The sequence below is a fragment of the Vanellus vanellus genome (genome assembly GCF_965231255.1).
Source record: "Vanellus vanellus genome assembly, chromosome: 2".
Classification (NCBI taxonomy): Eukaryota; Metazoa; Chordata; class Aves; order Charadriiformes; family Charadriidae; genus Vanellus; species Vanellus vanellus.
Window position 1 is genome coordinate 52268492 of NC_138906.1, and position 144179 is coordinate 52412670.

General features: G+C 39.3%; 2 protein-coding genes across 2 annotated transcripts; one reads left to right on the forward strand and one right to left on the reverse strand.

Annotated features, from left to right (window-relative positions):
* The first annotated feature begins 35337 nt into the window (after positions 1–35337).
* On the forward strand, positions 35338–64916 carry EZH2 (enhancer of zeste 2 polycomb repressive complex 2 subunit). The gene is made up of 19 exons (XM_082479512.1): positions 35338–35457; positions 35980–36108; positions 39058–39174; positions 40565–40685; positions 42922–43065; positions 43630–43732; positions 44304–44467; positions 50876–50967; positions 51922–52162; positions 52582–52751; positions 53127–53221; positions 59251–59291; positions 60451–60576; positions 60953–61131; positions 61961–62056; positions 62644–62725; positions 63525–63605; positions 63723–63807; positions 64597–64916. Exons 1-19 carry the CDS (start codon positions 35341–35343, stop codon positions 64655–64657), a joined length of 2244 nt encoding a protein of 747 aa, XP_082335638.1. The 5' UTR covers positions 35338–35340; the 3' UTR covers positions 64658–64916.
* A 2392-nt stretch (positions 64917–67308) lies between these two features.
* CUL1 (cullin 1) lies at positions 67309–119561 on the reverse strand. Its single transcript, XM_082499577.1, has 22 exons — positions 119475–119561; positions 103958–104250; positions 92723–92897; positions 91373–91540; positions 90459–90509; positions 89342–89432; positions 88471–88634; positions 84734–84896; positions 81752–81882; positions 78667–78774; positions 78471–78577; positions 77416–77464; positions 76752–76883; positions 76094–76211; positions 75103–75179; positions 74223–74354; positions 72749–72841; positions 71415–71462; positions 71238–71320; positions 69630–69735; positions 68766–68879; positions 67309–67865 (listed from the first exon to the last, which is right to left on the reverse strand). Exons 2-22 carry the CDS (start codon positions 104095–104097, stop codon positions 67785–67787), a joined length of 2331 nt encoding a protein of 776 aa, XP_082355703.1. The 5' UTR covers positions 104098–104250; positions 119475–119561; the 3' UTR covers positions 67309–67784.
* Between the last annotated feature and the right edge of the window lie 24618 nt (positions 119562–144179).

Below are 144179 nucleotides of genomic sequence, written 5' to 3' on the forward strand. Positions count from 1 at the left end.
AGTCCATTAACAACCCTGTGCACAAAAGCATTCATGAGGTTTTGCTTTTGTGCAGGCATTGCTGTAAGGCTGAAGATCAAATATGAAATTAATCATCCAGATTTTGATTTAGTTTTTTTCTATTAGTCTAGTTTAAGAAACAGAGTGCAATCTGACAGCTGCATGCAGCGGATGCTCTTCAGCTAAGCTCCATGATACGTGGTAGACATCGAGCCACAGCCAGACTGTGACCTTTTGAAGATCTGCAAGAACTACATGCAGACAAGGATTTGCTTGCTGTATGGTGTAACTAACATGGCACATTGCCCTTTCTTATCTGAAAAGTTGATCCAGCTGTGGGCAAGGTTTCTCTCTTTGCATATTTGGCCACCCAAAACAAATATGACATGATTTAACTCCTACTTATCTTCTGATACTGTATTTCAATATTGCATTCACATCTTCCAATACAGAACGTACTTTGAAAATAATTTTAAAATTTCACAAATATGAGTATCAGTGACAACTTACTATGGTAAGTTTCCACTCTATTAATTGACATCCTGAGACACTAAAGCCTCCTTTCCTCTAGGCATCAAAAGCACTTTATAAACATTCATTAATCCTGTCCTCATTTTGAAAATGAGAAAATTAGGCACATGGAAGTGCAGTTGCCAAAAACCACAAAGCAAACCAATGGAAGAGTAAATCAGGACTGTTCCCTTATCCTGTACCTCACAACTTTAGTTCCCAGCAATTAATCCTAAACTAAGGAACAAGACTGAAATAACCCCCAAATAACTCCCCTTCCTTGAAACACAGTCTGTCTCATAGAAATGTTGTTTAGTCTTCTCTATTCAGTAGCACTGCTTGGAATTGGTGGTTGGAGACTCTCAATGTCTCAGAAGAACATCAGCCAATTTTCAGCTCTTGGTAAAATGTCTGCTAACAGTAGCCTTAGATAGGAACACGTGTGCGTTGATTTAAGACATGGCTTAGAAGATTTCTGCTCTTTAACAGTTTAAAACATCTACCAGTTTAAAATATAGACTGATAATTCAGAGTTTTCTATAAAACAATTTTGCTCTTTAAAACTTTTTCAATAATTTTTGCCTTTCATAGAATCATAGAATGGTTTAGGTTGGAAGGGAGCTTAAAGATCATCTAGTTCCAACCCCCCTGCTATAGGCAGGGACACCTCCCACTAGGCCAGGTTGCTCAAAGCCGCATCCAGCCTCGTCTTGAATGCTTCCAGGGATGGGGGATCCACAACTCCTCTGGGCAACCTGTTCCAGTGCCTCAACACCCTCATAGCGATATCCTGATATCTAATCTAAATCTGCTCTCTTCCAGTTTGAAGCCATTCCCCCTCGTCCTATCACTACATGCCCTTGTAAAAAGTCCCTCTCCAGTTTTCCTGTAGTCCCTTTTGAGATACTGGAAGGCTGCTATAAGGTCTCCCTGGAGCCTTCTCTTCTCCAACCCCAACTCTCTCAGCCTGTCTTTATAGGAGAGGTGCTCCAGCCCTCTCATCATCTTTGTGGCCCTCCTCTGGACCTGCTCTAACAGGTCCATGTCCTTCCTATGTTGAGGGCTCCAAAGCTAGATGCAATATTCCAGGTGGGGTCTCACAAGAGCAGTGTAGAGGGGCAGAATCACCTCCTTCAACCTGATGGCCATGCTTTTTTTGATGCAGCCCAGGATGCAGTTTGCCTTCTGGGCTGCAAGCACACACTGCTGGCTCATGTTGAGCTTCTCATCCACTGGCACCCCTAAGTCCTTCTCCTCAGCGCTGCTCTCAATCCATTCTCCACCCAGCCTCTATTTGTGCATGGGATTGCTCTGGCCCATGTGCAGGACCTTGCACTTGTCCTTGTTGAACTTCATGAGGTTTGCACAAGCCCACCTCTCAAGCCTGTCCAAGTCCCTCTGGATGGCATCCCTTCCCTCCAGCATGTCAACCACTCCACACAGCTTGGTGTCACCAGCAAACTTGTTGAGGGTGCACTCCATCCCAATCCACAAAGATGTCAAATAGTACCTGTCCCAGCACCGACCCCTGAGGAACACCACTTGTCACTGCTTGCCACTTGGACATGGAGGTGTTGACTGCAACTCTTTGAGTGTGACCATCCAGTCAGTTCCTTATCCACCGAGTGGTCCATTGGTCAAATCCATGTCTCTCCAGTTTGGAGACCAGGATGTTGTGTGGAACAGTGAGTGTCAAATGCTTTGCATAAGTCCAGGTAGATGACATCTGTTGCTCTCCCTTATCCACCAACGCTGTAACACTGTTGTAAAAGGCCACCAGATTTGTCAGGCATGATTTGCCCTTAGTGAAGCCATGTTGGCTGCCACCAACTACCTCCTTATTTTCTATGTGCCTTAGCAGAGTTTCCAGAAGGATCTGCTCCATGATCTTGCCAGGTACAGAGGTGAGAACTGACTGGCCTGCAGTTGCCCAGGTCTTCTTTTTACCCTTTTTAATAATGGAGGTTATGTTTCCCCTTTTCCAGTCAGTGGGAACTTCATTAGAGTGCCACGACTTCTCAAATATGATGAATGGTGGCCTGGCAACTTCATCTGCCAGTTCCCTCAGGACCCACAGATGAATCTCATCAGGTGCCATGGACTTGTGCACCTCCAGGTTCCTCAGATGGTCTTGAACCTGGTCTTCTCCTACACTGGGCTGTTCCTTGTTCTCCCAGTTGCCTTTGCCTTCTGCAACTTGGGCAGTGTGGTTAGAGCCCTTCACAAGGAAAACTGAGGCAAAAAAGTAATTCAGTATCTCAGCCTTCTATATGTCCTGGGTGACCAGGTCTCCCATTTCCTTCCAGAGTGGTTCCACATTTTCCCTAGTCTTTCTTTTCACACTGATATACCTATAAAAGGCCTTCTTGTTGCCCCTGACACCCCTGGCCAGATTTAGCTCTATCTGGGCTTTAGCTTCCCTATCCTGTTCCCTGGCTGCTTGGACAATTTCACTGTATACCTCCCAGGCTACCTGTCCTTGTTTCCACCCTTTTTCTATTTGAGATTGTCCAGGAGCTCCTGGACAGGCCTCCTGGAGTTTTTGCCTGACTTCCTCTTCACAGAATCACAGAATTATCAGAGTTGGAAGGGACCTCTAGAGATCATCTAGTCCAACTCTCCTGCTAAAGCAGGATTGCCTACAGCACATTACTCAGGACTGCATCCAGGCGGGTCTTGAAAATCTCCAGGGAAGGGGACTCCACAACCTCCCTGGGCAGCCTGTTCCAGTGCTCTGTCACCCTCACCGTAAAGAACTGTTTCCGTGTATTTGAACGGAACTTCCTGTGTTCTAACTTGTGCCCATTGCCCCTCTTCCTGTCACTTGGAACCAATGAAAAGAGCCTGGCTCCATCCTCCTTCAACCCACCCTTTAGATACTTGTATGCCTGCTCTTTGTTGTGATGCATTGCTCCTGAGTTTGGCAGAGCTGGTTCTTGAATATTAACCAGCTTTCCTGGGCCCCTCTTCCTTCCAGGGCTTTATCCCACTGTACTCCATCAAGCAGATTCCTGAAGAGGCTAAACTCTGCTCTCCTGAAGTCCAGGGTAGCAACCTTATTGTGCACCCTCCTCACCACCCTAAGGATCTCAAACTCCACCATTTAATGAACACTGCAGCCAAGGCTGCCCTTGAGCGTGACATTCCCCACCAGCCCCTCCTTGGTGAGAATAAGGTCCAGCTTGGCAATTCTCCTTTTTGGCTCCTCTATCACTTGGAGAAGGAAGTTACCATCGTGCATTCCAGGAACCTCCTGGATTGTTTATGCCCTGCTGTGTTGTCCTTCCAACAGATATCAGGGTGGTTGAAGTCCCCCAGGAGGACCAGGGCTTGTGAATGTCTACAGAGTGCCTCGTCTGCTTGGTCTTCCTGGTCAGGTGACCTGTAGCAGACCCCCACTGTAACATCACCTGTGCCTGCTCTCCCTTTAATCTTGACCCATAAGTTCTCAGTCAGCTCCTCATCCATCCTCAGGCAGAGCTCCATGCACTCCAGCTAGTCCTTGACATACAGGGCAACACCCCCTCCTCATCTCCCTGCCTGTCCTTCCTGAGGAGCCTGTATCCGTCCATTTCAACACTCCGAATCATAGTAGTCATCCCACCATGTCTCTGTGATGCTGATTAGATCACAGCCTTTCAGGTGTGTGCACGTCTCTAACTCCTCTTGTTTTTTCCCCATACTATGTGTGTTTGCATAGAGGCATCTGTGTCGTTTATCTCTGGGTTTGATCACTTTTCTCATGAGACCTGAATGGAATCCCGCCCTAGTTTTACCACTGCGTGGATAGCTAGGGCATACCTATGCGACTCCCATCAGAGCAGAAGTCACAAATTTTTACCTTAGGCATTGGACTTGCACTTACATCAGTGACTAATTTTGCTCATAAAGTCAGAGAGCTCTTTTGGCTAGGTAAACCCACAAAAATCCCCAAATTGTTACTCTCTTTAAAGATAATCACATAGTTTAAGGCATCCAAATCAAGATCAAATACACTTGGAAAGATGGCAGCATATGCATAACATCAGCATTTTGCTAAATCACAGTTTGTTTGCCAAATCATGTCCTTCTCTGGAGGACTGCCATCCCAAACCTGGAGGATGTAAAAAGCAAAGGACTCCTGCTTTTTAAAGAATGGCAAAATGTTATCAGAACACAAGATATATGAAAAAATACTGCCAGCTGCTCAATTTACTGAAACATTCTGAGAGAGTGCAGTGCAGATGAGAGGGCAGATTTTGGCTTAGAATCAGGAAATATCTTCTACTAAACAATCAGCCGACATGCAAGAAAAAGCCTGAAAAACTGTAGGATTAATTATGTAATATACATGTTTCCCATAACCTCAGTTTTCATATTCAGAATAATTTACAATAATTAAAAGACATCAATAATTTACAGTAATTAAAAGACATCAAGCTCAGGTCAAGACATCAGAGTTGTTGAAATGCTGGTACCTACTAGTGCTTGATATATTTTCTTCGACCTTTTCTACTACTGGAAGTTAAAAATTTTTATTATTTATTTATTTCAGGAAAAGGGCAGGGTAATGAAGGCCAGTGAGTCTTCAGAAAAAAAAAAATCCACAGGGAGGAAAAAACTAAGTTTTCCAAGATTCTAGATTATTTCTTTATATCCACACATCACACCTATGATTTGATTGGATTTTAGCAGCATAGCATTGACTCCTGTTCTCTTAATTCATGCAGCTATGAAATGAAATGTGACAACAGAACATGATTTATATATGACATAATAGAACAAGGTTTTATTCTGCTTCTGTTTGTGCTATTTGAAGGAATAAGCTTTTAGGGTGCCAAAACTATTGCTAGCCTTGTTAACTACTTTGGAAACAAAACAGTTGACATAAGGATAGCCAAATCTGCTCCTTTATGAAAGTGTAATAAGACAGAAAATCATTTCATTGTCAGATAATGCTTCAGTTTATATTACACAATTAGATTTGCAATAAACTAGAAACAGATTTGGTAATGTCACTTATAACACTAAACCTGGAAGAAGTACTAGTGTACCTTTCAGCTCCCTGACACCAATGGGCTGAAAGCCACCTGCCGTGGAACAGACGATTACCCAATCCAGTTACACGTATGCAACTGAAAACAGATTTCAGCACGTTATCATTCATATTTTTTAATTTTTCTCTGCACTACATAACAAGTTTAGCTCTAGTCTACATGTGTTAATATTCCAAACACTTGGTTCATTAGTCTAGTCGAACAACGGAAAGACCACACAAATGTATGGACTGTTCAGCAACCCTGACCCCGTGCATTCACACACATGTAATAGCCCTGCCATTCACTCATGCGTAGAAATGATCACAAAAGCAAACAATGCCATGCTCACTCACGCACTTAATTAGTTAGTCACTGTTTCACTCACTTGGTTGACTCAGTCCTTCATACTTACAGCCTTAGAATCTCATCTCACTTTCCCAGTGAGCAGTGCCAATTAAAATTCACTTAAGACTGACATAGATTGAGAAAATCAGAATTACACCCTCAGTCTGACAGATACCAAACTTCATGAAACAATCTCTCAGTGTGACTGGGAAGTATTTTAAGGTCTTAAGTAGAAATTTAGTGCTGCATGGGCCTTGCCTAGCCTTCTTTTTTTCTCCTTTTTTACCTCGCTTGCTTTGAAAGCAAAAGATGGGATTCTGCCCTTGGTATATTTATTTAAGTAAGCATTATTGAGAGCAAAATGTGGCATTTTGCACATAAATTATAGACAAGGTTTTAACACTTACGTAGTTGTCAGCAATCTATCCTTCATAAAGCATTTATCAGGATCAGTTTGCGCAGACACTCATTTATTTAAAAATTTCCTTGGCTAAAGTTCTGTTCCCTTAATTTCTCTTAATTGTGTGTTTCATACCCAGCATGAAGGCTTCAGAGAGGAAAGTGATATCTAACGTTTTTAAATTGTTAAACCAACGACCTTTTTTATTCTATGATACGAGTTTGACACAAATTCAAATTGGTAATTCTTTCCGTTACGTATCTGACCAGCATATTTGCTGACACCTAAAATGTAATGCTCTCTGCCCATCTCATGACCAAGTCCTGCATCACTGTGTGACCAACTTTAATGTAGAGGTCAGTCTGTATTTGTACATGCACATAAATCACTGCAATGGTGATCCTTTCTGTCATAAAGCACCAAAAACTCTTACCATCCTCTGATTTTAAAAATAGAACATTGCTTTCCTAGTAATAGCTTTCTCAGACTGACAGTAGAGTGATTACCATTTTGTGTTTTACCATTTTGATCTTCAGAGATATATATATGGTAAAGAACCACATATTTGGCAAAAGACTGCCCAATTACTAAAAATCCTTACAGCTAGAAAGTAAACTCATTGAGACAATGGCACAGCAATGAGTGGGTGTGCATAATTCTTTTTCGAAATTTGCACTTATTTGTGTATGTTTTCATCGAGGGCAAAGACTGGCAAAAAAAAATGAGGGGTGCTGGAAGGCTTTGCCTTCTGTTGGAAGGGACCAGCATCCCAAGTCACCACAGGCTCTTCACAAATATGCAAACAAGGAAGAGGAACCAGGCAGCAACTTGATATGGTCCTGGATTTGACAGAAGCTTTCTGCAATCCATGCCCAGGGGATGAAATTTGGAATAAACTATCATGTGAAAAGGCTCCTGAATCCTGAGAAATGCTAACACAGCCCTAAAGCATATTCAAATAGGATACATATTTTGTACCTTGTACAACTCCATAAACCTTTATGAAGAACATCTTATTTTTATGATTTTATTTTTTTATTAGATGGAGTTTATTTAGTGTGTGGATGAGTATAATTATCTTTTTACTTTCACTGTAAAGTCTTTATCATGCATCTCCTTAAACTGACTTTTTTGACAATATAATTTGCTAGTCCTGGCAAGATTTAATAGATTATCAAATTCACTTTCAAAGTGTAGGTATTCTCTGTCTTCTCCAGTAATGGCGAGAAGATTAGGATTTTTTTTCAGTTTAATCAAATTTATGTTGCTAAACAATATTTTCATTTTTACCTTTACAAATTTACTAACCTTGAGTATGTCAGATCATGTGTATATACACATAAATAATACGCATTATTAACTTTTTAAAAAGGTAAGTAGTGTCAGTGCAACTGCAAATATCTCCTACTATTTTAGATGTTAGGATTATGTAATTCTAGGAGAGGACAGGACTGCACCTTTACAAAGGAAGTGCTGAAAGTAGGCATACCGTAAATATCAAAGAGAGAATGAGGAGGATGAGGAGGAATGAGGAGGATGCTAAAAATGGAGGCCTATGCATGGCAAAGTCACACACAGATGGAAAGGTGGCTACATTTGGAGGTAATACTTCTGAGAGGTGAAATGATGAACAGAAGGAGATTTCACTTCTGCAAACAGTCTGATTATCACTACATGTATATTGTGCTTCGCTGTCTGAAGAAGTACCTACTGCAGCCAAACAAGAAGATTTGATTCTAGTCAGCGTACTGTGTCCATCTGCTGAGGTAATTTAGCCACTGCCACTGAAGAATTTTGACACCTCAGAAACAGAATATTCAAACAGAGCTCAGGCTTTTAATCTTGGATTTGGCCTGATGGGAGACCATCCATCAACACTCATTGAATGCCCACTTGAACCTTTAAATTTGCAGCTTTTTCTGTCTAGGGAAAATCCTCCCCTGTGAGTGGCACACCCAGCAGTATCATACAGCTACACTGCCAGATACACCTGCAAACAGGGACGGGGCTCTGGAACTTAAGTTCTCAAGATTTCATTGCTTTCATGGCGAGTTTGTTACATGAGATCATTTAGACCTATAAGTGGTTTGAATATAACAGTAAATGTAGGTTAGGTAAAGAATAAAAAGGAAAGGGAAAAACAACCAGACAAGGTTGGGAAAATATTTTTCTTACACAACTTGAGCTGCTTCTGTGACCACAAAATAAACAAAAGTAGATTCTTTAAAGTGAAACCATTACCTACGGATAGTTTCTAAGGTCAAATTGATTTCTAATTGAACCCAGGTAAAGTCATAATCCCTTTCACAAATTGAAATGGATGACCACATGCAATAAGCTTTATCTCTGCTTGTTAAAAAAAGTGAATAGAAAAACACTTACATTGCTACCGTTGTTGTCTAAAAACAACTGTTGTTTGGAGTTTTCCTTCCGGCAACACTTCTCCTTAGTCAAAAAGATACTGTCCTGTATTTCATAGAGTCATAGTTTAATTGTTTGTGTCACTCTCGCTTCTACCTTTATTTGTCCTGCATGCTCCTCCCTCCAAAAAATCTCCTTGAACTCCGTTTGATACAGCTGAGGTGGCCCAACATACTGAAATGGCTCATACTTAGTATAAAATATATTACATACCTTTATCATGATACATGAGGCAAACATTCAGTGAAAGGTCAGGTAGCTTTCTGTTACTTGGTGGGAGGGGAACTGTCAATGCTTTTGCAGAGCTAAGAACCAGCTGCATGTGTTACCATTCACAGCATCAGACGCAGACAGCCCCTAAATGGCACAGAAATCTGTACATTTTCCTGAAACAGCACTTCATGAAATCTTGGTCATGTTTAGCAACATACTTACTGCTATACCTGTTTTCATGCATGCGGTCTATGTAATTTTCATGCTGCTCTGTTATTAGTACTTTGAGATAATAACTACACTTGCCACTGTACACATGCTTTGTACCCTGACTGAAAAAAGCAGTTCTTTTGTGTTAACTTTTTAAAAACAATTAATGACCATCTTTTGTAACCAGCCATTTTGAGATCAACTATGTTTTTGAATGTTTTTTTCCATTGATATCTTAATTATTATCTTAATTATGACCTCCCAACCTTCTACTGGTTATGTGAGTTCCCAGGTACTGGGTTTTGGCACCAGTGCACCACGTCAAATGGCAACCGCATGTCTGGTCGCACCACAGGGAAGGCGTTTACAGCAGGAGTAACTTCTGCTAGCCGGGCTCCTTGGAGCACAGTGGTGCTTCTTTTGGAGGCATGCTTGCATGCTTCTGCTGCTGTTTCTTTCCAGCCCCCAGGCCCTACCCCATTGGCATGTGAGGTGCTGGACCAGCCAAGGCCACGGTGGTGCCCTGCAAAGGTTGGAGAAGAAGGGGAGGGCAGAGCAGGGGTCTCGAGGACAACAGGTGAGACCTGGCAGGTCTGAAAATCAACGTGGATATGTCAAAGGTCTTGCAGTGACTCGCCTCCTCGTAATGCAGCCTCCCGGCCACTGTGTCCAGAGTTATGTTAGCTGATTATCTGATGATTAAATGCAATTCTACAGAGAAGCATATAGCAAATGGAAAAAAAAAGAGGTCAGAAAGGTTTTGCAGAACAGGACATAAGGTTACATTTCTTTCAGGGGAATTGGCCTATAAGTACCATTAAGATATTAATGGAAAAAACATTTAAAAACACAGTCGATCTCAAAATGGCTGGTTACAAAACACGGTCATTAATTGTTTTTAAAAAGTTAACACAAAAGAACTGCTTTTTTTATAATAATGTAACAAGAGGCCAAGTCTTTAAAAAGGTTATGTGCTGACTTCTGTGTAATCATTACAATACATAACAGTTTAATCAGTTTAATGCTATTACAGATTTACTGTTTTAGGCTGTAAATACATTTCCACTTTTACACTCTGTAAAATTTTACCAAATTCACATGGACTAAACTGCAGAATTTAAGCCACACAACAAGCTATAGGGAAAAGTACAGATTAGCGTTAGTAACTGAATGAGTAGTGTATGGAAGTCACATCTGCCAAAATAGATATAGAATGCATTTTTTTAAAATAGTATATATTAAAAAGAAAGAAAGAAAGAAAGAAACAAAGACGGTACTTCTAAACAGCCTGCTGAATGAAATATCACCTGCAGTGCTACTGGCTTTACTTGTAGGGGTAGGTATAAGGAGGACAGGGTATGCATCCTCCTTCTCTCCCCGCTACCGAGCACCTGAGCTCAAAAGCAACCAGACTGAACCTTCCCAGGCTGTGTGACTAATACATGAAGTCCACCAGACCACACCACAGAGGAGACCCACCCAAAAGCTGCACACAGCTTTGTTACAGCGAGATTTTGAAGCACAAAGGAAAGCGACGCTGTGATCAGCAAGTCACAAGCTTATCTACAAGAATTACAGATGCAGCTACCGGCATGCCTGCTCAGGGCTGCTAATGGCGGGGGGCGGCCTAGCTGCGCTTCTCCTTAACGAAGCTGGGCAGACAAGGGAAAAACTGGCCAGCATTTGTGGTTATCTCAGCTTGGGCAGTTCCCTGACTGGCCTTGCTCGGTTCCCCCAAGCCACACGGAAGGAATACCATATGATTCTGACTGCAAGGAAATGCATTAGGATAATAACACATAAAGAATAATCTATGCTTTGGAAACACCACCTTATTTGAGATGTCAAAATCTTTAAAAGAAACCACTCAACTATTAATTTTGCTTTGTAGTGCTGTACCTCTTTTTTTCCTGTATTCAAATGCCACTTTTTTAAAGGGTGAAAAGAGGCGTGTAACTACACCCCAATGTAAGCAATCATAATTAGGAATATCCTGTGATGCTGTTAAACAATTATTTTTGTGTCTAACTGGTGTTAGTGATCTAGCACTGATGATCCTTATTCTATCATTTCAGTCAGACATACAATATGAACATACATGTTTCATTCACGTGTTAGGAACATGGAAAAAACGCTTCTACAATGCATTAACTAAAAAAAAAAAAAAAAAAAAAGGCAAAAGCTTTAAACAATTCTGGAAGGGTCCAAACCAAATCTGATACTTTTTTCCTGAGTCATTTTATTTTCATTGTCATGTAACACACAGATATTTCTTCAACGTCAGCTACTTTTCTCAAAAGCACTATTACATGCTGCCATCAGAATTCACTCCTTTCAGAATGACTCGCTCAAAATACCAGATTTCGTAGTTATTTCAAAAAATTTTGTGCTATTTTTGCCTAAAGATCTGGTCTCTGCATAAAGCAGATCTGTGTTCAAATAGGTGTTCTTTAATCACGAAAACACAGCAGAAACAAAACCATTTGGGCGGTTTACTCTGTGAAAACAGAAAGTCTGTACGGAGCTCGTTGCAACATTAAACAGCCGCGTGCAGAAAAAAACAGCTGCTAAAATTCTCCCGGTTGTTTGAGACAGCCTGAACGACTGATCAGAAAATCGGTGCCTAATGGAGTTCCTCGCTGAGGAGTTCATTGCTTTAAGAGCCTAGAACGGAGCCTTGGTGGAAAGGTTGTTTTGCTACAGTGCAAAGGAGAAAGAGCAGTTCCATTCAAAACGTGTTTAATTTTCTAGTAAGCATTAGTTTCAGGTATAACCAATGAATAATCTACTGTGCAAGACAGGAAAACAAAGCGATCTGTGCTGAGGTCTGGTTCACAGCGTAGGTTCTACAACGTAGATTTTTCCACCTTGTGGCTGATTGTGCCACTTATATTAAGTTACCCTACGCTTATTTAGCAATGATTATTTATACTTGCTGACTACAACCAGATCCCATGAAGTGCAACTCAAACAATCAAAATAAATTACAGATTCTAAGTTGTGAAGGGACTAGGTAGCCATTTTGGTAGTGGCAGCCATCTTGGGGCAGAATAGATTCAAATAGCTGAATTTCCAGAAACGACTAATATTTTGCAAATGTGATAATTTTAAGATAATCTTTCCAATTTTCAGCTACTCCATTAGAATTAGAGAAAGGGTATGGCAATCTACCCCACTATGACATGTAACCGTCAAAGGAAATAATTTCTGCTGCACATTTTTTTGCTCTTAACTCACAAAAACACAGAGATTTAAAAAGAAAAACAAGCTATCAGTAGACATCCCTTTTCAAGGCCATGAGCTAAATTGAGAACATACAGCGTAGGAATGCCCACTCTTAAGATCTTAAGCTACGAAGGTTGGAAATTTTAAGCACCTACACATAGAAAGACAGAGATACAAGCACACAGGCACATCACTTTTAAGTAGAAGAACGCGCCTCATTTGACATGTAAGCCAACTGCGTGATTTCGGACTGAGATTGCACTTGGGATTTATTCCCCCCCCCCCCCCGAGGCTTTTATCACTCAGGACCTCATTATGGTGGCTGCTGCTCGTTTTTGGAACTTCAAGCCTGAAGATGTACCAAGGCATTCACAAGGGAGAGGGGAAGGAAGGTTTACAGGATGATGGGAATAGACTGTGGAAGCGAGGGTGGCTCATGTTCTGGCGCATCTTAGAAGGGGCGCTCGATGCAGGATGCGCAGGAAAGGGATATGATCACAATGGAAAGACGAAATACTGCATGAGGAATCTTATCTACGTAATTTTATTTTTCACTGCTGAAGATGAAGAACGGCTGGAGTGACCGAAGAGCAAGATGAACGTGGACTTAAGGAGCATGAATCCTCAAGTTTTAAACACCACCTCGGCAACAAGATTGATGAGCATGTCTCACAGATTAGAGACAAGGGAGAATGATAGCAACCTTAGAAGCTGGAGACAGCACGTAACAAGCCACACGATCCAAGCCTGATGTGGAGTGGCCACCTCACCGCTGCTGCTGTGTGATTTATTACCGCTCCCACCACAGGGTAGGGCAGGGTTTTGACAGCGGAAAAACCGCTCTGGATGCGGAGTGGCGAGGCAGAAAAAGCCAAGCGGAACGGTACGATGCACGAAAAGAGGGTAGATGTCGGTAAAGTTTGGGTAAGCAAAGGTCAAGCGACACGACACAACACGAGGGTGCATCACTCTGCTCTGGAAAGTGACTCAGCCGGCCGACATCCGCCGGGCCGCGGGGGCTGGGGCTCCGGGGAGCAGCGAGGACGCCCGGCGGGGCTGGAGGCGGGGGGTTGGGGGTGGCTGTCGCAGGCCGCACTCCCCTCAGCCCAGAGCCGGCCGCGGCCCCCTCGGTGTGGCGCCGTGAGGCCCCGGCGGACGCCGAGGAGAGCGGAGGGCGCACCAGCGGGGAGGGCCGCCCTGCCCGCCGGGGAAGCAACAGGCGAGGAGCTGTGGCGGCCAAGGGAAGCGACTGCCCGGCGCCTGCCGCTCTCACCGGACTTTCCCTCCCTCCCTCCCGCCTGGCGAGCCCCGCGCCTCTCCTACAGGGCTGCCCACCCGCCCCTCCCGCGCGCGCAGCGCAGCGGCGGGACTGTTAAAACCGTTAACAGCTCCCACTTTCGAACTGATTCAAACTCGGCAGCGCCGAGCCGTGCCGCCCCGCCCCGCCCCGGGCTGCGCCGCGCCGCGCCGCGCTCCGTCCCGCTGCCCGCCAATCCTCTCGCCTCCCTCCTTTCTCCTCCCTCTCCCCCCCCCTCCACGCGAGGCGGCGGAGAGTTTCAAGCCTCCCCGGCTCGGCGCGCCCCGGCCCCGCTCTGGTGAGGGGGAAGGCGGCGGACTGGAGGCGCGGGGCCGGTGGCGGGGGGAGCGGGGAGGGGGGGCGGGAGGGGGAAGCGCGAACCCCCTGGTCCCCCCCGGCTTGCAGCGCGAGAACAAAGAGCTTCCCCAACCCTCCCTCCTCCTCTCCCCCCCCCCCCCCCCGCACGTGGGGAGCGAGCTCCCGCCTCTCGCCCCGCCCCTCCCCGCGCCTGATTGGCGCGGGGGGTCCTGTCCGCGACCATCCAATCGAGGCGGCGCTCGGCGCTCGCCAATGAGCGCGATGCCGATTGGGCCGCCGCGTTTGGCGCTCGGTCCGGGAGGGTGAATCCGGCAGCCGGAGGCTGAGGGGAGGGAGAGCGGGCGAGCGGCGCGGAGCTGGCGGCGGCGGCGGCGGCGGCGGCAACAGCAGCGGCGGCGGCGGGGCGGTAGCGGCGCCAGGCCGGGACGGGGGGGCGGGTGAGTGAGCGAGCGACACCTCGCGGGCTTGAGGCGCTGGCGCCGGGAGCGGCTATTTATAACCGGCGCTCTTTGTAATGGGGGGAGGGGAGGAGGGGAGGGGGCGGGAGGGGGACGACGGCGGCGGCTCCTGAGGAGCAGCCGCCCCCCGTCCGCTTCCCGCCGGCGCGGTGGGGGGGGGGGGCGGGCGAGCGGGGGGTGGGGGCCCACCCGGCGGCGGAGGGCGCGCCGGCGGCGAGACACGCGCTCCCGGCCGGTGACAGCTGGAGGGGAGAGACATGGAGTCTGAAGTGCCCTTTGTCTAAGTTGGCTCCGTCCAGCCCGGCCGGCGGTTCCCCCGTTCCGACCCCCCGCCCGGCGGAGCTCAGCCCCGAGCGGGGGGCGAGCTCCTCGTCCTCCCCGCCTTCAAGACTGGGGAGGGGGGCCGCGCTGTGCGGGGGAGAACGGGGGAGACCCGGCGGTTTCCCTTCCCCTCCTCCCCGTTCCTGCCGGCTGCATGCGGCGGCGGCTTCAGGCACAGTTTGATTGAAGGGTCAGAGGGGAGGTATGTGCGTGCCGAACGTACGTCGGCCAAGGTCTGGCAGCGCCCGGCGGAGAAACTCGTGTACCCCCGGTGTGGGAGAGGGGCAGAAAGCCCTCCCCCGCCGAGGCAGGCTCCCGGGAGGCTCGGACAGGTCGGCTGCGGGCTCGGGTGCTCTCAGCCTCCCGGAAGCTGGAGCTCGGCGGGGCGAGCCGGGCGGGGAGGCTGAGCGCACCCCCGGACCGCTCGCCCGCACCCCCAGTGCTCTGGAAACCCGTTCTGGTTTCGGGGCTCCCGCTCCTGGCCTTGGAGGGTTCCTGGTTCAGGGAGGGAGTTTAAGGGGGCGAGAGGGTAAATCAGACTGGCGGTGGCTCCGGCGAACTTCCTAATCGTTAAAGGCACCGCGCGGTCCTGATATTCCAGAGCGCCGCGAGAAAGTTCATAGGGAGCTGGAAATTCAGGGGTTTGGATCTAATGTGGCCAAGAACAGATAGACGGAGTGCTCTCCCTGAAACTAGGGTATCTGGGAAGGTGTGAAGGAGGGTACTGGGCAGAGCTGTCACTGAGCAACAAATGTACGATGTAAATGTACATGTAAAATGTACGGGTAAAGATGAAGAAATAGGTGTGTTGTGGCATCACGCGTCGGTATTTGACATTTACAGGTACTCGTGGTGATTCAGAAATTGTTATTAGCAGACAAAAGAAAAACAGTCTGTGTATAGATGCAGCAGGAATGGGATAATAAACTTGAATGTTACTCAAGATGCTTATTTCTAACTTACAAAGCACTATCCTTGTTTTATTGGAGTTAGAGAAAAGTTTTTTGTTTTTTTTTTAACTATGGAGCTGGAAGTTCGGTTTCTTGGTCTCTCTAATAAGAAGCATGTAACAGTTCAAACAAGGTTGTTTAATTGTTGCAGGATAGGTTTTTCTTTGTTTAAGTCTAGCAGCTGTAGTTTCGGCTATTGTGAGTTTGGTTCTTACTAATACAGATTTCAGTGAAGAGTTTTACCAGGATTTTTAGTGTAATCTTCACTTCTAAATTGGGATTTCCTCATAGATATGTTAATCTTTTTTTCAGAGGTTGGCACATTCAGGTTATTTATGTGATTTATAAAAATTAAAAGGTCATTCTTTGTTTGTCTCCAGTGTCTATATCAAATTTAGAGTCCAGGGAACGTTTATTTGTGGTAACAATAAAGCATCTTCAGAAGTGTGAGTATTACTTGTACATAACGTACTGCAATTACCCTCACTTTAGATTATTAAAATGTGAATATTTAAGATGTGTAGAGTCTTTCAGAAAGCATGCTGCCAGTATTTTAGGTGATGCAACTCAAAAGTTTTGTGCAACATGTCGAGTGTCTTTAACTTGAAGAGCTAGTGCTTTATCAAGTACTGGCTTTAAGATTGTTTGTTTTTTCCCCTCCTTCTACATGAGGAATGAAAGTAACAATTGGAGTTAAACAACCTGTGGAGAAATCCGTGACAGTAAAATGTTCCATTAGATGCTAACAGCTATTTTTTGTCTGGAACTTTGGAAGAATTCAAGATTCTAATTTAGAACAAAAATTTGGAACAATTTTTTTTTTTTTCAGAGTTTTTTTTTAATATGTAATTGCACCCTGAAAAGTGACAGACGCTGAAAGTCCGCATTGTCAGAAGGTCGTAAAATGCCTTTGCTCAGTTTAAAATGAGCTAAAGTGGTAGTGTATAAACTTAGGCCAGAGGCTTGAAATTCAAGCTCTTTTTTTTCCTTTCTGTATTTTTTTCCTGTCTTGCTAGAATTGCCAACAAGCTGAAATAGGGTGATTTCATTGACGATATGCCTTCAAGTGGATTTTTGTTTGTTCTGTAACATTGCAACATTCATAAGTGAAATGTAAATATATTCCTGCACTTATGCTTGCCTGCAAGAAACTTTGACTTAGCAAGAAGGGAATTTTTGTAGGGCGTTATTGAATGCACTAACTGTATTACATATAGAGAGGGTGCAAGCTAACTGCCACTTTCTGTAAAGTGGCTTATGTCAGAATAAGCTACATCTAGCATCTAGTGCACTTGAACAATGTTCCCAGAAAAGTTGGTGTATTCTAAAATTCCTCTTGAAATTGGTAAAAAAAATAAATCTGTTCCTCTCACCATTCACAAGAAGATTCAGCTTCTTTAGCTGTATATATTATTTGTACATTTTAATAAGTTCACAGCTATAATGTTAAAATTAAACAATTTTAGACGACAGTACTATATTCATGTGATCGAACAATAAGAGTTGTTTTTAAAAATGGCTGCAATACTGACAGAAGGCATATTTAATAAATGTTTGCTTTATGTTGTATTTGAGCAAAAATGCTGGGGGAAGCTTTAGTGTTGGCTGTAATCTGAAAGTTCTCTGATTCTACAGTTAGCATTTATAAATGCATCTTAGCTGACTTGAGGAGAAGTATCTGTGAAACTTGACGGGGAATAAAGTTTTCCTCAGCAGGGATGCTGAAAATAATTTTTATACATATAAAATCTATACATTTAGCATCTATGTATGTGATGTACAACAGTTCTAGAATGGCTAAATCAATCTTTAAATGGATGAGTTACTCTAGTACGGACATAGTTTAAGTGATAACTTCAGTTGAGCGGCTATGTCTGAGATGAAGAAAGGTGAGACATAGAAAAACCTCGTATAAAATGGGTGCAAAACAAGGAAACAGGTTTCACAGGGAAATGATAAAAACATGGGTTACAAATTAGCAGAGTGCTTTGGTTTGTTTTTTAGCTCTGAGTATATGCCCAAGAGTTTTGTTGAGCTAAAAATTAAAAGGAAAACTATGTACAGAATTATTAAATAAATATTCTGTCTGTTCTCACGTAGGTCAGTTAAAGACTTTGGGATGATGCTGTGTATGTCTATTTATGGATGAGGTGAAACTGAAGAGTGAAATTTGTTGGAGGAGGGAGTAGATTCTATTGAAAACAGTGAAGTTTTCAAAAGCACAGTGGTGACAATGCTGCTTTCTGTAACTGTTAATAGTAGGTAGTTTGATTGTTGCGGACTTTTTCTAGTTGTATGCCTGGATGTCCACTAAGATGTGTCAGACTGTGGACTTCAGGTCTAGATCCAAAGTGCAAATGAGAAAACAACCTCCAATGTTATAGTCAGAATATGTATCTGAATTAAAAAGATAAAGTAACACTAGTAAACTCGGGTAGAGTCAACTCTTAAGAAAAAGAGTGAAAAGTATAATTTGTATATAATATTGACAAATTATACTTCTTTTAAAAATAGAAAAAAAAAACAAAGGAATTCTTAAATATATAACTAATTATTTAACTACTGACTTATAAATTGGCTGTAATTTAAAAAAATATTGGGAGTGAAGAGGATGTCTGTTAATGTCCCTGCTGTGTGTAATCATTCCACATTCTGTGCAGAAAAAAATTTGAAGACACCCCCCACCCCACCCCACCCCCCCAGTTTAATGTGGGTCATGCCCTTGTTTTAGGAATCTTTTGGCTACCTGGCTGAAGTCTGCATATAGGTTTTTTTCAGTAATTGTGCCTCTGCTCAATTTGTGAAAAATACTGTTGTCTGGGAATGATTTATAATGCACACTATGCTTCCTTTCTAATAGTAAAACCAGTAGTACTTTTAAGGTGAGAGGACTATTTGGAAATCTAGATAGATGCTGTACATGTTCTGAATGCTGTGGATAAAAATAACAATGTAATTATGTGAATGTATCAGTGCAGTATTGTCACTTGCTTGAAAATGTGATGTAGCACTTCCAAAGCTTCTAATTTGGATATATATGATTTCATTAACAAATGAGGCAAAACTGATGCCTTACTGTGTGCAAATAAAGATTTCCTTGATACGCAGTTGCAGAACTTCAGAATTTGCTGTAAATTTTCTTTTTTTATATACATGCATATGGTGCCTGCTTAAATGATGTTGTATGTGTCATTATGCAAGCAAAGTAGTACAAATTCCAGTCTGCATCCTGGGCTTTCTAATATGTGAACTCAAAATAAATCTTTACAGGAGGGTATGATTTCTTTCCTCTTCTAAATTCTTTTTTAATCTAGAACTAGGCCTATTTCCCTTGTCAGTTTTTGTTGTATCTGGCTCCTTCCCGTTCTGCCTTTTATGTGATTGGTTCAGTTTTTCCTGCCATGCATTCTCTTTTTCACAGCCTGCATGTTTGGTTTAAATTCCAAAGCCATCAGATGTAATTTAAAGAAACAAAGTATTTGAAAGGGAGGAAACTCAAACCTTACGACTCATATATAATTTTTTTAAATTTTTTTTTTAATGCCAGCTGGTTTCCTTTCCATGTTTCTTAGCATGAGTGGATCTGGCAAGCTTCATATTTTTGGTGTGTAGTTTTCTGATTTCATTTTTTACGAGTAAGAAAAAAAATTCTAGAGATGAAATTCAGGTTGCAGCTTCTGTCTGAAATCTGGCAGATGTGTGTTACAGATGCTTCATTTACCTGCAAAACTATACCATGGCAAATGGATTAAAGTAATTAAGTTACTATTGTCTCTTTTTTAATGATACTATTTATAACCAGGGACAGCATAAAATCTGTCCTTAGTGATAACTTCTTCCAGCTATATGTCCACTAGTTTGTGCTATGTTCCTAGTATTTATTACTAACGTGCTTAGTGCAAAATTAGATCTACAGATTGACATATGTTGGTTTATTCTTAAAATAGTTTAACTGTTACTGGTGTTCAATCCATCATTGCTTTGAAACCAGAAGACATAATTGGTCCCAAAGCCTACTATTTGTAATTCTCTTCCACAGCCGAAGGGAACTGATTTTTTTTTTTTTTCACTGGAGACTGGTGGAGTATTTTGGGGGTTGGTGTTTGTTTGTTTGGGGTTTTTTGTTTGTTTGTTTTTGCTTCTTTTTTTTTTGTTTGTTTTGTTTTGAAGATAAACTGTTTCTCTTTTTTTTTTTCCATTAAATCAAGCTTCTGGAAAAGTAGTCTTTCTATTTTTTCCCTTTATAAGCAACATTTAATCTAATGTGCTAATGGATTAATCCCCATATACCTTATAGAACAGGGATGCCATACATTAGACCCAGTTATTTTGAGGACTTTAAAAGGAGAGTTGCTTTCATCATTTGAAGCTTGTTTTGGAATTTTTCAGACAGTTATCAAGTAACAGTTCAACTCCAAAATTTACCAGACTGTTCTACAATAAATTCTGCATACATGGAAGTGTATTGTCTTTCGAAGTTTAGACTACTTGCCTAACAGGGGAAGAAGTATGGAATAGCTATTGAACTGGTTAATTGTGTGGCAGGATTTTTCCTGTATGGAGTGTGGGTTACTTTTGTGTGTGCGGATTGAGCTGAAGAACCTGTGGCTATTTTAGAGTTTTTAGAATAAAAAAGGTGTGTCCATAAAACAAGTTCGGGTGGAATAGTCAGTGCACTTCAAATTCACACCCTGAATTATTTTGCCTGTGGAGACATGTCTTAAGTGTTCCCAGCAAGTGTTACTTTTTTTTTTTTTTTTTTTTTTGAGATTTATCCAGGATATCAAAAAGCTAAATTTTAAGAGATGAAGGTGTTAGGCAACAGAGGTTATTTGGAATGTGTGTGGGAGTCAGCTAACCCCTCTGGGCATCTGTGAATGAGCGTGGAGGGAGAAATTCAGAGGTACTCATTTGAACAACTCAAAGGTGAAGTTCAAGTTTTATGCATAAAACTTTATTTTCTCCTGACAAATAGCCGTGCTTGGTCTTACATAAGAAATGTGGTATGGTTTTAATGGTGGCTTGTAAAAAGTATGATTGAAATTGGGCTTGAAACTTTTTGTTACTATTCTGCAGTTTGGAGTTTTAAAAAGTTTTATTTTGTTTCGATCCAAAGAGTCTTACTCATGCATGCAAATATAGTTAAAAGTATTTATACATGCAGATATCCAAGTAAAAAGTAAATAGTTGCATTACCTGCTGCACAATGTTTTGCTGATGTTGCCCAACCTAAAATGAGATGTCAATTGATTTCAGTTACTGCCAGTTTTAGTGTCAGTTGATTTCAGTTACTGCCAGTTTTAGTGTCAGTTGATTTCAGTTACTGCCAGTTTTGGTTGGGTCTTTAATATAAAATACTTGGTTTTGATATCCCTGTTCTCTCTTTCCCCTTTCCCCCACCCAAGTGGATGAGTACGTGAACTTGTTTTTATTTCTAGAACAGTATTTTTCTAAAAGTATCAAATGTTGAAATGTTCTGAAAGCAAGCAATAATATAGGGATCTTAGAAAATTTTTCTTTGAAATGGTTACTGTTACTCCTTACATGATACTCACTAGTTATTTAATGTCTGGTTTTGTTTCTCTAAATCCTGAAGCTGTAGGGATGCAGAGAAAGAACTTAATTTTTGAAGGGAAGAATACCTTTGAAAGTTGCAGGCTTGCATATACAGGCTGATGGAACACTCTAGTAAGGATTTGTCTTTCTTTTTTAAGGGCTGCCTGAAAACAAATTACACTACTTTTTTGTTGTTGTTGTTCTACTCTTGTATTTATTTAAGGAAATTTATTGGAAATCTAATTACTTATATTGAAATTTTATTCTGTTGTTAACAGACATAACATTTTTATTTTTCTCTGATGAGGAGAATGAAACTCTGGGAAGCACCCATACCACGAGTAAATGTTTTTTTGCAAAGTTTTTAACATGCTGGCAGATAGGGTAAGGGGTGTTGAATACCTGGTAGTTGTTTTGCTTTGCTAGTTTTTTAACCCAGAACAATAAAAAATTCTAATGTAAAAACAGCAAGAAGATAAACTAAGATTCCTCATGTTTTTCCAGGAAGGAAAAGGGACTGAAGGAACATTTCCTTCTCTTTAATATCCAAGAGCTGCTTGACGCCTCATTCTTCCCTTTCTTTCCTTCTTGTCCTTGGTGAAGAGTTGGAGTTTCTAATATCTGCCTGGTCAGTTTATAATGGTGGTAGAAACTCCTGAAAAGACTATTTAAGCATCATAGTGTTAAACTATCTATGTGAATGAACTGTTAGAGGGGAAAGCAAGAAATAAAATAGCATGGGAGACAAATTAATTTTTTTTTCTTTTAAATCAGATGGGGAGGACGATTGAAGAAAATGTAAGTTCTGTGAGCCCTAGAGTTGACTTGTTTCCCTTCTGTCTTGTGTGTCAGTAACAGTAAATCAGAGCACTTCAATGTGAGGTGAGCATTTCAAATGATAAGTGGTATAAGTTGTAGTATGAATTGAGCACATCCAGACATTGATCTACAGGCTTAGTCATTTAGTACTGTCACAAGGATCTGAAGATGGAATGTCTAAAGCCATAGTTCATGGTATCTTTAAGGTGACGACAATGTGGCTGGATGCTCACTTTTCTTCAGTCAAAAGTAGCAAGATATTTTCAGGCAGAGGACCTCCTTTCTTCTGTTAGTGTCTGGCTGCAAAAATGCTCATGCTGCCAGGAGAGAGATGATAGCAAAGGTGCAGGGACAAGTGGCAGGTAAAAGTGCTTCTTTTTGTAGCAATGCCAGCATAAAGTAGGGATGACGCTCGAAAGTCAAAGCCCTCTGGTCCTCCATACAGTTTTTACCTGGTATGTTTGGGCAGTAATGAAAAACTGAAGAGATCCATTTAATTCTTAAAAACAGAATAGAAACAATAATTAATGAAGGAAGTAGATGTTGTGTTCAAGGCAAGCAAAAGTCAGGAGTTAAGTATGGGGAGGGAAAACGGTCTCGTACCAAATCTGGAAATTGGGCTGAAGGTTAGAATTCCTAATATCTAAGAGAGGAGCATTCCCTAGCAACATCTAGGGGTACAATGCAGGATTGTAGATGCTGTAAAGTAACAAGTAATTGGTTTTGTTTTTCATGACTTTCCTGATTTTTTTTTTTTTTAATTATTTTTTTTTTTTATAAAATGTTAGTTTACACTGCCACTTTTCATAATGCTGGACTTGCAGTTCTTCATGAATCTGTTGCAGAAATCATACATAACTTAGTGGTCTGTAAGCCATGTCACATTTCACTTATGTTTGCCATTTGCGTCAGAAGTTACTGTAGAGGATATATGCAGAAGGATGCATCAGCCTTGTTATCATAGGAAAGCTGAAAATCAGCCATTTAGAGGAAATTCTGATTTCATTGATTAGCTCAGATACAAGGTATTGCCTATGTTATAATAATTTAGTAACCACTCCAACTAATTTTATTGTGGGGAATAATACTGCAAATAAAAATATAGTCATTACAGTTAATAAGTGAGTTTGGTAGTAGTACTGCTACAAAGAAGTAGTTTGATTGGATTAAGTATGTCCTGAAACTGTACTCTTAGTTCACTGATAGCCGTTCATACAGCTGTAAGAGAAAAGGGTGTGTACAGTTATTTTGTTTATGATAGACATCATGATCAAGGCAGCGTGTGATGACCAAGTGTGAATTTGCTGCAAAATGGTGATTTATTTTTTTTTTTAAGCCTCTTTTGAAAGCAGCTGAACTTCTTACTCAAAAGGTACAGAAAAGCATCTCGGTAATCTTGAATATCCTGAAGTATCAATTGGGAGCTATTAATTTAAGGAGTTGCTGAGATAGTAACAAGGCCCAAAAGCCATTGTTCTTGGGAAGAAATAATTGAGGAGGGTCATCTTTCGAGTTGCGGGGAAGCGGGTCATAGAGTAGTTGCTTATTGTGAACATGCATACTGTTTGACTTGCTTATTGATATCTTCTAGAATGTGTTTAAATTTATTTATAAATAAAAAAAGGGAAATTGAAGTCTGAAAAGGAACCACCAACCCCAAACTAAAAAATAGCCAACCATTTAATGTCTAGGGTAGAGATCAGGCTCCTGATCCTAAGTACACCAAGTGCAAGGTAAGGCTGTAGTCACTTAAACGACTGAAAGTAAAAGTTCTGAAAAGAATGACACTTCAAAGGCACAAAGGATGGGCTACAAGAGAAGCAGAACCTTACTAGGATAAGAAGACAACTAATTTGAAAAAACAGCCCTTTTATGTGTTTTTTTTTTTTTTTTTTATTTTAAACATAATGGTAAGTTTATGGATAGTATGTAGCACTCTAGTTAAACTACATTCTTAATTAGTAGAGCTTTCCAATCTTTCTAAGAGGTAGAACTGAAGGCTCCAACTGTACTGTTAAGCAGAGAAGGCCTTTTTCAAACAAACACACAGAACAGTAGTGGGAAGGAGTATGTGAACTAACTAGTTAGTGAACACTAGTTCACATTAACTTCTTTAGCAACTTGTTAAAGGAGACTGTAACTTAACAAATGTTTCTACTGATTAGAACAATCAGTGATTACACACCAAACTGAAGAGTTCAGTCTGATTAAGCTCATAAACATTTTAATTCACAAATTATTGTTCCCTTAATAGTAGTGTTGTTTTCCAGATTGTACCTGTAGCTGACTGAAATACCAAAAATTTTAGAATGCAATAGTGATTGTTTTCATCTTCTGAAATATTAAACAGGAATTTAAAAGGCAAGCAAGCTCCATAGCATCAGCTTTGAAAAGCTGATTTTGAGATTTCAGGCCCGGTTCAGAGTTGTATTCACTTGTGGAATAGTTTAGGTTGGCAGGTACATCTAGAGGTCATCTGGTCTGGCCTTCTGCTTGGGCAAGGCCAACACCGAAATTATCTGTTCCAGACGACTTTTAAAATGTTTTCAAGAATGGAGATTAGCATTCTTATACTGGAGCACACTCACTGTGAAGAATTTTCTCCCTATATTGAAATGAAATCAAATCCCTTGCTGAGTCTTGTCTGTTGCCTCTTGTGCTTCCATTTAGCATAGATTAACGTGTCTCAGTAGAAGGCTAGAATGGTGCTCAACTTCTGTGATTGTCCAGGTTTAGCTCTGATTTGTGTAAGAAAGTGTGCTGTTCAGGGAATTAATTCTTTATGTGTTGGTTGAAATTCTTGAAGTAACTAGGCTGATTTTGATAAGGCCCAGAAACAGGCAAAAACATCACACGTGTTTTGAAGAGTCTCTTTAGGAGTTCAGGAGTCTACATGTAGTATTCTTAAATAGTTTTGTTAGGAATAAATAGAACAAGCCTTGAAGCCTTAGACTTGTACTAATTGTAGGAAATGGAAAATAATCATTGTTAACCATTGATTTGAATATATACCACTGTGAAATGGCTGTAGTGGGATGTGTGAGGCAGAACTGAGTTGAACAAACCTACACTAGCTTTTCGTTTGTTAAAGACATCTTCTATATTTGTCTTGCACTGGCAGCTATTGTAGACAAGTTACAAATGATTGCTGCTGTTGTTTTGCCACTGACTACATCAATGACTACATTCAGAGCAATCTTTAGTTGATCTAGAGATAGCAGGAAACACGGTTCTTTAAAGCTCCTTGTGCAGAAGTAGTTTGCCACATTAACTGCTTTGATTGTGCAAAGCCTTGTAAAGAGGAAAAAAAAATACACAGTGTGAATAGTATGTTTTACATGATACGGGAGATAAGTGTGCTTCTGTAAGGCAAGTGGATGATATGCTGTAGCGGTTTGCTGACATTGACAGGGAGAGGCTTTGCTCCTTTCCCTTGACCCCGGTTGCGTGGTTCCTCTTCTTCCCTGCTAGTTTGGGTGCTTATCTGGCCAGAATGAACAATTTTGATCCAGTTAGGAAACTCTGCTTCTTTTGGGTGCAGAAAAGAACTGATTTGATGTAACTGATCATGTCAACCAAATTTATCGTATTTGCCATGTAAATTCTATCTGAGATACTGAAGTAGTGTAGACAGACAATAAAGTGAGGAAATGTATGCCATTTTAAGATCCTGCTTCCTTTCCCAGTCCTATTTGAGAAGTACATTAGGATATATTTGTCATCAGTTTCCAAAAGCAAATAGGTAAATGAATGTGCTGCTTAGTTTTGGTTAAGTTGCAATGTTCTTTTAAGTTAAATTCTGTTAGGTAACTGTTAATATGCTATTAACCATTGATTATGTCAGGGAGGAGAGTGCACTGGTCTTGAATTTGACAACTCTGTTTCAGTGGAGGCAAAAACTTTAAGTTGTTGAAACATCATAAATCCCACAATATTGCAGTGACAGGCTACTACTTTTGAAAGTATTTCATAACTGAAATGTTTTTTAGTGTTGCAAATAGTAATTGCAAGTAACTGTATCACAATAATAGGAGCTTAATTGTGATGAGACTGCTCATAATAAAAACATGCCTATTTGTAGCTGCAGACCTTCTGCTTTTGGTGCTGCCATGTTACCTGTAAAACCTATGGTTGTCATCAGTCTGTATTGGTGTTAGGGCTGATGGTAAAATGTCTTGGACATGGTTGTTACCCACACTGCAATTGAAACATGGGCTTTTCTACTTGCAAGCCAGCGTTTTTCTGCTAACTTGAATGGGGAGGAAGAGGAAGTATTCTGAGATTTGGACATTTGCTTTCACACACAGACAATATTCCTCAGATTGGGGTTATGGCATTGGTACATTTGAGCCTGTTGATAGCTGTCCTTACATCAACTTAGTTAAAATTAATAGTTTTGTCTTTGACAATAGCTTGTATAACAGTTTCCATTTCTTGAGTAATCAACAATGTTCTTGCAGAACGTGGAATCTTGTTGGAGTTCTTCATGAGTGTTTTATTAACCTACATCATCCACAACTGCTGAAGCCTGTCAGAGTGAGGAAGGAATGATGAGCTGTTTGGAGTTAACTGCTTAGATCAGTTCATGAACTGATCAATTTGTTTTAAATACTGCCAAACCGAGCCCAATAGAGGTTAAGCCTTTGTAGGCCAATAGAAGCCTGTTGGCATTTATCTGTATGAAGAGTGGCACAGCTGTCATGGATGGCTTAGCAAATGTTTCCTGTTTCTGGTTGTTGAGAATAATTTTTCTGTACTGGTACATGGCTTGACAAACACTTCTGTTGATGCCTGAACTGCTGCCCTCTCCAATTTCAGTTCTTTGCCTCTTGTTCCTGCCCCATTGTTGCTGCCCCCTTCACTTGTGTTGATTCAAGAATTTATGTGGCTGCTGAACAAACTAGCTTGTGGAGCTGATTTTGTTGAAAAACTGTATTTAAAAACTAAGTGTGTTTATTTTCTGGGCTCTTCAGACAGATATATCTTTTTTTTTTTTTCCTGACCTAGTTTGATTAGCAGAATCATAAGCACTTAAGGTCTCACAGTAGAGAAGGCTAAGTAGAGGTGGAAATGAGTGAACAGGGGCCGCTGATACAGCGGGCAGATTATGTCTTTTCCGGGTGAAACTGACACCAAATAGCATTTGAGGAAGGTAGTTGAACCGATGGTAGTGTTTGATGTAAGTTCTCACTCTAAATTTAAACATCTTCTAATGATACAGAACTTCAGTGCATGGAATAACAACATGATATAAATTTTAAAGCATAGATAAATATTTTTAGGTATTTCTTGATTAAAAAATAGGTTGAACTGTACTGTAAACTTAAATACCACATTTCTATAATATAGACTAGTAAAAACACACTAGTTTACTCCCAACTATTTCTCTGTGACTAATTCTGTAAAAGAGTAAATACGGTGCAGTTGTTCTTGTAGTGAAATTAATAAAATTTGTAGTGAATTAATAAACTATGGTAATCTTTCCTATGTTGTGTTTCAGAGCTAGAGGTTTTTGTTAGTCTGGTTTGGTATCTGAAATACCCAAGCTGATAGTGGCCTTGGGAATATTTTTCTTCCCATGGAAATGAGAATGTGCTGTTTTACATAGATAAGTTTGAAAGAACACTATACTTTGTTTTGCTTTAGAAAATCTAGAAAGTAGAGTAGCAAGCAACTGCAAAACTTCTAGGCATATGTTTTTTTGTGTCTGCTGGTAGCACAGGTAAAAAGCCATTTGAGGTGCTGGGAGTGTCATTCTTTCCCCCCACCCCTGCAAGCTTGCATAACTTAATGTGGAAATAGTTAGCAGGTCTGAAATCACAGCAGTGAACAATTTTTCTTACTTAGCCCAACAGACTAATATTGTTTCTTGACCATAGTTTTTTTGTGAATCTCTCTGTGTTGTTAACAAAAGTTTGGTGTAAATGAAGAAGACAGATCTGGCAGATTACAGCATTAATTAACTTTCAAGTCAGGTTGTTTTGGGTTGTTTGTTTGTTTGTTTTTTTAAGTCTCACAATATATGTGTGTCTTATTGATAGGTTGTTTTCTGGTCCTTGATAATTGTAACATGAGTCTGCTCTGGGAAGGTTTAGGATAAGTTCATAGAGAGTATAGTCTGGTTTTGCATGCATTTTGCTGTATTGTGCTCTGTAAAATCCTGTAACATAAAAGATCATTTGAGTTTTTTTATGAGGTGGTTTTGGAAAGTTAACAACTTAGGTCTAAGCTTAATGCATTGGTTTTATGGTACTTGAAATGTATTATCTTTTTGTTTGTTTGTTTTCTAGTAAGTATTGAATTTTTTGCAGGTTTGTGGAAAAATATTGTTAATCTCTTCTGTCGCTAAAATTCTGCTTTATGAGTTGAACATGAAAGTTGTCCAAAATTCTGCTGCCTGAGCAAAAATTTTTTAGTTTGAGGAAAAGCACAGAAGGGTGTGGTGGGGTGTGGTTCAGGTTTGGGGTTTTTTATGTTGTTGTTTTTTTTTTTTTGTTTTTTTTTTTTCTTAACTAAACCTCAAGTTTTGTAGATGCTTGAAGAAGTTCAGTGATGACTTCAGATAAGGTTTAATTTATAATAATTTCTCCATTAGTAAGATTACATATGTTCAGGCTGAGACACCTGTATGCTGTCTGGATCTGGTAACAGTTTACAGTTAAAGAGCATGCCTGCCACTCCAGAACAAACTGATGTATAAAACCAGTGCCTGTTTGTGGTGTAATTGCCTGCACTAGTTTTTCCCTAGTGTTTGTCTGAGTTCCTAGCAAATCCTTCCTGCTTTATACTTGTGCGTAGGAAGCCGCAGTTGTGGATGATATCATGAAACTGATCTGTGTTTCAGAGAACAAACAATCACAAAATTGAGCTTTTATTTATCGTTTGTCAGTTTAATCCAGTTTACCATGTGTCTCTTAGAGAAGAATGTCTGCAGTTCAGTAGGCAGTATTGGGGTGATAATAAAGAGTTGGGACAGGTTAAGATGCCACTGCTGCTGAAGAAATTACTTAGATGAGTACCTTCATTATGTAGTATTGCATCTAAATTAATATGTTTATGGTGTCTGAAGTGACAATTCCTGAAGCCAGCTCAGATGCATGCTTTGAGCTTACCAGTGCAGCCAGTCCATAGAACTTAGTGGAAGTACATCGCTGTTCACAGTGCTGTGGGCATGCTAATGGTGAGGTAGAAGAGGTTGAGACGTAGTGTGGTGTAGTTCATTGAGGAGGGTCATGCAGTTAAATACATTCCTTTAGAGCTCGAGGTGCTGAGAAACAAATGTGAAAGCATTTGCATTTGTCTTTGTGGGAGGTAGAAGTACTTCCCCCCATCTGCCCTTCCCCCATCTGAATTCTTGTATTCCTTCATTACTCTTTCATTACTCTAGGCAACAAAAAACATGATTACTTATTTTATTGTTCAGTTTGCGTCAGGTTGCATATGCAGTTTTTCTGTTGGGTTTTATATTCTCTCCCATCCTCATCCTTCCTGCCCTCCCCCCCGTCCCACTGTTGGTTAAGAGTGCTCTGAAGTGCACTATTGTATCAGTGTATGCATATATTTAAAGTATATGAATAACCTTTTGAGTGTAGATTAATTCACAAAAAAGAACTGGAGTTATACTGTTCACAGTATGTTTTAATTCATAAATATCTCCAGACAGAAATCCTGAGTAGAGGGAAGATAATATAATATTGTTACAGTTTAAAATATCGTGTAATATTAACTACATGTACAAGCTAACAGCATTCTTTTAAAAGAATGCTATTCTTTTAACCCCCTCATTTGTTCTCCCATGCTTTCCAGTTTGAAAATTTTCTTTTTTTTTTTTTTTTTTTTTTTCCTAAAATTTGGCATGGTAGCCAGAAGAGCTTAAATATAGTCTTTGACAGCAGTGTGACTGCAGACTGCCTGATTTAGAGAATTATCTGTGTGCTTGTCTGTCACTGATGGATATTGCCAAAATGATTGAAGAAAAATAGGACGTTGTCTTTAAGTAAGGCTATTTCTATGTTCTGTAGGCAAAACAGGAACAATTTGAGCTGAATTTTTTCTACACTTTTTTTGTCTCTCGTTGTGAATTCTAGATATATTGTACACACTTTGGCTGCTGAAAGTAAGTATTGGCTGATTTAAGCTTATAGGCGTGAAGTTTCTTTAAAACTTATTGTAAAGAATGCAGATCTTGTAAATAACTTCATTATGAAATGCTCAGCAGAGATTGTTTAAAAGGCAAACGTGTATGCTCTAGGACACTGCCATTTTTAACTTGTTTTTCAGTTCCAGCTACGCAAGTGTGAGTAGAAACTGAAAAGAATAGCTATGTGTTTGTTTTTACTTTCTTGTAGGGTTTTTTAAAAATCAGTCTTTAGGTAGGTTGAGTATGTCTCATTCTGAATGCCATAGTTCAAACTCCTTATTTGTCAAAGAGGTGTTAGTTTTGTTATTTTTCTTTTCTTTTATGGTGGTTTGTTCAGAATTACATTGGTCCTCTCATTAGTATAATGATCTAATGTCCAGTTCTACCCATGCTCTTACTATACTGTGCATGGGTATAAACTATAGCTCAGGGAATTAGGTCGCTGTTAATATTACAAGCAATGGAAAAATATGGATGGTATGAGAGCTGGCAAGCAAAGTGTAGCAACGCTCAGCTGTATGCATGGAAAAGGCAGTGTGGGGGTCACTTCAGTTCTGCAGTGCTGTGCTCCGGGAGGGCTGGCTGGGTTAAGTGCAGCTTTAGACCCAAGGTATTAAGCCTTTGCATTTAAGCATGGCACACGCATCTCCTTGCTTGCCGTGGCATCAGGGTGATTGCCCAATCTGGAATGAGACAGTCTGTCTGCCTGTGGCTGTACCAGGTTGATACTAGAGTTGCTTGAGTTGTCTCACCATGCTTCCCAGTATTACCTCTGCTGCAAAGAGGGTGCAGGAAGTTACAGAAAGGTTTCCTTCCTTAGTGTGATGCCGAGTAAGGTTTGGCAAGGTTAGCTCAGGTTCCGTATGGAAGTCATTCTGCACTATGGGAGATAAGCTTTCTCTGGAAACAGTATAACTGCTTTAGTTATGCTTGCTTTCTTGTATCTATTTTGAAGATGAGATAATCTGCCCATAATTAACGGAGTTGACTGCTACATAGTCTCTTTCTTTTGGATAGACGTTCTCAGGACTGGGATCTTTAGCAGTTACATGGTTTCTGTAGGCCCTTTGTATGAAAAGTGCGAAAAAATGGGAAAGAAAAAGATTTTTAAAACAATAGAAACAGCTAGCAGGATTCAGAAGGGGAAATGGGGACAAACAAAGAGGGACATGGCCCCAGGGCTCTCGGAATCAGACCATAGCACTAAGACAATCCAGTATCGTGTTTTTATTTATTAAATGGAAACTGTTTAACATTATGCTATCTTCTAAAGACAGGCTTAACTATTCTTAGACAGATAGGGTTTAGCTTGTGCCACTTGTGCTACTGTAGGGAATATCCTGAAACTTTGAAATCCTGAAAATTGACTAGTTCCAAAAAATCGATCTTAAAATTCAGTAGCTTTTCTGGTCTGCAAACCTAGCTGCAAATCCTATACAAAGTTTAATGAAAATGTATAGGCTTTTTTCTTGTTTAGCAAAGTGAAAACTGTGTAATTTGTCACAGCTCAGAGTACTTACAAATGTGAATAGCAGAAATGCTGGAAGAAAGTGATTTGGAAAAAGCTTTGCTTACACATAGGTACTAGTGCAAGTGGACCAATAGTAGGCTTGAGACAGCATCTACAATCCTGAATTTGCCCCAGAGATTGAGCTTTACATTGATGTTTTCCCTGAAGTCTTTAAATTCCCAAAATTACTTTTCCTTTCAGGGATGGAGGTAGAGTCCAACACCGTTCTGTAAGAGTTCATCTTTCTGTCTCATTTTTTACTCCCCCAGCCTTGACCCAACATGGGCTGTCCTTGTCTGTGAAACTTGTTATTCCAGTTTCTCAGGCTTAATTTCTTCAATGTGTAGTTTTTGGGGCAACTTTTGAATTTACATTAGAAATTGTCAGTAGCATTTGTCTATAGTCCTAATGTGAAAATGATGGATCAGTTGCACTGTGAGAATTAACTCTGTCTGCTATGAATACACTCTTCTCTCCCTGCCCCCTGCCTTGTTTTGTTTTGTTGCTCCCCCTCCCCCCTTCCCCCCCCCCCCCCCCCCCCCTTCTTCTGAGATTAGTGACAGAAAAACAATTACCTCCTACCATAGTACGTGTTAACAACATTGTAGTTCTACCTTGGTGATGTTCAACTGCCCAGAAACATACAAATATGGTTCACTTGGTTTGAAAAAACATTGCTCAAAATCAGAATTTAATAATTAATTTTCAGGGATTTTCAAAATTAATATTTTACAAACACGCATCCAGGACACTTTGCTTTTTTCTTTGCTATAGTTTTTCTGTAACCTATACATGCATATGCACTCTACTTTCCCTTTCCACTCAATGCTTTTTCTCTTAATATGGACTTGCCACTTAAAAGGCTGTTTCTAATTGGTTTATACATATTTGACTCAATGCACTATGTGTACTGACTGTTATTCATTAAGATTATTACTTTATCTAGAAGAACTTTTTCATGCTATAACTTGACATAAGTAACAGTGCATTTTTTTATTTTCTATGATTTGTTTGTTATTTGGTGCCTTGAACATTAAATTGTTGTCTATGTCGTGCCCCAGATAGCAGCTTGAAACTAGTGCGAGAGTGTTCTTGTAAGTCACATTTGTTTTCAGATGAATGACCTGAGTGTGCATAAGTTATGCTGTTTTAAAAGGAAGTATTTATCTTTTTATGAAGTACTAATTTTTCTTACTATTTTAATACAATAGGTAACAATGACTTTCATTACTGAAAAAATTGAATAGATTGCATTTGTTTGTTCAATGGGGATATATTTCTCTCAGGTCTTAAATCCTTGTTTGTGGGGTCTTCTGGGGGCTATATTTCAGTTGTATGAAAGAAAGATGGGAATTCTGTTTGTTGTTTGTTTGTTATTGTTTTCAATCTAATTATATATGATTTCCATATAGATCTGCTTTTGATGAGCAGGGATTATCTGGCAATTTAATTTTACTTAAGAAAGCTTTTGTTAAGCCTGAGTCATTTGTTATTCTCCAGGAAACTAGAATAAGAAGGGCTGTGGTTGATGCAATATTAGAATAAGTAAACATAATCTGTGTTTTGTTTTTATGGGATATGCTACTTCAGTATTGTCAGCTGAGCTTTCATTTATCTTTTGAATTCATTGGTACTTTTCCCATGTCTTTTGGCTGAACATAACTGAAATGATTTTAATGCTCTGTATTACTTAGAAATTGAGGTTCTCTCTTTCTGTTATTTAATGGTACTTATTCTATGTCTAATTTATTTCCAGTTAATGGGATGTGCTTCCATATTTTTGCTTTGTTTAATTTAGCATATAATAAAATGCATTTTCTGTACTTCATAGTGCTTTTTTGCTGTTCTCAAATCAATACTGTAGTGTACTTTGAATCACTGTCTTTACCATGCTCTAACATGAATGGTCCAGGACAATTTTTTATCTCTTTCTCTTGTAACCACTGGTGATGTGGTAAATGAGATACAGGTGGATTCCACTTGCTGTCTTGAGGCATGGAAGCAGAGCAACTGCGTTTGACACTTTGCTCTTGATCTACCTCCCCATGCTGGTTCTCTGTCCTCCTCCTGTGTCTAGTCAGGTGCTTCGGGTGTTTTGTGAAACTTATGTATATGGTTGCCCTCTTTTCTTCAAAGGGTACTTCCCATAATTTGGGTCAGCAATTCTGCCATTGGTCTGTTGATTCATTGTCATTCTAAATCTTAAACAAAAAGCAATTTTTCTTACAAAATATCATTTAATGTCTTGCATAAAAATGGTCATCAGGTTCTTGTAGACTATTGTGTTTTGTTCAATGTAAATGTGTTCAGTGTAAATGAAGGCATAGTATTGAGAATACACAGGTTTTGTATTGATTCCCCCCAATCATCATAAAGTCTGATAGAACTTAAATCCAACCTGTACAAAACTGCTGAAGATAGAACTCTGCCTACAGCAGCAAAGAGCTTTCAATAACTTGGATAAGGCTGTGCTCATGACTGTCAGAGGAATTGGGGTGTGGGGCAGGGGAGGTAGCACTTGGCATTTGATTCCAGCCTGAAGAAGACACCTCTGTTCGTCTTTACCTACCTTGATAATTAGAAGAGCTGGAATTGTCTCTGCTCAAATTGATTATGCTTAATTGACAATGTATTATAGCCTTGGGCAACTGGACATTTCAACCTTTCAGTCCACAATGGCTATTGTGAATGCTATTATGAGCTATTCAGTGAAATACTGTAGGTTGTTACAGCACAACTGTTGAGAGGAAGCCAGTCTTCAATGTAGTGGTTTTGTTTCAGGATGCTGTCAAAATAGTTGTTGCCAGCATAGTCGCAGCATACGGTCCTTGATTTTGAAAAATGCTGAGCAGATTGGCATATTCTAGCAATGCATTTGGATTATAATGTAAAAATACAACTTCATTGCCAACAGTCCTGTAACATAAAAATGAAGCACTTGCTACTAGGAGAGTGATCAGTAAAAGTGGAATCAGTGTCCTGTTTGCAGTCAGCTGGACAGTTTGGGTTTCTGTAGAATATATGAGAAAAGAGCAAAGTCTCTTATTCTGGGTGTTTCAAAACTCTTTATGTCTGAATTTCCAGAAAATTTTGATACGTGAGTGGCTGGGCAGGAGGACTGTACTTGGGGTATCTCTCCGCACTTGAAATCAGCTCCAGAAGCCTATTCTAGGAGTTGGTATCTTACTGAAAAGGATGTCTCCTGTGAGGAGGGAGAGGTTTGTCTGCCATGAATGTAGCTGTCCAGAAGTTAATTTACAGGACTGCTTTACAAGGCTGTTTGTATCTTTGCAATAGGAATCTTGATTTATTCCACTTCACCTATTTAAATCCATTAGGTACCTTTCTGTATAGACACTTAAAGCAAATGTGAATGGTCCCACTGGTTTGTAATTAAAATTACTGTTTTCCTGTGTCTATCACTTAAGTCTGTTGGCTTTGGGTTTTTTCCCTGGTTGGATTGGGATTGTATAGCAAGTGTCTAATTGAAAGGAATTAAAGGAATTGAATATGAAAGGTATTAAAGGAACGTCTTGATCCTACCTAACATCTCTCTAAGTTCCTCTGTAAGCAGTGGTGTCCATGAGTTTTGGTAATATTAACGGGACATTGTCTCTTGTAGGATAATCATGGGTCAAACCGGAAAAAAGTCTGAGAAGGGACCAATTTGTTGGCGAAAACGTGTGAAATCGGAATATATGAGACTGAGGCAGCTCAAGAGGTTCCGACGTGCGGATGAAGTAAAGGTATGTCATATTTTGTTTCTCTTGCTTAAAAAATGATACAAAAATTGATTTTATTCTGAAGTATGAGTTGTCCTGCAGTGAACATCTGCAATAACAGTTTTATTAAGTACTTTATTAACATACTGAAAACTTGTCTTACCTCTGTGATCTTACAAACAGGTATGATACATTTATATGTGACTGAATCAGGCATGCTAAGTATCAGAAGAGACTATGGAGAGCAAGTATGGCAACTTTTTTAGCTGCATACTCTTTCTGATTCCATTTAGAATTTAATTCTGTGCTAAACCTCTGAGTTTCTAAACATGAGAACATGGTCTGAGTCAAAGAAAGGCATAACAAACTATATTGAGCCTCACGGGCATTTAAACAAAATTTGGACGGTTGAGTTTTCAGCACTTTTTTTACCCTGTCTGATTTTGTTTGTTTTTTTAGTAAATGTTATAATGCCTTAAGATGATAGCAGGTGAACTTAGAGTATTTAATTTATTTATAATGTTTACAATTGTGATTAATTTTTAGAGTATGTTTAATTCTAATCGTCAGAAGATACTGGAAAGAACTGAAATCTTAAATCAAGAATGGAAACAACGTAGGATACAGCCTGTTCACATCATGACTTCTGTGAGCTCATTGCGCGGGACCAGGGAGGTTGGTTAACATGTGTTGTGGTAATTCCACTTACAAGGTTGTTAGCACGATTTTGTTTTATTACTGGAAAGTTGGCTGTTCTTTTTTTCTTTTTTCCTTTTTTTTCTTCTCCCCCCCCCCCCCCCCCCCCCCCCCCCAGCATGACATGACTTGGCAGCTAAATATTTTTCATGAGTCTCTTAAAGAATTTGTTTCTTATTCACTTCGATCATATGACTTCTGGAAAGCAATAAATACATAGCAGGCTACCTAGGTTTGAACCACATGCAAAAGTGAAACTTCTTTGTTTCTGGTAATACTTGGATGGTACCTCAGCATCCTTTAGTCAAAATGTTTTGTCTTGCTGATATTGGGAGTTGACCTATTGGAGTTGACCCCCAGTGGTACAAATTAGTAGTTACGTTGGTTCTTAGTTAAAGCACATGAAAGCTGTGAACATACCCACTTGACAAAGTCCTCTTTATATTGATTAAAGTCATTTAACCACAGAGGTTCTAAAAAAGGAGTTGGTTAAACTGACGCATCCTTGTGTTGCTCAAGCAGACTGGATGCTAAATTTGTGAAAAAACACTTCCATGATTGTGAGGCAATTTGAGCACCTAAACTGGATTTCATGTTCGTAGCTTGAACAGTGATTTAAGCCTACTCCAACTTTCTGTATTCAGCCCAGGTTAATTTATCTTCTTTCCCAGTTGCTCTTTAGGCAATTCTCCAAACTAAGCCAGTTTGAAGATATTTAATAATAATTTAGTAATAATCTGAAAAGCTAACTTTTCGGTAGGATACAAATGAAAAGACTTTACTGTGAATAGGTTAAAAAAACCCAAACCAAAACACTTTCTCTTCAAGAAAATTTGTCAGATTTTTTCTTTCCTAAAAGTGGGTAACTGTGTGTGTGTGTGTCACAGAGGTGCAGTTGTGTTCATGCATGTTCAAATGCACACAGGCAAGGACCTTTCCTTGAGTGTTTTCTTTTTAACATGATTGAATATTCAGTTACTCATGTACAGCTCTCTATACCTGTTATATGGCACTGTAGGATCAGAACTTCTGATAATAATTGACGCAGGTACACATCCAATTTTCACTTTTTTTTTTCTTTTAGTAAAAGATCATTCCTCACCATTCCTCCTCCTTTTTTTCGTCCTTTTTTTAGCTTGATTCACTATTCTTTTATGTTAATTTCCTGCCTGAATTGATTTCCTGCCTGAATTGATAAAGCACACTAATTACTGCATTCAAATCCAGTCTCTGTCTCATGAATCAGAACTTTAATGCGTGATTTAAGATTGCCATATTTTGCAGTGAGAGAAGTGAGACAAAGAAATAGTGGGGGTTTTAAAAGATGACTTTAATTTTTTTTTTTTTTCTGAATATGCTGCATTTCTTCTGAGTTGCATGGGACACTGGCTAGAAGTTTAGTGACCTGATGGAAAGGTTTTGCGAGAGCCTTCATATGTTTAGTGAAAACTGCAGGGTGTTGCTGGTGACATAGGTTTTCTCCAATGGCTAGTCCAGTCAGCATCAACCAGAGACCATAACATGTCCTGTGCTAGCCTAATAAACATTAAGCTGAGTTCTATACTGAAACAACAGGGCAAGATAACTAAGACTTAATACCAAACACTTTGAGTCATTTTGACATAGCTCATTTGTCAGCCTAAGACTTCTAGTTCCAAAGGTAAAAGTAATTATTTTTATACTTTTGAATTTTTCTTTAAAAATACATAACAAATATGCAAGATGGCTGCTAGCTAGAAAATTAAACATTAACCTGAAATGGGAATAAAGCACTAGCATTGGACAGTGTCTTGAGTACTGATATACACAGCAGAAATCTAATTTCATTTACTGCAAATTAAAAAAAATAAATAAATCTGGCTTGTGTCATTCTACAGGGGTACTGTCTCTGTATACTGTTTGTTACATTACTTTGTGTATTTCTTTAGAAATGTGAAGCTCTGTTCATCTTTCCCTTCTGGAAAGGAGAAAGATCTTTTGTCTCCACTTCCTTTTTTCCTTTCAGGTAGTTATGATAGCTGTTCTAAACTTTGTTTTACCTATCTCCAAATCCTCTATGTTGTACTTTCCCTAGCTTTGTATGTTCCTGTCTGCTTTTGTTTGTAATTTTTTTCAGTTCTTCATACTGCTGTCCAGGTATTTGAGAAAAATTGAACTGTGTCTGTTAACTGTTGAATAGATGCAAGAATAACCTAGAAGTTGTCTATTTCTATGTCATGTTTATCTTTTAGAGGCTACATAAACATCTGAATCTCAAAAAAAAAAAAAAAAAAGTCCTATAGCTGAAAGACTCATTGACATGTCCACAGTTGCATATTAAGAATTAATTTTCGTTTTTCCACTGTAAGCAGTGAGCATATTCAAAGGTTTGAAGATAGGATAAAGGTAAACAGACAATAATGGGGAAACAGGGCAGGAGCTAACGAGACATACGAAGGATTTATTTCCATAAGATATCTTGCTGGCATTAAAGTAAAATTTTATTTTTTTTTAAAACATAAATAATACATGATTTCTGCAGTGTATTGATCTGAAGCCAGGGGAATTCAGTTGCCTCTCTGATGGCTTGAGTAAATCAGTGTAGCAGTAATAGGTACTAAATCTGTTTTGAAATACCAAACACAATTTGTATTGTAGGTTGAATAGTCTGAGTAAAATACTATCACAGCCACTTATTATTAAGTGGAAAAAACCATCATGATCTATTAGCAAAGGTATTGAAATAGAAATAATTCTTGCGTCTTTTTTTCCTGCTAAACCTATTCTTACTGTTATGCCCTAAAAATCTGCATTTTTCAAAGGCTGATATGGCTAATTTTGACAAACATTTTGAATTTTGTACATTGTAGCGTGTTCTTCTGTGGTTATTTTATTTTATTTTTGTTTCTGATGTTGCCATGTAAGTACAACTTCAACCTCTTGTTTCAGTGCTCAGTTACCAGTGACATAGATTTTCCAAAACAAGTCATCCCACTGAAGACTCTCAATGCTGTTGCTTCTGTGCCTATAATGTATTCTTGGTCTCCCCTTCAACAGAATTTTATGGTAAGTTTAAAAAGCGCTGAAAAAAATGTATGGAGAAAAGGGAGGAGTTAATTTTAGAAATAAACCAGCAAAAATCTGTTGCGAGTTACCCTCCCTATCTTTTTTGGTATTGGAAATAAGGCAGTAGTAATCAGAAATAAGATCCCCCAAATGAAATAATAATTTTTAAAAAAGTAACTTTAAATGGAAACTAAGCCTCTGTCCTCAGTGAACCTAATTATCTCTGAAACCTTACTGTAAAGAGACACTAAGTCTATTTAATTCAGCTGACCATTTGTCTTGTATGGCATTTAACAAATATAGATTTATTTAAAAGTGTATAATTAGTGTAATGAGAAATATTTTCTGAGGGATATGAATGTCTTTATGTAAGACAATCGGCCAGTGTACCTGTAGCAGAATAATAATTTGTATGGAATAAAGATAATTTAATCCTTAAATAGTTTCCCTGCATAATGGTCATTCTTGTATAGCAACTGAGTATAGCCTTGTCTTCTGATGAGCTTCTCTGTATGCAGAAGCCATAACGTTAGATTTCTGATGTAGGTATTTAACATATTTGAAAAGCTTAGCTTATTACAAATCTTTGTTGCATCATTTTGTATATTATCACCTTTGCTGACTGGTTATCATGATAATAATCATAGCAAAGTTATTTAAATAACCAGTTTTATCAGTATATGTACAGAGTCCTTCCACACCTTTTTCTGCTTGCTTTCAATTCATCAGTGTTTGGATATTTACACTGCTGCAGAATCATGATCAGCAGGAAAGTTTCTATTGTCAAGAAAATAAATGTAAGGTTCTTCTGTAGTATTGGAATATACAGCTGAGTGTCTAGGTCCGTAAATTCTACTGATAAAACATGGGAGTACTAATGCATTTAGTCTATATGCAGACAAAAAAAACATACAGTGGAGCTCAGATTAAATTAAGGCATGTTTCTGTGCTTGCTGTTTAGATAACTTGAGTTTAGAGTCTTTTTGTATCATATTTTCTGATCTCTAGCAAAGCAATGAAGGGGTGGTTTCCATTGCACATTACTGTGGAAGAGAACCAAGGAAGGGAGAATGAACTTACCAAATGCAAGCTTCCCAAAGCTAGGTAGCTTACTGTGTTTTAACAGTAGAAGCTTTGTGGAAACACCCTGCTAATCTTAATGTTAAGAGCTAGTGTCAGTATCTTGAGCCAGTCACCACTAGTGCAAAAAATTGTTGAACAAAGGTGAGGGTTTTATTTTGTTTATCTAATTAATGGTAAATGTACTAAAGCAGTGAAGCCAGCTAGTTAACTGATAGCTAGACAGTTGTAGACTGTGAAAAATAGCAATGCAGAAATAGTCAATTGATAATGCAATTTAAAATTGTCTGATTATAACTGTTGTTACTAGGTAGAGGATGAAACTGTTTTACATAACATTCCGTATATGGGAGATGAAGTGCTTGACCAGGATGGTACCTTTATTGAAGAACTGATCAAGAACTATGATGGGAAAGTGCATGGAGACAGAGGTGAGCCCAGTCACTCAGGTATACTAATTACTTCTTCCTACATAAATAATTGTTGTCTGTGTTGCTTGTTAAGGCCTGATGCTTGATTGTTACAGTAGTATCTCTAGAATTCCTACATTGTGTAAGCTTTGGGTATAACAGACTTCCTTATTTAAATATATTGCTTTGCATTTTCATAAGGCTGCAAAATGTTAAAGTAGTAGTATGGAGAGATTAAACACATTAACTCCTTCCTTAGACTGTATAGTGATTCATCATAATGCCTAGGTACAACTTGGATAAGTTCTTGGTCTTCAATTTTATGCTCAGATCTTTGGAATATAATTGTGTAATGCCCCTCTGTGTGTACTGCCTAGCAGAAAGTGGCAGGAGAAGTATGCAAAACTCTGATAGCGACAGCACTTGTAAATGCGATTTGATAGAATAACCTCTATGAGTTTGGGGCTTTTTTCCTTTAAGGAAATTATTAGCTATTTAAAAACCTCCTTTCTATAAGTCAGCCTGTAGAGCAAAGGTGTACCCTTCTGTTGATACACTATATATATGTATTCTTAGGTTTAGTTTACCTCTTATTCTGTGTGGGAGCTGGACTGTGTGTGATGTTGTCTGTCTCTTAGCTTGCTAAAGTCTCAGTGAAGTGCAACCTTTCACTTGCTCTGTGTGCCCACTCAGAAATGGCTTATGCAACCCTGAACTTTACAGTTATAAACATTTCTCTGACTACTCTGCTTCCCCTTCCACAGAAATATGATTCCCCCCCCCCCCCCCCAAATGGGGAATCTTCTTAAAATTAATTGTATTCCTGTTAATGCTGGTGTGACTGAGAAAGAGAACTACTTTTTGAGTACGTTGTGTGCCACTCATGAAGGTTAAGCCTGCAATTCAATAATAAATGCTGCTCAGTCCTAAACCAGTCTTGTTAGTGTCCTCAGGGTAGCTGGTGCCTTTGTATTTCATAAGGAATGCAAAATATTTCATGGGGTTTTGCCTTTGAATATTTTTACAGATTTACTGATTGCTGACATCCTTCTCAGAGAAGTGGTTATGTCAAAATGGTGACATTACTAGTAAATGCCCTCTATTATTGCTTTAATTTATTATTAAATGAGTCCAGCTTTAAAATTAATCTTGTTTGACTGTCTTGAGTCCCAGGTTTATGATGGCAATTACTGTTGTTATGGGTCTTTAAAAACTATATATTGAAAGTAGAAAGATGGTTTTTTAGTCTCCCCATAACTGATATTCTTGTGTGACTGTAAGTATAAATGCTATGGGAACCTGTAATCCAGAGGCATTCCCATGTAGGAGTCAGAATTGTAAACTAGCTCTATATTTGCACTTTTGGGAGAGAAATTAAAACTAACCTCTGTGTGTATATTGAGTTCTGTTTAAAATATCCAAGTGAACTACCTGCCTGTTTTTGTTGTCTACATACGAATAAAACTATTAGTTTCCTTCAAGTTTTACTTTGACATCCAATCCCAGTCCAGGTTCAAAAGGATAGTGATAAGCACTATGGTTCCCACACAGTTCATGTCTATTTTTTGAAAAATAAAAGCAGTCTCTGTCAACACTAACTACCATTTTCCTCTCTGCAGAAATGCCATATTGTCTATCTGTGCTGCTCCCTGAATTTCGCAGCAGAATATAAGCTAATAAGCAGATATATGCAGCATTGTATCTTTCAGTTTTCTCTTGAATTCTTTGTATATAACCGTATTCTTTTTTTATCTCTTTGCCAGTGGATTCTATAGTGGGGAAGTGGATGCTATGGAACTACCAACCAAAAATCTCTCTGGAGATTTCCTAGCTGTCCAAGGATAGCTTCATACACTGCATAGACATAGCATGCATTTCCAGGCTGGCTTAACCTAACCATGTTGGAATTACGATTCTGGCATAAAATCTCTTAAATAGGCTAGCTAGTAAGTAATTTTTTTATCTTCCAAGGAAGAGAGATTTATTTATGTCTACTGGTATGAAGCACAGGGAGTCGGGAAAAGAAAAATTTCAAAAAGTTTCCCTCTCCCCTTCCCAGTTGTCAGTCTAAGAAATAAATACTGAGTATTTTTAACTCTTCTCAGTTCGTGCATTGAAACTAAGAGGGGAAAAATACAAAATCATTTTTCATAAATTGGAGCATTTACCATAATGTAATTCAAGTGTAGGGAGAATTAAAAATACTTCATGTACACCTTGTGCTTTTCTGTTCACTCCCAATTTTGCTGAATTTCAGAATGTGGATTTATCAATGATGAAATATTTGTTGAGCTGGTCAATGCACTTGGTCAATATAGTGATGATGAAGATGATGATGATGGAGATGACAATCCTGATGAAAGAGATGACAAGCAAAAAGATCGGGAAGGTAACAGGATAGGTATGTCTGTCTGCAGACTTCAAAAATGAAAACCAAAAAAACCCTTTTCTTTAATCACTCGATAAATTTGTTCAAAACCTTCTACTTGATAGATATCAGGTCTAAAGTAGCATCGTTTTCTTCATCATTTCCTTTGCCATTTAGTTCAAGAGTTGTACAGAGAATACTAAGAAAGGTGCTTTTGCCAATTTTTGTTTATCTGCATACTGAAACGGTCAAACGCACCAAAAATCAGTCAGGTATCTGTCTAATAAATGCTGTGGTACTCAGCAAGAAATATCTTTATTCTAAAGTAGGCAGAGTTCTGAATTGCCATCTCCATCTGCTGGTGAAATAACGGTTTCTCCAAATTTTACTAGTAGAGTGCTCTCAGCAGGAAAGATCACTTAATGCAGTTTATGTTGTCTGTAATTTAGAAATAAAAACCTTAGCTTTTTTTTTTTTAATTAGGATTTTTGGTGAAGTACCCCTTTCTCTGAACACCTCCTTGAAGTAGCAAAGGAGAAGAAATATGGTTTGGGTTTTTTGTTTGTTTGTTTTCCAAATCTTTTGCTTCCTTTACAGAGAAAGAAAGCCACACACCTCGGAGATTTCCTTCTGACAAGATATTTGAAGCCATTTCCTCAATGTTTCCAGACAAGGGTACAGCAGAAGAATTGAAAGAGAAGTAAGAAACTCTTAGGATGTATTTCTGTGTTGCTTTATGAAACAAAGATTCTTGACTTCATTAAATATTTGTTGATTAGGAATGATCCCTCTTGCAGCTAGGTTCTGTGGCAGTTGTGTAAATTCTGCAAGTAATACTTTAAGGGAATCGGCTGTTCCCACCAACTGAGTCAAACAATACAGAGGTGTTTTTTAGCCTTCCTTTCAAACTATTGAAAAGTGAGTGTTTGCATGTGTTTATTAATCTATGTTATTTTTTGATGTGGTAAAATAAAATTTTCTCGTTTAAAATAAAAAGTCTCCTTTTGGTAGTTAGTGAGACATGTATATGAGGAGATGACAGTCCAGAAAATAAATGCATTCTTTCCTAGCCAATTTTATATTTATATTAACGAGTACAGAATTAATAACTTGTCATGTCACTGACTGATTGACCTTTCTTGCTGGCACATATTCTTAATTTTTTTTTTAATTTTTCACTGAAAATGCAGAGTGGCACTGGAATCAAAACTTACTTCTTTTTGGTTTTTTTAATGATACTGAATAAATAATTTCTATTTCTTTCTTTTAAGATACAAAGAACTCACTGAGCAGCAGCTTCCCGGAGCTCTTCCTCCTGAATGCACACCAAACATAGATGGACCAAATGCTAAATCTGTTCAGAGGGAGCAAAGCCTGCACTCTTTTCACACGCTCTTCTGTAGACGCTGTTTTAAATATGATTGCTTCTTACATCGTAAGTACAATTACAGTGAGTTTGTATATCTCTTATTTTTTGCAAGTCAGGAAACTTAAAAGTACCATAAGATGCAATACAGAAGGAAGAACAGAGAAGAGAAAATAAAAGCAGTAATATCGCTAAAGCTGCAAAAATAGCTTGTTCTTGTTGACATCATTTTGCAGTGAAAACTATACCTCAAACTGAATGCACCTGTTTGGGGTAGTTTGTTATCCTTTTTACATTTAGGAGTTCATATAGAATTCCTGGCTTGGACCAACCTATAACGTTACTTCCCTTTATCTAGTCTTCAAGAAAACTATATTGTTTTCTACTACTGTTTCTGTGTTACATTTTCTCAATTTGTGTGTGGAGCACAGAATATATTTCTCCGTAAAAATAACTGGTTATTCATCAGACTTGCTTCATTTTCCAGCAGGGAGAATGAATATCCATGAACAGTTTTATCTTTTATTCTCTCAGGTTATTTTCTAGCCAGTTTACTTCTACCTGGTGATTTGAAGAATTGTCTCAGACAGTTGAGTTTTAGAAATTGTGATATCCTTTCCACTGAATTGCTTTCATGTTGCCACATTCTTTTGGGGGAAGGATTTAACAAGAGTGTTAGCAATGATGTCTCCATTTGCAAAGTGTAAAGAATAAGAGAGAATCTGAAGTGCTACTTGAGACAATTCTTTCTCTGAGAATGGAGTCAAATGTAAAGGGGAACCTAACAGTCAAATATGAAGTGGTTTCAACTTGCAGTTGAATACTATGATGCCCTCTATTTCAAATTAATTTTCACTTTTGACTTAACTGTTCATTTGCATGTTCCACTGTGAGTGTGCATGCATGTTCATTTGGAAATCTTTGTGCTTTTGTCAGCAGCTCCTCATCCAGCACACATGCAATCTGCCTGTATTTGTACTTCACACTGAAGGCTTTATACAGTGCTGCTGCTTTTTAGTATCCCTTAGTTGCCTTTCAGTTTGAGGAGGAACTGGAGTTGTTCTCAGATGGTGGGAGGCAGGGTGGGGAGAAAGCTTTTCCTGTTCCTGGTTTCTTTAGTATTTGTGGCTTTTGGAGTTAGGTCTGTTAGTTTCACTTTCTCCTTGCATTTGGTTGGCAGGTCTTGCTTGAAAATGCAAAGAAAGAAGCTCTTCTGAAAAAGATTTAAGAACAGTTAAGTTTCTGGAGGTAAACCTGCTGCCATGTGCAGCCAGCTTCAACGCGGCGTGTTCTGTGAAGCTGTAGGTTTTGTTTAGAAGTATTTTAGTTGCCTGGATGACTCATTCCAAGAAGTGCTGTGTGCAGCCTTAGTCTGTAGGACAGGGAAGTGAAGCTGTATGCTACCTCTTGGCAAGTGCTTTCCTCTGGCAGTGGTTTTACAAGTTCTTCACAATCTTAGTAGTCTAGTAGGGAGATTGAGTGCCGGTCTAGTTTTACTTCTTCAAAAGAATTTTGGTTTTTAAGTCGACAAGAAAGCATTGTCCAGACATAGTGAGAACAAACTTTTTCCAGCAGCATCCCAGAAGATTTTAGGTACCTCTGCAGCAGTTGTTTTAAGCAATTTTTCTCACTAATTTTATAAACTTGTAGGATTTTTCCAGTGAAAATATAGGCTCCTCCAAAATACACATATATTTGATTACTTATGTAGTTTATATAGATTTGCCTTTCATAGTAATTTTTGCAGATTGTTAGAAGTAGAATTGAAAGGACCCACAGACTGCATTTTGGTACCTACTACTCTGGGGAGCCTGGTATTACCAGTCCACAGTTTTGAGGCACCAACTCTGAGACTTCTTTTTTCTTTTAGTGCTGTTAAGAGCAGTTTCATAGTGTTGTTCATTTTGACATGTTCTTTAGTGCCAGATTCAGACAATGGCAAAGTCCAGAGTCCTGTCACTGATCGGCTGAAGGACCTCAGTTCTCACACTAGCAGCATCCTTTAAGCAGAAGGCATTGTGTCCCCTTTCTCTGTGTTCCTAACCTTCAGATGGGAGACAAAGTGTTAATCTTAAAAGTTTGCCTAAGTTCTTATTGCTGGTGATTTATGATAAGACCCTTAAAGTCAGTATTCTTTCCGAAGTGGTGTATGTCCAAAGCTTCATTTTAAGCCATACCTCGTACTTAAAAAGGCCCAAACTTTAGGTAGTCTCTTCAGGTTTTCAGGGCCATAGTAGAAGGAAGGAAGAATAACACTTCCACTGTGGAGGCATTCAAGACATACCTTTGTGTCAAGGTGGAGTGTGAAATTACCGGTTATGATAATGGTCTTCATGACAGCTTATGCAGCCCATGCATTGTCACTTATGAAAATTTATTTGATACTTGATTATTGCAAAGAGATCTCTTGAAGCTTCATTTACATGTTCACTATGTAGCCTCCAGACTAGATGCTGAATGTAGTAAACTGATGCTTCAGTCACCATTCCCTGAAGACATACCCAAATCCCACCTCTACAATGACTGGTTCACTGCTTTGGATCTGTTGCTTCTTTCTGCTTTTGTCTGTAGTAACACCAAAGAAAGAGGATTGTTTTCTGTCTGTGTGTTTGTCTGTCTGCGTGTCTGTCTAGAGCTAGGAATTTATCTGTTAAAAACTGAGAGTCAGGTGTATGACCTCTTCACTTTCTATGAAATTTTAGGACTGTTGGTCAAAATTCACCAGATCGATTTCTGGGATTAAGTAACTCGCCAAAAAAAAAGACTACTCTGGTTATTAGAAGGCTGCCCTAGCAATTTTCAGTGTCTCTGCAATAATTTAATGGTTTAACTTTTTTAAAAAGCTGACAACATTTCACCCAAATCAGTTGTCCCTGTGTTCTACTTCATGTAATTGCCAAGCACTGCATCCTGGCTTCTGCAGATGACATTTTTGATGAATTACTTTGATAACATGGTGGGCTACAGTGATCAGATGTGTACTTTGAAAGGTGCAAATATCTGGAAAAGGCATAGAGAATTAAAAAAATACAGGAATTCTACTAGGTCTGGTTTTGATTTTTGTAATTCCCCCTCTTAGATTCCATTTTTAAGATTAGCCTTATTTCATGGAGTTTCAAATCTTTGTTCTAGAACGTCTGAGTTAAATATTGGAAAAGTTATCATTAGATTTTTAACGTGTCAAGTCCCCTTGACGACCTGGCAATCCCTTTATGTGCAGGTGATGACATAACTGAAAAAACTTGTGTACCGACTTCATTTGCTGACAGCAAGGAATTATGCCTAAATGTGTGGACTAACAAAGAATTTAGAAGAAGGAAAAATATCAGGTAGGGAGAATTTCCCAAATAGCTTGACTGTGAAGCAAATGTACATTTCAGGCTAAACTGTTGCCTGTGTACTTTCACATTATGAAAAATATGAGAATTGGGCCCATTGGGGATGAGACAGGTAATACATCTCAAAGACAGAAAACATGCTCAGTGAAGCAGTTTTAGAACAACCTTTGTATGGAAATTATTGAAGAAATACAGAGTTTAGTTACTTAGGAAATTCTGCAAAGTCATCTTTGATTTAAAAAAAAAAAATTACTACTGATATTTGCAAGATTCATAATACAGCTAGACAAACAGTTTTATTCTTGTACTCGGTCCTTTCTTTGTAACGTGACTCCCCCAAAAATACCTCACAACAGTGGTGGTAGATTCTGACTATAGTTGTCAGTACTACAGTATGTTGGGTGTTTTTGAAATAGTGGAATACAAGATATGATTTTAATAGTAAGTATTGGATATTCTTGACGTCCTGCTGGTTTAAAAAGTCAAATATTGATTTATTTCACTGCATTGCAAACTAAACATTTCTTCATTGTCTTAAGGAAAACAGTTTTTTAAAGAAAATAAACACTCATTTTAGGACTTCGCACAAATGAACTTGTGAGAGAAACGCTTGCATCTGCAAGTGTAAAAAGTGTAATTTTGTTTTCTGCACATTGCGGCAGTCTGATATTGATCATGGCTTGCAAATGTTTTACTTTTCTTTTGCATTGATGCAAAATTATTTTCCTTGTGGTATGAAGAGAGAGTAAAACAGTTGGGGGGGGGGGGGGGGGAGGATGACACAAACCCAAACAAACCAAAAAAACCAAAACAACCCAACCCTGAATTAATGCAGTTGTATACTGTGCAAATTTAAAGATGCAGTGTTGAAAAATATGGGGTTTTTTCCCCTCCCTGTTTGGGTGGGGGGCTCTCATCACCTCATTGTTTCTTAAAAGCTGGATAAAGATGGAATAACTTGGCATTAAATGCCAAGCTTTCTTTGTTATTTAGCATATTTTACCTACAGAATGTATGAACACTTCAAGGATATGTGAAACATATGAGAACTGAAATACTGCATAAAAGCTTTTAACTGTGGGGGAAGAAGGAGTGCTAATAGCAACAATATGCATAAATAACATTCCTGTACTTCCTTATAAATCATTTTTACATATCTCTATGTCCACATGTGGAAAATTGAAGCTTTTTTGTGTTTCCGGACTTATAAAATGTTATATATTTCTCTGGAGAAAGTGATGCAATATTTAATTAGTGATACTTTTATATCGTTTATACCTTTTTAAGAAAGCCTTGGAAGAATACATTGCTTACCTAAGGTTCCCATGTGCTGCTGTCATTAATACAGGCATAACATTATAGAATTTATGATTTGATTTCCAGCGCACCTTCCCTTATGGGAGGGGACCATGAAGTGATGGTTCCAAGATGGAGTGTTTTCATCAGAGAAGCTGTCTTAAGAAGTGCTCACCACCACTCATCACCTTCCCCACTGGTGTCAAAACAAGTGCTTGTGGAGCTACGCTGCAAACCAGATCACTGAAATGAGATTTGCTTTTAAAAACTGTGAAAACATATGTGAGCTCTGCCTACAATCTTAAAAAGGGAAGGAACTGCATTTAAAAAGTCAGTCTTGAAAACGTAGTGACCATTATAAAGAGGAGCCTTGTGCACAATCTAGAAATAAGAGGAGTAGGAAAGCCTGTGGTGGTGGCTTATTGAAGGAGAAGGCTGTGTGTGGTGTTGGTACGGAACAACCCTTATGGATTAATATGGGTAAGAGGGGAGGGATTTCTTCCTTCAGTTTGAACATTAGCACTTTTTATTCACTGATTGTTGAAAAACTTAACTGTAAGTTACAGTTGCTTTTACAGTGCTTTTACAGTGCTTGGGAATCATGCATTTTCAGACAGGTGTTTTGTAGGCCTTCACGGGGTGTTAGGAAACAGACAGCACTGAGTAGTCTTTTTTTTTAAAAAACAAAACAAAACAAGCCATTCATGCATTCTCCATTTTTGTTCCTTGCAGTTGTGTATGCCACTGTTAGCATGTTAAGGGGGGGGGAAGTATTTATGGATATCTACATATACTAAAACAAAAAAATTCATTCCTTGAGCGTAGAGGATTTTTTTTAAAAAAGAGAATTGCAGAAAACTGAGGCTATTTCAGAAAGCTCCTAGTATAATTTGGGAACATGAGTATATGAGTTTGTGTGAGAGTGTAGCTGCAGGTTCTCCAAGCTTCAGTTAAGTAAGAGATATGGAAGAGTTCCCAAGATATCCAGTAAAACGAGGAAAATAAGTCTTTCTGAAAACATCCTGCTGGGAGGCAGGGATTGCACAGGGGGAGAGCTGGTAGACATGAGCTCTGGCAAAGGGAATGAGTAGGCAACTCTGCCATCCTGTTACAAAGGTGCTCATGTTGCATCTGTCACATACCCAGTTCTGAGTCATCATTCTGCAACTTACACAGAGCTATACAGAGTCCATCAGATTCATGAGCAGACACTTCTCTACAACTTGCAAACTTAAGTGTGGATGTTCTGATCCATAGGGACTGTGTGACGCTAACTTATTTTTACCCTGCAGCTGGGATAGAGGAACGGAACTCTTATTACCTGTCAGTTTAGTTGGAGTTCTGATAAACTAAGAGAGTAAAAATGCTTATGTGTCCTTCTCATTAACAAAAATGAAAAGTGGGTCCCTTACCTTTCCAAAGTGCGTGGGGTTGGATTTTTTGACAAGACAGAAATTGAACACCTGAATCTTCTGGATTGAGAGATGATCATGCATTAGTAGAAGAAGCCCTGAACAATTCTGTTTAACATGGTGATGGAAGTAAAGTCTGTTTTATTTGTTGGGAAGCAAGTCTTCCTTGATATATGAAACAAATGTGATGATTGTCTTCACTGATGTAAATGGTCATATGCAAAACTTGCCCATGTGCTGTGTCTGTATTTAAGTGGTAAGTCAATGTCACTAGATGGGTTTTATTTTGTGTTGTTTTTTTTTTCTTTCCTATTTGTTATAATTTTTATTCTGGCTTTAGTAAAGTCTTGTGCTTTGGATACTGTTTGAGGTTAGGTATTTAATGTATTTTTTATATTAAAACTTACAAATATGGTGTTTTGCTTCAACAGCATTCCACGCAACTCCTAATACTTATAAACGAAAGAATACAGAAACAGCATTAGATAATAAGCCTTGTGGACCGCACTGTTATCAACATCTGGTAAGATAATTTTATATGTTAGAATTCACTAAGGGCTAGTGCTAGCTGCAGTATAGCAAGCCACACTTAGTGTAGGAACATGCTGGATCTATGACAGTGCATATACTTGTGGGCCACCTGCACTCAAGTCAGTTTGTGTGAAAGAAAAGAGTTACCTTCCAATCATCAATTGAAAGTAGCAGTAATTTTTAGCTCTATTAGGTGTAGCCTGAGATATTTGTAGGGAAGTAAGATTATTACCTCCTAATAAGGTGTTGCTGCTAGTGTGTCCAATCTAGTCAAAGAACTGGGTCTTACAGACTTAGCTCTCTTGCAAGTTATATCACAACTAAAAGCTATGAAGGTTTTTTGGTTTGCTGAAGGCGAATTCCATCCAGGATTTGTGCTTTTAAGAAATAACAGGATGGAAATTAATAAAGTGAAATCCTTAGTAATATATTTTTAAATTTCTCTTCATGCTTCCCCTGAATTTTTTAGTATGAGAAACTGCAATTTTCCAATCCAAAAACTTGCTACGCATTGTCATAACCTTTTCCACTAGAAAACAAATTACCAGTGATTGCATTTTAAAAAATGCAGAATGCATATTGTTTAAGTGCCATGTGCAAGAAGGGTTCTTGTATTTTGAAGGGTATTCTTTGTGGGAAATTCTCATTTTCTCTGTCATTTAGGAAAATAGAAATTTACTACTGAATTATTTTTCACTTGGCAGCCAAAATGGAAGTGGAACTGAAGTACCGACATAAATACTGTAGATTTATTTTTTTTTTCCCTGATATCAAAAGTATTTATATTCATGGTTATATTCATGGTTAGAGTACATTTAACTGGAATTTCTGTGTACATGATTAATTTGTAGACTATCGCAAAGTTATACAGCGTGCAAGTAGAATGTGTTCTCCCCCAATCCCTGACCACAGGTGAAAACACTACATTGTAATGTTTTGTGTTTAGGAAGGTGCAAAGGAGTTTGCAGCTGCCTTGACCGCTGAACGTATAAAGACACCACCAAAGCGCCCAGGTGGCCGCCGAAGGGGAAGACTTCCAAACAACACCAGCAGACCCAGCACACCGACAATAAATGTATTGGAATCAAAAGACACAGATAGTGATAGAGAAGCTGGAACTGAAACTGGAGGAGAAAACAATGATAAAGAAGAAGAAGAAAAAAAAGATGAAACATCCAGTTCCTCTGGTAAGGCTAGTCAATGGTTCTTTATTCAATTAGCTGCAGTGCTTGAAAGGATATAAAAACCAACAAGTTGAGCCACACGATCCTAGAAACCACGTATGTGAAGTGTATGGAACTGAGTAAAAAGACAGAGTAATAATATAAGTTTTATCAAATAGAACCCTGTAAGAAAATTTCCAGATTGTCTTGATTTACATATAGCAGTGAGATCATGTAATTTCATTAGCTGCTGTTACCTGAATTTTAGCTTCTTTCAGAGGTATGTGAAAAGTGCTGTTTTGTTGTGGCACTCAGATTAGGAAACAACAACAGAAACCTGGGCTATTTTTAGCTACTGTTAATAATTTAATGTTTTTAAGGGCTGTGTAAAATTTTGGAAACATAGCTTTACATTGATCCATACTGTCAATTATTTAATTCAGAAGCAAATTCTAGGTGTCAGACACCGATAAAGATGAAGCCAAATATTGAGCCTCCAGAGAATGTGGAATGGAGTGGTGCAGAAGCCTCGATGTTTAGAGTTCTTATTGGCACCTACTATGACAACTTCTGTGCAATTGCCAGACTGATTGGGACCAAAACGTGCAGGCAGGTAAGAAGGGAAGCTACTTACTAAGGATGATAGCATTTTACTTTTAAAACTGAAGTATAGAAATACTAGTACTGATTAATAAAAGATAAAATTAATTCATTTTCTTGGTTTTCCCAAGAATGCTATGATCCAGAATTCATGCCACAAATATATAAAAGTTAGTTTTAAAGCTGTTTTTAAATTAAATTTACAGGAGGTTTAAATTAGTCTGTTCTTAAATGACAAAAATAATCAACTTTTAATGTATTGAAAAGAGACTATGACTGGATATAATCTGTAAGTTGTTGGTTGGAGGAAATCATACTAACTTGGAAAATGAGCAACTTTCTACTAGTGAAAGATTTATCGTGGATGTATTATGGTATCTCTTGTTAGGTGTATGAGTTTAGAGTAAAGGAATCTAGTATTATTGCTCCAGTCCCTGCTGAAGATGTTGATACTCCTCCCAGAAAGAAGAAAAGGAAACACAGGTAAATCTGTTACTAAATAACCTTAGCATAACAATAAATTGGAGATACAGGGAATCAGAACAGAAAATATTTTGGAGGAAAAGTCATGCAACTCTTCTCATTTTGCTTCCAAAACCAAAGTTTGCAGCAATAAAACAAAATGGTGTTTTGGTTTCAGACAAAAGTCTCACCCCATTGGCAGGTATAACCTTCCACTTCTTTTCCCCTCTCCCTTCTTTTTAACTTCTTTAACAGCCAGATTCTTGTTAGCAGATTGTTGTAGGTGTATTGCTGCAAGTAGTCAAACTAGTTTAGATTAGAAATACTCCACACAGTTTGTTATAACATTCAAGATATTGTGGTATAGTTTTGTTTGCGGCAATAAATATTAAATTTACAGGCATCATAATGGGATTCAATAATGATTATATGGTATTTTGTAAATTAAAACTCATGTTTTTTTTTGTGATGAGATGTATTCCATTAAGATTCAGATAATCCGTAAGCAAAAATGTTGTAGTAAACTAGTAGGATTGCCTTTTTTTTCCTTTGAGAGACTATTCCTTTGTAGCACCCGAGTTTCATTATCAACTAGAACTTCACCTAAAAAAACAGGTTAACAACTTGTTACTTGAAGTGAAGCTGCAATGAAGAACAAAATCTAGCTTTTTCCTGGAGCAACAAAGACCGTCTGAAAGAATTTCTGTTGAAATTGTAAACTTGGTGGCTACTGTCTGTCAGTGATGAATTTTTCTTTGAGAATCATGAGGTCTGAAAATGCAATTCTGTGTTGATTATTTTTATTCCCAGGGGTAAGAACATAGGAGATAAATTTTCTTGCAAATTTTCAGTCAGCTTTTTCTTTCTGCAAGCAATAAGTACACCTTTTTCCATAAAGATTCCTATTTCTCCCTTTAACTTTCCTTTTTTACCCCCACGTTTGTTCTTCCAGTTCTTCTCCCATCAGTTCTTCTTGCTTCTGTCTTAGCTTGTCTAAGTATATTTATTTTTTCCAGGCTTAGTGAAATTCCTTATACTGGCTCAAAGATACTGTTGACGTGGAGTAGAATGTTTCTGCTTTGTAGCATAGAGGCAGCCGATGTGAGGTAGGAAAAGATTCAGTGAGCATCTGGAAGAGATTCTGTTCTCAGCAAAAACTATTGATTTGATGCTCTTGGCACAGTTTTCAGGTTTTGGGCATTTGGTGGGTTTGGCTGTTTAAATCCAGCTTTATTAGCCATGGTGCAAGTTTGGAATATGCAGTTGGAAATTAGCTTGCTTTCAGATTCATGCAAACTGCTATAAAAACGGTGCCACTACATCTATTTGAAAAGAGCAACTAAAAGGCTCAAATGTATTTGGAAGCTGAAATGGATTGTATGGTTACCAGGTTGACATTGTTTTGGAGGAATTTTGAGACTTTTGGTTTGGATTTTTTTTCCAAATAAGTAAAAGCCCACACCACTACATGGAATTTCTTGATGTTATTTTGTTCTTATTAGTTGCCAGAATAAAAACTTATGTGGTAGCAATTTAGTTTTGAAATGCCTTTGAATCCTTTTAACTGTCATTGAAGAAAGGAGATTATTTTTTTTTGTTTGATTTCAGAGAATATGAGGCAATCAAGCTGTCTCCATTCTTCTGTGTGCAGTACTCTTTTTAAAAAGGAAAACCTTTCAGCCCACCTACATACTACTGTAACCTGAGCACTCTCTAAAGATGTCACACAACTAGCAATTGGGAAAACCATCTGGAAGTCTTTCTGTTTCTTACATTTCTTTGAGTTGAGTTTACTCGCTCCTAGAGTAAATTCAGTCCTAGAGCCAGGAAGGCCCTTCTGTCCTGTTTGCACTTTTCTGTTGCAAGGGACTTACTGGTCTGCAGGTTTTCCACATGGACATGTGATAGACAGCCTTTGAGCAAAAGCAGCATTCACCAAAGAGAAGAGCAGCAGCAGCAGAAGGCTGCTTTTAATGGCCTCTCGTAACTGATTTGATAGCAGATTTTCTTACAAGACTTTGCCTATTTCCCATACAATCTTGGTGCCCGTATAGGCATACTGAGCAAATAGCTGGTAAGACTACACCCCTCTTGGATAGTAAAGGATACTCTCTTCCTCCTTCCAGTGTCATATTTGTTAGATAGTCGTAATAAGGCTGATCAATAAGAGAAGACTTTTTCTACAGTTGTTTTTTGGAGAGCCAGTAAATGTAAGAGCCTGTCCTATGTATCGGAGATTAACCTGGCAGTCTGTGAAAACTATGCTTTGCTGGAGGAGTAAGTACTTTGCATAGAAGCCAATAGAAAAATCTGAACCAAGAAAGAATTCAGAAAAGCATGAGCGTATGCTGGAGGGAGAATACTTCAGTACTGTTCATTCTCTTATGTGTCTGTTTTTCTTCAATTGCTGGGAGCTGAGTTGTATTTGCTTTTAACTAATCAGCACTCCTTCCTCGGGATTGGTGTAAGGATCTGTTATTGATTGTAGAGCCATGTACTGCTGCTTCTTGAATATTTTTGTTTTCCTTTCCTCCCTCATTCCCTATTTGGATGTCAGTTTACTTAGTAAACTTTATTTGAAAGTATTTTCTTTTTTCCCATTTCCTCATTTTCTTCCTCCTGTCCCTACCTATACACGGAAACAGTTCTTTACGGTGAGGGTGACAGAGCACTGGAACAGGCTGCCCAGGGAGGTTGTGGAGTCCCCTTCTCTGGAGATTTTCAAGACCCACCTGGATGCAGTCCTGAGTAATGTGCTCTAGGCAATCCTGCTTTAGCAGGGGAGTTGGACTAGATGATCTCTAGAGGTCCCTTCCAACTCTGATGATTCTGTGATACCTTCTACTGGACTGATGTTCACTGCATATGTTTGAATAGCTTACAGGGTTCTGCCTAGAGTTCAGGGTGCCTTTTTATAGGGATTTAAAGTCTCACAGTTAACAGGCAAAAGGTGCAGCTGAGGCATTGGCACAGATATTCTTACGTGCTACCTGCCTGGAAGGCAGAGTCTTAGAGTGGCAGGGAGGCTGTGGATAAGATATGATTTAGGAGACTGAAAAGAAGTCTTTGAGTGATGCCAGAAAATCAAACACTGCAAAGACTTAACTACATATATTGACATAATTGGCACGTATTTTGAATTTTCAGTGCTATTTCTGGTAGCAAAGTATCCCTGTGCAGAGAAAGAAATGCTAGTGTAGCTTCTTCCAAAGAATGTGTTTCTACTGCCTGATTAGCTGATACCAGTGCCTTCTAAAAACACTGGCAAAATCTAGCAGGTTGTTATCAGAGAACAGCAATATTTTTGACAGCTTCTGTCATAATGCTTCTGGAAACACTTGTTTTCTAAGCTGGCTATCGTGCAGATGTCAGCAACCAGATGTACAAATCCACCTGCTTGCTTGGAAATTTGCTGCTGAGTTTCCAATTTTTTTTTTTTTTTTTTTTTTTTATGAAGCTTAAGTTGCTTTTTCAACTTTCTGTCTTTTCCTTGTCTTTGCATGGTGCATGGGACCAGATCTTGCCTTTTGTTTCTGGTTGAGCTAGCAGATTATAGGCCAGATAAATAAATCGATCCACCTATAGTATGGTACTCATTCAGGCTTCAGCTTTGTGCACTAATCAGGGGAACTTGCAGTGCTTCCTGGCAGTTTTTGAAAGTTACAAGCCAATGAATGTACTACTTCATTGTGCTAATCAAACCTCCTGTTGAATTGGTCAGTTTTGGCAACTTACTTCATGTTGTCTTCTGTCATTCCCCACAATTCATGCTCGTGCTATGAGTCTGCAGCCCCTTTCTTGCCAGGCTCTCTTCCTCCTGTGACACCAATCTCTTACGAGAGTGGCTAAGCTGATGCCTTTGCCATTGTGACTGCCATATTTAATTTTCTATCTATTTTGAGTTGTTAGTATTGATGTTTTGTTGATTGTGGCAATCTTTGTCATATTCACGTGACCTTGTCCATACAGTCTATACTCTCCCATAGAATCCAAAAAGACTCAGGTGGCAACTAGTCAGCAAGTGGCATTTTACTTTTGAAGTATTAGGATAGTGCTTAGCAAAAAATTTCTGTACTAATTGCTAACGAAATGGTGTTTTAAGAAGTCTGTCCACAGAAAACTTTTAAGGGTTTGGTATGCTAGTAGGTCCTGAGAGACAAGCTTCTTGAAAGAATTGTTCAAAAATATGGTATATGTTACATTTGCCGAATACCAGCCAGACAAAAAAGATAAGTAGTTTGATGTGCATTAGAGTAATTCAAGTCAAAATTGCACTCCTTTCAATTATAAGGCAACTGTCTTCTTACAAAGAGTCAACATCTCATAATTCATAAATAGATGTTGGTGGCCTTTTTTTCTAGAGTGAGTCAGTCTTAATAGGAATGTCATCTATTTATTACAGTGTTCTGTAACGCTGATTGATAGTCTTTGGGTTTACTCCCTCCCTTCAACCTCAGTTACTTGGACAAGTTTGCCTCTGTGGGTTTCTACCTAGTATGGTTCCTTCAAATGCTTGTAAGAAAGTTGGCTGTTGAGCACTTAACATTAAGTATAGTGGTAAAGCTTTACAGGGCAATTGCATACAGAATCTTCTTTACCTAAAGCTGTTGTGTGTGGTGGTGGTGGGGGAGCACACCATTTGGTTAAAGTAGAAATCATGCTTTTATGAAAGAAGTAGCAGCTGAAAAGTCCAGGAGATATTTTTCCAGAGTGAGAACAGTGTTGCATTTACTGAAGGGCAGGATGACTTTCTAAGTATTCTGTACTGGGGATTTTTGAGTATATGTGTTCACGAGTATTTTGGACTGCTAAGAAAATCTGCACGGAAAGTGAGGTTGCTAGGTGCAGCCAGCGAATGAGTCTTCTCCCATATTTTCTTAATGTTGCTGTATGACACACTAAGAAAGTCCAAGAAGTATAAACTTAGAAAATCCTTAATCCAAATTATTTTTTTATGTTGGTTCGAGTGCTAACTAAAATGCACACAATTGAAGAAAACCTAAAAACATTGATTTCTCCTTTATTTTTAAGGCTACTGAAATTTAAGTCTGATTTTTCCTTTTGGTATCTAAGGTCCAGACAAGTGTTTTTGCTCGAATCTTTCTGACACAGCTTTTCATGGAATAGTAGACATTTCATGCCCAAAGATCTTACAATCTGAAATAGATACAAAATAAAAAGGCTAATTGTAACTTGCAAGAACTTTAAAGTATAGTGAGTTATGCTATGATAACCAAAAGCATGTTATTCTTCAAACAAACAAAAAAACACCACACAACGAAAAATCACACTTCTTGCAAAAGGAATGCTTAGCTAAGCTAACAGAGACAGAGGACACTGAAGAAAAACTGTAAGGACGTAAGAGAAAGGCGTTGTAGAATTTGAGGTAGAAAGGAAAAGGCTTAGCACAGTACCACGAGTCAGAACAAACTGGGGAAAAGTGTGTCCAGCCAGAAGTACTGAGGTTGCATCAGTGTGGCTGTACCAGACAGATGTGATCTCCTGTTGCCATACTCTTGGAGCTCAGCAGATTAAGGGTAATACCTGGCTGTGATCTGTAGGAGACAACCAGTGTGGTGCTGGGGCCAAGTCCTGCAAAGCGAACAGCTGACAGACCTTCACTCCCCTGTTTAGACACGTCCCTCTGTATCTGCAATTCTGTATCCTTCCTTCTACTGCTGCTGCTTCTGCCTGCTAGAAGCAGCTCCAGCAGCCTCCTCTTTGCAGGCTTTCCTTCAAGGCCATCTGAATTTAAGCATCGCTCTAGCCTGGGCTGGGTGGGGGCTGCTCAGCTGTACAATCCTGGGACTAGAGAGTGGTTTGGGGAGGGGGAGGGAGCAGCCTGCAGAACGGTGATCCCATCAGCTCCAAGAGACTGGGACAGGATGGTTCTGCTGTAACCACTTCTGACTTGTGTGCAATTAACAAATGTTCACGTTACCAGAAACTTTTACATTTTAAGTCAAGTGTGGGTGCAAGACGCAGCTTTCCCTGCCCACTGCAGGAGGAGTTCCCGTCAACTTTCTTGTGTTTGTTTTGTGTTTTTGCAGGTTGTGGGCTGCTCATTGCAGAAAGATACAGCTGAAAAAGGGTTAGCATCTTTCCATTCAATTTATGTCGTGAACTTTTAAGATCCTACTATTGCTTTTTGAGTTTTGTTTTTTGGGGTTTTGGGTGTTGTTTTTTTTTTTTTTTAATGTTAGTCCATTATATACATTCCATGGGGAGCTAGAGATTATAGGGAAAATAAAAAGAAAAAAAAAAAGCCCTCATTACACATATTGTAGGGACAAAAGGTACCGTTCAGTTTATGTAATTGGAAGAGCTCTGTATAATTAAATAAAAAGGGAAGGAGGCTGAATTTACAATCTTTTCAGTACAGCCTCATTCAAGTACAGCAGATAATAGTATTAACCATAGGAGCTGTGGTAAAAAGCAGCATTGGTGTTTTTTTTTTGTTGTTGTTGGTGGTGTTTGTTTTTGTTTTTTTAACCAGCTTATTTTAGAAACAGTTATCGGAAAATTTCTTGAGAGGGTTCGGACTTCTAGCAAAGTAAATAATTGGTCAGTTTGTCTCTCGGTTTTGGTTGCTGATTGTTAACTTGAGCATTTTTACGAATACATGCAAGCCCAACACAAGCCCAGGCTATATTATATATATAGCACCAAATTCTCTAAGGTGCTTTATAGCTAAAGCTCTAGACTTGTCCCTGATAGTCCCTCCTTGACTACAAGTTGTTAGTGTATTCTCTACTGGAAAATTGACTTGGGAAAGCACAGTGGTATAATGACCAGGTATTATTTGCCAGTGTATCTGTTTGAAGGTTGACTGTTGCTCCAGAGTAAATATCACTTTGGGTATTTGAGCAAATTTACTTTGCTAAATAATATCAGTGTTATACTAGAACATGTTCATACAGGAAATTATACCATTGTAGTTTTGTTTTTCAGTTTTCCCACAGTAAACAGTTTTCAGCTCTGAATATTCAAAGCAGCTGAGTAATGGGAAGAATGAAGTGCAGTAGGAAGCAGGGAACTAATGGTGACAAACACCTAACTAATGTTACAGTTCTGGTTTGGTGTCTTTTGGGGTTTTTTAATGCCACTCATCGGTTTGAGGTTTTTTGTTCATTTTGGGGGTTTTCTTAGTTAAATGAATAAAAAGGAATTTCTACTTTAAAGAGTGAAGGGAACTGTATATTGTTTGTTTGCACCTTTCAACTTTACAAAATGTTGCTATTTTTATTCAGATGGGTCATCGAATCATGTTTACAACTATCAGCCATGTGATCATCCACGTCAGCCTTGTGATAGCTCATGCCCATGTGTAATTGCTCAAAACTTCTGTGAGAAGTTTTGTCAGTGCAGCTCAGAATGTAAGTAAAACATTTAAAAGCTATCTGTACATTTCTTTCACTGTCCCAACATCAAACACTGTATGAGCAGTCTGTCTGTACTGCACTGTTTGCAGGAGCAGCAAATTGTGTCAAATAGCGTGAGAAGGAAGCACACGTTCAGTTTAATTTGGCCCTCTTAATAAGCCATTGAATGAAGTCAGGAACAGTCTTCATACTTAAAACTGAGGAAGACTAAAGTAAAATCAGGGAAGGAAAGAATTTGCAGTACTTCTTAACATCCTATACAGATATCAATGGCTATATTTCTTTCTGATATGCTATAATCTGCACTGTCTTAATTTTATGGTGTACTTTTTCATACTTGCTTTTTTGTTTTCCATATATTCCTTTGTAGGCCAAAACAGGTTTCCTGGATGTCGTTGTAAAGCACAATGCAACACTAAGCAGTGTCCATGTTACCTAGCTGTACGTGAATGTGATCCTGACCTCTGCTTAACATGTGGAGCAGCTGACCACTGGGACAGCAAAAATGTTTCTTGCAAGAACTGCAGCATTCAGAGAGGATCCAAAAAAGTATGTAGATAGTTATACAGCTGTATGCTCGTTGCCTTAGTTTTGAGGCATTTTCTTATATTTTCATGCCAGAGAATGGAATTTGCCTTCTTGCTGTCAAATGAAAGCAAACAAACAAACAAGAGGTAGCTGTCACTTAACTTGCTGTTAAGCTCTGTATACCTTTTGTTATGTACCAATTAGTTACTGTATTCTGTGTAACACTGCAGTAGAATATCTTCTTTTCCCCATTCAAGCTTCACTTGTAATTTGCAAATAGGCTCCTGTTTTAAAGTGATAGCTCATCAGTCTTTTTCCCTAGATCACCATAAGGAAGTTTGGCTCAGACATAGATACTGGCTATTTCTACCTTTAGTTGTTGATTCTAATGCACAAACTTGTATGCAGTCTACCAAAGATATCTTGAAAGCCCATTCAGCTCTGTTAAATAAATTAGGAAATAAATCTCGGTTCTGTTCTGCTTCGGAACATCTTCTCACAGACTAGTTCAGTCGAATACTGAGCTAATTAGTAGTGGGCTTCTGTCTGCTGACCTTTCTAGTTTGAAGTCCCTAGTGCATATGTTTTTATGTAAAACACCCTCATTTCAAGGTTAAACTATAAAATTTTTACTGGTTTTTAAGTACTTCAAGTGTTTTTTCTTTCATGTACAACTTCTGATCCACAAGCTATAATTTTAGAGTGCATTTGATAATTGGAAGAATCTGTGTTTGTCTTCTCTCCTGGAGTCCTAGCATACATTTCATTAAGTGATACAATTAAAAACAAAACAAAACCCCAAAAATCCAAGCCAGGCATGTCTGAAGTTTTTGTTTTTTCTCTCCCATAGCACTTGCTGTTGGCACCTTCAGATGTGGCAGGCTGGGGAATTTTCATCAAAGATCCCGTACAGAAGAATGAATTCATCTCTGAATACTGTGGTGAGGTAAGGATGGAGAACACTGGTTATGTATGAGCTTAATTGGTGAAGTTCTGTGTTGGCTAGGGACTGAGAGATTGTCTCTAACTTGGAGTATACAGCTACTGTTGTCAGAGACTCCAAACCCAGGAGCTAGGTAGTTGAAATGTCACAAAAAATTTGACATACATTCTTGTGAGAATCACACTGGAATGTCATTTTTATCTTAGATGTAATCTCAATTCAGATGTGCCTGGAATTTTGTGCAAAATCATTTAGTATAGTACTAAAATTCAGTAGACGATTTCACTAAATCATGTTCTGTAGCAATAAAACCCTGAATCAGGTATGCAGTCTTCATTTTGATATGAAAAGCAAGTCTTTTTTTCTGTCTGCTCTGAAAGAACTTATTTATGCTAAGAGCAAACCATGGTTATTTGGTAAGCACAGAATGCTTGCTGAAAACAGTACTTTATGTTTGGGAATATTTTCAGTCCCAGAGAATAAAAAAAAAAAAAAATTTTCTTTCAGAATGTCTGGGGGTTTTGACCTTAAGCTGCTATGATTACAAAAAAACAAGAGGTGGTCTTTTTTACAAGTACTATTTCTTTCAGATTATTTCTCAGGATGAGGCAGACAGAAGAGGAAAAGTATACGACAAATACATGTGCAGCTTTCTTTTTAACTTGAATAATGGTATGTACTAGTCACAACCCTTGCAGCATAAACAAAGTATGTGTGCTCACCATTGTGTTCAGCCCTGTTCTTTTGCAGGCAGCAGGTAACATTTGAGAAATATTTTCTTCTGCCCATCTTTTCCTAGCAGTGTGTGGATTCCTAACATTGATAGCTAGTGCTTTTGCTTTTTTTTTTAAATTTTTCCTCCGCAATGCTAGTCAACTGGATAGTAGCCGACTATACAAGATGAGTTGAGCAGTAGAATTTCATGGAGTAAGATTATGTGCAAGCATTAAGTAAAGTAGCCTGAAGAATTTAAAAGGCTTGCTAGGTATTGTCTGAAATAATTTTACTGTGGCTTAAATTAGCAGTAAGTTATGATGGTTATTTTGTGTTGGGGGGGAAAAAAGCCACACACAGACATACAGCATGTGCCTACTGCTACTTGAAGAGAAAAATATAGACTGCACTGTGTCGAGTGTGAAATACTAGAAAGGAGGAGAAAAAGCTGTTTTATGTTGATGTTGACTTAGCATATTTATAGAGCTTGTCCTTGTGGAATAAAGGTATAGAAACCAAGGCAGTGGCACTGTGGCAGGAGATAAATGGAATGCACAGCATGGGGCAGCAGGAATACTTTGAGACTTGCAGAACAATAAAGCTATCGTAGGATGATGTGCCAGCTCTTCCATGTGGGAAGCTGAGCAGTTATCTCTTCCAGCTGCTAAACCCCAAACAAACTAGATATTAAACACAAAAATTTGTTCCTAGGTGACCTATCCATCATTTGTGGATTTTGTTTTTTCCCCCCCCTTAGATTTTGTGGTTGATGCAACACGCAAGGGCAACAAAATTAGATTTGCAAACCATTCAGTAAATCCCAACTGCTATGCAAAAGGTAAGTTTTAAATTTATTTGCTTTTAGCAATGTACGAAATTTGTGGGATACTTATTCAGAATACATGTTTTTTTATCAGTATTTGTGTTAACATGAGTTTAAATTTCTTTTAAACAGTTATGATGGTTAACGGTGATCACAGAATAGGAATATTTGCTAAAAGAGCCATTCAGACTGGTGAAGAACTGTTCTTTGACTACAGGTTGGTAAACGGATTTTGTTAACTTCTTCCTATCATAGACTGGATCAGCTGTCAGTATTTCTGCCCAGCTCATAATTACTTGCTGTGCCTGCCTCCTTCCAACCTCAGGTCTGGGCACCTGAGCAGCAGTCCCCTTGCATTAATTTTTTTAAGCCAGATACCATAGTAAGACTGACTTGAGCAAAGCAGCTGGTTAAGAGCTTTGCAAACTTGGAACAGCGGCTTGTATAGAGATAAGTTAAGTGACAAATGGGGACAGACCTGCACAAGTCTTCCAGGCAGGCCTACATATTAAACTTTATCTGGTAGGGTTCCCTAGGTACCAGTACGGGTTGTCTCTCCTATTGTTCAGAAATGGGGAAGAAGTATTCTTGTGTTATTACAGAGAAGTGCTTCCTAAGACTGTGTTCCTACTTTCGTCTAAAATTATCTCACTTGAAGTAAACTAAGCTGTCCAGTGACAATACTATGCAAGTCAACCTTGAGCAATACAGTTGCTTTCCACTAGTTAAAATGACTTTTACCATTGTGAGATTCAAGGTGAAGAAGTGTGGAATTTTAGCATTTTGTTTCCTTTTGGTCAATCTCCTCTAAAAGCAGTTCCCTAAGTGGCCAGCATTGTTCTACATCTGCAAATTCACACAGGGATAAAGGCCCCAGCTGGTGAGGAAACTATGGGAAATCTAAGTCTGAAAATATTTCAGGCTATTTCAGAATACTGTCAGAACAATGAAGGCGAAATGTTCAGTGTTACCAGGTTTTATTTTTGGTTTTGTTTTTTAATTTCAGATATAGCCAAGCTGATGCCCTTAAGTATGTGGGCATTGAAAGAGAAATGGAAATCCCTTGACACCAGCTACCTCTTCTTTTAAACAAACAGCTGCCTTATCTTCAGGAATTTCTAGTACTGTGGGCAATTTTAGAAAAATAAAAATGCAATTTGAAATTCTGTATTTGCAAAGTACTGTAACAATAATTTATAGTAACAAATTTTAAAAAAACAACTTTTTATTGCCTTCTCACCAGCTGCAAAGTGTTTTGTACCTATGAACTTTTGCAATAATGTGGTGTGGTACATTTTTCAACCTTGAATAAAGGATACTTGAACTTCTTCATTTTTACTGGAACTGAGTTGGAATTTTGTGTCAGCCAGTTGAGGAAGCAATGTGAACACCTACTTTCAACTTCTGAGCAAAGGCAACTCCATATGTGTCTACTTCTCTGTTACTTTGGGTCACACTTAAGATTAATGTGAAGATGTAAACAGTGCAGGAGACATCAGTCAGGCTCATTGTGGAACTTCAGCATATAGCACCCAAGTATGATAGTCACAGTCTTGCAGTTGCCATGCACCCTTGGCATAAAGCTACATTCATGTTCTCTAAAGTGATGGTTGGGTGTCCCCCCCAAAAAAAAACCCACAGAATAGCTTTGATTGTCTTGAAAGTAGGGTTTGTACCAGAAAATTTGTGGTATAAGGTTTGCTTCTCCCTGCTTGTTACTTTAATGGCAACCCAGCTGCCCAAGCAGGTGCCATGAATCTGTTCACTTGGTGGAGGAAGGACATGAAGATCCATTTGCATCACTTGATAAGGGAAGCAGCAGTGGTATTCCAATAAACTGCAGCTTCTCTGAAGCAACAAACTGAATAATGAATGCAATGGTAATTACACCTACATTTTGCTTCTGCATCTCTTATCTGTAGGCAAACACTATTGCAGTTACTATCTCTTACTACAAATTTTTTATGTACACGTTTTCATCCAAAACTGTTTAGATTGCAGCTAGTTGTCTTCTTAGGTCTTGTTACAGGGTTTATTTATGATTTGCCAGCTGAGCATGAACTCTGCAGACTACTACTGGATAGAACATGATGCTGTAGCCAAAACAGCTGGGGGTGGGAGGGCAGGCACAGGGGGACACTGTTGCAAAACTCCTTCCAAGAAATCCTGTCAATAATGACCATGTACCTTCTGCAGCGAGAAGGCTCCAACTCAGTGGTCCTGCCAAAGCAGCGCAGCCTGCTTCCACTCTTGAGTACAGCACTCAGCTGCCAGATGCCATCTTGCTTTGTGGGGGCCTGAGTAAAAACTAAGAATTCATACCCCTCATCTTACTCATAAGAAAAAAATAAACTCAAAACTTTTTTCTTCCCTGCTTGGTTAAAGCACAGCTCTTGTCTGAAGCTTGATTGACAGCAGATGGGTTTTAAAAATAGAGTTCTGCAAGAGACAGCATACAGAGCAATGCTGCTTTTACCAATGATGGGTTAAGGCTTGGCTTTGAGAGGCAGTTCAGAGCAGGTTATTTCTGGCCTTCTGCATATGAACATCATATCATTGAGCCTGCTTCTGTCACCTTACCACTCTTACATCCTGCTACAAAAATCTATTAGCACCAAACTTTCTGCAAGAAGGGTTTACAAAAACAAAACAGCATCTTAAAAAAAAAGCACAGAAAGAATCACAAGCTCCATTCTTCTAAATTTCAAAAAGCAATTTGAAAATCAAAAAGCAAGATGCTTCTATTACCCATACTGGCAGTTTTTAGTGCAATTAAAGTTCTTTCAGAATAGGAACAGCAAGCATGCAAAATCTCAAGTGGGCATGAGGCTTTTCCCCCATTTTCCAAACCAGTTTGGATCACATCTAATACTGCTTCATAATTTATTTTTTTTTAAATCCAGGCATTTTTGTTGGTCAGAGCTCAATTGTAACCACAAAAAATTAGTTTTCCTCAGAGACAAAACAGCATCAACACAAAAACCTGGCTCCCTTTTCTTCATGCCAGAACAAACACTGAACAACAAATCAAAAATTCTAAGGGGAAAAAAGGTTTTGGCTGCAGAATTTAGGTTCTTTTCACCATTAAGAATAGTACATATAAATTACCCAAACTGAGACCTGTGGGGACAGTAGCATTTTGCTTGTAATGTGTGGAAAGCTAATACTCATTTCACATGTATATAATGAGCACAAAACATTGTGAGAAGAATGGAATGAAGCCTGGTCAATCAATGGATGTGTAGTAACATTCAAAAACATTTTAATTCCCATCACAGATTGCATTTAATGGGAATTAATTTTTAGGGACACACTCAATTTTCTGTTCTAGTTAAAGAAGTGGGCAGTCTAAACCTTACTTATTCAGGGCAGCATTTAGGCAAGTGAGATGCACTTTATAGCATACTGAACAATATTAAAACCAGCTCCAATTTCAGATGACCAAGTATTGCCACATGTATTCTAACTATTTTCTATTTGCATATCTTGTGAAATCATCACAACTTTCTTTTCAAAGCACAGACATTTCTTCTTAAAAAAGTAACACGCACATCTGATGATGACACTTAATTTCTTCAAAGAACAAGATGTGCTTAAATCACCAGAAAACAGGGAAAAGGCAGAAAAGCAAAACAAATTTCTGTAGCTTTCATAACCATTATACCTTTTATTTACATTTAGAAAGATAAGTCATGAAACTTAAAACAATAAAACCAAATGCAACTTGTACAGAAATCTTTTAATTTTTTTTTATTTATCACACATTAAAAAATGAAACACACTATACAAATGGTTTTTCATAGCAGATTACACATGGGTCCATTCAGACTCGCTCTCAAAGTGCTGCCAACATTTATAAGTGCTGCCTGTGATGGCAGCTGTTTATCATATAGCCAATGTATTGATTTAAATGCAGTAGCATGCAACCCTTAGAGGAGAAGGGTTTGATTCCTTTCTGTTCTTAAATTAGGTTAAATGGCATTGGTGTCCATATTTACATACTTGAAATGTATCAATCCTGAGCAGTTCTGATGTAAATCTGAGACTGGCTGATGGGAGTCCTGGTCTCAGTTATTAAAAAGGGAGGTCCAAATGGCAGCAGGGTGGCTGCTATGAAGTTCCGTTGCTTTCATTCTTTCCATCACATACCTATTTGCCGAGTGTCACACAGTCAAGTAATTGCTAATAAAAATGTTAAGCCAAGTAACTGTAGGTGTCCTTCTCACCATCTACACGTTCCAAGTACTCCTTCTCAATCAGAATGTCGATGCATTTCTGTGGGAGAAACAAACATAACCCGTGGGACACTGGCAGAAAAGCCCTCTCTGGAGTTGCTACAAACTATGAACAATTTCAGCCACTGAGTTTCATGCCAAGTAGAGGACAGGAGTAGGCAAAGGGTACAAACCATGGCAATTCGCACTCCCATCTCTGACCACATCCAAGTAGAGGACTTCACTAACCCACAAAACTGAATTACGCTCACTTGGTGCCTTTCCAGGGTAATGACTGGGAGATCAACTGACCACCAGCATGCTGAGCAACTTCATAGTAAGACAGCAAATAGAGATAAACCGAGATGCAGAGTGCTTACTGTAATGTTACTAAAGATAGCACTTGCAGTAACTGCTTCACAACGTGACTGGGTGCATCTCCTTCAGCACTGGTGCCAGTTTATGCAACTGCTCTCCACTGCCTGTTTTTTGCCCCACCTATCCCCTTGGTTGTAGATGTAAAAACCATTAGTGGGACCACTAAACAAACTCACGAGGAAACCATAATTAAATCCAACATCCCCCTTCCCAACATTTTTACTCTAGAAGAGATCAGGAAACTGTTCTATTGAGCAGGCTGACAAGCAGTGGTACTCCCACAGCTGGCAGAGCAGGAACAGGAGGGAAACCTGGAGTAGAGGCTGCTGTAAGCTGGCACTTATGTGAAAAGATGCAATCAAGCTACTATTTTACCACTGCCAACAATATGAAACATGCATATTACCACAAGAAGTACAATATTTCTGGTTAAAATATTTCCTACTTATTTACAACTCAAAAAATTTGTCCTTACCCATCCCATCTCCTTAGCTTCCCTTTATAATTCAGAAGCACGTATTTTGTCTATCTATATCCTCCTCACCTCCTGGAATACAGGTTCAGAGATGTGGTTCTCTCATACCTTAATTACTGGAACTCGTGGCTTGAACCTTGAGGACAGCTGTGTTAACACTTCTCCAAGCAGTTGCTGGTGTTTTAGAACCTTCCTCATTTTCATGATTCTCACAATAGCAGCCTGCACAGCAAAGTCAGAAAGGTGTGCTTAAGAGCAAACTACTTGCCCTTCTGATAAAGCCATTTTACTTCCCTAGCAGATCATGTCTGCTAGCGCAGAAGCATCATTGCAGCAAACTTGAGTACCAGATGGGGACAAGCATGCCTACAAATGTCAACTCCTCTCGCAGACTTTAAGAACTCAGGTTCTACATAGCACACAGTCATCAGAAATGGTTTTGACACATGCATTTTAAGAACTCCGCTTACAGTCAGTCATAACAATTGTGCCAACTGGTACCAAGAGCAACATGAAACTACTGATGTAACAGAAAGCCTTCTTTATATATTTTACTGTGACACTCTTAGTACGGTTGTATCTCCTTCCCCTGCCCCTTTGCTTCTCAAGTGGATTCCAACTGAACTGATAGAAAACCACCGTTAAGTTCATACTACCTCGGTAGTACTAGTTTTCACCCAGGACAGAGGTCTGCTGAGTGTGCGCATCCACAGAACCCAAACTCTCATCAACATGATGTTAGAACAGATGTGAAGAACAGTCTCCTATCATGCCTTTCTACACCTTCCGTTACAAACTCCAATCCCCTTTAAGAGTATTCTAAATACATTTTTAGCCCCAACACAGCTCCAACTGCAATGGCATGTTGTCTTTTAACAAAAATTAAGAAAATCCCACAGTAAGCTTAATTAAAGGATTACCACGCTGTAATTCTAAGTTCATAGCATGGCAGCATTTTGCAATACAAGTCACCTGAATCAGTAGTTTCCTATCTTCCTCTATATTTTTATGTGTAGTTTCTTGCTCCTGCTTCTGTTCAGTCTTCATTGGCACATTGATGTTTACCCTTAATTTTTTGCTGTAAAGAAAAAAAAAGTTAATAAGACAATTAGCCTTTTTAAAAACCAATCAAACAAAAAAACTAAACCAAAAACCCCAAACAAAACCCAACTCCAGAATAAAAGCCACACCGCCACAATTAATTTACAACAAAAGGAGAGTTTGACACTTCTGAAAGTTTTAGACAATCTTATTCAAGTTTAAAAAAAATAAATAAAAAACCCAAAAGAAACACAACCAACCAAAAAACCACGATACCTTTTTGGTGGTTGGTTGTGTATTTCATGACTTACTGAATCCAACCTAGCGATCTGTTAGGTCAAATTAGTGCTGCACAATTACACTATATTTGAAACATTTCTATGTTTAGTAAGAAGATTCCAGTAAAAGGGGCAAAGAAATTCAGTGGGAATAGAATCAGCTTTCTGATTTACAGATAGGATTCTGACCATAATGTGGAGAAATCCATTAGTTCTGTAAAACTGAATTCTGCCTGTCTTCCACATGCTCCCCAGTGCCCACGGCTGTGATCAGGCGAGCCCACTACCACGCGTGACTGCTCTCAAGGCAAGGTGCTGCGTCACATGTGGGGAAGGTGCCTCACTCAGGGCACCAGGGAGTGCTCAGCCTGTTGGCTGCACTGGGGAACGCTGCGGTGGAGAGGGGATTTGTTCCTTTATTTAGCGTAGCCTTGAGTGTCATAAATTGGGAACCACCGAGCCACACAGTGCGGCAATGCTGAGCTGTTTCCATCACTGCATTAACAGAACTGACCACGAATTCTCAAACCTTGAATTATTGGTCAAGGAGGGAAGAAAGCAGATTAAGAGTGAGGTACAAGGAAACATTTTAAAATGTTTCTTTCAGTTGAGATCTTATCTTCAGGCAGTACTGAACTCCTCACTGAATTTATGTGTGTTCACATCTATGCTCTGGTAAGCATGATAAAAAGTCACCACAGTACTGTGAACAGCTTAAAATATACAAATGTTGAAAGCAACACTGGTTAAAGTGGGTAATAAAAACTACTGAAAATCGTGTTTATTAAGTTTTCAAATCACTGTACACTCTGAAGTTCTAAAATGAGCCCGCAGATCTTCTCATGTTATCTCCAGTGAATAAACATTTAAGACTTTGACCTTTGCTGGACTACTGTAACCTTATAAAATATAATGTATTTTGCTGAGTGCATGCAAGCCATGCAACTCGGTAAAATCCAGCACAATTTCTTACCAGAAATAAATTATACAAGAATTAAACAAGAATCAAGGAACAAAATGGACATATGAAAATATGTCCAGGCCTTGACAGACTTTATGACAGTCAGATAGCTGAAATCTTACCCACCCCCCCTACTAGCCAACCCTCTCCTTTAAAGCTGGTACACGTTGGATCTACATTTGAATTAGCGCTTGAACCCTGGAGCTTTCATCCCAGGTATTTTGGGTTTTACCGAAATTTTGAAAGCAGAGAAGGATGCATTATACACAAGTGATGTATGCTGCTGAAGTTTTTCCTTACTTTTTATAACCAAGATACAGTTTTATTAAGGTATCTGGTTTTAACTCCACCTCATCAACATTTGCATTTTCATCTTCCAAAACCTGCAATAAATAAATAAATAAAATAAACAAATACATACTCATTAATACATTTTGCTGAATGTGAAGCAGGTCATAAAAAAGCGAGAGTACTTACAAGCAATTTTGATTTCAACAGTATCTGTAGAACTTGTGCCAAGATATCCTACAAAATTACAGAAAATATTATCAGCGCAGACAGTACCTTTCTCTAACTTAAAATACTTAAACAAGAATACACATAGTTAGACATGTTCTGCAGAACAATGCAAAATGAGTGGAGAAAAAAAAGCAGTAAAAATGTATTTCACAGAAATAAAATGGAATAAGGCCCTTTTTGGGTGTCAGGACATTGCAGTTGGTAAATACTATCAAGTTCTTCAGAAAGACTAATTCAACATATCTTTCCCATTGCTGTTTTAGGAGCTATTTTGCAAGCAGATTTTTAAGTGTAAGAAATCATTTTTCCCATACCATGCAAATATAGATACCATGGCAAGCCTTAACAAGCTTAAAGCAAGCACCCTCTGCTTTCTGATTAACATATTTTTCTTTTTGTGCTTGCACCAGGGATCTGTTCTGGTTACTGTCACTAGTTGGTCACCCAGATGGCTACACTACTCTCAATGTTCTGTGCAGGCCTGCAAAGCTGCTATTTTACCACAGTGGAAATCTTCTGCGTTTCATGCAGTTAGTTTTCAGCTGTATAAAGCTTTTTATTCTGGTCCAATATTTGGACCAAATATTTATTTTACATAAGTAAATATATATCTGCAATCAAGCTCCTACAATAAATGGCAATCCCATATGACTTCTGGGTTTGCAGTAAACCATCAGCAGCAGTAACTTTCTAGATAAGCATTTCTGAAAGTAAAGATCTCACTGACTAGGAATTGCGTAACTTTCCAAAAGTCCCAGCAGACTTCAAACCTACCAGTAAATGACACAGATGCCAAATAAACCGTGGGCCATAAAGTCCACTTGGAAAGAAAAGGAGGGAACCTTTCCCACGAGATAGAGTGAGCCAATGAAACTGCAAATTTTACTATGTTCATGTATATAAGCCTTGAGATGTAAAGAAGAACAGATGTGCAGATCAATCATTTAGGGAAAATGCTGGTTTTCCTAGAATGCTGTCTTTTACTATTAAAATGTATTGAAAAATGTACTGAAAACTTACTACCACAGCTCAGCAGCAAGCTAGACAATTCACTAGTCATGAACAGGAATATATACATACTAAGATTCATCAGATGATTAGGCAGTTATGATTACAGGAAAGCAAACCAGGAACGTAAGTTGACCAAGAATAGAGCACATCTGTCTCCTTCAGGACAGTAACAGACTCTGCCTTCAAGCATGTCTAGTCCCAATTTCTTACGATAGCAGGAAGAGCCCTGAAGAGCAAAAGACTTGTTCACAAGAGTGTGGTAAAATGTGCAAAGTCACTACCATTTTTATTTGAGTACTGTCTGTCAGCTGCTGCACGGTATAGGCATCTTCTGTGTTGTACTGCAGTAAAATCGCCATCTGGAATGTGGATGCCTAACAGATCCAAAAAAAAGAGAGTGTAGGGAGAGGGGGGAAATCAGAAAATGAGAATGAACAAACATCCTTTCTGATTTTGAACAGCCTGAAATTCAACAGTTAAACACATATACTGGAATATTTGGAGAACAGAGAACAGCCAACTAGTGCTAACCATTACAACATACAGAAAAATCTGATGTTACTTATACAACCAGAACTCTACCTTCAAGCATCATCTAAACATAAACCTTAAGATTATGATCATTTAACTAGCCGCAGACATTTAATCAAATCTTCTATTATGGTGTCAAAGCTTTATCTTTCTACTTGCTAATATAATTCTAAATTATTTTCCTCTGTCACTTCCCGACTCTTACCCATTTAATCTTCATTAAAAACTACACAGACTAGTGAATTCATCCTCACAACCCTCCCAAGTCCAGCAGAATAAGGAAACCAAATTTATAAACAAGACAGCTATCAGTGGCTTATTCACATCTGTCACCACAGGGTTAACATCTGTTGATGACAAGTGCAAAGTCTGAGATTATCTTGTTTCTTCTCACTGTTGTGAACTCTCCTCCTCTGGCTACTTTTTGAGAGAAAGCAGACAGGAAAGTATAAGAAGCATGAGATCTTATGCGGAGAGGTTGCAGCTGTCTCACATAATGCTGTTCAACACCTGTTTAAACCACAGGTAATGTGTTCCCTTTTCTAAGTCAATTTTCTTTTAAACATACATCTGAAGTATCATTACAGAAAATAAATCAAACATATAATAAAGGTTCTATTAATCACAACACCAACCACCACCTGGGGATGGCTAACATTTATGTTCACTTCAGTAATACACAGATCTGTAGCCATCCAGTCTTACATCTATGCTTTGTTTTATTTAAAGGCAGTAGCATTATTCACAGGAATAAAGCTAATGAATGCATGTGAGCATCGTAAATAGTAGCTAAGCATATGTGTATACATATGAACGTTCACACACAGGCCCCAATTAAGGAACTGAATGATTTAAAATACTCAATTGTGATACATCATTACATACGGTTAGTGAATACTTTGACATACAAATACAATACAGTTCGATTCACTGTATTATCTATTAATATTAGTTTGTGTGCAGGCACAGATATTCACATGAACTCCACTAATTCAACACCTACACACTTCACCATCTTAAACACATTTATCTGCACAATGGTCTTTTAAAATAAGGAAAAGCAATTATCTCCAAATGAGGACCACAGAAGCTCAGCAGTTCATCCAGATAACATAAAAGCTGTGGAGCAGAGCATAAACACACATCTTTTAAATGACCACCTGCATCCAGTCCTCTGAATGCAATCATCACCAAGTGTTTCTATTGGCATGATGTTATCCTTACCTGTAACGTGTATCTATTTTTGAAACAGTTGGTAACTAATTCCCCTTTGGACAGCTGATACAACCATGTTAATTTTCTTCCACTATGACGACTGGCATAAAATGCAGTAAATCTCTGATAGCTCCGTTCTAACTGTATAAAAACAACAACAATAAATACAGAGTATTATTTACCTTCATTTACCATTACTAGAACATGCTCTGGAACCAGCAAAAAAGAATCAAATCTCATCACTCTCGACTGCCACGTTGTCTAAATAAGACAAACAGAAATCCAAAGTATTCAAATTCTTCAGACTGGATGAAAATTTCCCTTTGTTACAAGTTTCCTCTTTAAAGTGTCATGAACAATGCAAACCTAAACAAGCATTTAAGTTCCATTCTTCCTTTTATGATACATCAAGCAAGGCTTGAAAGGTGATTTCTTTTAACCACCTTGATTCTCCAGGTATCATCAGTTAAACTTACTTCTCATGTTAAGTATTCATGCCTTGCCTATTCTGGATAAGCATTAAACAGAAAACTAATGATTATAGTATCTAAAGATTTACTAGACAGAACCGAAGCAAGAGCAAGAAAAAGTTTCTTAAATAAAAGTATACACAGAAAAATACATTAACAACAAAGATTTGCTTCAGTTACTAGTGAGTGTTTTGAATAAAGATTCATGAACCAGGGTCTTCCCACAGGAGAAAACATTTATACATTTCGCACAGTTCCTCCAGAACCTGTTCCAAATACCCTCCAGCCAAACACCACAGAAACACTTCCAGTCCTCTCTGACACAATAAAAACAGGAGGAGACACCAGCATCAGCCTCGTAAAACAAATTTCTCACATGATCATTCCACGTCCGGGTGAACCAAGCGCAAATGCCTCACCTCAGATGGCAGAGCAAACGTGCAGGACTGCTGGAACGGCCACGATCCGGAACTCAGTACCTGGATGCTGAAATCCACTGGAAGAGAGGTGAAGAGGCCGAGCTGCATTATTCCCTTTTCTCCCAATCCCCTCTTACACAAACAAGAAACTGTTCTGCTTTGCTCAAACTAAGACTGGGAAAAATCATTAAGCAATTTTTTTTTTTATTCAGACCATAAACCAAAGAAGTTCACATAAGATGTCACTGCAGTTGGGGAACTTTAGATTTGCTGTGACAGTCGCTCAATTTTCTCTCATTTGTAGAGTTTATTACCCTGTTTCGATTCCCACAACATTTCTCTTTTAACATGCAATTGTAAAAGTTGTAAGCGTCCTTTTGTATGTTTAACTCAAACTCATCACTCCACAGAACACAACTGCAAGAATAAACTTTTCACATTTATACTTGTAAGGCATTTTGGGCAAGTCAATAAGAATAATACAAAAACAAGTAAAATTTAAGCCAAAACAAATAATTATCAACTCTTTAAATAATTTGTTTCAATGTGCTTCAGTGAAAAAAATATTTTTTTTATAAAGAGATAGGGCTGTCTAACAACCTGAAACACAACATCCTTCTTTCCTTAATACTTTTACACAAATATGAACTTAAGCTATGTTGTGCTCAAAATCAAAACTGTTTAAAAGACAGACATCTTTCCAATCGGAAAAAAAAAGAGACAGGATTCAACTTAATTTAATTACATACCTAAACATGAGCTACAAAATCAGGAGGAGGTTACCCATAACAGAAGATATAAAGTGCTATTAGAAGACAAAGTACAGACCTAAAAGACTGATTTAAAAATCCTAGCTATCTTGTCAAAATAATACTAACTCAGTTCTGGGGGTATGATGTCTAAATCAAATATTTCCCTCATATAGTTAGGTCTGTAAAAATAAGAGAAAGCTTAACTACTCAAGAGTAACTTAAGTAAATGTATTACTTACAATCTAATGGTTCTGAATTGGTCAGGTGCTTTTTAAATTGCTCATTCAAGTCCTTGCTTACACCAATATCTTGAAACATCCGCTGCAGCTTGGAGGTATACTCAAAACCACAAGCTTGCTGTATTTTAAAAGCACAGATATGTCAGCAAGACACATTTTTGACATTGGAGAATGAGAAGAACAAAGTATTGGAGCCTATTTTCTTAAAAGACAATGTACAAAGTTCAGTATTTCCCTTATTCAAAGCACTGATGCCAGCCAGACATGCTCTTTAACTGTCATCAAAAACTAAAGAAAATTTTGTTTAAAAATGAAGCGAAACACACAACGAAACAGACTACTAAAAGGGTATTAGATCATATTTTGCTTGACCCTGAATGAACAAGGGTTAATGAAATAAAGCAACATTTCAGTAGTCATTCTCTTGGGTAATTATATCTATGTCATTCATTTGGATAAGAATAATTAAGCTTAACTCCATAGAACAGACATGCAGTACACGCTCCTAGAAGGTTTAAAAAAAAACCAAAACCAACAAAAGACCTAGCTTGTGTATTTTTCTATTGTACGTAAAATAATGACATCAAAGGACATACTTTCCAAGGCAGTCTGAAGACCTCCAATACAGTAGACCATGGGACAGTCATGGAATACTCACTTTTAGTTTAGAGATCATGCTTGCCTCAGCATCATCACTAGCACTGTTCTGATGTACAAGTCTTTTTGCCAGCATTTTAGCATAGAATTTTTGAAACACATCTTTATCCTCAATGTACTTGAAGACAACCATCTGGAAAAGCCAAGAGAATTTGTAAGAAAAAAATTATTTAAGCATTTGTCTTAAAAAAGCTACTTGAAAAAGCAGTAGCTATTTCATTTGCACTTAAATCTTTAAGGGCAGGGTGTCTTGTTTGGGGTTTTGAGGGGGGGACGAGTGGTGGTGTGTTTCAAATGTGGATACTATTTTAAACACATTAACTGTATACTCCACATGCACAGCCTTATATATGAATAAATATGTAGCGCATCTATGTAATTATATATAATTGCTACAATATATTTTGATATTATGTTTGTATATAAAAATGAAGTAAAAGCATAAATCCCATTTAGCCACTTTAAATCTGCTATAACAGGCTTTTTTTTTTTAATAAAATAACCAACAAGACACACAGAGATGAAGATTATTACTGAAATATTAAGTAATGAAATCAAACATACAAAATAAAAGGTTTTCTTTCATCTGAATTGTGGGACAATCAAATATTACTAACTTGTCAAAGCTTACACAGAAGAGAACTGTATTTATAGAGACCTCTTACCACTTGATTAAGTGTATCTTCCAATTCTGCTTCTTCTGGATTCTTTGAGCTGCAATTAAAGTAGTATATTTTTGATGAGTCCCAAAACTGCTGAATTAAAACAACGTATGGATGTATATGGAAATTTCATAAATAAGGAACACAGATTGAGTAGTTTTGGCATCAATGACTTTTTAGAGAGAAAAACTTGTAATAAAATGAATGCTTCTCTTCACTATTCCACATGTAAGCAATTACATTGAGTACAGTGAAAAGAAAACAGCTCAGAGAGCTAAATCTTGACTGGCTGAGAGCTCAGGTGGCACCACATTGTTTTCCTCCATATCATGCTTGTCCATCAGGCATACTCCAAATCTACCCTGCAGAAAGCTAGTATTTATAAAGGTGAAAAGAAATCCTTCCATGAAGGAAGGAGGGGATGGGGAAGGGAAAAGTGAGCAAGTTCTTCCGGTTTTGGATTCTTTGGTTCTTCCTCCCTCAAAACAACTAAAAAAATTGCCAGTGACAAAACTGACACCAATCCAGTATGAACTGAACTGATACGAACTCAATGTATGAGCTGCTGAATCATTTGAAACCAAATACCTTGATTAAATTATGAACCACGAGAGGTTACAAAGCAATTTTTGTCCTCCTCTATGATGGAAGAAGATACAGAGAAAACAACAGGAGGAAAGCAAGAGTTTTAATGGAAAAAGGGAATGCATGTCTCTTCTTTACAACATATAACAACTCAAATTTGGGGGGGGGGGAAAAACCCCCAAAATAAAAACACCCTTCTGTTTTATTAAAAAAAAAATAGAACTCAGTTTCCTATAAGGGAAGAAAGGTCTTGGATTTTTATTACTCCCCCCCTCTTCTTTAAAAAAGAAAAGTAAACTCCATATACTCTTTAGGAATGGGCCTATTGAAATTTTTGCATTCAGAATTTGGTATAATTAATTTTTCTTGAAGCATTAAGTTCTGTTTCTGAAGACACAATATAAAACTTCATACGCTAAGACCTTTTAAAACAAAAGCCAACGTGCAATGTTAATTTGTCTTTGAAGACGTACCTTTTCTTTAGTAAAGAGTCACAGTATCGTGCCAGTAGCTCTGGGGATTTACTGGATGATTGAGCCATTTTTGTCACTGCATTATTATTTATAAATCGACCACAAGCCTATAAATCACAAAAGACAGTGAAATTTGGGGAGACAAAACACTGAATAGAAAAAAAAACGTTCACCATATGCCACTACATATACTTACTTTGTCTAGTGCAGCCACAAAGCCAGCATCATTGTTGAATGCAGACATGACTAAAGCATTATATTTCTTATGGACATCCAACACTGTCTGTACATACATTTTTGGATCCTGCAATAAAGAGAGATTGTTTTTTGTAACCCGTTCACTTTCTGCTTTCTACTTCCTCCAGAATAGAGCTTATCCACTGGCCTAAGCAAATTTTTATTGGGAAAGCATACGAAGTATTAGAAATATTTTAAGGGTAAAATAGTACCCAGACTAGCTTATGTCCTATGTCCAGGACTGACTGATATTAGCACAAGCTTTCATTTACAGCAAGCAGAGTGCAGAGTGTACTACATTATATAGTACAGAAGAAGACAAAACCGCTTAACCGCTGCAAACATTTCCAAGAAGGACATTTTCAAGGACATAAGCTTAATTTGAACCAGACCTGAGAGAGCTGGACAATCATAAGGTGGCAGTCGTTATAGAAGAAACCCTCGAAATAATCTCCATAGTAATAACAGGTCTATCCCCAATAGGTACAACTTAGTACCTATAATAAAAATTAGCTGCTCAACACCCAGTGGCAGCCAAATGCCAATAAACAAGTTTATGGGACTCACAAACTGAGTCTTAGATGCAATTACTGATCTCTGCATCTTAATAAAGATGGAGTGGAGTCAAGAGTAGCAACAGTGAAGAGGAACCAAAACACTAGGCAGACGGGGCAGCTACTATACAACAGACTAAAAAGGCTAGAAGTCTTCAATTTGGAGATCAGAAGTTTGAAAGGGGATATAACTGAGGTTTACAAAATCAGGAGGATGACTGAAAAGATGAATGATCACTAACGTTTTATAACTACAGGTCACTTGATGAAAGTGATAGGAAACAAGTTTAAGACAGATGAAAGTAAAGAACATCTCTACATCCAAGGTAGTGGACTTCTGAAACTTGCTGCCACGGGAGGTTGTTGGAAGCAGGTAACATCAGCAGGTTCAAGAATGAATTAGACAAACTCACAGACAACAGGAACATAAATAAAAACTAAAATGACTGGGTATGGAGGTACTCCTGTAACATTCCTATCGTAAGAGTTCTGGATACTGGCAACAAATGGCAGAAGATGGGCAGGGTTGTATCAGGATCCTGAAAACCATTTTCTGTTGCCACTGAAGACAGATATAGACTACACGGACCACTGATCTAATGCCATGCTTGAAATAGAAAACAGATTATTGAGAACCTCCCAGACAAGAAATTCAAGTGGACTTGAAAGACATTCAGATAGGCATCTACTGATTACAAGTATTAAAAAAAAAACAAAACAAAACAAAAAACCAACCCAAAACCAACCAACCAAAAGCACTAAAAGCAGTAATCTTCTGACTGAAGAGCAGTCTTGTTAATATAGTTAATGGAGTCTAGAGCACAACTCATTCTGCAGTAAAATCTAAAATAGGTCAGATGAGTCAAGCTGGTATGACTATTTCTCTCCACTGACTACAGAGAAACTGAGAAGCATTTTTCCAGCTGACTATCTGTTTAGACACAGTACAGATAAATTAAGTTAGGCAGAATCAATCTTACTTAAGCGTGATAAATGGCTAACAAGGCAATGATGAATAGTAATACAGTGGAGTGAAGGATATTGGAAGAAGAGGCAAGATGGTTTCCAAGGGAGACATCCAGAGATACTGTTATGAAAATGAAGAACAAACATGTGGAAAAAGACAAGGAACAAAAGAGAAAGATGAAGAAACAAGAAGAAGTGTCGTGATCAGGAAGAGTTTTGCAAATAGCTGGAGACAAAAGAACAAATACATACAAATTGCAGGTTCCTCCTCTCTCAAAGATGAACTAATTCCTGGAGAAAGAGCTTTAATTTTTCTGGGAAATTCTTCAAGGCCTAAGTACAAAGAAACTCAAGAGTGATGACCACCAGGAGAACGTGTCAACCACAGAGCACATCTGATTTCAAAATTTAAGGTGACGTCTACAAATGAAGCTGAGGATTCCCGAATTTACTTCATGATTCAAGATCAACACTGCTAAAAACCTACACACTTAAAACTATAGAATTGAACAAGACACTACACACATGTAAACATTTTAATCTGTGCTATTTTACCATTCTCCATGCAGTCATTAAAAATTACTGCTTTAATGACAACTAGTATGAAGCTATTTCAAGAATATCTGAGGCCAATAACTGGTTAGAATGAACTCTGTCAAGAGTTGGGGTTTTTTTGGCTTGTTGTTTGTTTAGTGGCCAGCTCAGCCTAAACTGCAACAGTTTAACTGGACAGATTGACAATACAGTTAGTTAGAAGAGACTTAACTGAAAAGCAAGACTCCTGAAAATTGGTTTTGTTCTACCTCAAAGCAGGACATTGCTAGAAAATGTCATATTGTCTGCAGACAAAAAGGTTGGTAATAGGTTTGAACTTCATGTTGCTGAGATTCAACCCTAATCATTACAATTAAGTCTGAAATTACAATTGTGTGATAAAATTAAGAAAGCCAGTTATATGGCTGAATGACCACAGTGTTGCAGAAGACCTGACCTGCTCCTTATATTGTGCCCTCTCCAGCCACTTCAGTTATCTCTTCCTCTCACATTTCTCATGCTTTTCCAAATAAAGTAAAGCCATTCATCAAAAAACTAAAACCAACAGAAACTTTCTCCACACAGTCCCATCCAAGCCAGAAGTCTGTAAGATGATGAAATAAAAGTACAGTCCAACAGGGATAATACTTCTTAAAACAGTGGACTTTCAGGTGTATTTGTAAGCGGAGGATGTTGTATTTGCACAGCCAGCCTTCCAAGCAGCATGACATCCTGACAGAGAGCAAAAACTCAGAAGGAAAAAGAACCCAAAACAAAAAAAAAATCCCCAAAGCTCACAGTAGCAACAGAGTGATGTGACTGGCATTTTTTTAAGCCTACTATCAACATTTGAGAATTGCCTAGTCCTCACAAGTTAAATCAGAGAGGGAAAACGTAAGCAAACTGGAAATTGTAACAGGAAGCATTCACCCTCCTCTAACGTAAAACTGGCAGCAACCACACACAGACTTATTATGATGGGGTACTTGCATTTAGAGCAGCTTCTCCACATTTCTCAATTGCAGCAAGACCCTGGTTATGAATGTGGGTTTCCAAAAGTTTTTTCAGCTCTCCAAGGCCATCCTGGATTCGAGATACAAGGTTATACATGCGTCCCAAGTCTGGAAAACAGAAAAAAAAAAAAAAAAAAAAAAAGGAAAGCCAACATCTCCCATTTGTATTAGCTATGACTCCAATTTTCTATTTACAAGTTGCCAATAGAAGTTAAACATCCATCATCACCAAAACATATGTACAATTGTTCCAATAAAAAGCCAGAAGAAACTACAGCAAAAAGTTATACAGTATAGCAAATCTTTGCAGTAACCTGGAAAGCTAAGATTACTTAAAGAGAAAACCATCTGTTAAACATGAAAATCTGTTTCACCTTCACAATGCTACATAAATCTCAAGAAGAAAAAAGAAACAGTAAACAACTGAATTATTTACTGTAAACCAATGAGGATATTTCACCTTGTTGAATCCATCTTAAGCTTGTCAGCTGCATCTAGCACTTCTAAAGCTTAAGGACTTCTCTGAAGGGCTTATGAGCAATTTATTACCACCTGAGGACTATTAAATTAGATAAAACAAAGCAATCAAGCAGCTGTATCACTACTTAACTCTGAAATACAACACACAGAACCTGATGCCTTTAATACTGAAGCAGTGACACCTTTATTCTGATCCATTTCCATTTAATGCTTTCCTTAGAACTTCAGCAAGCTTAAAACTTTTGGATTTGAAAAGCAACCATTTTTTCTCTCTGAAAACCAGATTTGCAATCTGAAGTTAAACTTCTACAATGTCAGATCGCTGTTCTTTTTTCTAAAATTCTGTAGGTAAAATGTAGGCAAATAATGGCATGCATAGACATGATAAGCTGCTGCTAGACCTACCTATAAATAAGGATTCACAGGTTGGTCTATCAGGATGTCTGTATTTGGTGAAATATGGAAGAGATGCTACAAAGCCTCAGAGAGCATTTACATGGTAACTTCACCTAAATCATTACAGCCTGCTCCCAATAAACATAATTATTTCTTATAGGTATCATACTGATGTGAATAGGTAACATGACAAATGTGCCCCACAACCTTTCTAACTAGTTGTGCAATGCGATTAAAAAGTTACAGAACGTCAACAGGAGTGGCCTGTAATACCGATGTGCTTAACATAGTTCACAAGGGAGGACCGCAAAACCAGTGTACTTTCAAGAGCAAAGCAGTAAAGATTTTAAATGGGAGCAAGATTTTATTATAATTTTAGGATAGTCTGCAATAGGCTATTTTAGTATATTACAAATTTGAGAGTGAACTGATCATAACGATTAAAGAGTGAATACTAAAAGAATCTAAGAATCTCTGAAAATAAGTGTTTCTAGTCTTGATACTTCATGAAACTTAAATAGGGACACAGAACTACTGTAATTTGCACAAGTGAAGCCTGATGAAAGGAAATATTTTGAAAAAGAAGAAAAAAAATCAGGCATTTAAAAATGCCCGATTAATCTTAGAAATACCCCAAATGAAAGCAAAACCAAAGACATATAACAAGACCGTGCCCAAGACACAAGGTACTTATTTTCCTTTTTTACCCCAACAAACTCATGGAATTTTGTCGCTATGGTAAGTGACGGTATGTGACTGGCTCACATAACCCACGAGCCTGATAAAGGGGAAAAAAGAAAAGCCTGGGAAGGCCTCCTAAGTCTAGAATAGTGTTCTTATTCGTTCTATTATGTCTTCTGACAATAGAAATAGTAAAGTCATTTTACTAGTTAACACCCACACGTACCAAAATCTGTTCCAATTACAGAGTAAATACATTTATTTACAAACATAAACAACATCTGACTCTTAAATACTAGTACAGGATTAAAAATCTTCTATTTGCATTTGAAATCGGTAACTTCTGACCTACTAATCAAGCTGAATTGCCCTTTTTATTTTGAAGTATCTCTTAGTTATCAACGTGACGATTATAGCAATTATTCATAGTTGCTATTTTAAGGTTGATATATAGACAGAATCACAGTTGCAATTCACAACTTTCAAACAAAAAGTACCAACAGTAATCATAGTATCTCTTAAATTCTGTCACTTTCTTAAAAGTAGTATTTCAGCTATTGAGCCTTACCTTGACTTCCTATAGAGATTTAATTAATTCCCCAACTGGAAAAATCAGAAACACCATTCACCCTTATTCGCACAATGGACAGGAATTATATAGCCCTAGTTTTGACTGTTATTTTGTGCTAAGCATTAACTCCTGAAGAAACTCAAAAACCTGTAAAATCAAAAATTCCTTAAAAATACCTAAACTCTTTCATAACCTTTACTTTTAGAAGAACCACTGAAGAAGTCTTTACACTGTGTTCTCTATGAAGGTATAAACTTGAGCCATTAGTGGCACTTACGACTCATTTTCACAGCTAAAATTACCTCATCATTTAATAATTTTCACCCTTTCCTAAATGCAGCTTTATGTATTTTATGTAGCATATTTTAGAAGCTCCTTATTTGCTTCTATTCCTCTTTTAGCATTTTCTATACATACTTCTAGACAACTTGGATTTTAGAACTCTCACTGCTGACTCAAAGATCCACAGATTAAACTGAAACACTTGGTAAGACTACTGGTCTAATTTTCATCTCACATCTCTCTCATGCAAGTTTCGGGTCCTGCTGGAAACATGGCTCAAGTGCTCTTTGAAGCTCTTCCAGCCATATTAAGAGAAATCAAAATTAGTACTATTTTGCCTTAGTATTTGAGATCAGAATAGGTTCCTTGAGGCAATACCTTCAGCCATCCCAATTTAATCAAAAGCTGCTTGTCAATCAGTTTAGTGTTTATCTTCTCTCTTAATCTAATTCCTGAACAAACCACATTTAGCCATTACCAGAATTTACATTATTCACAAGCCATCAGGGAGGAGCTCTAAGCCTAAAACCAATGTTTGAAACTCCTTACCTTCATTTTTGTCAGCATCCAACAAATTCTGAAACTCTGTGTGAAATATCTCCAGGTGTTTTTCAATAAGTACTTGCTCACATTTTCGTGCTAACTCATCTTGTGTGCTCTCATGGAGATATACTTGAACTCTACGCTGTTCCTCAAGAAGGCGAGCTTCAGCCTACAGAACAGAGAGATAAACACGAAACCTGTATTGAAGGCAGAACAGAAATCCAACAGCAGAAAACAGATGACTGTAAATTTGTCTAGAAAACAACGACAAAAAAAAAAAAATATTCAAACCTTATGGTCCAGCTACTTAAGCAGTTATTTTTCTGGAAATAATAATGTGACCCCCCCAGTACATATAGAATCAATGTTTATGTCAATGTTACATACTGTTTAAATGGGGGGGAGAATCACAGCAAGATTGTTTTCCCATTGCTTCTGAGTAAGAAGTTTACAGGTGGAAATCTGCTGTCAGAAAAAGAGAAAGCTGCTGGCAATTTTAGCATCAGCAAGCTCTCCAGCTACAGAGGTAGTTTTGTTTAAGACAAACACGAATATACTTCATGCCTCCACAAAACTCAAAGGCAGAAAACAACAATTTAACAGTATGCCCATGACAAATTTATTTGAAAGTTCTCATCTACATTCTTATACAGAAAAGCTTCCCAATAATCTACAATCATTTCAATTACACTAGATTTAATTTGGCATATGAAATGATACATATGCATATCTTTGCAGCAAACTAAAATTCTAAATGTCACTCAAGGAACAGTACTTACAGCAAAATGTAAAACTAAGTTGTTTATATAACAACTACCTCTATTTTGTTTGCAAAAGTGTTAAAGATTCACTTTACAAGCCATCTGTAATTGCAGCACGCTATTATGGATAAGTGTGTATGTCCCCTTACCAGTCCAAATTGTTTAAATTAATAATGTCATTAAAAGGAGGTAATTAAATTAATGCATTTTTCTAGTATTTCAGAATATTAACTAAGCATGAAAGATCATGTTAGGGATGACAACAACAAAAAAAGAACAATTTCACTGCAAGTACACTGCATCATACGGCTTTAAATAATCTCTGCCACTGTTAGCTTCACTCATTTCTGTAACAATTTTGCACATAGCTCTTGTGAAGTGGTCCTGGATTACTGTCTCCTAGAGTTAAACCAGTACAGGTCAAAACATGGGAAACAAAACAGTTTGGGAAGGGATATAAGCTCCTGCTTCAGAGTACTGGCCAGTTTCTTACCAGTAACTTCCTTAATGACACCAAATAGCAGCAAATCTTTCTGACGAATGCTGGAAACTGGAATCAGACTAATAGGACTACTTATCTTATGTATAGCCAATTATGTATTTCTGTAGTTCAGGAAGTTCTGCCACTTCTAATGCTGCTTCTTAACATTAAAAGTGAAGGTCTAAGGATATTTTAACGGTCAACTCTCACTTTGAGCTCCTTTATGAAAATAAACATTCACTCTGACTTCAAATTCACTTATACTCCCTCACTTTTTGTGTTCTTATAATTCTATTTTCCTTTTGCAGTTGTATTTCAGAAACAAGAGAAAAATATTTAGTTCATGCAACAGTAACTTTGGCTGTTTAAACTATGAAGATCTAAAGTTCAGGGGACAGTCTTAAGAGATACTGACCTTTTTTCCTTTTTCAGGCCATGCCAGCCTTACTCATGAGTTCTGGCCTGAGAAGAAAAATTCACAATCCTTCTAATCTCAGTAAGTCTGCCTTTGTAACTACATACACATACCCTAATTCTAATTAAGGTTTCATTGACTTCTTAGTATGCCATATGACTGCTGGACAACTTGCAGCTTTTCACATCAGTCTCATTTAAGGCATTTCATAACAGAGAAGGACCCTAACTCTAACAATACCTGAGTAATAATTATGGGGGGTACTACTCTGTTCCAGGCATTTAAGTGGCATACTAGATTACAATACCCAAACCAGAAAAGCATATTAAGTTTACAAAACTGCCTTGTCGTGTTCAAGTAAAAAATGTTAAGAATTCCTTATGCACAACGAAGTAAGATAAAACTGAAGGATAAACCTATCTGAATTTTAAATTAACAGTTCTGGGAACTTGCACCACCTCTCTCGATCTCTCCAGCAGAGCGTGCAGACTAGAGAGATCAGACAATTTGTCCGGCAAACTAGCTTTTAGCTAGCTTCCCCCTTAGTTTGTACCATTTTGCAAGCTCTGATCAGATTTACTGTAGAGTCTAATACACATCTTTTTTCAGTTTAATCAGTTAAATCCCAGAAAATTAATGAAAACAGTTTCTTGTTCAGTTTGATTTCAATGATTTCACGTTATCTGCAAGGAGATACCAAGACAGCCCAAATAGCTTATATACATCTCCAGTATATGAATTTGAGCACAGACTTAAGGCTACACACTTTCTTGCTACAGATTTCCCCTGCCTTCTGCTAGCTCTATACAAATTTTCAGCTTCAAGATCAGCTTCAAGCAAAGTGAGTTGCTCTTTTGTGGATTTCTGAAGTCTTTAGACTGGTTGGGATTGTTTGGGATACTATTAAGTTCTTTCTACTTGCCACTAATCTCTAGTTCTTGAAATAGCAATGACCTTCAGACAGCTTTTTACTGAACTGTACCAAGGAAGCCTGGATGAGCCAGTCATTCAGGTAATGAATGACTGAAATTCCCTTACTCTGTTTTCACATATATGTTTTAGGATGAAAGTAAAGACAAGAAATTGAAGGAAAAGTAGGAAAAAAAAAATCATTAACTCAACAACAGAAAAGTAAACACAGGTAGGTCTGGGAACTACTGAGCAACTATCCCAATGAACTAAAAGCAGGATTCGTTTTACTGTGTTATTGGTAAGATTTCCTCCCCCTGTCCCCCCCCCTTTTTTTTTTTTGGTAAATCATTGACTTCAATGCCAAGACTCAGGATGTGTTCTGTGGCAAAAAGTTACACAGAAGAAACACAAAGATACTCCAGAGGGAGGGATGTGTATCTGCATATTACAAACTCAAAAAGCTCTCTTTTTTTTTTTTTTTTAAATGAAACTGAAAGGGAAAAAACAGGCACCAATTCAGAAAGTGAGGAAATGCACTGAGAAAAATATATAAAGCAGCACTTGTCCAAGATGGAAGATGACCCATCTATTTCACATTCACTAAGACTGACCCAATAACCAGGCTAGAAATAGTCAATGTTTATCCAGCTTGCTCTTAATTGCCCTTTTTGTGATCCCCCAAACAAAAGACTATCTAAGAATTTAAATGTGGCCCCTGTTGATCACAATACTTGTGTAGGGTTCATAACATTAAAATATTCTGAGATAATTAAAGCTAATTAATGATGTACTTCCTTGGCCAGCTTGCTCAGGAAGAGATTTCAACAAATGTGCCAACACAGTTCCTTGCATAGAAACAGTAAACTTGTAGGTCTAAAGCTGAATGACTATTTTGCTGTCGAAGTCTAACAAAATCTGAATTTATTTAAACATTCTCTTCTGTTTTGCCCATTAAGTTTCAAACCTTCATTGTGTTTACTGAAATACACTAAGGAGACAAACTTCAGACCAGATAAACATAGAAGCAAATCACCACAGGGAAAAAGAGCGAATTTTTTCTGTCAAATAATTGGCATTTGAGAAACTGACAATAAAAACCAAGAACTTATATTACTTTACCTCTAAAAAATATCTGTATCCAGTAAGTAATCAAAAAGCTTATTACATAGCTTACCTTCTTCATGTACTCAGTGACTGGGTTCTGTTGCAAAAATTCAGTGCTTTCCCGTGTATAAAATCTCTCTGTGTCAGCAAGAAACTGAGATTCAAAGGATTCTTTATAGACAGTTAGTGTAGGTCCTTTTGCAAACGCATCATCTTCATTCAGTCCCAGCTCCACTACAAAAAAAAAAAAAAGGAAAAAACCCAAGTAATGACAAAGTTGTCTTTTATGAAGTGGTCTCTTGCAAATAAACAGGTACCCTCCTTCTATCTTACCTCAAAGTAAACACTTGCGACAGTATCGGCAGCACTTTTTAAAATTTTTAAAAGTATATATTTATTTTGCGTTTAAAAAATAAGCAGCACGTTACTCATGTAAACTACACTTTTTGATACATTACAAAATGGATGATAGGATTTGGAAAACTTCACTATCTCAAAAGCTAGTTCAAATTCCCCTTCCATTTCTTCCTCGTAAAGTTCCAGATTATATGCATACATGTTTTTTTATTAATGAAACTGGCCATTCATCTGCATGGCAAAACTATTTCATGCAAATGGGATGAAACAATCCCACTCCACTTCGGAAACTACTATGCTTCCCCCCTTCCAGATTTAGCTCCTAAATAAATGATTCATAAACAATGAGCACTCTTGTCTACCAGTTGCGCTTTCAAGCTTTACAAATACGGTATAAATCAACTGTAATTGTGTCAAGTATCTCTATAAACATGAAGTTAAACAATATATAACTGTGTTTATTTTACTGTAAAAATCTTTACTAGACATCCAAGGAGGTGGGATACTGCTTCTGGGCTCTGATAGAGGATACATATTTATTTATTTTTAAGACAGTAATAAAATCTTAAAGAAATTTCATTTACCGTAAGATTGTACAACTCCACTGATCAGTCTTGTATTGATAGTTTCACCATTTCTTTCTTTTTCAATCAATTTCAACACAGCATTTGTTACCTTAGAAAAGAGGGATTAAAAGTATGTCAAGCTCAGAGAAAGCAGCTGTAAGGTCAAGCACAGTATTTAATCAGGAGTGTATTCCTATACTCAAGACAAGTCAAGCCCTTGAGAAGAAAATTTAAGGACACCTGAACATATACATTTCCGACAGGCATCACAGAGTATGCTACTCCTTTCAGTTCTACAAAGTAATTACAGCCTGATTAGTAGTGAGCCATAAAAGGGATGAAAGTGCTTTGGTTTGGGTTTTTTTTGTTGGTTTTTTGTTGGGGTTTTTACAGATTACAAAAAACAGCTTGCAAACCAAACTTCTGTTTGTTTTATACCTGAAGTACAAGAAAGCTTTGTAGTAAGAGATGAACTAACCGCCTGTACTTTACACAAAGAAAGCCATTGACTTATGCTGATAAATAACGCATTGCAACTACTGTTCCTCCATACTGAATTCTAGCTAATATTTTCATAATATAACAATCTTTTCATCATGAAGTACTGGTATGTAACAGTGAAATCAACATACATACAATATTTTGTTGTAATGGAATGTCTTGTTTTATATTGTGCTGATTCGATAATTACAAATATTTGGTTGATCTGAATCTCCCAGGCCTCAGTGTAAATTTAAAGATTCACAGTAACATCAGAAGAGACCAAAATCCCAGGCCTGTCACTATCTGTTCTCACACAATCTTGACTCTCAAACCTTAAGACATTACCATCAGCCTGTACTCCTGCCTGGCTTGAGAACAGCTGAAGCTGTTACTTCATTTAAGACAAGTCCCTCTCAGCAAAGAGTTAACAGAACAGTCTTGTTATGTAGGTTCAACCACACACGCTCAGAAAGGCTCACTCCCCACAAATATTTATCTTTTGAACATCACAAAGGAGAAGCAGAAGGTCCCCTTTTATTTTCTGGGTCTGCCCCCCCAACACCCATCCTCGAAATTCTCCTTGAAACAGTAACTAACAATATATAAAATTAAGCCTATAAAATAACACTAGAGTTATAACATATATATATACCTGCTTGTTTAATGGCCTGAATAAGCAGTCTCTCCAGGTCACCAAGGCAAGCTAGAAGCAAAGGAAGAGAGATAAAAGATGGAAAAAAGAGTATTTTTTTATATATACACATATATAACAAACCCTGCAAGTTACTTTGACAACATACAGCCTTTTTTTGTTGCCTATTTTCAGGCTGACACAGTCCCTTAGCGTTAGGCTAGTGAAGTTAAGGGGGGGGGGGGGATAGGGATACCAACTGTTTTTCTACCATATGCAAAGTTATTTTAGTGAAGTGGTAAAGTAACACATCACTTTCCTAATGCTTCACCAACAAAGACAATAATTATCCTTTATCAAAAAAAGTACCTTTAGTTATCTGAGATACAGAACTTCTGCTATGTTGTCCTCTTGCTTATATTACTTTACATTACAAAAAAATTATCAAGATGACATATCAATCTTTCAGAACTGTACCAAAATAACTTATATTACAAACCAAATGTTGACTGAATCTTAGCAGCTTGGATGCTAAAAAATTTGTAGAGATGTACTGAAGTCAACAGAAAAAAAAATGCAATTTACTTCTCCATTCTGTATTTGAAACAACTGAATTCTAAGTGGAATGACAAGGCCACGCTGATACACACGTGTAACAGTATAAGCAGCAAATATTCAGAAACAGACAACCCTTGACAGTCTAATACTGGTAGTCCCAACACATACAAGGCAGACTGAACATCTCGTGGGTTTAGATCCATGGAATTTTTACAACCATATGAGGTGAGAGTACAGAAAGGGGGCAGATTTCCACCTTGCCTACTTCTTCAAAACTTTTATTAACTTCCTACAAGTTTCAAGGAGCGATGTGTGGGACAATAATGCAAACACGACAGATGGAATGGATAAATCACTCGCTCCAGAAAGCTACTTACTGAATAAATTTCATATATTCCTTTACGACCTTCATCGCACTCACGACGAACCCAATGTCGATTGAGGTAGGCACATATCCCATTCAATACTTTGCTTGAAAACCTATAATCTTCCCACTGTTGAGTGTAGAATTTCAGCACACTCTCATCCATCAAATCTTCACCATCCTAAAATAACAGTTTGCCAGTAGCGTTGGGTAACTTTAAGGTACAATCAAGATATATAATGGTGTACAAATTGACTGTGTAATAAATCTACACCATGCCACGTATTTATAGGAAACATTCTGCTAATACATTTACTTCTACATTAATAAAGCATAAGACCATTATGAGACTTAGAAATTAACAAACTGGTAAAAACATACACAGCACAGACAAAGCTCCAGAATGCACCCCTGTTCCTTCTCTGGGAGAGAGCAAGAGGGCACCACACTAGAAACAGACAGTGACACTGATGAGTGCGCTAGGTAAAATATGCCAGTGCAATGGTAATGCATTCAACATTACAATCTCTGTAAAATATACCACCCACTCCCACTGCTGCTACTTGGGGAGCTGAAACAAGTGAGCACAGATGGGGTCTTCTCTTAGGACCCTGTCAGGTAGTAAATGGAATCCTGTATTCTTGGAAATGGGTATGGTATCATATTTGTTCTTGTTACAGAAAAAAAAAAAAGCTGTAACACATGGAAGTTCAAGTATTCTTCCAAAGTGGACAACTACAGCTTGAATGGGCAAGGGAATAAAACCAGGAGTGCATTCTGGGTAAGACCTCAGAGACCTTTATGCAGCTTTATAAATTAATTACACAGTAGACTTGACAGGACACCAAGAATTCTTTTATTATTGCTCAAAACTAAAATCCCAGAAGTTAAAAGCATGGTTCCTCTCCAAAATTAATTAGGAACCATTCTCTTACAAAGCAGCTCGACATCCAGCTCTATTAATAGTTTATTTACAGAATTAAATTGATGGCTACCATCAGGTACATTCAACATTACAGGCAACCATTTTTTCAGCATTACTAATATGCTGGTTAATTGGTTAAAAAAATCTAGCTATTCTTTTTCAAGATAAAGGACAGTTTAAGATTACTTCTATAAAACACAGAAAAGCTGTTTTGGCTTGAAGAGGAAAAGCAGCTCACAGATACACTTAGCAACTGATCCATACATGAGGTAAAGCCTATAAAACACTCTAATGGCTAATGGAGACAAAAGCATATTTTAAGATCATTCAATTCACTTCCAGCGGCTGCATACACCTCTAGATTTGTTGATACAAGCTTTTCTCAACCCAGCCCATATTACTACTACAAATGCAGACTGATCTAATGTCCCATCTTACCTTAAGGAGATTTGTCAAGTAGTTCTTCAGAAATTCTTTTAGCCGTTTGTACAATTCCAAGCCGACAAACTGAGCACCTCCAGGTGTCTGGCCCTTTTTCGATTTAGAAGGCGGTACTCCAGCTCCCCGTGCTTGATTAGACTGGTGTACACTAGTACAGTAGTTATAAACATGACTGACAGGAAAGTTAAGGAATACGTATGTGCCAGCATGACACATTAAAAATACAATGAAAAACAATATGTTAATTTCAATAAGCTATTTTAATGACTGTAAATGACTTAACCATAATACAAGATGCACTAGCCCACATAAAAATCAAACCAAAGCTAAGAAAATTAGGTAATTTTCAGCAGAATTTTCTCCAGCAGAACTGTGTCAGACTGCCAAGTGCACTGCAAATACTGACGCCAACATTAAATTTACCTAATACTTACTTAACAAGACCACCAAGAAAACAAAGCAGTGGAATTTGCTGATAAGATTATTTTCAAGGTTTAAATGTAGATTATTTGATGTACTATATTGCCCTTCTACAAATACATAAGCTTTCGTTTGAACAAGAAGAAATTTCAACACCAGCCTCAAGCAACATTCAGTAATTGAAAACACAGAGGATAGTATTTTTGCATTCTTTCAAACACAATCCTTTATAAAAGATTTGGCCATTTTACACTGGCAGACAGGGGACAAGCCTAGAAAGCAGTAATGGTGAGATAAACACACTCAAATGCACATCGTAAGATGAGATTTACCAGTTTCAGGCTACAAGTACAATCCCAACATTTAAGTATGTGGTAGCAATAATTTTTCCTCTTATACTGATATAGCCCGGAAGACTTGCTGTATCTGTTAACATTTCAAGAAAACATTCTGTTTTCTGATCTAAACCATTCAAACATTCAGAATTCTTCCGAAGTAATAAGTGGAAGTCACATTGCTCGAAACACTTCAATTAAGAAAACATCCTGAAAGAAACTGCACTCCATAAACAAGGAAAATAAACTAGCTTGGTAGCACTCAAATTCAACTTGATGAGGACTCAGATCTGACAACAAAAATTACCCTAGTGACTCACCCAGCAATTGATTGCCCAACAGGAACAAAGCTACTGAGCACTCACATTTCTACTGAGAGTCCGAGGACAGGCTTTTGAGTCACATCCCTTGTTAGAGAACGTTGTATTAAGCAATCCAGAGGTCTAATTTGATTTTGACTTGTGTTTTAACTAATGGGCCAAGCTTTAACCACTAGACAGGCTTCCTCCACAGTATGCCACGTATTAGGAAATTAATGTTACTGAGATTTGCCTTTTATTTTTCTGTTCAGAAAGACCAGCATAATAAAATGGAACACATCAGCACAATTAAATACCAAGGGATTTATAAACCCCAAATATATAATGTATTACAGTCATTATGAAGAGACTTGCTTCTAGTATTTAAACAGTAAAGCTCAAGCAGAAAAATCTCTTAAAATACCCAGTTAACTCCCTGGCAATTACTTAAAAAAAAAAAAAAAAAAAAAAAAAAAAAAAAAAAAAAAGAGCTTCACAGACAAATCATATCCTTAAACTGGGTTTAAGGATAAGTACCCGGCATGCCACCAGGAACAAGGCTCACTGTCTTTGTGTCAAACTGAAAGGAAAGCCTGCTCACAGTCTATACTCATGTACTTGTTCAGAAAGGCATCGCAATCTGTTCAAAAGAGTAAATGCTCTTTGCCTAAGATTAAGCCTTTCTGAAAACATACAGCATACATATATTTCTTACGTTACCTCATCCAGGTGCCAAAAAATTAATTTCCCACAATATCGACCAATAACATAAAATCTTTGCTTCTGCTTAGCAACTGAATTTTTATCAGCCTCTTATCTCAATCAGCCACTTATTTCCTGGACATTAGTGATTTCTTCCAGCTCCTAGACATTTGTTTGTTCAACTTTCCTGGCACTGTTGCTACTTTTACCATCTACATTTGATTTCAGAATTCCCTGTTCAAGGGAGGAATGCCACGCAGCACAACAATTTTTCTCTAGAAACAAAGCTTGCTTTCGTTTCACAAAGAAGAAAAGCAGGGCTTAACTCACAATTTAACTTTAAAATAGTTAATGGAAGATCCTCTGAATTGTGTATGGAAAGTCTCTCCGTCACGAAAGGATGGAGAGAAACTTCATACTGCCTGATGAAAATATTATTTCTGTTCTCCAAGAATAATCACAACAGCCTTCAGAAAAATAGAAGACCAAGTTTAGAAGACACAAGCCTTTTTTTAACCCCATACATTATACAATTAAAACATTCCTTGTAAACATTGAGAGAGACTGAGACCTTCTGTCCGTGTCTAACAGTAATCAACTCAGAGCTGGAGTAAAAATATACCAGCAATGCCCATCTTTACTTGTTATTCTGGCTTGAGTCTTGCTAGTCAAAGTGGCTAAGGCAGAACTTTTGAAATGTTCTAGTGTAGTTGTTCTATGCAAGTCAAACTGAAGTTAGTTTGCCTGTACAGAAGGCAGTTTGCAAGTGTAAATAACTCTTTGACATATTATACATAAAAGAATGCTCTCTCACACTTTGTTTACAGTCTGTGTCCCCATCTGCTAAAGCCAACCACTGACAGAAAGACTGACATATTCAAAACAAACTCAGACTTGCACTGCTTACTATGAAGGATATGACAGTTCATCTGAGAATCACAAGGGGAACGCTATGAAAAGAATTCTTGGTTGCAGAAGGCAAACTAATCCCCTCATACGCTTCGTATGCTGGAAGCCATATACATATCCAAACAGCTATTAGGAAATATTTCTGTGGGTGTTTGCACAATTCTGCAGAACAATTCGCATACTACAACAAGCAGAGAAGTTAATTCATCAATAGAATACTTTGCAACACAGCAAAGCTGCAGTGCTCCCCAAGCTCCTGGCTGCTGAACTTCAGATTTGGCCCAGAAAACAGACAAACCACCTACAGGAGGAAAAGATCAAGTTCAGTCTCCTTTAACTTCTACACCTTCCTTACAGTGAAAGAGAAATGACATTTACTTATCCAAGTTAAAATTTGAAGTAGAAAACTGCAAGGAAGTTTATAAATTGATTCACCATTGTGCTGCTTAAGATGAAAAATCTTTTTCAGAACTCTATTCTTCTCTGAAACTCTTCAAAATGGGATACAAGAAGCAGCCAAAGACAAATTAATTTTACCACCTTTGTCTTCAATATAATTTACACTGCTTTTGACAACCTTGACTCAGTTTCTAAAGCCGGACACTGCAAAGAAAAAAAAAAAATTCCCATGCTGCCACACCATAATGAATTTATGGCCTTGTAGGAGATCATTTCCACGGAAAGAAGTGATCCTGACACACAACCCACCCGGAGGGCTTATTTGCCACCTGCTTTTCCAGTAGCATGGGAGTTCATGCAGGCAACCAGTGATTTGGACTGGGGAAGTGACTGCCGCTACAGCTAACCGTTGTCCCTGTTCCCAGATCCTATGCAGAGCAGATCTGAACTTCTGTGTCCACACAGGGGAAGTGAAACAGGCTCTTTCAGTAGTAGTGCCTATACTTTTCGAGCGAGTACACCATCAAAACACAAGCTTGAATGAGCCACAGTTGCCTGTATTTTACCCTCCACCCCAGAAAATACCAAAATATTCCATATAGCATTTTTTTCCTCCAGGAGCAACTGCAAACAGAAATTATGTGAGACAAGTATCAGTTTTGTAATTCAACACACAACAGGAAAACACTCAGATTTTACACTGATGGGTACAAATTACTCAGTTTGGCATGAGTCCCTAATCTTAATTTTTTTATAAAGAAAACAGTTCTGCTGAGGTAATAACTGATTCCCCTTTCAGCAGCACAGCTGGGTGCCCACAGTTTTTCCATTTGGCTATGAAAAATTAACATAACTGGCATAAGTTCGCTTGATGAACAGATATGTAAAATTAAAAGGAACTGAAAGGGAAGCAGAATTAATACAATATAGCACAAAACTATAGAGCACAGAGAAATGACAACAAAGCTTCTGAAAAGGAGCAAGCATGCAACAACAACAAAAGCTGAACTCTAACCAGAATTTCTCTCATTACTTCTAGTCTCTTTATAATAGAGACCAGTTTTAGGCATAAATCTGCTGTTTCACAGATCTTATGCAGTAATTAACTCTATGGTGAGTGCTCTGTCACCTCAACGATTGGCCTAAAGGAACAAGTTCAGACTATTTCCACTTTCATCAAATATTTGTCAATTTTTTTTCCTAGATTACACTAAAGGTACACAAGAGCAACATACAGAAAGTTACTGAAAATACCAACAGGAAAATTGCCAGGAAACATTGTGGAAGTTTTGCATTCTTGTAAAACCACTTCTAATACAAACAATACAGCTTATTGTATTTGCTGGAGAACAGCTTTACATATTTTCTTCAAAATTATTAAAGCCATTTCAACTTCTGTGTGTCTAGATTAGACTGTGTGAATCTTACGAAACCACCTCACACAGAAGTAAAGCTGCTAAGAGAAGTGGACATGCCTATGTGATTTTAACGTTTCATAAGCCAAACAGATGAAGGGATTTTGCACAAATTTTTGAAATGAGGTTGCCAAAAAGCAATCACTTTTCAGAACAAGTACTTTAAACGCTCACTTTAGCTTTATGGGGAGCAGCAGTAAAACAAAACAACAAACAACAACAAAAACAAACTGAAACCCTCATTCTTTTCTGGGAGGTACCAGCAAGAGCCTATGTTCAGTTTGTCATCCAGTAAGGAAGGGCTACCCCGAGAAAGCATTTCAAAGAAAACAAACAAAGAAAAAAATTAAGACCCTGCCCTCAATCCCACACATTCTCCATTTGTTTTTCAATACACTTTATCCTAAGATCAGTTACACATTTAGGTCTTCAGATTAGATACAACTGCACTGTTAAACCATCCTCATTTTAGTCAGGGGAGGACTAAGACCAAGACTAAAGGAGCTATTACAGCATCAGCCACGCAGCTGCTACAAAAATCCAGGCATAACTGAGCAGACACGTTTCTACAAGTCTGAGATCGGAGAAACTTCCAGCAAAAGCCATCTGAACACCAACAGATAACTTCTTGTTTCCGTCTTCATGGCATAAACTTGAAAGAACTCACATAGAAGCACTGAGTTACAAGGAAAACACAAATTTTTAAGGCCAAATGCATATACAAAGTGTACAGTCTTTATGCCAGGAAGTGTAAGAACCACCATAACTGAGGTTGCCTTTAAGTTTAAAGTTCTTTGCATTGACAGAAGTTGGTTTTGTACAGAATATTCTTGGTTACTATAAAAAGCAAGTAGAACATCAAGCGATCATTGTGGAGAAGAACATAAAAAAAGGAACTGATCACACTAATAAAACACATTCTGCACTTCTGTCAAACTGAAGCAGCAATTTTTATAAATATGCACAAAACCACACAGTTATACCTACCTTTCCGCACAAGGAAAAGTATATTATGTACCCTTCAAACATGTAAACAAATACATTTACTTCTACATTCGCGTTCTACACAAGCACTAACATGAGAAACACTACGAAATAGCATATTGAATATAAGCAGGATTAATACTAGCAGAGACTGCTTTAATGTATCTAGTGACCTTAAACAATTTGACATTCAAGTGTAAGGATGGCTTAGAGTGAGAGAATCTCAGGAGAAAGTGGAACAGCTTGAGGTTTAAGTAGTACATACCCTAACACCCCAGTCTCTTTTTTGTACAGAAAAAGCATAATAATCAGTTCAGGAAAAAAAAAAAACAAAACCACACCACACTGCCTGGTAACAATAGATGCATGTGATGAGAAAATAAAAGACTCTCACAGTTTTAATATGTATCTGCTGATCTGAAATCCTACTAAAATATAGGAATTCCAGTGAAAGCCACTAAGACAAGGATTGCAACAGAAGTAACTAAAAAAGACCTTGGCAAATGGATGTCAAGAGAAGGTCTTCACAGTTTTGCTTGGGCAACATGTACTACTGGTGCTGAATCTATCCACAAGTTAAAAAAAAAAAGTTAATTGTATTTATACATTCTATTTTATGAACAGACATATTATCCTGAGTCATCTGGTAAAAATGTAAGTATACTGCACTTAATTATTTAATATTTAACACAAGCTTTTCCTTTACCACTAACTAATAACTGAGAAAAAAAAAATCCCATCTTAGAACAGAGATTACAGTAAGCTTTTGTGATGTACAATTATCTACATTTGGTATAATGGATAATCAGTAACTACCACTTCATCAAAATAAGTTAACAAAATTGAATCACAATAAGCAAATTCAGAAACAAGGAAAAAATTTTTCATAAAATAATGAAATGCGACAAAGCAACCTACCTTTTACCTAACCTTACTTCAAAATACTTAAAGCAATTACTTTTGAAAAGAACTACTGTGGCTAATAATGGAACAATAATATAAAAAACACATTTGTAAAATCCAATATAAGGGTGTAAGACGAGCAAATTTTAGTCATAGTAAATTCAGCCATTTTACTTCAAAGCTTCAGATGAGAGCTATATGACAATTATGCCAAACACAACTACTCAAATGTATTCTAAGAACTGTTGAAATCAACAGTATGATTTTTATGTACACAACATTAGAAGACTTTGAAAGTCAATTTGGACATTGCAGATGCACTTTTTAGTAAAACAACCATACCTACTATAGTACTGCATACTCTTCTTCTTATCAATTAAAAGGTTTTAAGATATCTTCATGTACATAAAAACCTTATTTGTTATAAATTAATGGCAATTGGAACCTTTAAGCAGTGTTATTTTTCTCAATTGAATTTTCTTTAAATATTAAAACTCAACAAAAATGTTCCTCTGTTCTGTATGGGCATAAATTAACTACACTGTCTAAAAAAATTCCTTAAAAATGCTCCTCAGATTATGTTTTGTAAATCAAGACAGTGAAAGCATGAGTTTATGCCAAAAAAAGTCATTTTGACATTTCAAATAAAAAGTACACACATATGAAATAAAAACCCACCACTAAGCTTTCCATTCACCAATCACATCTGGAAATTGAGAAGCTGATGTGAGGTTGGAGGAAGAAAATAAGAATTTCATCATTATTCAGCTTTTTGTGTAAGCCACTAAGAAAAATTATGCTAGTTTAATGTAGGGCAGGAAAGTTGTCAGATAGTCTAGCACCTGGTCTGACAATCTGCTTAAGATACATAAAACAAGAGTAATAAAATTCTTTCATTCTCTCCACCGCAGAGTTTAAATCCAAATGTATGTAAAATCCCAACTCATCCTCTCAGACCATGAGGCCTGAGGAAAATAAACTGCAGACTCATCATACGATTAGTTTGGAAAATGGGCATCACCTTCAGCCAAAAAAAAGAAAATTAGCACAAGATGTACAAATATTCTATCACTGCCAAGTGGAGTTTAAGAAGAAGTGGCCATAAAGACAAGTGACTTACAGCAATATAAATATGAGTAAGTTGTGTAAGAGTAATTCTAGTAAACAAAGTAATAGGTCTTCCACCAACAATTCAAAACAGAAGCTCACAACTTGCTACATACAAGCACAGTTCTCCCTCAGACAGACTAACTGACAGTTTCCTCCAAATACTAAGTGCCACAGAGAGATGTTCTGTATACATTGACACTACAATTTCATTACTCCATGACTAAGTGCAACAAACGGGGTTCCTTTTTTTGTTGTTGCAGAGCAGTGGCTTGAACTTTGCATAGAGAGAATTACTTCCGAGTGAACCACCCTCTCAGGTGCAGTGTACCAAAACTTGCTGTTGTCTTCCTGAGTTCCAGGAGTGACTGATTCCTGAGTGACTATCGCTGCTCTAACATTGACTTTCACAACCTAGTCCTGTGGCTAACAGCCTTAAAACTAATTGCCACTAAAGGAAAAATAGGGTAAAAATGCCCTTCCCTCACAACATTGGTAATGCTGTTAGGTCTACCGTTGCTAGAAATCTAGTTAATCTTATCAACTATTTCTCTTTTCTGCATGAAGTCAATGCTTGGCATGTAATTATATGCTAGCTTGCAATACAGCCTGTCACAAGATGTTATTTACAATTGCAGGAGCTACTAGGCTCTTCAGTACTGGAATTTAATTAATATCTGGGTAAGGGACAGAAAAGCATTCAGATAAAGGATTTCATTTTCAAGAATCTCACACGTGGGAAAAAAAAACAAACAAAACAACATAAGAAAAATCAAAACAAACACACAACAACAACAAAAAAATCAAAAACAGTCTCATCTTCCACAGAAAGCACCAGTCTAAAGGAATTCTGTTTCTTCTAAATTCTCAATAGGAAACAAAGAACACACCTCAGAAAGTAATTAAAGTACATTAGTACATTGATCTTCATAACCATGTAAGGAGTCGTAAATAAAAATATCACAACTTCCATAAAGGACTGCTCTTCTAGTTTGGTGCTTTGGCAGAGCTGGCAGGGCAAAAGGAATCACAAAGGTATATGCAGTACCGAAAAACATTTGATAATCATCTGATCTGATAAAGAATATACCCTGCAACCATGAGCACAAATGAATCTAAATTAGAAAAAGTAGGGATGAGGACCTTGAGAACCACCATTCAGAAACAAGACTTCTCAGTTCATCTCTAGAAAACCCCTGGAATAATCAACCCCTGGAGTAATCAACCTCTTTCTTCTCCTGCTGGAATGAAGGAAAGAAAACCACCTTAAGTACAAGCCTGTGGTCAGAGACAATCTAGTGTCTCACAAAAAGAGACACTCTGAACAAAGAAAATGAGTGGATGTAGAATGGAGGTCCAAACTGTCCGAATTGCATAACTCTTCCAATTCTTTCCCAGATTCACTTGAACAAGGCATAACAAAAACTTCCACACGTCCGATCAGTTTTGACTGAAAATTCGATACCAGATACAGCACTAAATGCAGGTTTGCTTGTATGCATGGTTCTCTTCCCCTTATAAATTAGAGGGATGAAATGGAATCCACTTCAGGAGCAATACTCTGACCAAAAATAAGGGGGGAGGGGGGCGGGCAGAGGGGGAACAAAGGAGGATGAGGAAATAACTGTCCACTGCACAAGATTTCCAAACTGCTGTCACATCCAGCACCCTTATAAGTAGGGCTGATGTTCAGACCAACTGCAGCTGCAGCTGAGACTCATCTGTATCTCTTCTGCTTTCCAAACCAAGCTGTTTGATAGGCAGAGCTTCCTGAAATAAAAGTCTGTCAATCTACTCGACTTGCTGTACACAAAGACTGAGCAAATGTTTTACAGATACTGCATCTGAAAGGGGTGTAATCTTTTAACCACAACTTTTGAACATGTGCACCTGGTGTAAGATGCAACGTGCGTTGTCATCTTCATAGCAGATTAAAAACTCTTAGCCTAACCAGAATGAAATATTCTGAGTTATCAGACTATTAAATTAATCCACAAATGAAATACAACCACCAAAACCTTCCACTAAATTAACTCACTTACGAAAGTAACAAAAACCATCCTTAATTTCAGATCAAACAACTCCTTGAAGCAGCAACAAGAAGGAATTGAGTATTAACAGACAACATATCCCTTTTACAGCTTCATTCCAAGAAGATGTGAGAACATCAGAAGGAGAAGAAAAAAAGCAAGTGTTTTAACATTACCATTATAATAAGAATTTAGTCTTCAGCTGCCCTGATTGACAGACCTCACAAACAGTAATATATTAAAGGCACTCAGAAGAAAACTCAGAGGTTCTACTGCATGTCAGATTTCTATCAGACATTCAACTTTCACAGACTTGTTTCATTCAGTCAAGAACAATGCTGAATCTAGTACTGCAAGAAATCAGTCATTTTAAGTCTCAGGAAAAGTTCTGACCCTAAACCAAATGTTATTTCATCTTCCCATCACTATTAAAGAATTATCCTAGAAACACTCAGCAGACTGCTCAGGGCTTTTCCCACCCCCCTAGGAACATGGACTCTGCAGGCACAGATAAGATCACACATCAAATCTGAAAGTACATCTGCAGAAAACAAACTTTTCTATCTCCTTAGGTAGTCCAGAGAACTATAAAATTAATTGCTTTATAGCCTTAAAGCTCCTCTTTCTTTTATAAAACGTCCATCCTTCCAAAATAATTAACACAGGCTAACATTTGATATGCAATTCCAAATCAGTGCTAACAATAGCTTTAGACATTAATTTATGTATCAGCACAATAGCCTTTATTAAAAAAATCTAAAAATTGATAAAGAAAAATAGCAGAACTACTTAAAGTAAAATAGAAAATGTATTCAGTCATCATTTCTCATATCATATGTCTACACACTTTGCTGTACCACCACCTTCTTAAGCAGTCTTTACTGAGCAATACAAAGTTACAAGAGTGAACACAGAACAATAGATGCAAAACAGAGGTGGTTCCTCACCAAATCCATTTACATGCCACTTTATAGGTGGAACATAAAAGGAGGATTTCCCGCTTTCCAAGCAAAGCACTCAAGTCAAACACTGAAGCTAAAACACAGCAAGAAGCAAATCCCTCCTTCAAATTAGTTATAAAAGATCCTTACGCACTACCTGACAGAAACAAGTTTCCTATGCTCCTTCAAATAGTACTTTAGCACACATGTATAAGGATGAACACAACCCCTTATAACAACTCCCATAACGGGGAGATGCTGGAAAATTTCAATAGCTCTCTGTGGCAAGCTAGGAGTTAAAGAGACATCCACGGGGTACATTCTCACTCCAGCTGGAAAATTATAAAACCAACTCAAGGGTAAAGTACTACTCTGAGGATGTCAAGAGAAATTTTCCAGGTAACCAGACATTATTACCAATAAGACCTGCAGCATTATACCAGAGACTAACATATAAAGGAAAAAGAATTTCTATTTTCTTTTGGTATATTGTGGACTCAAAATTAGACCTATTAATAAAATCACTTTAAACATCTGCTCTGTCAAAGATAATAGTAGTCAAACCTGAAATTCAGAAGTAGCCATAATTATGAAGAGAGTTTTCCAGACAACAGAATATTCCTGCTTACTTGCCAGTAAGATTAAACAGAAAAGGCTAATCTTCAAAATAAAACTATATTCTTAAAACCCATTAAGTTATGAAACAATTTTGAGTTTAGAGAAGTAAAAAGCTATCCGTAATCTACTAACAGTGAAACTACTAACTGGCTTAGGCATTATTAGGATACGTGTAGAGTTCCATGTATCTGGATTTTGCCATACTTTGTCTGGTGTAAACCTGTTGAATTCCAGCTCTTAGGTCATCCCATATCTGGTCAAGACCGATCTGTTTAAGTCCATGCGGGTTCTGACTCCTATTCGATGACATTTTGTAGTTCCTGTAAGGTCTTCCAGTGCAGCAGCCTGAGATCTGGTTATTTCTCCATCAGAATCACAAGTCAAGTAACATTCTAAACTCAGTTGCAGCAACTCAGTAAGATATTCTTTACATACAAAGAGTGATGCTTCCCAGGAAGACAATCTGCAAAAGGAAAAGAAAATATACGTTAGATGACAGTTCAAATTCACTCAAACTAGAGAAAAAGACACAAAATTAATGATTTCATTGAAACATTTTAATTTACACAGATGAGAAATCTACGATGATATCTCAAATATCGAACCAAGGAATATAATTTTGCAATTCAGCAATCCACTACAAAATGGGATTGCTAGTGCCCATCTGTCCAAAGCCTGTAGGTACTTAGGTAGGAAGAAAGAACAACTAATGACGTGCACTAAATAAAGACTGCAAAATTTGTGACTGAAAGAATAAGAAACTAAGAAAAGGCACTACCCCATGAGTGCTTAAGTGCACAAAGTTTGGGAGGTAGTTAAGAGATGGTTATCAGTTCATCAGCCTTGTAGAACCACAGAGTAGGAAAACAGTCACCTGGAAAGGACTACTGAGAATACTAAGCAGAGAAGATCCATTTTTAGACAAGTCCTTAAAAATATTTTGCAATTTTAACATGTTTCATCCACCACAGCAACAAAATTAAGAAGATACCTCCTTTGTTATTTTTTGGGTAACATGATTTAAAAAATTAACCCACAAATAACAAAGTTGTAGTAAGTTAGGGCCAACTTACCCTTACTGCAGCCTTACAATGTATAAAGGGGGCTTGTAAGAAAGATGGAGAAAGACTTTTTACCAGGGACTGTAGTGACACAAGGGTTTTAAATTGAAAGAGCACAGATTTAGACTGAATATAAGTTTTTTACAATGACAGTGATGAGACACTGGAACAGGTTGCCTAGAGAAGTTTTGAACACCCCTGGAAGTGTTCAAGGTCAGGTTGGATGTGGCTTTGAGCAACATGATCTAGTGCAAGATGTCTCTGCCCAAGGTTGGACTAGCTGATCTTTAAATGTCCCTTCCAGCCCAAACCATTCTGTGATTCTGTACCCTACAGCTCATTCACTGAAATACTCAAAACACACTGAAACCTGATCATGTTTTGCCATGCTTCTATAGACAAGAATACAGCTTTATGATAAATCTGTCCTGTAATGGAGCCTGCCAGCCAAGGCTTGCATGAACTCCTCCGTAATTTCAAGGATAGGATTTATCAGATCTCGTGCTATACTATTATTTGGTTTTGACCTTTGAGCAGCAGAAAATAAAGAGATTCCTTCAGGATCTACAGTACATCATAGGTGCTCTGTCACTGCCACTTCCAGACTATTGCATATTCCACTCCACTCCAGGTTTCACACTGTTTAAAAGATTAAGTATTCTGACCCCCTGACCCCTGCCCAATTATTTGTAGGACTTCTCTTCTGGCTTTTCTCTTTGACCCTAAAAAGACCAGCTAAGATCGAGACATATCTTCAGGTTTTTTTAGTCAGTGACCATCTTACTGCAGTAACACAGAAGCTACCACTCCTCATAATCCTTTACTATCCATTACCCATAAGCATTTAAATCTCAAGCTCTCAGTAAAAAAAACTAAGATGTACTTTCATTGTATCAATCTGAGCAACAAGTACTGTCCCATTTCAATCAGATATAAAATGCTTCTGTAGCTAATTTTTCTTTTTACATGAGCAACAATTACTTAGAAGATTAGATTGAAAAACAAGGATTCAATCAATATATATTAAAACGTACACTTAAAATTCAACCTTGCCATTCTACTTCTATAATTACAGCAAACTGGTTATTAAAGACACATGGGAATAACGCATCATCATGCTGAAGTGTAATACAGATCATACCTTGTTTGTGTTTAACTTTAATTTCTGGAAATCAAACCTGCTGCAGTACTAATAATGACAGACTTCCATGACTGAGCAATGAAAGCCAGAAAGAACAAAGGTCCACAAGTGGCCATTTGTCTCTACTGCGGGAAACACTCTGTGTGTGTTACACACCCATAATCTTGGACTATGATCCTAAGTCAGCATTGCAATAAAAAACAAGAAAATTAATTTGATGTCTACAATCCAGGACAGAAGAAAATTTTTGATTCCTTAAATAGGTACTATTTGAACTCTCCACAGAAGCAAGAGAAGACGCGGTTAAGAATCTACAACTCTACTATGACTGCAGCATGTGTAAAAAGTAACTGACCATTACTCTCATATTAATCTGCAGAAAACAAGCAGCCTAGAATTAGGTTGCATTTTAGTAATAATATTTTGGTGCAACTAATACAAAATACTTCAGTACTGTATAAAAGTTTATAACAAAAAGCCAACCCCTTGCTAGCTAGCAGAAAGCATAACCATTACAACAGTTCATAACTGGGCCAAGGTCCCCTCCCAGGCAGTCCACAGAGAGGAGCACCAGCCAGGGCTCTTACTTGGACACCTCTCCTGGTGTCCATAAGAGGTAGCCACCCTTCCATTGCAAGCCTGCAGTGACCGTCTGCCCAGCAGATGTGGAGTTTCCCCCTCTACAACAATGGAAACAAAATTTAACTTCTCCAATTAACAATCTCCTAGTTTTTATGTACCACGGTACATCTACAAATACAAACCTTTTCCCAGAATCTTTTAAACTCAAGGTGTTCCTCATTCACACTGTACCAATTTTCCCTCCCCTCCCCCTGAAGTAACCCTCTGTATGAAGTCAGGATGTAGCTATTAAGAATGCCATGAGAAAGAACTTAATTCTGATTTTTATTTTCTCATACAGTATACTACATAGAAATATTCTTTATAAGGAATATATTCCACTGCATTTGACAACATTGCCTCACTATCCCTTGGCTGGCTTCCAATTTAAATTTCGCAATTAAAGACATGAATACAGAATGATAGCACCATGTCACTAACTTCCTAGACTCAAATAATTCACTTCTTCCAATTAGTTACTAGTTAACACAGTTGGGAAATGGAGCAATAAATGAATAATGGTATGAACTGCTACTAATTTTTTTTCAGATTTATTCATGGGCAGAAAAATAGAAAAGTAATTAAGAAACTACCTTAACAGGAGTAAAGTTTCACTGCATAACAATACTTTAACTACAAAATCATATTTATGAAAATTTGCAACGATTTGTACTTAGTGGTTAAACTAAGCTATGGTGTTACACGTATAGAGAGAGGAGGGGTAAACAAGTCTTTGTTACTCAGCACAGTTGTTATTATACACAAACACCTAGTGAAAATATGAAATTCTATTTTATATGAAAAGCGTAAGTGTAGTTTTCAAAATTATTTTTGTGATTCACGCACAGAAAACCTCTCCTAGGCAAACAAATCTGGAAAGTCTAGTCTGGTCCACAGTAGTTACACTGCATCTCTTTACCCAACATCCCAATTGCTAAACTTATAAAGAGGGAGAAAAGAGTTTAGAAGTCTACCATTTCTCACGGCCCGGGCTGTGCGCAACTGCCTCTCAAGAACCACAAATTGCTACAGGTGAATTAAAACCTCAGCCATAATTCATAACCTTTGCATCAGTGAGATCTCTCACCTTCCAAAGTCCAAAGTGCTGCTGGCAGGACTATGTGTAAGTCAGTCTGGAACTGACCATCACCGTGCTTTCTTGCCCAAACAGATCAAACTTGCTGGTGACCTGCTTCGCGGACAGGACCACCTGGCTGAGTTGCAACATGTGCTCTGTAGCTCTGGACCAGAGAAGCCAGAGTTCATTACATCTTCAGGACCAGCTATATTTATATGAAAGAAAATTAATCCTGCAGTTTCCAGCCAATAAATACACAATTTGATGCAGCAGTATAACGGTGTTCAATGCCATCCTACCTTTCACCCCTGCATTTGAGCACTGCAATTAAAAGACTGTCAAGCAAATCTGTCATTCCTGCTCATGCCGATTGTCAAAAGGACATAATATTTCTACCAAAACTTTAGAACAACAGCCTTGAAGGGCAGAGACAAACACTTTTCATTACTCTGGCGGGGGGGAACACGACATGACACACCTCCTATGCAAGGAAACACATCACATTGGAAAACAGTGGGTTTGTTTTTACTGATCATCTAATAATAAACAGTATTTCTTTCAGATAATCCATCTGAGGAAAATGGTGCGTATGCCAAACGAGGCCTACAAGAAAATCTGAAAGTTAACCCTACTTTTATCTAAAAAACATAATAAAACCCACTAGATTTACAGCATCTCAAGCCATCTGTTGGAGCAACTACCTCATTTTTATGTCCTAATACAACATAACTTTCAGCTTCACAGCTCCAAGGTCTATGCATCACCTGTTGTCCTCCCACAACCACTTATTTCTCAACTACAGATTTCAAGATAGCTTACTTCAATAATTACAGATAGAATTTGAAGTTGTCAGCTTCTTGGCCCATTGAGGTCCGGAGCAAGGTTTTCCAGCTGACCCAAGAGCCCAGACAGCATTTTTTAAGGACATAGTAGAGAGGCACAGGACCTAGACTTAGTCACTTCCAAGTATTTTATCCCTTGTCTAATTTCAAACATGAGGAGAGCATTCTTGTCACGCCTAATAGCATGAGCTAAGGTGACCAGATTTAATCATACTAAAAACAAACACATTAGGGAAGAGAAGAAAGTTTCACTCATAACCTGTGGTGGAATGAATCCCATTAAAAATAAGTTCAAAGACCTTTAGTGTTACGAGGTTTCCAAAGTTCACAAGTGTGTATTAAAAGTCAGAATTTTACCTTCATACACTGCCTCAAATCCATTTTCTAAAACTGAATGCAAGTTTCCTAGTAACAAAAATACAGTACAAGTTCATTTGGACGCTGGCTGCAGTTTGACATCTTTTATAAAAATTGGTGCAGTCACCACATTCACTTAAATGGCCACTACACACAAAAGATCAGCCCTCTGTGCTGAAAGGATAAAGCATAATAAACATTTAATGTTCTTTAATGGCTCCAAAAGACAAGAAAAAGGAGCAAGTTTAATACAGCCACACACTTAAAAATGCAAGCTGAAATTCCTCTTGCCAAACTCTTTCCTCCACACTTTTCCAGCCTTAACTCCTCTAACTTACTTTATCCTGCTCTCCTGTTGCTGTATTTGAGCAAGTCTGATCCAGAAATACAACAGATGCTCTTGTATTCAGCAAACAGCAACACTCAATAAGGTTCCCACCCAGTTTTACACCCTCAAAGTCTCTGCTACCTCCACACTGAGCCAAGGCAAGTATTGAGATTATTTACCCAAGATATGCAATACTGATTGAACCAACACCACACGACACAAGCACACAAAAAGTATTATCAAAAAAAACTAAACCAGAAGCACATTAAACACTACCTTTGTTCTAACACAAGCTGTTTGTTTGTTCTTACACTATTTTTAAAACAACTTAAGATACTGGATGCTGGTTTATACTCAAGCTCACATAAATTTCAAAATCACTATGGTTGAAGTGACCCTAAAGTACTATCATATCAAAATATTTGTCAAGGGTTTGCCTTACAATAAGCATCCAACGGCATATCTACTGTTTTCAGTGTTAGGCTTGACACAAAACGTACCAAAAAATATAAAACAAACCCCTCTCATAACCAAAGAAGTCAATTTATTATTCATATTCATGTATCGTCTCTTACCAAACATGGATAGTTTCACAGACAGGACACTGCAAACTATTCATCCTACAAACCAGGGTTAAGATTACTCTTGAAGTCATGCAAACACACACCTTTTTAAAAGACATGTAAATGCAAAGTACAGAGCTGAGAACAACATACCTCCCTCCACTGCTAGTTAGCTTGTAAGATACAACCTACATAGTTAATGCAATATAAGCACTGGGGCAGGGTTGGGAGACATTTAAAATTTCTCTTTGCTTTCACCTTTTACTTCTTTGCCTTTACAATTTATAAGTTTTTTCTTGGATTTTTTTTTCCAGGTTAAAAAACATCTCTTGAATCCTAAAGGACACAACCCCCATTCTAGCATACATTTTTGTTTGGTGGAGTGGAAAGAGACAAGAGAAATAATTCTACTTTGTCCCTATAATCACTTGCACTCACAATTTATGATATCAAAGACACTTTTCAAATCCAAGTACCTGCAAATTCATTACTTTGTTTACTTGACTTCAGTTGAGGTTACCATTATGAGCTCAAAACTATAATGTAACACAGCTTAGCTGAGCCATGGTCCTGCATACAACATTTCACAGCACTGAAATGTCTGTCCAGAAGTATTTTAGGTCATTAAATACACAGACTATAAACTAGGCAGACAGTTTATGAATATAAAGTTACCCAATCCTTAAAGCAAAATTAGGAGCAAGTGTAATATCCTTAGCACTTTACACGCTACGAATGTGTAATTAATCAACATTTGGAGAATCTCTCTATAGCAGACATTTCCACTGTGCCCCAGCAAAATGAAACCACAACTACTGTAAAAAATGGTTATTCCAGAAATCATATCAGTACCAGAAGACAAATATTAGTATCTTTTCTCCCTTGTAATATCAAAGATATTTAAGAGACAAATTATGCAAATTACAATGTTCAGTTCCTCTGTATTATTACAAAATACTGAGTTACACGTAGTGTGAAAAACTTTAGCTTCTTTTCAAGAGTTCAATTTAGTTAATCTTATTATGTGAAAGAGGCAGATATATACATGTGTACACTCCTCCCTTGCAAAAGTTGTCTTTTGCAGAAAAGCATTCTGCACAGCATTTAAGAAGAAAAAAAAAAAAGTAGTTTTGAGTAAAAGCAAGTATGCTTAATTTGCCAATAGTTTCATACCAAGTTGTGTAAATTTAGTGTAAAGTTTGAGCAGTTGCTACTTTACCTCCCTGACAATGCCTTCATTCAGGGCTTCAGTGTTCTTTTTTAACTAAAGGACAGTAGATTTAGACTAGATACGAGGAAGAAATTTCTCACAATCAGGGTTGTGAAACACTGTAACAGGTTGCCCAGAAAGGTGGTAGACGCCCCATCCCTGGAAACATTCGAGGCCAGGTTGGATGACACTCTGAGCAACCTGATCTAGTTGAAGATGTCCCTGCTCATTGCAGTGGAGTGGGACTAGATGACCCTTAAAGGTCCCTTCCAACCCAAACTATTCTGTGATTCTATAAGTTCACTTTTTTCCTGTTCAAGTAATCCTTATGTACAAAGTTTGTAGACTACTCCTAAACTGAAACATCCTTTCTAACCTGAGGTCTCAGGCCTTCCTGTGCTACAAACAGGATGCAGACCCTACAATGTTTTTTAACTGAGCTTGCAGTAATAAGCTTCGTAGCTTCTTAAAACACTGATTATGCTCAGCTCTTACACCTTGGAAAAAGGAAGGATGCAGACCAGGAAAAGAGCAACACTCTGTGCAGAGAGAATCAAGTAAAGATATGAGTGCACTGAAGAGGAAGAAGAAAGGTTTACACAAGACAAAGGGCCTTGAGTATTCCCACTGTCTCTCTGGCTTAAATCATATACAGATATAACCTGCATTAAAAAAAAAAAACAACCAAACCCACAACAAAAAAACACAATTACAAACAAAAACAAATACCCATAACCCTTGAAGGACAATGCACATGAAGATACATTTCTTGAATCAGCCAGGAGGATGCAGAAGAAGAAAATGAGGGAGGACAAGCCATGAAAACACGAAGCTAGATACCCAACATGCCAAGCAGAAGACAGAATAATACACCTTATTTTCTTAGGAAAAAAAAAAAAAAAGGACAAAAAAAAAGAACAATAAGAAGGCAGCAGTGGGAAGTCATATCAAATGCAATTTAGCAAAAACAAACACAGAAGACTCTGGAAACTCTGAAATACCTTGGGCCGGTTGAGAGACCTTAATGATCCTGCACGGACAATTCTTACGCAGAACTGCTTTCCTAAAAGTACTTGCCAGCCATCAAAACTTTAACCAAAATTCAACTTAATAAGCTAAAACACCAAGATCTTGCTGATCTCCAAGAAAAAAAAAAATGGCATGGTCTTACAGTTCACTTCAGACACAGCATGATCTCCACCAAAACCCGCAGGGCAAGCCTCTGAACCCCGACACAAATTCCCCTCCATTACAACAGCATTTAGTGCACGACAACATGCACTTTCATACTGACCTGTTAGACAGAAACAGGAATTTTAACCTGTAACAATTGTTTCCATACAAAGTTTTCCCATGCTCTTGGAAGGTGGCGAATCTTATTAGTAACTTTAAGAAGTACTAACGTTAACAAGCTTAAAACAATTCTGGCTGGAATCTCTTCCCAACAGCTTGCTAATTTTACAACATCTTCCATCTTGTTACTTTTGCAAGAGCCCAACTGATCAAGGCAATAAAGTTTGCCACTTCAATTTATAAATAAAGATTATGGTCACACTGATTCGTCTTGCGAACAGTCTGACATTTTTAGATCTTCAAATATACCACAAGAGCATGGTTTAAATACTGAAGAGCTAGCTTCCTCCTATATTCACCTTCAGGCTAATGTTTCATTCAGAAGCGACAAGGATTGCAACTGTCATATAGTTAAAACAGTCTACAAATCAAGGACTGTTGTAGATACTCACATTCATTTCCTGCGTGTGACAAAATCACTACCCTGCAAAAGCTGGCCCCTCTTTTTTTTTTTTTTAAATCAGGTTTACATTAAGTGCACTAATAGAACTGCTAGCAATCTGGATTCCTACTACAGTATAGTGCTGCAAACACTGCTAGCAATGAACAGTACAGCTCCTATATATTTCATTTCAGATGGCTAAATATTGACAAAGCGCACGCACTTCCAAAGCCAGCCAGAAAAAGAATGAGAACTTTCTCATTAAAGCCTAGAAAGGGATTTATACACAATTTTCCAGGTTCAGCTATGAAATCTGAACTGTAACAGTCCTAACTCACAGCAAAGAATTTATACTTCGCAAAGAGTTAGTTCTGCATAATTTCAGTATTATTTTCAGAAACTTTTTTATCAGTTTTGACCTCAAATGACTGCAACAGGCATGCCTGGTACAGAAGTGAAACAGTTTAAATTAATTTTGTAAAAATTGATGCACATCCCTAACAGCCACACTTAAATCCTGCTCCTTGTTGATTTAGCTTGCACCATTAAGTTTTAAAGCTAATCTTGCACTAGAACCTACCAAAATCCATTTAATTAATTTACTTAAGCATATATATACATTTTGATTTTATACTACTCCTATCAGTGATGGCACTCTAGCAAAGGCACATTTTCAGAGATAACCAAACTTTTCCAAAGTTATCTCTGAAAAAAGCACAGTAAGAGAACAGTTTGTTTTCTTAAGAAAATGCAGAAAATTTTAAAAGCGTTTTCAATTGTACAGTGAAAAGTTTCTCCTTTGGCTACCCAGCAGCAAGCAGAACGTTTGCCCATGACATTATTACCATGAAAAGCAGGATGGAAAGACTAGCAGCTAACAAAACAAGAACTATTTCCTCTAAGTCTCTTCCCCCCCCCCCGAATTCAGTCCTCCAAACTTTAGATAAAACCTCCAGATGAGTCTCCACTGCTCTGAGACTAGAGAAGCTTGCAAATTTACATATGAAATTAAGTTTAAATTATAGAGCAAACCAGGGTGAACTAAGGTCACACCAGCAGTTTTACTCCTGAATGCTAATGCACATTAAGATATTGTCCAACCTTAAACACACAGAGCAACAAAAAGCCAAGTTATAGCAGAAGCAAATTAAAAATACAAACAAGAAGTTTCTGAGTTCAGCTATGGCTGAAATTGCATCCTTAATAACACAAATTCTTGGAGCTCCTTGCTTTAAATTTAAAAAATTAACTTTTTTCTACCTTGTGTATTAATGAATCAAATACATTTGGGTCCCAGTAGCAAAACAAACATTATCTCCACGAAAATGGGAGATGAGAAACACGTCCATGTCTTCAAAAGATCAGTACATTACCAGAGCAGAGTGAGAAGCTGCCCACACTGCAAAAACTTTCAATCATCATGATCCTCACCATCCTATGTGTGAATAAAAAGTATGCATTTCTCCTTCACTGGAACACCATGTTTGAGACATACAGCAACATTAACTAGAGCAAATCTAACAAAACCCAAAGACAAGGAGCATTTTATATACCTTTAGGTACTTCTAATTTAAATAAAAACAGAAGTCAACAGTATTTAACTGATATTTAAATCTAGTGCATAACTACAAAGCCATTCAGAGAAAATATTTTTGATCCTTTATTCTTAGTACTGTTGTCAAGCAATGCTTCATACCTGTTAGACCAAGCTACAGCAGTGAAACCTTCTGAGTCTAAAACCAGAATAATCAAAAGGGCAAGGAAAGGAGATGACATTAATTTTTCCTGAGTTTTTGGAAAAACATCACATTAAAATTATACTGTTTATTCAAGAATCACAGAAGCATAGAACAGTTTGGGTTGGAAGGGACATTTAAAGATCACCTAGTCCAACCCCCCTGCCATGGGCAGGGACACCTATCACTAGATCAGGTTGCTCAAAGCCCCATCCAACCTGACCTTGAACACTTCCAATGATGGGGCATCCACAACTTCCTTGGGCAACCTGATCCAGTGCCTCACCATCTTTATCATAAAAAATTTCTTCCTTATGTCTAATCTGAATCTCCCTCATTCAGTTTAATGCTGTTGCATTAAACAGCATTACCTTCCCCTGTCACTACAGGCCTTGGTAAAAAGTCTCTCTCCATCTTTCCTGTAAGCCCCCTTCATATATCTAAAGGCCTAAATAAGGTCTCCCTGAAGTGTTCTCTTCTCCAGGCTTAACAACCCCAACTCTCTCAGCCTTCCCTCAAAGGAGAGGTATTCCAACCCTCTGACCATTTTCATTGCCCTCCGCTAGACCCTCTCAATCAGGTTCCTGTCTGTCTTGTGCTGGGGACCCCAGAGCTGGATGCAGTGCTCCAGGCGGGGTCTCACAAGAGCAGACTAGAGGGTGAGAATTACCTCCCTCGACCTGCTGGTCATGCTTCTTTTTACAAGTCCAGGATATAATTGGCAAACAAGGTAGGGCAATCTTGAGGATAAAGTAAAAGAGAAGCCAACTCTGGCAAAAAGTTTACATACGACTCTATACCAGTTTCCTGAAGTGCAAAATGGAATTAATATTTTCCTATTTTCACAGTAGCCTTCATTCATTTTATCAAGGCTCACAGATGAAGAGGGATTTAAAAAAAAATGACATTAAATAAAGTGGAATGTAATACATGTTTGGTTTATTTAGAAAAGTATATTTAATTTTGACCTGTATCATTTATAAGAAAAGGCGAGGTAGCAACATGAAGCAGTTCACTGCTGTGGCATTAGAGGTTGTGTGGGTAAAAAGAAAACTGTCAGAAAATTACCCACTGGGACTATGGGAATATGTACTATTTCCTAAAACAGTGCTCTTCCCAGCAGCTGTATAGCAAACATTCCCTGATTAAACCTCATATAACTACTCATGCCAGATAATGCAACCAGTGTTTAAATCTGATAATGTTCCATCTCTGTAGTTATGTTAAAGGCTATAAGTTACAGCACCACAGGACAATTTTACTATGAAGTTATTTAGTCATGTTGGTAACAGGTCTGAACTGTGTTGTTGTAGAACCATCAATAGTCAATCTGTAGCTGTTCTTCCACTGATAAACCTATGACTCTTATAATAAAATAGCAAGTTACTTATGCATACAAGCTCAACAGCTTTCCATAACTTTCCAACCATTACATTTTCTTGCCTTTTCCTTACTGAAAATTCTCCTGTAACAAGTAAGGGAAACCCAATGGTCTCTGTAACAAATTAAAAAAGCAGTAGTTTAAGTTGGCACCCTATACAGGTTACAACTTTTACCTAGGCCTCTAAATGTTGGTTCCAACAACCATTTCTTTACATGAAAATTACTTCAAAAATGCAGTAATTTAAAAGTTTTTATGAGTTTACACTTGCCAAAAAATAATGCTGGCACCTAAGTAAGTTTAAAGCAAGTTCATGTGTTCCTAAAGCACATGCAGAACTTCCAAGACCAAGCTTTCCGCACTCTTCTTTCCTCCAAGATATGCGCAGCAGGAAAATTGTACCGACCTGCAGGCTGCTGGGACTGCCTGTGCACATCCTCCCAGCATGCCCATCCAAGTGGGGGACATACTCTGTTTTCCTCCTGATGCACGCAGACAGACCCTGTTGGACAGCATGGGAAGTACAACAGTATGGCCATGCTGTGGCTGGATCAGTGCTGCTGTTCAACCTTACACTTTAATCTGATTCTTCCATCCTGGTTGAAAAGTGTAGTACACATGGCATCAGCATCCACCTGTAACACACTAACAACCTCTTACTAGGACAATCCCCTCACCTCACATTCATGATATATATTTTTGATGCTGAGAGCGGTATAAATGCAAGTGGGACATCTTTAAAACTGTTTCATCCACTGGGAATTAAAAAAAAAACCAAACAAAAAACAACAACACAAAAACAAAACCCCAAACTTCAATGCCAAGAGAGAAGACTCCAGGTGTACCCAATTCACACAACCACTGACACCCAGAATGTAACTGATCATTAAGCTGGGCCCTACTGAAATAATTGTGACTACACAAAACTAGGCACTACTTGAGAAACACAATAGATGAAAAACAGTACTCGGGGATCTTTAAATACAAATTGTAAGAAAATACTTTTTAAGCTGAATATCTGAGATAACTTTCTCAAAGGACTCAGTATTGTTTTCCTAACAGTACAGCTAAAATGTAAGACCTTACACTAACACAAAGAATAAGCTAAATTCAAAAAAGCCACCCCCAAATCAGTATCCAAATAAGGGTGTGCATCAATTTAGCTTAAATTAATTTAAATGATTTAAATTAAAGCAATGTAATTTTCTCATGCCAACAGTCCAAGTAACAGGCCCAAGTTATAAGGCAAGTTCAAACCAGTGCAAAAAGGACTGAAGTGGAAGAAAAATCAGTTCGTTAAACCAGTACAACTGTTTTGTCAGCTGAAGAGTGAGGTGCGTATGCATAATTTTGGTGCCTAAACTAAGAAACTGTTCTCTACATGTTCCCTGGATAGGCAATGGAAGATGTTTCCTCCAGAGGAGTGATTCAGATCAGAAGCCTAGTTCAGTTGCTCTGAGCTGTTGTCAAGTTACCAGGATCTGCATGTACGCAGCTAAGAAAATAAGAAGCTGTTAATACTAGGCACCAAACCTGGATTCTAGAGGTAGGTGTATAAATTACTCCTGCAATTGTGAATGTGCTCCCCATGGGACAACTACGTCCAGTGTTTCAACAGCAGCTCAAACGCATGGTGATGATATGACTCTGAAATGTAACCAATCTGAAGAACCAAAGCAACTAAGAAAGAACTTAGGTAACAAATACTGAGAAACAAGGGAAGTCACAAAGCTGGGGGAAAAGACTTCTTTCTAGTAGAGTCACCAGCAGAGACACAGAGTGTCAACACAACACAGACACCAACACACAACACTGCAGCACTTCACTGTGAGCATCTATGGAGTATAAACTATGTACCATGGTACCTATGAAGTATCTTATGACTTCTCCAAAGAGAATACTCCAAACACAACCCATATCAACTAGGTAGCAGTTCACAATATGGTATTGCAAACAATATTTGACCTAATTTAAGTTACATGGCCATTCGGTATTTCTGGTCCTCATAGACCATTCCTCCTAGTCCTGCCAAAAAGATTTCCAAGACAGACATTTTTTTCCCCAGACTAGCATCAGGGTATGCATGTGTATTAGGGGAGAGGTATGACTATATATGAACACATATACTGGGGGAAAAGTTGTTGAGGAAGTCAGTAACAAAATAAATGAAAACAAAATAAAGTAAAACAAGTAGGTAATCTGTGTTGTCTTAGTGCTGACTGACAAGTATACAGATAATCTAGGGTTAAATTCCTTTCTCCTCAAAGGCACAGCTGGAGGATTTAAATACAAAGTGGGGGAGACAACATGTGAGCCTACAAAGGGAAGGACTATGTGGAAAGGAAAGAGTATTAGGCGAGATCACAAGTAAGGTTTTAATGACAGGAAAATAAGATCCAAAGGGAAAAAAAAAACAGTGAAGGAAATAGTTACTGGGAGGATAAAAACTGAAAGGAGAAAGCTAATATGGGGATAATGATAGTGATGGAATATAACTTGAAGAGGAAATAAGGACAGGAAAAGGATCCCAGTAAGGACACCGTTAGCTTTCAGTGGGAAAGTTCCTATTATTTGCAACAACAAAAAACTGCAGGACTAGTCATCTGGATGCAGGCAATAAATGCACAAACAAACAAACAGATAAAAGGTTACAGGGGGCACCTTCTCTGGTAAGGCCACAACAGTAGGTGGCAACAAGGGGAAGCCTGGTGCACAGTCCTTGACAGTGAGAGAAACCTGGAGAAGGTGACAAGGAGGAGCTGTGGGAAATATCCCCCCGCAGCCACGACAGTACTGGGGACAGGGGGGAATTTCTCTAGGTACAACCAAACAGCTCCCGCGTGTCACTGGGGCTCTGGAGATGACTAGGATACAAGAGGGTGAGAGGAGGAGGCACCGAGGACAGAAGGCAAGTGAAGACCCAAAAGCAGTGCCCAGTGAAGTTGTGGACAAAAGCTCATGGGGACAAGAGAGCAGAGGCCTCAGACGAGCAGCGCCTGGGATGGCTGGGGTGGGCAGTCCTGGGGCCGGGGAGGCCGAGCGGGGGCGCGGGGTTGCGGGAGGACGGGCCCGAGGTCTAAGAACCCGGGGGGCGGGAGGGAAAGGCAGGAGCAGCCACCGTGGCGGCCCCGGCCATGCGGGGGCCGCGGTCACAGGGGAGGGCAGAGAGGCGGAAGGGAGGGCCGGGCCGGGCCGGTACAGGGAGGGAGCGGGCAGGCCGGCCGGCGGGCAGATCTGGCGGGGCCGGGGCAGACGGGCAGCCGGCGGGGCGGGCTCCCGCCCCAACGAGAGCGATGCATTTTGAGTGCGCAGTTAGCGGCCTCCCCGCTCCGAGACGGCCCGCGGCTCCTGGGGCCGGATCTGCGAGCGAGGCGGACAACAGCTCCCGCCGCCTCCCTCGCTCCACAGCCAGGTACGCGCCCGGGAGAAGAAAGGCGGGCGGGCGGACAGGCCGGGCCCGGCCTCCCCTTCCCCCGCGCCCGCTCCCCGCGGCGTGACTCAGTGCCAGGCCCCGCTCCGCCGGGCCCGCGCGGCCTCAGCCCAGCGGAACCACCGCCGCCTTCTCCCGGGCCGGGCCGGGCCCAGCCGGGCCCGGCCTCGCTGCGACACAACGCCGCGGCCTCCCCGCACTCACCAGCATCGCGCGTCCCGCAGAGTCAGGCCGCATCCGCCCGCCCCTTCCGCCTCCGCCAGGCCCGGATCTGCCGCCGCCGCCGCCGCCTCCCCTCAGCGCGGCCCGGAGAGCGCCGAGGCACCGCCCCTCGCCGGCCGCCCCGCCCCGGCCCACGGCGCGGGGAGGCCCCGCGGGGAACTTAGGCTGCCCGCGCCGGGAGGGAGGGCTGACTCCTTCCCCTTCCACTGAAGGCTGGGCGAGGGGCGCTGGGGGGGGCAGGGCGGCAGCGCCGCGGGGCTGGTGACCTGAGCCCGGCCGCCTCCTCGGCCGCTCCCTCCCTCCCTCATACCTCCAAGGAGCAGAGCTGGGGCAGGTCGGGGCCTGGCCCAGCCGCGCTGGGGCTGCCGAGGGGCCTGGGTTCCCGGCAGGCCTTAGCGGGGCTGTGGGGGTCGGCTCCTTCGCGGCGGGAGGTCGGTGGCGCGGGCAGCGGCCAGCCGGCCGCCATCTCCTCGCCCGCCCTGCCCCAGGGTTCACCACCCCCCTCTCCGCCCCCCTGCCCCCAAATTTAGTCCAGTGCCAGAGGAGCCGTCGGATGTGGTTCAGGGTGGCACCTCTCGACGCGATAAGACTTTCCTTCATCCATAACTAAGCAGAAACTTAGGTATTTGTGAGAAACGTGGGTTTCTAGCGCGTCCTGGACATGGTGAGGTGCACCCAGCCTCAGAGGCCGAGTGGACGGCACAGCTGTGCCCTAACAGCTTGTCCTTGTCGAGCAAGTGTTAAACCAAGCTGCGAGGCTTTCTGAATTATTCACATCAAGAGTCAGTACCTCGGGATTAACATTGCACTGAAAACTTGGTGATTAAAGTGCGGCTGTCATAACGTAGTTAGAAATCTTTCTGTAATTGTGAATTTCAGATTAATAAGAAAATGATTTGGAAAACCACGTTGCAGAGAAAAGAACAGGGTAGAAATTGACAGAAATTAAGTTTTATTGTTCAACTGTGAGCTGGTTGGAAGATCAGTGAAGGTATTTGGTCTGACTGATTTAGGGATAAGTAGTGACATGAGCCTGTTTGCAATCTATGAACAAATATAAGCAAAAATACCTAGTGTAGGTAACTTTAATTTATGATCATAAAATATAAACTCCCTGGCATATTTGCATGACTTTTATGTGGATTGCAAGTGGGGCAGTTCATTTTTCTTTGTAACAGTATGAAATGGATGGTACAAAATCATACCAAAATTAAGGGAGGTTTCAGAAAAGTAACGTTTTGGAGTCAGACCTGTCTTATTTATTCCTGAGGACTGTGGAATTCTATTGCTGGCGCTGTGCTGCAAAGGAAGAGGACGAGGTTTGCATATCCTTGGTATTGTGCTGTGTCGAGGTCCTCTGCACTGTACTCTCACAAACCATGCTGACTTTCCCTGCCGAGATGAATTCAGATCTGAATTATACCAGAAAACATTTAAAGCAATTCAAATGATGTCATAAAAAGTTCTTTACATTAGTATGAAGAGTTCAAGACAGAAAATGCAGTAGCTTCATAGGAAAGGAAAGAGAAACAGGGAAGCAATAGGAAGAAGCAGAAGATTTCTTTGCTCTGCAAAATGCTTTACTTGCATCCTGGTTCCTCCAGTTGTACACCATTTTTTTAAATTGGCCTTCTCAAAGCTAATGGCCCTTAGTCACCTAAGTGCTTAAAAAAATATTTCCCTCTATAATAACGCCTTACTGCGGCCCAGCCTACTGAAGTGGACACAGGCAAAGTCATTGACACAGCTCTAATGAAACAGTGCTGGCTAAGCACCTGAGAAGCACTGTCTTGAGGAACTGGTTTAATGTGTAGCAGGGACACTGTCTCAGTCAGCTGGGTGGCATCACAATGCTTACGTTAATTTTGCCCATGTAGACATACTTTGCAAATACCATTCCTAGGCATGACTAAATTTCTGGCTTGCTAACGTACATGAGTTGTACTAGAGGAGAGTTTGTGTGAGTCATGCTGGATGCTGCATCAGCATGGCCAGTTCTGCATGGTGTGTTAAAGACTGAGGAGAGTGAGGGCAAACAAAATAGTCTGTGGGAGACAGGAACCAAATCCAAAGGAGATCAGAAAAATAAGGAGTGATTTTTCAGTCTTGGTAAGTAAGTTTTAATGCTGTATTTTACAGCAGTTATGTTTACACAGAGGCAAAGCCATCGTTTTAAAATCCTAAAACAAGGGGGCAATAGAGTCATGGATATGCAAGGAAAGTGGAAGTGAAATGACAGAAGCGAAGAAAGTATGGGGAGAAGGAAGGTCTGAATTATCATCATCCTGCACTAGACTGTTTTTTTTGCTTTTGTGATTAACTGCAGTACAAGCTTGAGATCTGACAGTTTGGAATGTTGAAGCTTTGTTTCTTTTTTTTTTTCCTAAGGTTGCATTATGATTTGCGTACACTTTAAAGAGGCAAGGTACAGTTCTCTGATTTTATTCATGATGGTGTTAGCTCAGTTGGCACCTCTGAAAAGGCAGGCCATGAAAAAAATCCTCACTAGAAGATTTAGACATGAGGTATAACATGGCTCATTCATACATCCATTGAAAGAATTCCAGTATTGGGATAAGTGGTCACAGAGAGAAAAGGGAATTGAATGCTGAAATAGGTATTGCCCAATTACTCATAGCAGGATGGCTAATGCACTTTAAATTGTCCAATGGAACTGATGTACTTTGCATGAAAGGAGAGACGCTTCCCCTAGAGATTGAGGCAGCCAGAATTTCAAGGACAGACTTCATGAGAGAAATCCACTCTGTTTTTACTGAGGTGAGTTTGTAGTGCTGCTGAGAGGGGCCTGTTTTGAATGTAACTTGCAGGTTTCGCACTTGTTGCATCAGCAATGAATCAGCACACATCAAGCAAGAAAATTATCATGACGATGTTTGCTGTCGATGGGAGTAGGAAGCTCTGTTGGCAAAGAGGAAAAGCCTGAGTCATTCAAAGACACAGAGGTGCAGTGGCTGCTGGTTTATTACTACTGTCAGGAGGCTGGACGGATGGGGAGGGATAATTTCCCTGCTAGTTATATCTACAGTAATTGTCTGAAAAAGGTAATTGTTTCCCCACCTCAATACAGCTAGGAGGACAGGTTAAGGGTAGATGATAACCAGATTTTTTGCCACATTCTTATCAAATATGAGTTCCCTTGTGCTGCCAGTGCACCAGTGACTCAGGCTGGCAAAACAAACAAAAAAACATGACAAACCTGCTTTTTGGAATTTACTGACTCTGTAAGATATGCAAAAGTAGTGAATGCGATCCAAGACACTGTATGATGATGTCATATATAAACTACAGCCAGCTTGAATATAAGCAAATAGATCTTTGATTATGATAGTGACCCAAAAGGAAAAGAAAAAAAAAGCAAAACAAAAAACTCTACATCACTGTATTAGACTCCAGCTTGTAAATAATAGTTTTGAAGAACTAGATAAAGAAAATTCCTGTATGACAGTAGCAAGCCTGGATGCAAAGTTCTCCAAGATGCTGAGATTGTTCATAAAGCATGTATGATGAGAGGACAGATAACAGCAGAGAGGTCACTTCTAGACTTGTATCTGTCCTAAAAGTGTAAAGACTATCCTACGGAGATTCCCGAGTGTATTCATGCGTTTTAATCAGTGGTAAGGTACTTAATATTTTGAACTAATGCTGCGTGGGCTCACAAAATGACTTCTGAATTTATATAGGAAGTAGAACTCTGATTTGCACATCTCACTTTTTTTAAAGGTATGAGAACATTAACTGGTATTATTTTCATCTAGGTTACTTAGTCCAATGCTTCTTATTTACAAGGATGCAGGTGGTTAGTGAAAGCGATGAAGGGAGACCACTATTTACTTTCTTCCAGGAAAATTCTTTGGATGCTGTGGGGACAAAGAAAACATTAATATGATTTGCTTGGGGCAATAATATAATAGAGCCACAGAAATAAGTTATTAATAGATAATTTGGCCTTCAGAATACATCTAGATACAGAAAATCACCAGATATGTACAGCTTTAACTAATAATCTTGCACTTTGAAAGATCTGAGAAAATGGTACTCTGCAGGGAAGGCCTGTGAAACTAAAACAAATTTGTTAAATGGGATCTGCTAAATTTGAAAGAGGTTATCAGACTATACAAGGGAGGTAGGGAAGGGAAGGAGGAGATTTAGCAAGCTACCAGTCTGAAAAAGTTACTCGAGAGCAGACTTAGCACTAAGCTGATGGCACAGACTTTGCTGTGCATGTGAGTTGGAGATGTACATTCCCATTGCACTTGGCAGTGCTACTGGGTAGGGGACTGCATCTCTCCTCCCTAGCCTGATAAATGTTCTGATAAACGTGCAAAAAATTTGAGTGGTGTTTCCTAAACTTAGAGTGTTTTGGTCTGTTTTTCTGCAACAGCCTGCTGAATAGATACAGCCCTGATAGAGTTAGGGATTTGATGATGTGAAGGTGAACCTGCCAGCATCTGGTTTTAAGCCTATGGGTTTTCATCAAATTTGATGCCAGCATGTTACAATATTTTCCTTCTTCGTGGAAAGGAACTCCCTGAGCACCAGGGTGGAGGTTATCACATGCCTGACCCTGTTAGTGGTGTAACTGAAACACTCAGACCCCTAGGTAAAGAATTCCCATAGTCCAAAAGCGATTTTAGTTCTGCACAGGGGCAGGCAGCACCAACAACTCTGACTCACACACCTGAATCTGCCATGAAGAAGGGTGGATGTCTGGAAGCCTGTTTTGCACTTGTTTCCAACCAGTCATGGTGAGCGCAGCACACTTCACTGTCCTTTGTCCTTGAGAACTGATGGAGGCTCCTCAGAAATGTAATAGAGCCAAATGCTATTAGACTAACTCTCAAATCCATTTTTTGGAGCCCGAAAGCCAAAATTTCACAGGTAATATTTTTACAAGGTATGGCTATAGCTGAGAGGTGCCCTCAGGTCTGGTATTTTTTGTATTGGAAAGCAAGCTGTGTATGAATACAATGGGTTTAAACTGAAGTGACCATACATATGTTGTGCACCTTTCACACACGTGAAAATCTATTCCAAAGTGTAAGTGAGAATGCCTGGGTGAAAATAATGAGGTTCGCTGGCTGTAATCTTTATTGTTCATATGCATTGCCTCTTTGGAACCATAAAATATCCACCTCTCATGTCTTTCAATTGTAATGCCTAACCTCACATAGAGAGTCTGAAAACAAAGCAAAACTGAGATTAAGTGCTTAAGTGGTTTGTTGGTCTTAATGAGTAGCATCAAATCTGCCAATTATTGGTCACTTTGACAGCATAGACTTAAGGAAGCAATACAATCCCTGCCAGTAATGCCTTCCTGTTCCTGTATGATACTGTATTGCAGCACTGATACTTGTATTTGGTAAAGGTTGCATTGCCTGTGTTGAACATCTCTTACTTTTTGTGTCAGATCAATGTTTCAGTCAAGAATGTTTGGCTAAGCTCATAAGTGATGGTTCCCCCTTTTAAGGCTTTGTTCCTGCTTCTAAGCTGAGCAAAGTTTTCTCCCTAGCTCTGAGAACCTCTGTTGCTTGAACTAGTGAGAGACAGCAGGCACGGTTTTGCCCTTACTGCTTCCTCTTGGTGGGATTGTAAGCTAAGATACAGGAAATATAAAACAAAGTGTTTGGAAAAGGGATATATGGTTATGTACAGTATTTGAACATACTGTGAAGAGGCTATCAATTTCTATGGCTTTTCTGTTGAGTGGAATATTTGAGTTTCAGGATTGTCCATCATTGCTAATAAATTCGTCTTGGGCTCACTGTCTATCTTGAATGTTTGTATAAACTAACTGAGAACAGAGATCATCTGTGCTTCCAAATTCTGATTCTAATCTGAAGATAGTATGCGGAGGCTTTATGCAATGTAGTATCACAAGATTGTAAGTGGAGCACCATTGCCCATCCACAGCAAAGATGAATTATGTCACTTTGGATGGAAGATGAGCAAATTTCCACCTTGTTCCCAACTTTAAGGTGTTTTAAATTGCAGAACTGAGAATATTTGTTCGCACATATCACAGAATCACAGAATCACAGAATTATCAGAGTTGGAAGGGACCTCTAGAGATCATCTAGTCCAACTCCCCTGCTAAAGCAGGATTGCCTAGAGCACATTACTCAGGACTGCATCCAGGCGGGTCTTGAAAATCTCCAGGGAAGGGGACTCCACAACCTCCCTGGGCAGCCTGTTCCAGTGCTCTGTCACCCTCACCGTAAAGAACTGTTTCCGTGTATTTGAACGGAACTTCCTGTGTTCTAACTTGTGCCCATTGCCCCTCGTCCTGTCACTTGGAACCAATGAAAAGAGCCTGGCTCCATCCTTCTTCAACCCACCCTTTAGATACTTGTATGCCATAATCAGGTCTCCCCTCAGCCTTCTCTTCTCCAGGCTAAAGAGTCCCAGCTCTCTCAGCCTTTCCTCATAAGGGAGGTGCTCCAAGCCCTTAATCATCTTAGTTGCCCTTCGCTGGACTCGCTCCAGCAGTTCCCTGTCCCTCTTGAACTGGGGAGCCCAAAACTGGACACAGTATTCCAGTTGTGGCCTCACCAGTGCCGAGTAGAGGGGGAGAATGACCTCCCTCGACCTACTGGCCACACTCTTCCCTATGCAGCCCAGGATTCCATTGGCCTTTTTGGCAACAAGGGCACATTGCTGGGCCATGGATAATTTACTGTCTACCACAACCCCCAGATCCTTCTCCTCCAAGCTATCTCCCAGCAGGTAAGCCCCTAACCTGTACTGGTGCCTAGCATTCTTCCTCCCCAGGTGCAGGACCTTGCACTTGGTTTTGTTGAACCTCATTAGGTTCTTCTCTGCCCAGCTCTCCAGCCTGTCCAGGTCACGCTGGATGGCAGCACAGCCCTCTGGGGTGTCAGCCACCCCACCCAGTTTGGTATCATCAGCAAACTTGCTGAGGATACACTCTGTCCCCTCATCCAGGTCATTAATGAATATATTAAACAAAATAGGACCAAGTATTGACCCCTGGGGGACACCACTGGTTACAGGCCTCCAACTAGACTCTGTGCCGCTGATCACAACCCTCTGAGTCCTGTCCCGCAGCCAACTCTCAATCCACCTCACTGTCACCTCATCTAGCCCATACTTCCTCAGCTTCCTAATGAGGATGTCATGGGAGACAGTGTCAAAAGCCTTGCTAAAGTCAAGGTAGATGACATCCACGACTTTCCCCTCATCCAGCCAACCAGTTATAACATCATAGAAAGCTATCAGATTGGTCAAGCACGATTTACCCTTGCTAAATCCATGTTGACCACTTCCAATAACTTCCTGTTCCTCAACGTGATTGGAGATGACATCTAAAGGCACATGTGTACTCTGGGAATTCATAATGAAAAGAAGATGGTGGTAGTTTTTTTTTTCCCCTTCTCAGTCATTTCTAGCTTAAATGCTTTCCATCAGAAATGGTCCCTTTCTGCTAATGCCTCTGCTGTGTACTGTGGCAAATCATGCACTGAGCCACTGCCTTTTCTTTTTGCATCATATTCTTCATTGGGCTGAAGGTTTCTCTTGGGCCTGAGATCCAAGACTCAGAACTGGTTTAAATCATTAGAGCTCTTTCTTTGTAGAAGTTTTTACAGACTGAAAGACACCCTTGGTTATGCTTCTCATTATGTTTATTTTTATTTTGAGTATTGGCTAACCTGCTCCTAATGAAGCAGAACTATAAGCTTCATTGATGCTTAGTAAAAGTGTATTCCTTTTTTTTTTGTTTTCTGCAGTGGTTTGATATTTTGTGGTATATAGAAGCAGCTGTTCACAGACACAACATATATATTGAAGCAAATTGATGTTCTGACTAAGCATTTTTCATACTGGAACACTACTTTTCGGGCTTAACTTGTGAAATTGTTTCTCACAGTATTTCTACCTGAAGGAAAAAGAACAAGGAAGAAAAGTCTCACAGGAGAATGCCTCTCCTGCAAGTCACAGCTCAGCTTGTCACACTCAGCAGATTCAAAACAGGAGTTTATCCTTCCTGCATGCTTACTCAGGCTGCAACTTCAGACCTTCCAGGGCTTGTTTTCCTTGGTTTGATCCCTTTCAGATGCTTCACAGGACACACTTTCTTCTAGGGTAATTAGTTTCTGTCTGATTAGTATCAGTTTTAGCCACTGTGCTAACTCCTCCAGGCAGGAAGGTCTAATAAGGAGCATCCTAAGAGATTGGTCATAGTCTATTTAAATGCTGACAAGCTTGTGATTTTCCTTCAGTGCCATGATACTTCAGAGTTTATATGCTTCAAGCTTATGGTTTATGTCTTGCTGTATAGTTTTCTGGTGGAGGAATGTAGGCAGAGGAAATATTTGTGTCCCAGCTTCTCACCAGCTTGACAGGTAAAACCAGTGAATTATCACAATCACAAAAGGGATGATTTTAGTAATTTGATGCATTATTTGCATATGTCAGTGCATGGCATCAACGTAACACAGATATTGGCAGGAACGGTAAAAAGAGAGGTGGTTTGTGTGGTCAGGAAAGCAGATGCTAGCTGAAAAGCTCTTTGAAATGTAGCCTATACTACAGAAACCTCTGCAAGTCCCTGCTTTTGATATTTGTGGTGTGAGTCCGTGGGTAACTATGACAGTGACAGAAGTGCTAGTAGCTCCTGGGGTGTTACTGGCTGTGAAGACTGCTCTTTCTGTAAAGAGACCGTCGGTATGGGGCTGACATAGGGGCCCATGAATGGACATGCCAACCAGTGACAAAGGACTCTGGTCCTTCCCTCAGCAGAGCAAAACTTGTCTGTACTGTCCTTTACCTAGCATGCATTTCTGTAACACAGAGAAGAAAGTTCAATGCAGTGCTTCATTTCCCCAAGGTACCAGCCCTTCTCCCACCTAGGGAGGTCACTATTTCTTAATCCTTTACTTCTAGAGCCCACCCTTCCATTTTGGTACCAACTCAGGACATCACGTGAATTGGCACCAAGCTGTCCCTTCACAGCTTCTCCTGTTTCCTCCCTTTGCTTATGAACAGACCTTGCAAGAGCATTGCTGCTGCAGCTCCCTCCAGCTCATCTCCCTTTGCCCTGGCTGCAGCTCTGCTGTTTCTTACTGGTGTCCTCAGCACGTGCCCTCCATTGGACTTAACCAGTACTGCTGCGATGTGAGGCTTCATTTGCAGTAACCCAGGAGATAGGTATAGAGATACATATAGAGATAGGTATAGATATAGGTATAGGGATGTGTGTGCTTGTGTGTGCCTTTATTATTTTTTCCTGGTTGTTTGTAAGAGGCAATTATGCTCGTTTTGTGCTAGGAATGGGCAGAGGTAGTAGCATTTTCTACTGTTGTTTTCAATGTGAATAATGGTGTTTTGCCTAAAAGAACAGTTCGTTCAGACAGACACAAATATTTCCTCATTTCAGAGAGGAACTCAGTTGGGACTGTCTTCTGCAGCCTACAGCATCATCTCCAATAAAACTCGGTGGCTTTCCCTTTTTCCCTGATAGACCACTCAAGAAATAAGCCTTGTGGGAGAGAGACCAACAGTCCTGCATTTCGAGGATGTGAACAAACTTGCTGGGGTGATTTGTTGCCAATCTCTCAATCTCTACCCTCTGTACAGTACCCTTTCCTTCAGTGATATTTAGCTGAGTTTTTTTTTTAAACTGATCTACACAACTGAGTCAGTTACTTGTTTTTCCTGAGTGTTGCAGTGAAAACCTGCTCAGTGTACGCAACTTAAAGCAAATTGGGATCAAAGCACTTTATTGATCTGTCAACAACGTGAAATTGAGCATCAACCAGCGAAGTGATGCATTCAGAATCAATAGTAGTAATGCAAAAGGTAAACCCCCAAACCAGACACTTACTAATATTAATAAATATCAGCAAATTTCTAAACGCCCTCTGTGACAAACACAAAAGAGATTTCTGAAGTGCTACAAGCCTTTCCCATAGGAAAGGCAAGGACTGTGCAAAGCACTGAAGAGAACTCACCTTTACCACTAGGGACCTTTCTCATTTCTCGGGTTCAAGAGAGATTAATTCCATCTGGGATGAAGGCAAACAAAGACTAAGCAGTTGCTTAGGGGCATGTAGTGCTTGCAGAAGAAAATGACTAGCAGGAGCAAGGTATAGATGCCCGAGAGGGCTGCCATTGCTTTCAAGAAAGATATCAAGGATCAAGGCCATAGGAGGAAAAGAGCTCTTGAAGTGCAAGGAAAAAGATGCTCAAGAGGGGGAAAGTTGTGGATGTCATCTACCTTGACTTTAGCAAGGCTTTTGACACTGTCTCCCATGACATCCTCATTAGGAAGCTGAGGAAGTATGGGCTAGATGAGGTGACAGTGAGGTGGATTGAGAGTTGGCTGCGGGACAGAACTCAGAGGGTTGTGATCAGCGGCACAGAGTCTAGTTGGAGGCCTGTAACCAGTGGTGTCCCCCAGGGGTCAATACTTGGTCCAATTTTGTTCAATATATTCATTAATGACCTGGATGAAGGGACAGAGTGTATCCTCAGCAAGTTTGCTGATGATACCAAACTGGGTGGGGTGGCTGACACCCCAGAGGGCCGTGCTGCCATCCTGCGTGACCTGGACAGACCGGAGAGCTGGGCAGTGAAGAACCTAATGAGGTTCAACAAAAGCAAGTGCAAGGTCCTGCACCTGGGGAGGAAGAATGCTAGGCACCAGTACAGGTTAGGGGCGGACCTGCTGGGAAGCAGCTCGGAGGAGAAGGATCTGGGGGTTGTAGTAGACAGTAAATTATCCATGGCCCAGCAATGTGCCCTTGTCGCCAAAAAGGCCAATGGAATCCTGGGCTGCATAGGGAAGAGTGTGGCCAGTAGGTCGAGGGAGGTCATTCTCCGCCTCTACTCGGCACTGGTGAGGCCACAACTGGAATACTGTGTCCAGTTTTGGGCTCCCCAGTTCAAGAGGGACAGGGAACTGCTGGAGCGAGTCCAGCGAAGAGCAACTAAGATGATTAAGGGCTTGGAGCATCTGCCTTATGAGGAAAGGCTGAGAGAGCTGGGACTCTTTAGCCTGGAGAAGAGAAGGCTGAGGGGAGACCTTATTATGGCATACAAGTATCTAAAGGGTGGGTTGAAGGAGGATGGAGCCAGGCTCTTTTCAATGGTTCCCAGTGACAGGACGAGGGGCAATGGGCACAAGTTAGAACACAGGAAGTTCCGTTCAAATACACGGAAACAGTTCTTTACGGTGAGGGTGACAGAGCACTGGCACAGGCTGCCCAGGGAGGTTGTGGAGTCCCCTTCCCTGGAGATTTCAAGACCCGCCTGGATGCAGTCCTGAGTAATGTGCTCTAGGCAATCCTGCTTTAGCAGGGGAGTTGGACTAGATGATCTCTAGAGGTCCCTTCCAACTCTGATAATTCTGTGATTCTGTGATTCTGTGAAGAGCACAAAACCAGTTGGGACTTCTTTCCAAGAAGACGTGTTCACCATAAGCAGGGTAGTAGCAAATGTCCCTTAGTGCATTTGTAAGGAATGGTGAGGAAATTCTGCATGCTCTCTACATCTCTGCAAAGTTCATGCAGAGGGAACCAAAAGCCTTGCTTTCACCTCTGGCATCCCTACAACCAAATGAATGTATATGTTGTAAATGCTCTTATTCACATAGTCTGAATGTCCAGATCAACTTACAGGCATGCCCAGCATCTGTGCCCAGTGCACGGCCACTAAGGGCAAGAACACCCCCCTGAGTCTCCTGAGCACAGGGACTGCCTCAGGACCAGCACCCCAAAGCCCAAAGGTCTTCCTCCAAAGGATGCTGGGTGGAGGGGCAGCGGGCAGGGATGTACAGGGGAGCCCCCATCACCCCCATGTCACAGTGCCACCACCCAGCAATGCAGCAGTCACAGTGCCCTGGGCAGGATGAAAGGGAGCATCCTCCTGTGTCTCTATGCCAGAGATGGCCTGGGGGCAGCCTGAAGACATGAAGTCCTTGAGGAACCCATGGAATTACTTGGAGGGGGCTGAGGGAGGAAGACCGGAGGAGGCTGCACGAGGCTGCTGGGATGAAAAGAACCACCAACACCAGGAGGTGCCCGAGGCTATCAGACCTTTTCAGCTGGATAGCAGTGGCAAGACCAAGGGAATACCTTCTTGAGAACCACTGCAGAGCTCATCCTCCTCATCCCCTGCAGAGCAGCAGCCATAAGAAAGGGGATGCAAATATGTTGCAAGAGGTCCCAGTGCTTGGGAGCAGCTAGTGGTGCCCTGCCAGGTGTTGGAAGGATTCTTGCCCCCAAGGCCTCGGGGGCCTTTTGCCACTCTTGTAAGCCCCCAAGATGGCTTCAGGTTGAGGGAGAATAGGGCTTGGACATCTCCTGGAAGGCGTGACAGCCTGTGGGAAGAGGAGGCAGGTCTTGCTCACATGCTCAGGGAATAGCTGATCACCAGTGCTGCAGTCAGGAAGGAATTTTCCCCTGGAGCAGATTGGAACTGGTCCCTGGGGGTTTTTTGCCTTCCTCTGCAGCGCTGAACATGACCACTTGTCAGGGCTCCTTTGCTCCATTTTGGCTAGGTTACTGCCTGCTGCTCATGCACCATGAAGACGGCCTTTTGTGCCCTGCAGCTCGGGGGAGGAAGGCTTTTTTTTTCCCCCATGGTAGGTTAGCAAGTATCGCCGGGGTGTTTTTTGCCCTTCCTCTTGCAGCATGGAGCACGGATCCTTGCCAGGGCTCCTTTGGGCCATTTTGGCTAGGTACCTACTGCCCCTGCTCCATGAAAGTGGCCCTTGGGCCCCGTATCCGGGGGGAGGGAGATTTCTAGACTCACAGGGTGGGCCCTCAGGGTGGCCGCCGGGGGTTGCTTCTTGTCTTCTGTAGCATTGAGCACAGCCCCTTGTCAGGGCTCCTCTGAGCCCTTTCGGCTCGGTTCATGCCAGCTGCTCTTGCACCTCCAAGGCACCACTCCTGCCCTGGCTCTCTCGGGCTCTCTTGCCCATTGCAAGTTTGGAGCGGGAGCGAGCTCTGCTCTTCCCGTGGCTCCATGTCCCCAGGGGTTCTTGCTCGTGCAAAACAGCCTGTGCTTGGAAGGGCTCCAGGCTTGCTGCACCATCTGGAGATGCCACTTTTCACCTCTCTCTGTGTGCAGTACAAGTGCAGGGCAGGCACGAGAGCGCTTGTCATGCATCACTGGCCAAGAAGCACAGCGGCAGAGCAAGTTTTAGAAGGCAAAAAGTGTGCTTGTCATTAGTATGCATCATACTTTTGAAAATACCCCAGGGTACCACACACTACTTCTTCATCTTCTTTTGTGTGTGTTTGCTACAGATACTCATTCTTCAAGTTCTCACTCTTCAGGAAACAGGGACTGCTTGGCCTGTGTCCCTGCTGCTACTTTCTGTGGCTCTGGCCCTTTGCCAGACTGCAAGGGATGTTTTTTCAAGCTAAACTGAAGAATGCATCAGCCTGCTTCTGGCAACAGGTTTATTGTGTTCATGCTTATGAGCATCAGCTCTGAAACAGATTCAGAAAAATAACATAGAATAACATAAATCATAAAAGAAAATAAAATCCTGTTTCCACTCGTAACCTTTTTGTGTCTTTGAAAGTGTTTTTAGAGCTGAAAACCCCCTGACATTTCAGGCAAATAACATCTCATTGTTATTCGACTCCTCGTGAGCACAGGGAATAGAATCACAGAATGCATTAGTTTGGATGGGATGTTAAAAATCATCTAGTTCCAACCCCTCTGCCATGGGCAGGGACACCTCCCACTAGACCAGGTTGCTCAAAGCCCTCTCCAGCCTGGCTTTGAACACCTCCGGGGATGGAGCTTCTACGACTTCCCTGGGCAATTTGTTCCAGTGCCACACCACCCTCATAGTGAAAATTTTTTTCTTAACATCTATTCTAAATCTACCCTCTTCCAGTTTGAAGCCATTACCCGTCATCCTATCACTATGTGCCCTTGTAAAAAGTCCCTCTCCAGCCTTCCTGTAGGCCCCCTTCAGATACTGGAAGGCTGCTATAAGGTCTCCCCAGAGCCTTCTCTTCTCTGGGCTGAACAACACCAACTCTCTCAGCCTGTCTTCATAGGAGAGGTACTCCAGCCCTCTCATCATCTTCGTGGCCCTCCTCTAGACCCACTCCAACAGGTCCATGTCCTTCTTATGTTGAGGGTTCCAGAGCTGGATGCAATATTCCAGGTGTGGTCTCACGAGAGCAGAGGGGCAGAATCCCCTCTCTCAACCTGCTGGTCACGTTTCTTTTGATGCATCCCAGGATGCAGTTGGCCTTCTGGGCTGCGAGCACACATTGCTGGCTCATGTTAGAACAGAGAACAGAACAGAACAGAATAGAATAGAATAGTATAGCATAGCATAGCATAGCATAGCATGGCTGAGTTGGAAGGGACCTACTGCAATCATCGAGTCCAAAAGGGCTGGCCAAAAAGCATATCATTAAGGGCATTGTCCAAATGCCTCTTAAACACTGACAGACACAGCACAGATTTTTTTAGGGAAAGTGGCTCACAGCTTCTCTATGCCATTGCTTGATTTCTTGACTGTTGTGGAGACTGGCAAAGCAGTTCTTCAGTGATGGTCTGAATTGTGTATGAACAATGTGGTAGTGAGAATGCTTCTTTGCTATCAGCAGAAACTAGGACATTGCTAAACTAAATGTTGTAAAGTATTATAGCTGGAACCCAGTACGTTAACTTGTGATACCTGGTCTCTAGATTCTTAAGGTCTAGTACAGCCAAAACCTTGAGTTAATTTGCTATTTTGAGGTAGTGTAAAGAATAGTCAGTAAATGTCCAAAAATAAAGTTTGTGTGATATCTGTCTAGATCACATAGGATTTAGTAATTTGCATAATGAGAGAGCTGCCAGAATGCCTTAATGTTCCTATCCCAGAAGTGTGAGAAAACCTAATGAATTTTTATAGCTAGGAGACCTATTCTGTTGGCTAGTAACAACTACCTTTGCAGGGTAAAAGTGGTAGCTTACACTCAGTAGAGCAAGTAATCAGTTTTACCCTAATTCTCTGGTGTTTTTTCATAGCCAAGTACTAAAATCAGATAGTAACAGATGATGTACATTTTTTTCTTAAAAAGGAAGCTAATTTACAAGTCAATTATGAAGGAATTAAAATTGATGTTTCTAAAATAAACCAAGTACATGGTGGTTTTTGTGACTGATGCTTTTAGTTATTTGTTATTATGGTTTGCTTTTTTTGTTCAGCAATTTACAGTGGGTCTCCCACATATTATTGCAAATTAGCCTACTTTGCTGGATAACAAATACTTTTATCTCTTCACTAAACAAAAGACTGCATAAAATGAACAATATTAATACTAGTATGTGAAAAACCTAGTGCTCCAAAAAAGCCATTATAAGTACACTTGAACAATAATTACAGTCAACAATGCCTCCACTCCTTGAAATTTGTCATAGAAATGGTGATAGCACTAAACTTGATTAAAGTCTGTGACAGTTTAGACATCTACTTAAACACATTTCCAAACCATGTCTGCCCCCTTTAGAAATAAACACACAAAAATACCCCCAAAAGCTGAAAATGTGTTCATTTTCCTCTATTTTCATATATTGATTTCTGGACATGAGGTATTCACACTTAATTTTTATTATTGTTAGTGTACCTATCTGTATGAACCGCATGGACTCCAGTTATACAATGCGGCAAGACAACAAAACTAAATGATTTGTCAAGAGCTATACGTAGTGTTCAGGTTCAGATGCCATATCCAGGTTAAGTGCTATGCTAGTGTACGCACCCCTCAGCACCATGCAGATCAGTTTTTAGTTCCTGCTAGCTTTAGTTTTTCTGCTGAAAACACAAATCAGCCTAAAATTGATCCTTTGACAGAGGCTTGGCTGTATGCTTGGGAAGGATTACTTATGTTTAATATCATGGCAATTTTGTTAAATCAGAGTATCAGACTGATGGTCAAAAAGTACACTACCCCCACCTCTGCACCATTTAAGGCTATCTGTCAAGATCATGCTATGCCAGTAGAGAAAAATAATGTTAAATAATACAAGCAATTCCCAAGGCAACTAATCCCTAAGGAACAACATATGAAGACATTTGAAAATAATTCTAATGACACTAAGGTCAGTAAATCACACAGATGCATAGTACGCCCTCACAGTACACACTGAGAATGGTTAATTCACAACCTGTAAAGCTGTAGGATGAACACAGACCAGGTGCTAGACTGGAGACATCTTGGTTTTCATCTATTCTTACCACTAAATATGATGCTGATTGTTCCTTTTGTTTCCATGCTGTGTAAGATGACATGATAAAACTGGGACTAATGATTGCCAGGATGGGCGAGGCAATGTGTGCTGGACTTACTGCTCAGGCTTTTTTTTTTTATTTTTGACCTTGACACGTTCAAGAAATAAAACACTTGAAATAAAGCAGATGAAAGTCCGTGTCCAATGGATTGTCTAAACTGGCAGATTTACCACGCTTTAGGACATGTAAGTGAATAAAATGTTAAGGGCAACTTCGTTTTCCACATGGACAGTCTTGGTTTTGCCTAATACTTAACATCAACCTCATTGGTCAATGTCTGACAATAACTGATGCGACACTGTAGCCAAGCTCCACCACAAAAGAGGGTCTATGTACACAAGCGGGACAGCTGGTACAAACATGCTTGCTCAAAATGCTAAATACTGCTGGGTTTTGGCACAAACATGAAGAACTTTCTATTTGTCCTGATTTGAATTACACAGGACTAATTTATCTTCTAATACTTGGGAAGAATGCACTTTTAGAAGACTCTAGTGTCTGAATTTGTGAAAATATTTACTTTACAGCCAGCTATGGTATGTGGGTTTCGAGATCTCCCTGTTTTTGAGCTTGCCAGGTGCAGGTATGAGGACGAGAGAGACCGGGCATTTGACCCAAGCTGGCCAACAGGATTATTTCATACCACGAATGTCACATTCAATATAAATTAGAAAGTTTGCTGTGAAGTTCTCTCTCCCTCGATGGTTGTGATCCTGAGAACTTCTTACCCTGGTGCTGGCCCCCTGAGGCCTTCCCTTTGTCCTGAATCACGGAGTCACGGAATTTTCAGAGTTGGAAGGGACCTCTAGAGATCATCTAGTCCAACTCCCCTGCTAAAGCAGGATTGCCCAGAGAACATTACTCAGGACTGCATCCAGGCGGGTCTTGAAAATCTCCAGAGAAGGGAATTCCACAACCTCCCTGGGCAGCCTGTGCCAGTGCTCTGTCACCCTCACCGTAAAGAAGTTTTTTCTTGTGTTTGAATGGAACTTCCTGTGTTCCAGCTTGTGCCCGTTGGCTTCATCCTGTCACTGGGAACCACTGAAAAGAGCCTGGCTCCATCCTCCTTCAACCCACCCTTTAGATACTTGTAAGTATTAATAAGGTCTCCCCTCAGCCTTCTCTTCTCCAGGCTAAAGAGTCCCAGCTCTCTCAGCCTTTCCTCATAAGGGAGATGCTCCAATCCCTCAATCATCTTAGTTGCCGTTCGCTGGACTCTCTCCAGCAGTTCCCTGTCCCTCTTGAACTGGGGAGCCCAAAACTGGACACAGTATTCCAGTTGTGGCCTCACCAGTGCCGAGTAGAGGCGGAGAATGACCTCCCTTGACCTACTGGCCACACTCTTCCCTATGCAGCCCAGGATTCCATTGGCCTTTTTGGCAACAAGGGCACATTGCTGGCTCATGGATAATTTACTGTCTACCGGGACCCCCATATCCTTCTCCTCAGAACTGCTTCCCAGCAGGTACACCCCTAACCTATACTGGTGCCTAGCATTCTTCCTCCCCAGGTGCAGGACCTTGCACTTGCTCTTGTTGAACCTCATTAGGTTCTTCTCTGCCCAGCTGTCCAGCCTGTCCAGATCACACTGGATGGCAGTGTGGCCCTCTGGGATGTCAGCCACCCCACCCAGTTTGGTATCATCAGCGAACTTGCTGAGGATACACTCTGTCCCCTCATCCAGGTCATTGATGAATATGTTGAACAATATTGGACTGAGTATTGACCCCTGGGGGACACCACTGGTTACAGGCCTCCAACCTGACACTGGTCCATAGCATGTCAAGTAGTGCTCGCAGTGTCCGACATTTGCTGTCTGCTGCTGGGAATGCACAGCTTCCTACTGATAGAATTGGCTGAGTATAATCCTTGTATATTTTGTATTGGTATAGGGATTGGTATTGGTTCTTTAGTGTTATTTAAGTTAATTATCTAGTCTTATTCTATTAAATCTGTTTGTATTTCAACCCTTGGGTTTCCTTGTTTTTCCCAATTCCCCTTCCGCAGTGGGAAGGGGTCATCGGGTGAGAGAATAATTGTCTAAATGACAATAAATTGTTGTGGTTTTCTCAAGCCATAACACTGTTTGATTTTAACCATCCTGAATACCGTTATTTAATATTGGAAGTGCAACTGAGATTTATTTTCAGTAGCAGAAGACTATCATTCTCTGCTTACCAGTAGAGTATACACTACTCCAGAAATTTCCAGAAAAGCTACTGTTGTCCAAATGAAGAAAGTACACATAGAGATATTTTTAGGTTGTGAAGATACATTCTAGCACCTTATTTTTCTGACGTACAGTTATGTATGGCTCTGAGTTTCAAAATGAAACTATTTTTAGTCAGAAACGAACACTGTGAGGGAGAACTACAAGTTAATATTTGTTAAACTGATCTTTAACGAGCCAGAAATTTTCATTTGCTTTTTAAGTGACTCAGTCACCATCATTAAAACCTCCATTAGTTCAGAACCGTGATCTGTTCTCAGTTTACTTCTGATTAAATTGATTAAATAAACAGTAAAAAAATCCTAACCTCTAATAGAGTGATTCATATATCAGGTTGGGTTTTTGTTTTGAAGCAATAGTCACCTCCCTTACAAAGGTCATTTAAAATCAAGTGATTCCCATTTTGTGATGACCTGTCCATTTTTATGGATTTAAGGAGCTCTGTGAAACTAGTTACTGTAACTATCCCATCTTAGCCTCATTCCATCTTGTTAAGACTTTGAGAATTAAATTAAAAGTGGGAGTTAAAGACCTCTACAGATTTTACCCTATTTAGTTTGGATGGTTCCTGCCCTTTCTGTCGCTCCCATAAGCTGGTTATCAGCATATTTTTGTTGAAGAGGTTATTAATGCACTGATGTTGCTCCACTGGTAGTCAGTGGTACCCGGAACAGATGGCATCTGTGCTTCCAAACATAGTGGAATGGTCGAGGGGGAGGAAGGGAAAAGGAATCTTTCAATAACAGGATCTTAAGAAACATAGCTTCTATTTCGGTATAGCTGGAGGGTTAGGAAATGTCCTGCTTTTAACCTGTAAACATGTTGTATAGCACAGCACAACTTTTCAGAGGTGGGTTAGGTGTATCACACTCTATTTGTGCAGCCAAATTACGGGTAGACTGGATTTTAGAGGTGCTGAAAAAATATAAGTTTCCATGCATGCTGTAGGTATTCAGCACTGAAGACGCTTTATTGAAATGCCTAGTATTTATGGCTCAAAGTTTGAACATGTGATCCTTTAAAAAAAATAAAGCACAGAAGCTTTGTGAGATTATTCTTCCATGACTTTATGACGCGCGTAGTCTGTGCTTGCAGTGCGCTCCTTATAGCTGTTGCCTTTTCTGTTCAGCTCTGAGTGTTGCGAGTGGAAAGTGGAAACTTCTACGAAGCAAGTTTTTCCAGCAGCTCATGAAGGATTGAAAAGACTTGACTTCTCTTAGGGGTGTGTGCCAGAGAAAAACTGATCAATGAAGGAGTGAAATGCATAGCGCCTGTAGCAGGTGCAATCTGAATTTCTATGAAGTATAAAATACCATAAGTCTTCACAAAAATGTTGTCTAGCAGAAAGGAATCAGCTGGTCTGATTGAAGCCACCACCAGCAGGAACACGACACCAGTTACAACTAACTAGGCATGTTAGCAATTCTGTTTATTCTATAGGACGCTCACAAGAGAGCATCCTGGAACTTTTCAGTGATAATTATGCGCAATTCTCTTCACAGTGCATCCATGTTGTAGCGAGGTACTATTTTGGTAAGTGAAACTGCAAGAGGCCCTGACAGTCTGAGTATTCTATGTTTTATATCTAAAGATGAAGGCAAGTACTCAGGGAGATTTCCCAAAGCACAGAGGTTCCTATCCCCTTTTGCTTTAAACAGAAGTTAGGTACGGACATGCTGTTAAAAATACTACCTGAATTTTGATTTGCAAGTTGAAATAGATAAATTTCTTTTCAAAAGCTTACAAGAACCGATTCCCCCCCTCTCGCTCATTTCCTTACTAGGTCTACAGGATTTGCTCTGGGGGAAAAAAAAATAATAGAGAAACCTTCAGTACCAAAAGCACTGAGTCAGAGGAGAAATGTATTATATTCATTAACAAGTGACGTACTGGTAGATGGAGGCAGCACAGAGAACCGTACATCTTGAAGTAACACATAATTATCTCCTCACCTGAACCGTAGCACGCTCCCAGCTGGACAGAGGTGGACGGGGAGCTGGTATTTAAAATCACAGGCCTTTTAATACCGAATATAGTGGCAGGACCTGCTCACTACCTCTATGTTTAAATGTTGATGCAAAGCAAGTATTTATTACCGCAGAGATTACTAGATGCAGAAATGTGTTTCAGGGGGAACCCAGCTCCTTTGTGAATTGAGGTTGTTCTCTGCTCTGCAGCTGTCCATGTTTTCTGACCCCCATTTTAGCCAGCGGTTACGGGGAGTTTAAGGGAAAAAACTGCCAGCAAAAGTTGAATGTAACAGGGTATAGAGGCTTGGACAAGGCACCTTTCTCCTTTCTGCTGCTGAGATGAAGTGATGTAAACCCCACTGCCTCTGCCCAGCAATGAACCTGCTCAAACCCCACAGCTCTCCTACCTCATTCTAGCTAGATTCCTGGGATCAAAGCCAGGAATGGGAAGAGCAGTTCCTCTGCAGAACAGGATAGCTACTGTTGGCCTGTGAAGCTATGCCTGTTAAATATGCCCAGGGAAGGAGTTTTGTTTGAAACAGAAGAAGCTGAAAAATTATAATCTTACCTCAGTTCCTGCATTAATATTTTGTTAAATGTCAATATAAATATTATATAATATATTAATATTATAAATATATACAAAATATTGGATTAATATTAATAAATATTAATATTATGTTTCTGCATTTTAAAAGAAGTAAAAAAGTTGCTCAATTATTGTTACACAGTAATTACAGATTCTGCTGCAATTACTTTACAGTATTATAATCTTCACGGGTATCGAGTAGTAAGGATTTTTGCTATGAAAACCCGGAGTCCAAAAGCCTTTGCAGCTAAGTTGTGTGGCAATCATGCCCTTTGTAAATAAAGGCTGATATCTTTCTTTGTAACTTCTTCTGCCTTTTCATATCATATCACTAAAAAGCAATGAAAGTCGCCATATACATTTTCTTTTTCCCTTCTCTCAATTTTCTTATGTCTTTAATAATTTTTCTTTATCATGTCCTCCAATGTTGGGATTTTTTCACAAGTTTTAATCCAAAACTTTTTAAAAGGCCAAATAACTTTTTCCTATTTAAAAACAAAACAAAAGAAAACAAAACAAAACAAAAAACACCCCAAACAAAAGCAACCAGCAAAAGTGTTGCTTGACATTTCTCATTGATTTTCTGGATATTTTTCATTCCCAAACATTTTCTCTCTGATACTTTCTTTCTCTTATGGAATTTGGTACTAGTTTTTTGCATTTTTACTCACTTGTATTTCTCTTTTCCAGTGACTTTCTTTTTACTGCCTCTTATCCTCCCAAACTTCCTTTACTTCTGTTCTGTCTGGTTTATCCCAGGAGCTTTACCTTTGAGAATCATGAATGATACCACTCAGAACATGACAGAAAATGTTCAGGTTAACTTCAAAGTCTGAAAGACAATCCTTGGAACATGAAAAAGAGAAGTTATCATTGGTGTGAAGGCTAGGCTCAGGGGACAGTTTCAATTGATCAAAAATTCTTTGATCTCGGCGAACCTCAAACGGAAGATAAGCATTATACAAAATGTAGTGGATGTGCTTATTGATGCCTTTGGTGAATCAGGTTAATACCCACAGCTACATTTTACAGTTCAACAAACAGAAAAAAATCCTACTCCTGGACTTGGAGTCTATATGCTTATATAAGATTTCTCACAGCAAATTTCATTGAAACGAACAGAGATAAAAGTTTACAAAGCTGAATTTCTAATTGTACTCAGCTATATCTCAATTCAGTAACCTAAAAGAAAAGCAGCAGGCTGATTTTCAGAGATACAGAGATCCCTGCAGCCTTTGCACAGCTTAAAAGCATCAACCAGACTCAGTGGCTCTGGCAAACAGACCAACTTTATTAGAGTGGCTAACGTTAGGCAATCAGTTTTGAAATGTTCATCTGCAAGAGCTTGCTCAAGTTACATAGAAAACCTGGGAGAGCAGTTATTCAAATCTGGGGGTTCCAGCCTTCGGCTCTGTTCATTAATCACGGGTCAGTCTTGGGTTTTTTAATCTCATCTAGTGCAGTGGCTCTATGGGTAGCTTTACAAAATATAATCAGGCAAATGATTTTGAATACAGCATGCCCAAATTTTCATAGGGTGTCTTGATTCTAAGCTCTGTTTCAGCTTGCGTTCCTGCAGAGGTATCATTACAGAAGCTAAAGTAACGTGGCAGAAGCTAGTAAGGATGTGGCTGGGCCTGTTTTCAGTTTAGCTCCATATCATCTGAAGGCTAGATTAAATTTATGCATACACAATGACCTCTTTTGCCATGGCCTGTAACTGGCACCAATAACTCCTTCAAATTCTTTCCCAGATCTCAAAAATACCGTGAAAAGACTATGTCTTGAAGGGCAGAAGCAAGGTCCAAAAAAGTGGGGTGGTTGACTTGGGCTCCAGCCAAAAGCAGATGATGAATCTTCTTGCTCTCCTGCTGCTGGGCAGCATTTTGGGCCATGGTGCCTGATGTCAGCAGGATGGAGGCCTGGATAAAGGTGAGTGGCAGCAGCAGGAAAGAGACCAGTATGGAAGCAGGAAGGCATGTTGAGGACTCACCTACCTGTGATGGTGAGAAGAGCTGTCGCCTTTCCAGGGTTCAGCAGGGACCTGTCTGAAGCCTGCCTGAGGAGGAGGAGGGTAAGAGGCGGGGGAGTTCACCTCCAAGGTTGTAATCTCGCTACTCAGCAACGACACGTTCGTTAGGTCTTAGCAGAGGTGGAGCAGACAGCAGAAGCAGGTACAACTTGAGCTGATGAAACTGTTCTGGAGGACTGGGATTGCAAGAGGTGAGAGTGAATAGAGAGGAACACATCAGAATAGTGCTCTCTTAATTTGAACTGGCTTTCTAATCAGACTCACTGTAGAGCAGGAAGAACAAATTTACTGCTTGGGGTTACCTTAAATCAATTCAAGTCATGCTTAGAAAATACTACAAAAGATGTTCAAAGAAACTGAATTATTCACCTGTAAGATACTGGCCTGACTTTATCTTTCACAGTGATTGATGCATTTGCTGTGATTTAGTAATGAAAAATAATTAGAATAAGCTATATGTGATCCATCAGCTACAAAAATAAACCTGATACCTGTTCTGGGATGCTTGTTTTTTCTGGCAAGAGGGTTTTGTAATGACCCAAGTATCCCAAGCAGGGCAGATGCTGGGGATGCTAACATGCCCAGACAATGCGAGGCGGGCTGTGATTGTTGGCCTCGCACCGCAGCAAATACTGTGCTGGCAAAGGATAAATCAAACCCGAATACTCTTCTGGACAGCGCTCAGCTCCAGTGAAGTATGTGACAGCAGGAGTAGCACAGGGAAGAGCAATTTGACTGCAGCTCTAAGCCCTGGCAGGATGTAGTCCATGGGTTAGATGTTATGGGTTTGGTTTTGCTCCCTCTCTTTGGAATGTTACGAACAAAAATAAAAGTAATGTTACAACTACAAATAAAAGTTAACATGGAAATACCAAGATGCTGAAGATTTTATATACATATATATGTTTCATACAATTTCTCATTATCATTTGTGTCCCCATGAAGATACGCTACCGCTTACTGGGAAGGCCACAGCTGGTTTCTTCAAGACACAAGCCCAGATTGATCCGTTCTTGGCTGTTTCCACATAGATGTTAACATTTCAATAAGCTCATGTTTTAAATGGTTTGCAAACAAACCTTTTCCCTCTCCTTCTCTGCCCTGCCCTGCCCAGAGGATGCTTTTGCTCTACAGCAGGCATAGTACTATTTCCCCAGTTGATGATGGGAAGTCAAATGACCATTTTTAACGAGGAGAAAAAGTCCACAGACATGAACCTAGACTGACTCTGAACTTCTGTGCCCCAGAGCAGTACTTCAGACATTGGTAATGTCTTAGGTCCAGCTACGTGCCAGCTTTTTCAGACATGTAGCGTTTCTAGTTCAAGTCTGGCTAAACAGAAGAGATTGTGCTGATATACATGGTGAGTTGTGATCTATCATAAGCGACAACCTAGTATACGCATCTATTTTATTAGATCTGGGAAGCTCCTCAAGTGAATGAGCCTGGGGAGAGGGAGGGTATTCTGTTTGGCAAAATGATTCTCATTCTTGAGGTGTCACTACATCTAACACTGACCTTTCCAATTCCCCAGTTCTAACGGCATATGTTATAACTCACTATGAAGCTGATCCTAAA

Excerpts from the sequence above, each read along its gene's own strand:
- EZH2 (XM_082479512.1), top strand. The coding sequence starts at position 35,341 with ATGGGTCAAACCGGAAAAAAGTCTGAGAAGGGACCAATTTGTTGGCGA. Across the intron at positions 36,109-39,057 it reads CATTGCGCGGGACCAGGGAG|TGCTCAGTTACCAGTGACAT; the intron begins GTTGGTTAACAT and ends CTCTTGTTTCAG. Across the intron at positions 61,132-61,960 it reads TTCAGAGAGGATCCAAAAAA|CACTTGCTGTTGGCACCTTC; the intron begins GTATGTAGATAG and ends TCTCTCCCATAG.
- CUL1 (XM_082499577.1), bottom strand. The coding sequence starts at position 104,097 with ATGTCATCGAATAGGAGTCAGAACCCGCATGGACTTAAACAGATCGGT. Across the intron at positions 76,884-77,415 it reads AAGATACACTTAATCAAGTG|ATGGTTGTCTTCAAGTACAT; the intron begins GTAAGAGGTCTC and ends TGGCTTTTCCAG. Across the intron at positions 74,355-75,102 it reads CGTTTGCTCTGCCATCTGAG|TTAGAACGGAGCTATCAGAG; the intron begins GTGAGGCATTTG and ends GTTTTTATACAG.